Here is a 144,179-nt window from a genome sequence, read left to right as displayed (position 1 = left end):
CTACTCTCTGGCTAAAAAAAATTCTCCTTACTTCTGTTCTAAAGGATTGCCCCTCACTTTTGAGGCTGTGCCCTCTAGTTCTAGATACCTCCCCCCCCCCCATAGGAAACATCCTCTCCACATCCACCCCATCTTGTCCTTCCAATATTTGGTAGGTTTCAATGAGATCCCCCTGCATTCTTCTAAATTCCAGTGAGTACAGGCACAAAGCTGCCAGACACTCCTCATATGTTAACCCCTTTGTTCCCGGAATCATCCTCATGAACCCCTCTGGACTCTCTCCACTGACAACACATCCTTTCTGCGATATGGGCCCAAAACTGTCTGCAGTATTCCAAGTGCAACCTGACTTGTGTCTCCTAAATGCTCAGCATTATCTCCCTGCTTTTATATTCTGTTCCCCTTGAAATAAATGCCAACATTGCACTTGCCTTCTTTACCACAGACTCAACCTGTAAATTAACAGTAATGGCATTCATGGACTTCTGGCACATTAATAGTGTCTTCCACAGTGAAGGCAGATGCAAAATACCCGTTAAGTTCATTTCTATTTCTTTGTCTCCTTTAACTACCTCACCAGCATCATTTTCCAGTGGTTCAATATCAACTCTCACCCCTCTTTTGTCTCCTTTAACTACCTCACCAGCATCATTTTCCGTGGTCCAATATCAACTCTCACCCCTCTTTTACTCTTTATATAACTGAAAAAAACCTATGGTATCCTGCTTTATATTATTGGCTAGTTTGCCCTTATATTTCATCTTTTCCCTTCTTATGGCTTTTTTTAGTTGCCTTTTGTTGGATTTTAAAAGCTTCCCAATTATCCAAATTCCCACGTACTTTTGTTACCTTATATGGCCTTTCCTTGGCTTTTATGCAGTCCTTAACTTCCTTTGTCAGCCACAGTTGCCTATTCTTGCAATTTGAGAACTTTTTCCTCTGAGGGACATACCTATCCTGTGCCTTGTGAAATATTCCCAGAAACTCAGTCATCTCTGCTCTGCCGTCATCCCTGCCATTATCCTCCTCCAATCCACCTGGGCAAGTTCCTCTCTCAGGCCTCTGTAATTCCCTATATTCCATTGCGAAACTGATACACGTGAGTTATGATTCTCCCTCTCAGATTGCAGTATGAATTCAATCATATTATGATTACGGCCTCTTAAAAATTCCTTTACGTTAAGTTCCCTAATAAGATCTGTGTTATTATACAACACCCAAACTAAGATAGCCTTCCCTTGAGTAGGTTCAAGCAAAAGCTGCTCTAAAAAGCCATCTTTTAAGCCTTCAACAAATTCCCTCTCTTGTGATCCAACATCAACCTAGTTTTCCGAATCCCCTTGTATATTGACGTCCCCCATTACAATTAGATCATTACCCTTATTACATGCCTTTTCCAGCTCCATTTGCAATCTCAACCAAATATCTTGGCTACTATTTGGAAGCCTAAATATGATTCCCTTAATGGTTGTTTTCTTAATTTCTTAACTCCACCCACTAATATTCAACATTCTCTGACCCTACACAACCTCTTTCTAAAGATTTAATTCCATCTCTTACCAACAGAGCCACACCACCACCTATGCCTTCCTGCATGTCCTTTCGAATCAAAGTATATCCTTTGATTGTAAGCTCCCAATTATGGCCTTCTTTCAGCCATGAATCAGTGATGCCCACAATGCCATACTGATAAATCTCTAATTGCGCCATGAGTTCGTCCACTTTATTCCGAATGCTACGTGGATTTAAGTACAACACACACAAAATGTGTGTGTTGCTGGGATTTCCAGCATCTGCAGATTTTCTCTTGTTCACATTTAAATACAGCACCTTCAGTGCTGCATTCTTCGACCTTTTAAATTTTGCCTCTGTGGTGCAATTTAATTCTTTACTCTGTCTGCCTTTGTACCCAATCATTGGCTTGTCCTTCCTAACATTCATGTTACACCCATCATCTACTTGTAAACCTGCTGGCTCGTCCTCAGCTCTATCATCCTGGTTCCCAACCCCCCTGCCGTATTAGTTTAAACCACTCCCAACAGCTCTAGTAAATCTGCCTACAAGAATATTGGTCCTCCTTGGATTCAAGTGCAACCTGCCCCTTTTGTATAGGTTACACCTGCCCCAGAAGTGGTCCCAATGATCCAAAAATCTGAATCCCTACCCCCTGCTCCAATTCTTCAGCCATGTATTTATCTGCCACGTCATTCTGTTCCTGTCCTCATTGTCACATGGCACAGGCAGCAATCCCAACATTACTACTACCCTTGAGGTCCTGCTTCTCGGCTTCCTTCCTAACTCCCTATACTTTTTTTTTTCAGGACCTTCTCCCTTTTTCTTCCTACATTGTTGGAAGAAACAATGTACATTGACTTCTGCTTGCTCACCCTCCCTCTTCAGGATATTGTGGACTCGTCCAGAAACTTCTTGGACCCTGACCCCCTGACTATAGAGATCCCTGTTACCGCTGCCGTCCTGTTCAGTTCCATACCCTTTTGAGCCACAAGGCCAGACTCAGTGCCAGAGGCACGGTCACTGTTGCTTCTGCCAGGTAGGTCATCCCCCAAACAGTACTCATAACGGAGGACTTGTTGTTGAAGGGGATCACAGGAGTGCTTCTCCACTTCTGACTTTCTCCCTCCCTCTCCTGACAGTCACCCATTTATCTGTCTCCTGTAGGCTTGGGGTGACTACCTCCCTGCAGCTCCTGTCTATCACTGGCTCACTTTCCCTAACGAGCCAAAGGTCATTGAGCTGCAGCTCCAGTTCCCTAACACAGTTTCTAAGGAGATACATCTCGATGCACCTGGCACAGATGTGGCCATCGGGGAAGCTGGGAGTCTCCTGGAAATCCTACGTATGACACCCAGAGCTGAACATTGGCTCTGTAGGCATACACCTATTCCTTGTAGAGTTGAATAGGAAATAAGGAGTGAGCTTACCTAGACTCTGCCTGTCTCGCTGAAGCCCTGTTTGAGCCAAAGCCTTCCTACTCTGACTCAGACTACTCTGATGATGACCGCTCCACTAGGGGGTATCTCTCTTTTATAAAGACTGTGTTTCCCATTGAAAATCTTTGTCGGAGCTGCGTGGGACGGCTCCTGTTGCATCTGCGCTGTATTCCAAACAACGACTCTCTCCGAAAAACTTGCTGATTTTTCAAGCTCTTTGTGGGACCCTGGGCCGGATTAAGCTAGTGCGGGGCCTGTAGTACATGTTATAAAGGGGCCCTAAATTTAAAAAATGTACATAAATATTAAAACATAAATTATTTACTGGGATAGTGAAGTAATTCAATTTTTTCATTTGCTATGCAGCCAGATAATACAACAAATGTCTGACACTTCAGTAATAGTATTACTTGTATGTAGGTATCAATTTCAAATGTCAAAGGTAACAAAACTAATATTTAAAAGTTACATTTTCTAGATTTAGCATGAGCAAATTTATGAAATGACCATTTCGCGCAGAAGTTCATGTTCGATGCTCATTAGAGTGAGATTGTTCAATCTGTTTTGACCCATGGTGCTCCTTAGTTCATTTTTAATCCTTTTCAGTTTTGAAAATGAGGGTTCTCCACTGCAGTTGGTAACCATGAGTGACAAATAGATGTGCAAGGCATTTTCTACATTTGGAAAACAGGACTCCAAAGAATTGTCAGTTATCAAATGGTACAATTGTAACTCTACAAGGTCTTGTCTGGTGCTAATATGAGAAGCAAGATCAGTTTTCAACAGTTCAGTAAACTGCACAAATTCTTCATGAAGACTTTCTTCCAGATCTTCCAGATATGATTTAATAAGATTTGATAACCTCTTTACGATCTCTTCAGGTATAAACGACTGTAACTGATGAAGGAATCCAAAAACACCATTCACCTTTAGATAAGCTTTCTGCTTTTTTGACAGGGCAGAAAGCAAGCTGTCGATAATGGCAAGAAATGTTCGGCTTTTAAACTTCTGAGAAGGCGTTCAACAAGTGGATCAAGAGTGCTGGAACCACTGAAATAATCATACGCGTGATTTTGCTTGTGTTTTCTTCGAGTTTGCTGTTGATAATCTTCACACTTAGCTGGGCTTTTTGCTCAATGTCTGAAAAAGTAGACCACATAGCTTGAATATATCCATGCAAGGATTCATCGAGTGCACAAGCTGTGTTCAAGTCTTGGCCAGAAGATTGCAAAGAAGCACTGGTCATTTGAAAATGCTGTAATACTTGATCCCACAATATGACCATTATTCCTGTTTCCAACTTCATCATGGTTGAAAGTAGTCCACGAGCCTGTTGTCGATACTCTGCCTTCTGATCATTGTTATCTGAAATGTCATCCAAGACTTGTTTTATTGCAGGAAAGCTGTGTAAGAGAGCTTTTGTTGCATCTGCACGAGCTGACCACCTGGTATCTGACATTCTTTTCACAATGGGCAAATGAGCACCACAATTAGATAATGCAGCAGATAGGAGATCCCACCGATAAGTAGAGGCAGAAAAAAATATGCACAGGCTTTCTACAAATTGAAAGAAAATTAATGCTTCTTGACAACATTCAGCAGCACATTTTCCAACCAAATTTAGTGAATGTGCAAAACATGGAATGTAATCCACAAACTCATTCAGCTCTTTAATCCGTGCTTGTAAACCACTGTACTTGCCACTCATGTTGCTGGCATTGTCATAACTTTGACCACAGCAGTCTTTTATAACAATGTCATGTTCCTTTAAAAAGTCAAGTAAACTTTTAATGAGCTGATCAGCACTATGAACTTCCATATCCAAAAACTTCACAAATCTCTCAACTGGTCCAGATGGCAAAACATAGCGCACAGTCAAAGTCAGCTGGTCCACATTAGATATATCTGGAGTAGAATCCAATGAAACAGAATAATACTTGTATTTCTTCACTTCACCGATAATGTGAACCAGTACGCTGGATCCAATCAGATTGATGAATTCCTCACATGTTGTTTTAGATAGGTATGATTTATGTCCCCTTCCTTTGTTTGTGTGAACATTTATATGCTCTGCCAGAAAAGGGTCAAACTTGGCCAGTAATTCGAACAACCCCAAGTAATTTCCATTATGAGGAGAGCCAACAGTTTCATCACTACCATGAAACGACAGGCCTTGTTCTGCTAAAAGCTTTACTACTTCAATTATTCACTCTAGAAATATGCACCAATACTTTTGTTCAGTCTCCATTTTTTTAAAGGTGGGAATCGACATGTTCAGCTTTGTTTTTGCTCATCGACAGTGAAATTAAAGCTTGTCTCTGTGAGGAAATTTCTTCATGTCGACATAATAGATTGCTTGCGTTTTTCTAGTCATTAAACCCCTCTTCACTAAACTTTGATGAACACCCTGAAGTCATAACCTTGCATGGGAAACAGAACAGGCTTCCTTTGCTTTCTGAATAGCATAACCAATTGTTGTGGCTATGAGCGCGTGTGGATCACATGCGCTCAACAACCAACTAGGAATAGTATTCTGAAAATTATCTGTTTAGTTTCTTATTGAAACTCATTTCAATTGGGAAATATAGGTTGAAACTCACAGTCTAATCCCATCTTGTATGTTCCTGAGCTGGTTCGGACTACCTAAACTCAGGAAAAAAGTGAGGAATCATGAACTGGGTCACATAAAACTGTTGAGTCGCACATCCCTTGTCGCAGGTTCACCGCCGCGGTGCACCCTCCAGGGGCGTAACAGCGCACGCTGCAGTGGCTTGGGAGCGTGGGAGATAGCACAAAGGTCGCCACGACTCAGCAAGGAGACAACACGTCTGCACACACATACCATGCAGCGTGCAGCTCCCCCGACATGAAAACAACAGCGTTGCCAGATCATCGTGAGAATACGGTGAGAGAGGCCGGTTTCACCAGACTGCAGCTTGCAAGCATTTAGTGTGGGGCCCGTAGCATATGCTACTTTTGCTACTGGGTTAATCCGGCAGTGGTGGGACACAGGCAGGAAACCTCCTGTTGCATTCCTCATTAAGGTAGGAACTTGTCATATCTCCTAGTATAGCGGAGGCCTAAGAGACCAACAAGGACCAATAGAATTAGAAAGCCGAGATGACACTATAAACAATAATATAATTTAACTTGATGAGTTTGTTTGCCCTTCTTTATCATTTCAGCCACAGGAAAAGCTTACTGGTTAAATGGTGATCCATTGCATTCCACATCACCATTCAAAGTGCAAACCAATAAATTTGAGTCAACCAAGAGGACTGATCCAGGACTTTATAGGACGAACATAGAATATCAGTATTTAGAATTTGACTTTAATGTATTTTTTGTCGTTAAATAATTATCAGTTGGTGAATTGAGTGACACTACCAAAACAGAACTGGAAAACAAATCCAGCTAATTAAATTGGCCTACTTTAACTCTTGGCAGTATGATCTATGCTGTTGTTTACTACATAAACATTTTGAATTTAAATTGTACTGTAAATTTCCTGAGGTATATGAGCAATTTAATTAAGCTATGCAGGGAGGCATTAACCTCACTCAAGTCTTCCTGCTCTCATGCACCTGAAGTCCATTCCACTCTGTGAGAGTGTTCTGAGCTCCTGATAAACACGGGTGATACTGTTTATAATGTTACCTTGGGAAATAAGTGACCACCAATAAATACATTAGGGAATTGAGATGGAGATCAAATTTATTTGCCCGGGAAGTAGTTTGAATCTGTCAAGCACCAAAGCAATGAAAAACAGAAATGCACTCAAGTAGAAGGATTACTCGAGATTCTGCAGATGGTTGAAATCCAGAGTCACAGATACATAATGCTGGAGGAACTCAGCAGGTCAGGCAGCAGCTATGGAAAGGAATAAGCAGCTGACATTTCAGGCCAAGGCCCTTCATCGGGACTGGAAAGGAAGGGGGAAGAAGCTTGAACAACATTAACATCTTCTATTCTGGCTTCTTCCCCCTTCATTTGCAACCCGATGAAGGGCCATGGCCCGAAACGTTGACTGTTTATTCCTTTCCATGGATGCTGCCTGACCTGCTGAGTTCCTCTGCTATTTTGTACCTGTTACAAATGGAAGGATGGTAAGTTTTTCTGATTCATTCCTTGTAAGAACAGCTTTTCTTGACCACTTCTATTGAGGAAGTAGAGATTAGCTGCTCTCAGTATTCAGTGAAGGAACCAACACGGTCTAGTTGAAGAGGAATTTCCAGGTTCCTGATTGGTAACAGTGGGTGGAAATTGTGGTATGCGTTTTCTTGGGGAAAGTTCCAGGTGCTGGACTATCTGTGATTCTGTCACCATCACCCTGACAAATGGTTGATGTCAGAGGTAATATTAAAGAAACCTTGGCAATTTGCTGCAGTGTAGCCACAATGCTGAGGTTACGTAAGACATTGGTCAGACTGCACTTGGAGTATTATGAGCAGTTTTGGGCCTCTTTCTAAGAAAAGATGTGCTGTATAGGAGAAGGTCCAGAGGAGGTTCATGAAAATGATCCCAGGAATGAAAGGGTTAACATATTAGGAGCATTTGATGACTCTGGGCCTCTGCTCACTGGTTTAGAAGAATAAAGGGGGGATCTTATATGATTGAAACATATAAGATTATTAAGGGATTGGACACGCTGGAGGCAGGAAGCATGTTCCCGCTGATGGGTGAGTCCAGAACTAGAGGCCACAGTTTAAGAATAAGGGGTAGAACAGAGATGCGGAAAAACTTTTTCACCCAGAGAGTGGTGGATATGTGGAATGCTCTGCCCCAGAAGGCAGTGGAGGCCAAGTCTCTGGATGCATTCAAGAGAGAGTTAGATAGAGCTCTTATAGATAGCGGGGTCAAGGGATATGGGGAGAGGGCAGGAACGGGGTACTGATTGTGTATGATCAGCCATGATCACAGTGAATGGCGGTGCTGGCTAGAAGGGCCGAATGGCCTACTCCTGCACCTACTGTCTATTGTCTATTGTCTATCTCTTTGAAACCTATTGAATATTGGAAGTCCTAAATAGAGTGGATGTGGGGAGGATGCTTCCTACAGTGAGTCTAGGGCCAGAGGACACAGCTTCAGAATAGAATGACATCCCTTTAGAACAGAGATGAGGAAGAACCTCTCTAGCCAGAAGGGTGATGAAGCTGTTTAATTCATTGCCACAACAGCTGTGGAAAACAAGTCATTGGGTAGGTATATCTCGAGTGGAGGTTGATAGGTTCTTGATTAGTCAGGACATCAAAGGTTACAGGGAGAAGGCAGGAGAATGGGACTGTGAGGGATAATAAATCTTTCATAATGGAATGGTAGGGCAGACTCAGTGGCCCAAACAGTCAGATTCTGCTCCTGTGCCTTATGGTCTACCGTGCTGGTGTTAAAGGGATTAAACATTTACCATGGTAGTACAATGGCAAGTAAGTGTGCTGTTTCCCCTGTATGTTTGGGCTTCCTGACTGCTGATGGAGTGGAACTCATCCAATGGAGAGAACTCTATCACGTTGATAGAACATAGAACAAAGAAGTGTACAACACAAGAACAGCCCCTTTAGCCTCCCTGTCTGTGTCATGATGCCAATCCAAATTAATCCCATCTGCTTGCACACAGTCAATGTTCCTCCACTCCCTCCCTATTCACATGAAGTCTACTTTGTAGAGAGTGGAAAATCCTGCCATTGAATGTCCAGCCTCTGACCTGATTTTATAGTCCTTTTGTAAAAGCTTTGCAGCAATTGAATTGATTGTGTTCAGTGCTCATGATGTGTTCTCCTCTATATAAAGCTGAACCGATTTGCGCAGCATCTCTGTAGAGTCCACAGAGGATACCCGGGCACTTAAATCTGCACTCACACTGACCAGTCAGTCTACAATGTCATATATTATTCCAATGATGCCCAGTCTAAGTTTGAGGAACTTCTTCCCTCTGGTATGTTGCATGCCTCAGCATAGAAATCAACAATTCCAAGTAGGTAACCATCGTTTATTTCCCTCTCCACTGCCATTGATACACCTCTCTGTTCTGGTTCTTTGGTTGCTCTACCTAGCTGCTGGATGCTAAAATAACTCTTTAGATATTGAAGCACGGAGGCTGCGACATGCCTGGGTAGAAGATGAGGTGTTGCTCCTCAGGCTTAGGTTGAGTGGCTTTAGAACAACATAGAAACCATGGAAAACCTACAGCACAATACAGGCCCTTCGGCCCACAAAGTTGTGCTGAACATGTCCCCCCTACCTATTTAGATTCAGATTGATTTCTCACATCTACATCAAAACAACACAGTGCAATGTGTTATTTGTTTTAACAACCAACACGCCGAAGGACGTGCTGGGGGCAGCCTGCAAGTATCACCACACATTCTGGCACCCGCAGAGAATGATCACAATGCCCAGGAGGACAACACAGAACACAGCAAAATGGTACACGACAAGTAACAAAACACCACGGACAGCAACTCCTCTCTCACACCCTCCCTCCCAAAAAGGCAGACCATAACCCACGTTGTTAATCATACGTAAAAAATGTGGGTTATGACATTTAATTTTATCAAAGGCAAAAATGGCTGGAATTGCTTAGCACTTTAGTGCAAGGGTGTTTATTAGGTTTGTCAAAAATCAAACTTACAAAAATTAGAGGAAATAGTGAAAAATGCCACTATTTACAAAAAGATATCTACAAGTAAACACAATAATAGGTCTATACTTATTCCTGCCTAGTGTGAACTCCTGGCACCCCTGACTTTTTCCCATACTGAGGGCGATAAGCTCCTTTTATAGGGACTAGGACATCTTTCTTTCTTTCTTTATCCATCTTTTTATTAATTTAAGAAAAGTACATATATACAAACAAGAGAGGTAAAATAAACATTGTCAAGATCATACATAGTATTAATCTAATAGTATATAATAAAAAATAAGATAATCAATTCTCCATAAAAAGAAAAAAGATAAAGAAACTTTTATAATTTTTATATACATAAAATAAAACCCCACTATTCTCTATAAACAAAAACAAAAAAAATTTAAAAAGGGTATCTTTAATTTCCAACAATGTTAACTTAAGACTGCACATGAATTAGAATATGATGCAGCCCACAATATAATTACAATGATATTACAAAATAAATGGAAGTATCTACATTAAATACAGTATACAAACAACATATACACATTTACATATCTCTATTACTAAAGAAATGGAAGATTCCGCTGCGTAAGGTGGGAAAGGCATGGTAAAGCTAGCACATGCCACGGAACTGCCGGGAGACGCAGACAGTCTTTCGACTCCAGGACAGGCGTCCAGGCTTCAGCCACGGGCTACGCCTTCTAGACTTCCAATTGACTTTCAGGCTTTGATCTTTGGTATTAATCCCTGGAATAGCTGATGCACGATACTGTGACTCAAGCGCTGAGTGCACCGTGTGACCGGTCCTTGTGGCTTACGTGGACCTGCATCAACACGGGACAGCCCGACAACCACAATCTCCTTCCAAGAGGCCACAGACAGATGTTTTACAGTGGAAGTGGTATGAAGAACTAAGGTATTAGGCAATGGGAAATTTGGGGTTTGTGGACTAAGCTTGGGTAAAAATTGTCATTTGGTTTCTCCAGTAAGAGAAGTTCACATTCTGAGTATGTACATATCTTCCAATCAACTGCACTAGATGGGAAGATGTACTGTATGTACTGAAAGTAAATTCCTGTCTTACCTGGAAGGACTGTCTTGGCCCCTGGATGGTGGGAAGAGGTGAATAGCCAGGTGTTGCTTTTCCATCAGTTCTATGGGAAAGTGTCACGAGAATGGGAGTGCTTGACTAAGTTGGGAAAGTGGATCTGGAAGAGGCAAAAGGAATGGTTCCTATGGGATACTGTAACTGGAGGGAAGAGGAATACTGTAGATATCTGCTGGTGGAATCATTTTGAAGATGGGGAAAACTGTAAGAAATGATCCATTGAATGTGGAATCCACTGGAATAGTGAGCAAACACCAGGGAGACTCTATTTTTGCTCTTTTCAGGAGAAGGGGTGATAGCAGAAATGCAGGAAATGGATAAGATGTAAGCAACACACACAAAATGCTGGAGGAACTCAGCAGGCCAGGCAGCATCTATGGAAAAGAGTACAATCGACACTTCTGGCCAAGACCCTTCAGCAGGACTCGGCTTGAATCATCAACTGTACTCTTTTCCATAGTTGCTGCCTGGCCTGCTGAGTTCCTCCAGCATTCTGTGTGTGTTGCTCGGATTTCCAGCATCTGCAGATTTTCTCTTGCTTGTGAATGGATAAGATGTGGTCAACTGCACATTGAGTGCCATAGTTTTAGAAGAAGTAGTAACACCTGCGCAGGAAGTCTTGTCATCAGAGCAGACATCACAGAGATGGAGGAATTGGGAGAATGGAAGAAGATCCTTATGGGATGTGCCCAGGGTGGATGTATAATTGAGGTGCCCAGGGCAGTCTGTGGAATTGTGAAAGATGTTTCTCACTAACCTATTGCAAGTCTGAGACCAAAACAGAGATTCAAAAAGAGAAGGGAAGATTCAGAAAGAGGTCAAGTGGAAGTGAGAGATTGGTAGAAACTAATGGCTAAAGTTGTTGCAATCTATATATGTGGAGGAAGTAGAGGAAAGACTTCTACTTTTCCTTCACACCACAGGAGCAGACAATTTGACCAGTGGGTCTTACTGGGAAACAAGGTTTCTCCAAAATGCATGCATCCACAATCCACACATATATAATTTAACTCATTACTAGATGGAGCCCTGCAGCATCTGAGATACCCCTTACAAAAGAACATATTTACTGTATTTACCAGTTTGTCCATGTTCCTCTGACCCCTTGGGACATTCTCCCAGAGGCATGCTCCAGAAACCAGAGGGCAGCACTAGATGGAGTGTATTCTGCCTGGAGGCCATTGACCAGTGGTGTTCTGCAGGGATCTGTTTCTGGGTCCCCTGCTCTTTGTGATAGTTAGAAATGACTTAGTGAGGAAGTGGAAAGGTGGGTTAGTAAGTTTGGGGATGCCATAAAAGGTGACGGTGCTGTGGATAGTGCAGAAGGTTGGTATAGGCTACAGAGGAAACATTGACAGCATGCAGAGCTGGGCTGAGAAGTGCCAGATGGAGTTCAGTTCAGGAAAGTGTGAAGTGATACACTTTGGAAGGACAAAGTTGATGGCAGAGCACAGGGTTAACGACAGGATTCTTAATAGTGTGAAACAACAGAGGTAGCTTGGAATACAAGTACAAAGATGCCATGCAGATTAATAGAGTGGTTGGGAAGGTATATGGTGTGTTGGCTTTCATATAGTAACATTAGGGTGCCAACAACGTTGTTTTATTTCAATTAAAATATCATAACCAAGCTTAGGAGTTTTCATTGTCTGACATTTACAAAGCAATCTTAAGAACCTTAAATCTTATTTAAAGTGCATGTTAAACTGCATGCCTTTGACATGTGTGAGGGAACTGGAGTACCCAGAGGAAAGCTGTGCAGGTCACAGGTGAAAATGTCCGAACCAGACAGCACCTCAGCTTGGGATCGAACCCAGCTTGCTGGGACTGTAAAACAGCAGCTCTACCAGCTGTGCCACTACGCCAGCCTAGTTTGGTGGTGCAGTTACATTAATTCAAATCTGACAATCTTCTATGCTATTCTTTGCGGCTGGCAAGGCCTTTCCTTCAGCTCAGGAGTTGTGAAAGGGCATTGCGCAATTATCAGCAAACAATTTTATATTCAACCTTGTGATTAACGAATGGTGAAGCAATTAAGACAAGACTGTACTTAGGATATGGCCCCAAGGAGCCCATACAGGACTCAGTTGGAATGACTTGTTTCTAGCAACCAGAATCATTTTGCTTTCTGTTGAGTATGACTCAAGCCAACGCTCGCCTTGATTCACACTGACATCCATTGTGTGCATAGAGGAGGAAAGAACAGAAGGATTTGCAGGTGACAAACAAGATGCTGGAAGTTCAAGCAACACACACAAAATGCTGGAGGAACTCAGCAGGCCAGGCAGCATCTATGGAAAAGAGTACAGTCGACGTTTCAAGCTGAGACCCTTCAGCAGGACTGGAGAAAAAAAGATGATGAGTAGAGTTAAAAGGTGAGGGGAGAGGGAGAAACACAAGGTGATAGGTGAAACCGGGAGGGGAAGGGGCGAAATAAACAACTGGGAAGTTGATTGGTGAAAGAGATACAGAGCTGGAGAAGGGAGAATCCAATCGGAGAGGGGAGAAGGCCATGGAAGAACGAAAAGGGGGGAGGAGCACTAGAGGGAGGCAATGGGCAGGCGAGGAGACAAGGTGAGAGAGGGAAAAGGGGATGGGGGAATGGTGAAGGAGGGGGGTCATTGCCAGAAGTTTGAGGAGATAGAGTTCCTCTTCTCCTCACCTACCACCCCACCAGCCTTCACGTCCAGCACATAATTCTCCGGAACCTCTACCATCTTGAATGGAATCCCACCACCAAGGACATCCTTGCTTCCCCCCCCCCCCCCCACCCCCTCACTTTCTGCTTTCTGCAGGGATCACTCCCTACACAACTCCCTTGTCCATTCTTCCCTCCTCACTGATCTCCCTCCTGGCCCTCCTCCCTCACTTCCGTTCAGGACCCCAAACAGTCCTTCCAGGTGAGGTGACACTTCACCTGTGAGTCTGTTGGGGTCATATACGGCGTCCGGTGGTCCCGGTGTGGCCTCCAACCTGATGGCATGAAAATCAATTTCTTAAACTTCCGGTAATGCCCCTCCCTTCACCATTTCCCATGCCTTTTTCCCTCTCTCACCTCATCTCCTTGCTCGCCCATTGGCTCCCTCTGGTGTTCCTCCCCCCTTTTCTTTCTTCCAAGGCCTTCTGTCCTCTCCGATTGAATTCCCTGTTTTCCAGTCCTGTATCTCTTTCACCAGTCAACTTCCCACCTCTCTACATCACCTCTCCCCCTCCCGGTTTCACCTATCACTTTGTGTTTCTTCCACCCCTCCCTGCCCCCCACCTTTTAACTCTACTCATCGTCTTTTTTTTCTCCAGACCTGCTGAAGGGCCTCGGCTCGAAACTTCGAATGTACTCTTTTCCATAGATGCTGCCTGGCCTGCTGAATTCCTCCAGCATTTTGTGGGATTTGCTGATGACATTATTATCGGTTTCAGTATTGGTTTTGGTTTATTATTGTCACATGTACCAAGATACAGTGAAAATCTTGTCTTGCATATTGTTCAAATACACTACACAGTGCGTTCAGGTACAACAAGTTAAAAATAAAAGCAATGGAGAATGAAGCGAAAAGGCTCAGAGAAAGTGCAAGTGTAGGTATTCAATAAATTGCAAGCTCATAATGAGGTAGATTGTGAGTTCAAGAGTCCATCTTATGTACAAGAGGTCTATTAAAGGGTTAAAGGAAGCCCATGAATCCCATAAGCAGCTAGGTGAATAATTAGGTCAAAAGTCCTGTTTCTGTGCTCTACATTCTCTATGTCAAAGTATACGAGAAAGTGTGCCACATGTAATGGGATCCAGGCCGGTATTGCCCCCTACAGTGAATACCATAGTCCCATTTTAATTCACTAATTGACAACTTGTCTAAGATTATCTTGAAACGAAAGCCTCAGTGCCCGGGTTGCTGACTTTTTGGAGGGGACACTGGCAATGGATTACTCCTTCTTTCAGTGAATTTGATAGATTCTCTGCAGGCAGCACTGAAGTTATTTTTCCAGTGTGGCTGCCTGTTTTAGGTTGGTACCATGATAGAGTTATACAGTACTACAGCCCAGAAGCAGACCCTTTGGCCTATCTAGTCCATGCTGACCCGATCTTCTGCTTAATCCCATCTACCTGCACCTGGGCCACATCCCTCCAATTCCCCCCACATCCATGTAGCTATCCAAACTTCTCCTGAATGTTACAACTTAACCTGCATCCCCCACTTCAACTGGCATCTCACTCCATCCTCACACTTTTCTCTGAGTGAAGTAGTTTCCCTTCAGGTGCACATGGAACTGGTTTCTGGAAGACCATGAGTTCTGTGCCAGGCCAAAGATCTTGATCTTAAAATGCTCTTTCCCTCAGTGAACTGCATCACCTCTTCCTGCCTTTGCTGATGTGTGGGAAGTGATCCCTGTTTCTTAAGGTCCTGCTACGAATTTCCTTATCAGTAAGCAGGGTGATGGTGCAGTAGGGGCCCGTGGTTTGCTGATCCTTTTTACAAGCTGAGAGGACTCATGCTGGTTCAATGTATAGTTGGATCACAATAAGCTTCGTCTTGTACTGAATGATGCTGCCACAAGGGTGCGTTCTGAGAGACACCAGGGCGCTGACACAATGACAGCCACAGAAGCTTCAGGAATGTCACTGGGCTGCACACAATACCATTCCAGTTCCTGCAGGTGCCCAAAGTTCAGCGGCGTCACCTAGAGACAACAGCAGGCGCAGGAGAAAGAAGGACCTCACCTGCTGGGAAACATGCAGGAGGATGAGGAGGAGGCAGCAACCAAAGAAGGAGCTCTTTTGCAACCAAGCGAAGCGCCTGCAGAGGAGTCACCACCTTATCTTCCCTCAAGGGTGATGGACGGAAGTCATAACTTAAAGGGCAATACGTAATGGTCTCCCTCATAGACAGGTTCTTCTTTTAAACGGCCATGTATACATGAAGTAGCCTTCTGTTCAAAACAATTACAAACACCAACATATTGGAGCCAAAGCTACGTACAGCTCACATAATACATGATAATCCTCATATACAAGTCTACCTTAATTAATCTCATAGCATTAATGAATGAATCCTTGGTTCAAGCCCCAAAATACTTTTGTACAGAATTTCTGCTTCCTGACACATGGCACTGGGTTGTAACGCTTTGATCTCTTCACAGGGTGCTCTTTCCTTGGATTAGCTCCTCTCCCAATCTTCATCCCCAAGCATTAAGGCATTATCTCACCCTCAGAGTCATATGCACGGTAGTGTAATGACCAGTTTGGCGTCCAACAGTTAAGTAGAGAATTCAAGAGCACTACAATTAAATCTAATTTTTCACAGTGAGGAATCCCTCATGAGGTTCCAATCAGGGATCCTTTCAAGACTTTGGAAGTTGACCGTTTCAGGTACTACTGTGGGTGAGGGATGTTTCATTTCTCTACCATTTACTCAGCTCTAAATAGAGTGATCTGATTGGCGTAATGTAACGTTTCCCAACAAAATGAAACACTTTGTAACACTTCACCCATCCTACCACTGGGTCATAACAGGGATAGGCTTACCTTTGCCCTTATCTATCACCACATGAACCTTTGTACCCAACACATCATTCTCTGCAACTTCTCCAATGGGATCTTACCACCAAGCACATCTTTCCCTCCCCCTTCTCGACTTTCCCTGGGGATCATACTCTGAGTGACTTCCTTGTCCATGCATCCTTCTGCTTTGATCTCTTTCCTGGCACTATCCTTGGAAGCGTGTCAAGTGCTACACCTGCCCCTACATCCCCTCCCTCGCTGCTATTTAATGCCACAAACAGTTCATCCAGGTGAGGCAACACTTCCCCTGGAAGTTTGTGGGGTCATGTATAGCATCCAGTGCAACATTCATGCCTGTTTCACCAACTAACATGTCAATCTAGAGATTCTAGCCCCATGTTGCAGTGGCCTTTCATTGGTGGATTCTACCTGCTAGAAGGATGTTCCATTTCACTGAGTCTGTCTAATTGTCCTTGATGACCTGCAGGAAGCTCTTGCTTGGGTGGACTGACTTCCTCAACCAACAAGGATGGGTGAATGTGGGGGCACAGCTAAGTATGTTTGTCTGAGAGGTTGTGTTGCGAGGTGAATTTGTGTCTCTGTGAGACAAAGTATTGTTGCCTTGAACATGTGCACCGGACTGTTTCTCATGGGACCGGGCAGAGGAAGGTGAACAATTAGTTATTGCTCAGATAGCTGTAGCTTTATCTCAGCTCCTAGACCTGGAGTCAGTGGCTAGCAGAGCCCAAGAGGCATCTGGGTCCTGCTATCTTCACTCATATCAGAATTAGCTCTCTGTGCAGAACAGGACTCCTTTCTTGACACAGAGGTAAGGCAGGAGGTGCATGGGGTTTGTCACTGCTTCTGTAGATAAAGACGAGTCTCCACATACGCTATCTGTATTCCCAATTGCTAGATACAGATGTAGATTTTTGCTATTTGTTGTGAACAACACTGAACTGGCTCAGGGTAGCATCTTTGTATGAATTGACAGCAGCAGCCTGCTCACATGGGTATCTCTCCATTCTACAAGGATTTAAAGCTGTTTTCTGGGGGCTTGTTTAAAGCAACTTTAATTTCCTGGGGAACAATATATCAGATGACCTGTACTGGGTCCAGCATATAGATGCAATCACAGGGACGATGCACCAGCATCTTTACTTACTTAGAAAGTTGATGAGATTTGTCATATCACCAAAAATTCTAGCAAACTTCTATAGATGTACTGCTAAAGTATCTTGACTGGCTGCATCATGGTCTGGCATACAGGAACATAAGAAGGTGTAGAGATTGGTGGATTCAACCCATTAGATGGGAGGCACTTCCCTCCCCCACCATTGGAAACAGTGCCTCAAAAAAGTAAAATCTATCGTCAAAGACCACAATCATCTAGGCCATGCCATTTTCTCACAGCTACCATTGGGCAGGAGTTACAGAACCCTGAAGTCACATACCACCAAGTCAAGAATAGCTACTTCCCTTCAACCATTCAGTTCTTGAACTAACCTACACAACCATTTTCACTGCCTCAGCAAAGCAAGACTATGGCCATTTTCAACACTCAACTTCACTCACCCCATCACTGAACTTTTCCCACAACCTATGGACTTATTTTCAAGAACTCTTCATTTCACATTCTCAGAAGTTCAAAGTTCGAAGTTCAAAGTAAATTTTATTATCAACGTACATATATGTCACCCTATACAACCCTGAGATTCATTTTCCTGTGGGCATACTCAACAAATCTATAGAATAGCAACTATAACAGGATCAATGAAAGATCAACCAGAGTGCAGAATATTTATTGTTCTCGATGTTTGTTCTTATTTATTTATTGTTATTATTAATTCTTTTTTCCTCTTTCCTTTTGTATTTACACAGTTTGCACAGTGGTTTTTGTCCATTCTGATGGGTGATTCTATTGTGTTTCTTGAAATTACTGTGATTGTCCTCAAGAAAATGAATCTCAGGGTTGCATATGGTGACATATATGTACTTTGATAATCAATTTACTTTGCACTACAATACTTTCCATTTGTCACTATTGTGACCTTTCTTGTGTATAATTCATTTTTAATTTATGTTTACTGTGAATGCTACGTGTGTGATGCTATGTGCCTAGATTGCAGCTGCAAGTAAGCTTATCATTACACATGTACATACTTGTGCATTTGACAAAAAAAAGTTGACTTTGACACAGTGTATTGGTGGATCCTTCGAGCACAGAAATCCCCGATTGTGCAGGAGGAGTCTGGCAAAAAAAAAGGACTTCAAGTGGGCTGCATCTGTACCTCAAGAACAGCTGATAACCAAAACCTAGCAAAAGTGTGTTCACAGTCTCCAGAGAGAACTTCTGGGTTAGCTTGAGATGGACACCTTTACATCCCTTGTCACATTCTGTCTAACAGCATGTACACATGGACAAAACTTGGCCCCTCAAACCTGCCCTAGCATTCAATATAACCATTGTTGATCCACCCCAGGATTCAATCTCTTCTCTGTTCCAGATTCCTATAGACATAAATTCCTAGTTTTTTTTTAAAGAAAATTTGTCTACCTTCACCTTAAATATTTATATTTCTAGTATTCAGACCTCTAAAACTCTCAAGAATAAAAGATTCTGGGGACCATCAGCAAGAAGAAATTTCAATGCATCACAGTTTTAAATGAGCTGTCCCTTTTCTTGTAATTATGTCTTCTCAGTCAAAGTTCTCCCACAAGTGAAAACTTCTGACCTTCTACCTTAACATGCACCCCAAATGTGTTGAGTGTGCTCATCATCGGAGTTTTCAACTATGTTATGAAACACTCATGTGGTGGCCCTCATCAGAGTCCACAGAGGCAGTCCATTAGTATGGACCACTTTATGCTGCCACCAGAGGTGTTGAGCCTCCACGCCTGGCTAAGGAAAACTGCAGCCTACTAGGTATCTTGGCAGCATGAGGCCTTCCGATCTTATCTCCTCATCCACTTTTGTACTCATTTTGAGGCCATGCACTGGTGCACTGATTGCTTCTCTCTTCCTTTCATTTCCTTGTGTTCCTGCCCTGTGATGGATTCTAGTCCATCTCTTCTTCTTCAGCGGAGGGGGAAATGAAGTGTCCTTTGCTGATATCTTCAATAGGCAAAGCAGTTACATTTTTAAGAAGCAGCAGAATATGTTTTGTATTGATGTAGAAAGACCACTAGCAGTCCCATGTCAGAATCAGGTTTATTATCAATGACCTATGTCAGAAATGTGTTGTTTTGTGGCAGCAGTACAGTGTAATGCTGGAAGTATTATATACTATGCAAAAAGAGAAAGTGTGACACAGACGTGGCAGGAAAACGAACCCAAGCGCAGGACTCCGACGCGGAGGCAGGATCAGGAGGCAGAATCTCCGTAGCAAGCGTAGAATCGGGACCAGGCTGAGTCAGGACCTGGGAGACTTGGTTTACGGAGAGATACGGGGTTGGAGACTTGGTTTATGGAGAGATACGGGGTTGGAGACTTGGTTTACGGAGAGATATGGGGTTGAAGACTTGGAGCAAGGTTCCACTCTCTCTGAGAGTCGACCAACAATCTGGCAAGGGCTGACCGGAGTCTTATCCTCTGGTGGCTAATGGAAACCAGGTGCTGGTGATTGAGAGGAATTGGGAAAGATTGGGAATCAAGTGTAGGGATTAAGGACCAATTAGGGAGGAAAGGGAAAAGGTGGGAAATGCCAGCCAGGACCATGACAGTAAGAGCAAAAATAATGAGGTAATGTTCAGGGGTTCATGTACTGTTTAGAAATCTGATCACAGAAGGGAAGAAGCTGTTCCTAAAACATTGTGTGTGTGTCTTTAAGCTCCTGTACCTCCTCCCTGGAAGTAATGGGAAGTGGGCATGTCCTGGGTGATGGAGGTCCTTATTGATGGATGCCGCCTTTTTGAAGCATGCGTTTTGAAAATGCCCTCGATGCCAGGGAGGCCTGTATCCGTGATGGAGCTGGTTGAGTTTACAACCTTCTCCAGCTTTTTCCATTCCTATGTATTACCGTCTCTGTACCATGTTCCTCTCTCCCACCGTTTCTGCTTTCCAGAGAACAGGTCAGTGTGGGAATTAGAAAGGGAATTGAAATGGCATACAGCCAGATGCTCAAGAAGTCCATTGCAGTCAGAATGTAAATGCACAGCAAAATGATTGTCTCGTCTACGCTTGGTCTCCATAGGGACATTCTCTCCACTCATCCCTTGCCACATACCCACCCCTCAAAAGCAGGAGATGCAATAAACAATCTTCTGGATAAACTCAGTAGATTGAACGGCATCAGTGGGAGGAAAGGAACTTTTGGCACTTGGGGTTGAAACCCTGCTTCAGGAAGAGTGCAGAGGTGAGATGGTGAAGGGGACAGGTAGAAGAGAATTCAAAGTGGACTGAAGGAGGGAGCAAGGGTGGAATTGGAAGACAATGGCAAGCGGATGGTAGATGGAGACTGAGAGAGAAAATGAAAAGAGGAAAAAGGGGAAAACACTGATGGAGCAAGATGTGGGGAGGGGAAGGTGAAGATTGCAGACAGCTACTGGAGGGAAATAAATAGGAGCTCAAAGGCTACAAGTAGTGGATTCTGATGAATAATGAAGCTGAGAATGGGAGCCTTTTGGGGAGAGGTGAAAGGAATCCGTGATCAGTACCAGATGAGGAGGAGGGGGAAACCTGTGGGTGAGCTCTGTGTGTGCAGTGGGTGGATGTAACCAGGAGGGGAAGGGGAACAAAGATGGGTGAAGAGGGATTTGGAGGATTAAGGAAAAAGGGAAAAAATGGGAGCTTCAGAAGGAGCTGGGTGCAGAAGTGGGAGGGAGAGGAAGAGTGGGTTGCCTAAAATTGGAAGACTCAATATTCTTGCCATTGGGTTATAGATTACAAAGGTGGAACATGGGGTGTTGTTCCTCCAGTTTGCATTGGGCTTCATCCTGGCAGGAGAGGAGGGTCAGGGTAAACAGGTCAGCATGGACATGGAAAGGGGAATTGAGAGGAGCTAAACAGACCTGCGCATTGACCTGCCCACTGTCAGCCACTGCTAAAGTGAGACTGAATGCGAATTTGAACAACACCTTATATTCTACTTGGACAGCTTACATCCCAATGGCACGGACACTGCATTTTCCAATTTAAGGAGACTTACACCTCCTGTTTCTTTACCCACCCTATTCAATCTCTCTCTCTCTCTCTCTTTCTCTCTCTTTCTCTTTCTGCTCACCCTTTCCAACTCTGCGTCCCGCATTACCAAGACTTGTTACTATTCCTCACCTAATTCCATCTGCATGTCACCCACACACCTGTCCAAACGTTTCTGCTGCCTTGGTTCACCTTTCCTATCGTGTCCCCTTCTCCTACTTGGCTTCATCTGCCTGTCATCCTTCCTTATCAACTTCCAGCTATCACCAATCAGTTTCCACGGATGCTGCCCGACCTGCTGAGTTCCTCCAGTGTGTTGTGCCTGTTGCTTTGACCCCAGCATCTGCAGAGTATTTTGTGTTTACCAATCAGTGTCTGTTCCTTTCCTTACCTCACCACTTCACCTGGTTCCAACATTTAACTCCCTTTATCTGCTTTCACCTGTCAATCACCTCCTCATCTCAACATTCCCTCCTCTCCTACTCCCCTACCTGGCTCTATCTGTCCATCATTATCCAGCTACCATCTACTAGTTTCTGACCTATTCCTCCCTCTCACTTGCTAGCCCCCCTCTACACTCTCAGTGCTGGCGCAGGGGCTAGACCATTTCTCTGCCTCTACTAACACTGCTTGGCCTAGACTTCTTCCAGCAGTTTATATTTTGCTCTCAATTCTGGCATCTGCAATCTCTTATGCCTCCACTTGGACGGATGGGTATGAACCCTTTGACATTTTGTGCTAGATTAGCCCTTCCATGTTTAATCAAATCTACGAACCAATTGAAAAGCTCGGCAGATGATGCTGAATCTTTTTTTAATAGATAGATCAACTTTCACTTGAATATCTATTAAAGCAAGCATAGATTCTGTGCTGTAGGCAAAGGCAATTGTGGGATTACTATGGAATGTGTTGTTGGCACCACCATTTCAGTTGTGCTTTCCCTAATAGGACCAGCATTAAGCCATTTGGCCCATCAAGTCTGCTCTGCCATTCCACAGTGGCTGATTTATTAACCCTCTCAACCCCATTCTCCTGTCTTCTCCCTGAAATCTTTGACACCCTGACTAATCAAGAATCTATCAACCTCTGCTTTAAATATACCCAATGACTTGGCCTCCACAGCCAACTGTGGCAATGAAATCCACAGATTTATCACCCTCTGGCTATGGAAATTCTTCCTCATCTCTGTTCTACATTGATGTTCCTTAGTTCTGAGTCTGTATCCTTTGGCCCTAGACTCCCCCACTATAGGAAACATCCTCTCCACATCGACTCTGTCTAGGCCTTTCAAAATTCAATGAGTTTCAATGAGATCCCCCCTCATTCTTCTAAACTCCAGTGAGTATAGGCCCAGTGCCATCACATGTTCCTTTTCATTCCTGGAATAATTCTTGTGAACCTCCTCTGGACCTTCTCCAATGCCAGCACATCTTTTCTTAGATATGGGACCCAAAACTTCCCACAATACTCCAAATGTGGTGTGACCAATGCTTTATAAAGCCTTAGCATTACATTCTTGCTTTTACTGTATATTCTAGTCCTCGCAAAATGAATTCCTCTCAAAAGGCAAGTGAAGGCTTTCCTTACCACCGACTCAAGCTGCAAGTTAATCTTTAGGGAATCCTGCACGAGGTCTCCCAAGTCCCTATGCAACTCTTATTTCTGATTTTGCTTTCCATTCAGAAAATAGCCTACACCTTTATCCCTTCTACTAAAGTACATGACTAGACATTTCCCTACACTGTATTAATCTGCCACTTCCTTGCCCATTCTCCTAATCTGGCCAAGTTTCTGCAGACTCCCTGCCCTTCCACTTATCTTCGTGTTGCCTGCAAATGTGGCCACAAAGCCTTCAATCCAATCCTCCAAATCTTTGACAGATAACGTGAAAAGAAGCGGTCCCAACAGAAGACCACTAGTCACTGACAGCCAATCAGAAAAGACCCCCTTTATTCTCTTTGAACAGGTTGATGGTTATGTGTGAGAAGGAGATTCTTTTATAAGGTGAAAGGTTTTCCACAAAGACATCACCTGACTTACAGTCGAAGAGTCATAGAGCACTACAGCACAGAAGCAGATCTTTCAGCTTATCTAGTCCATGCTAAACTGTTGTTCTGCCCAGTCCCATAAACCCACATCTGGACCATAGCTATCCATACCCCTCCTGCCCATGAACTTCCCTAAACTTCTCTTAAATGTTGAACTTGAACCCACGTCCACGAAATCCTCTGGCAGCTTGTTCCACACTCTGTCCACCCTCTAAGTGAAAAAGCTCCCCCTCAGGTTCCTCTTAAAAATTTCACTTTTCACCCAAAACCTATGACCTCTAGTTCTAGTTTCACCCAACTTCAGTAGAAAAAGCCTGCTTGTATTAACCCCATCTATACCCTTCATAATTTGTATATCTCTATCAAACCTGTCAATCTCCTACACTCAGGGAATACTGCCCTATCCTACTCAACCTTCCCTTATAACTCAGGTCCTCAAGCCCCAGCCAAATTCTTGTAAATTTTCTCTGTACTCTTTCCATCTTATTGATATATTTCCTATAGGTAGGCCCACAATATTTGTGTAATTCCAGTGCATTTTTTTTTTTTTGCTTTTATTTCAGATTTTCAGCATCCTGAGATTTTTTTTTGATTTTCATTAATAAGCTACCTGGTCAGCCACACACAAAAAAAAACCCAAAATGCTTGTTATATTGCTATCTGTGAGAATGATATTGATCCAAGATGGAGGAATGGTTGAGGTTGGGTTATAATGAGGCACTTGCCTCCTTTGCAAACAGCAGTACATTCCAGGTGAACCACAATTGATTGCAATATTAAATGCCGCTGAAGTATGTTGAGAGCAATTGGGCAGCTGCCAGATAACGCTGGAAGTCTAGCTGTCGTCGAGGGCAGTCAGCATGTTGCTGCTGTTTTATTCCACAAACTGTGCAGGAGATACTCCCTCAGTGTGTGAATCGGAGGGCGTGCTAACGTCCACTGAGCTGAGCATTGGAGGTGCTATGGGACAGCATTGCCGGTCAAGGTTTGCTGATGTTAAAGTCAAAGTCAAAGGAAAATTATTATCTATGTACATGCCACCATACACTGAATACTACAATATATTACAATAGAAGTTATGAAAACAATACATAAACAAAGACAGACAAACGTCCAAAGTGCAAAATAAGATAAATTGTGCAAATAAAAAAAATAATGAAAACATGAGTTGTAGAGTCATTGAAAGTGAGTCCATAGGTCCTGGAGTGAGTTCTGTGTTGAGGTGAGTGAAGTTATCCACAATAGTACAGGAGCTTGATTTTTGTAAGGTAATAATTGTTCCTGACCCTGATGGTGTGGGACCTAAGCTCCTGTATCTCCAGGCCAATGGTAGTACAGAGGAGGGGAAGGGGAGGGGAGCGGAAGGGAAGGGGAGGAAAGGGAAGGGGAGGGATGTGGAGGGGAAGGGAAGGGGAGGGAAGGGGAGTGAAAGGAAAGGGAAGGGAAGGAGAAGGGGAGGGATGTGGAAGGGAAGGGAGGGATGTGGAGGGGAAGGGAAGGGGAGGGAAGGGGAGTGAAAGGAAAGGGAAGGGAAGGGGAAGGGGAGGGATGTGGAAGGGAAGGGAAGGGGAAGGGGAGTGAAGGGAAGGGGAGGGAAGGGAAGGGGAAGGGGAGTGGAGGGAAGGGAAGGGGAAGGGGAGTGGAGGGAAGGGGGAAGGGAAGGGGAAGAGGAGTGGAGGGAAGGGAAGGGAAAGAATGGAAGGGACTCATTGTGTAGAGAGGGTTTTACTGGCCAATATTGTGGGGAGTGAGATAACTCCTAGAGTGTGTTACCATGAATGATAGTGATGTTGGCTTCCATAGTGAACAAGAGGGATGTTGCAGCATTAGTGCACATTGTGATAGCGCTGACCTTCCAGAAGTTCTAGAGTGGGACTGCTGTCCTTCCAGCTGTTCCAGAGTGGGAGTGCTGTCCTTTCAGCTGTTCTAGAGTGGGAGTGCTGCCATTTTATGTTCCACAAAGGGACAAACCTGCTGCTCATTTGAGTTCCTCTGACTGACAAATTTTCCTCAGTTTGGGAGTGAGTTTGGTCAGTGTTCCACAGAATGAAAACACTGATGGTATACGTTCCAGGAAGTTTGACTGGTGCTGCTGTGTAATCCAATGAGCAAGCTTCTCATTGACGTCCCATAGAACAACGCGCCTGCTGGCCGACACAGAGTGAGGCTGGACTGCTCTGTGTTCCAAAGGGCATGAGTACCAACTTCACAGCACAATGCTGAGGCTGGTCTGTTCAGGTTCACATTCAGATTTATTTATCACTTGTAAATCAAAACGTACAGAGGCACGTGCTGTTTGTGTTAACAACTAACACACCCAACAATGTGCTGGGGGCAGCCCACACGTACGGCCACACATTCTGGTGCCAACATAGCATGCCCACAATCCTTGGCAGAACAACACAGAACCTAGCAAAACAGAACATAGCAAGCAACAAAACAAAGGTAAATCAAGCCCCGTTCCTCCCTTCCAACCAACCACACACATACATGTCCTCTAACCCCCCCGGAAGGGCCGTCCTCAGCCTCCGGCCTCCAGTGACTCATGGATTCTCATACACTGGGCCTAGCGGACTCATGGATTCTCATACACCGGGCCTAGCGGACTCATGGATTCTCATACACCGGGCCTAGCGGACTCATGGATTCTCATACACCGGGCCTAGCGGACTCATGGATTCTCATACACCGGGCCTAGCTGACTCATGGATTCTCATACACCGGGCCTAGCGGACTCATGGATTCTCATACACCGGGCCTAGCGGACTCATGGATTCTCATACACCGGGCCTAGTGGACTCATGGCTCCAGCCATTCGTGCCTCAACTTCTGCACTTCCTTCAGGCTTTAATCTTCATATTCGATGCAGGACTCGCCGGTGACAATGAACGAGGAGCCTGGATGAGGATCCAAACTCCAGGCCTCAAACACTGGACTCGCCAACTCGTGTACCTAGGGGACCACTGTCGCTCATGCCTCCTGCCCCCACGGAACTCTGGTTCCAGAACACGCTGATGACTTGCTGTCTATGGTGTACAAGTGATGGAGTAATACAGACATACTGCATGAAAACAGGCCCTTCACCCGATCGAGTGCTGCTATCAGCCACTCATTTACACTTTACTACAAGACCTTTATTAATCCTCTTTTGTATTCAAGGCTCCTTGGGTTGTTATAGCCGGGTGGGGTTATAGGGACAAACTCTCACTCCCTAGTAAATGTTCTCAATAGCATGCGCCTCAAATAGCCTCTGACAACCAAATTCAACTGCTGGCCTTCATGGGTGGCTTAGCTACTAAGCTCAGCAGAACCGTTTCTACTGACAAGAGAAGGGGCAAAGGCGAGTTACTGGCACCTTAAAACAAGTTGCTTCAGGCAGATGGAGCTCGGTAGCTCATCTCAGAAAGAAAACTCTGATCTCAAACCTCCACTGCCTTGATGGAGTACTCCAGTGCCGATGGAGTGCCTGGTAAGGCTCTGAAAACCTGTGCCAACCAACTAGCTGTGTGAGGAATGGCGCGCGACACAGTCTTTCGTTCCACGCCTTGTAAGGCATGAAAATGCCCGAAGCTGGCCTCTCAGTCCTGAGTCAACATCATCATCATCAACCAACTAGCGGGAGTATTCAAGGACATTTTCAACCTCCCACTGCTATGGGCAGAAGTTTCCACTTGCTTCAAAAAGACAACAATTATACCAGTGCCTAAGAAGAACAATGTGGGCTGCCTTAAAGACTATCGCCAGGTGGCACTCACATCTACAGTGACAAAATGCTTTGAGAGGTCGGTCATGACTAGACAGAAATCCTGCCTCAGCAAGGATCTGGACCCTTTCCAATTTGCCTATCGCCGCAATAGGTCAACAGCAGATGCAATCTCAATGACTCTCTACACAGCTTTAGACTACCTGGACAACACAAACACCCACGTCAGGATGCTGTTCTTCGACTATAGCTCAGCCTTTAATACCATCACTCTCACAATCCCGATTGAGAAGTTACAGAACCTGGGCCTCTGTACCTCCCTCTACAATTGAATCCTTGACTTTCTAACCAGAAGACCACAATCTGTGCGGATTGGTGATAACATATCCTCCTCTCGGACGATCAACACTGGTGCACCTCAAGGGTGTGTGCTTAGCCCACTGCTCTACTCTTTCTATACCCATAGCTCAAATTATACCATCTATAAATTTGCTGATGATACAATCATTGTTGATAGAATCTCAGGTGGCGACGAGAAGGCATACAGGAATGAGATATGGCAACTAGTGGAGTGGTGTCACAGCAACAACCTGGCACTCAACGTCAGTAAGACGAAAGAGCTGATTGTGGACTTCAGGAAGGGTAAGATGAAGGAACACATACCAATCCTCATAGAGGGATCAGAAGTGGAGAGAGTGAGCAGTTTCAAGTTCCTGGTGTCAAGATTTATGAGGACATAACTGGTTCCCAACATATTGATGCAGTTTTAAAGAAGACAAGACAGTGACTATACTTCATTAGGAGTTTGAAGAGATTTGTAATGTCAACAAATACACTCAAAAACATCTATAGATGTACTGTGGAGAGCATTCTGACGGGCTGCATCACTGTCTGGTTTGGGGGGAGGGAAGCTACTGCACAGGACCAAAAGAAGCTGCAGAGGGTTGTAAATTTAGTTGGCTCCATCTTGGGTACTAGCCTACAAAGTACCCAGGATATCTTCAAGGAACAGTGTCTCAGAAAGGCAGCATCCATTACTAAGGACCTCCAGCACCCAAGGCATGCCCTTTTCTCACTGTTACCATCAGGTAGGAGGTACAAAAGCCTGAAGGCACACACTCAGCAATTCAGGAATAGCTTCTTCCCCTCTGCCATCCGATTCCTAAATGGACATTGAACACATGAATACTACCTCACTTTTTGAATATATATACTATTTCTCATTTTTGCACGATTTTTAATCTATTCAATATACATAAACTGTATTTATTTATTTATCTATCTATTTATTTATTATTTTCTTTTTATTCTATCCTTCTATATTCTGTATTGCATTGAACTGCTGCTGCTAAGATAACAAATTTCACATGATAATAAACCTGATTCTGATTGCAGCTATACCCACTCATGGGGAGGCTTCGGGAGTAAACCCTGAGGGAAAAATCCGGAGCTGCAACCCTTAAGGCAGACCTACATTGAGTTCAATGCTGATTGGCAACTCCTGCGATGCTGCTGGTTCCAAACTGTATCGGTCTCTGCCGTTCCTTTGGGTTCATCGGATGCGTGGAAAGAGGGAGCTTGCTACACGGGCAACAGCTCGCCATATTGTACTGCCCAGCCTCGCATTTCTAGACAGCCAGGACACAATACCCACGGTCAACTCTGACCAACGGAGGCCTCAGACAGACAGTCCCATCAACTACACTCGGCTTCTAACATTCACCTACACATTAGGGCCAATTTACAGTGTCAAAATAACCTACCAACAGTAATGTCCATAATGACTTTTCCTAGACACATATAGGTCTGGGAGTAATGGTAAACTGTAACCACTGACCTTCTCTCCTGACCTGACAGTTCGCTGCAGTGTTTGTATATTGTAAGAGGATACTGCACCAGACTGGACTGTAATTGCTGGTGTGAGGTTGGGCTCTGTGACGGCAGTGTACAATTACACTCATAGCTTCTGAAGAAGCTCGTGAAACCACATGGCATCAGAGACCCTGACCTCAGTGTGTTCTCCCTGCAACCACGTGGGTTTCTACCAGCTCTCAGAAATGTATTGATGGGTGGGTCGATTGTCCTGTGTAAATTGTCCGCATCTAGCAAATGCTCCATTGGACATCCTTAACATCTCCCTGAAAATGTCTACTGTCCCTGCAGGATTCAGGGCTGCCACCATCGTCCTGGGGTCAAGAGGCCCACAGTAACCTGCCAAAATGACTACTGTTCATGAATTGCATTAAATCTTGCCTTCCCACTACATTAGACCCCTACCAGTGTGCATATCACCCGAATCGGTCTTCTGATGTTGCCACAGCTTCAGCACTCTATTAAGTTCTGTCCTACTTTGAGTATGATGTCTCCTACATCAGAAAGCTGTTCATTGTCCTCAGTTTGGCATTCAATCCAATTATTCCTCAGCTGCTGGTGGGTAAACTGTCCTTGCTGGGTCTCAAGTTCAAGTTGAAGTTTAATTGTCATTCAACCACTGTGGTGAACTACATATACCTGCCTGGACACGCCCCTCTGCTGACTGCTCCTGTGGCTCCTCCCACAGACCCCTGTATAAAGGCGGTTGGAGGCACTGTTCCTCCCTCAGTCTCCAGGATGTTGTGTGGTGGTCTCTTGCTGCTAATCGTGGTCTCTTGCAGCTAATAAAAGCCTATCGTTCGCCTTCCGTCTCCGAGAGTTATTGATGGTGCATCAATTTTATTAGCTGCAATTTTAAAACATGGAGAGCATTTTACGACCGGATAAATTGGACATTGATCCTCAAGCTCCTGAAGCAGCCATTGCCTTTGAACTCTGGCTTGCATGCTTCCAATCATACCTGGCAGAGATTCGCGTGACTGAGCCTGCTATCATGCACAAAGTTCTCATCTCCAGAGACAGTCCACGGGTATACTCCCTAATCAGGGACCTGCCGACCTACCAAGGGGCACTGGACGCCCTCAGAAGACAGTACCTGCGGCCGGTGAACACCGTCTACGCAAGACATCGTTTAGCAATGCGGCGGCAGCGGGCCGGAGAGTCGAGTGCTGAGTTTGTCCGGGCCCTACAGATACTCGTGTGGGCCTGCGACTGCAGGGGACTGACGGTGGAACAGCATGCGAAGCTCCTGGTACGAGACCATTCCCTTCCAAGTAGAGAGTGACGCCTCCGACTTCGCGCTGGCTGCTACCCTCAATCAGGCAGGAGGGCCAGTAGCATTCTTCTCTCATACCCTTCAAGGCCCTGAAATTCGGCACTCCGCGGTGGAGAAAGAAGCCCAGGCCATAGTGGAAGCTATTAGGCACTGGAGGCACTATCTCGCTGGCAAAAAGTTCACCTTGCTGACCGACCAGCACTCAGTTGTGTTCATGTTCAGCAACCAACAGCGGGGCAAAATCAAAAATGATAAAATTTTGCACCTACAACTATGATATCCTGTACCGGCCTGGAAGGCTCAATGAGCCCCCCGATGCCCTATCCCGGGGAGCATGTGCCAGTGCGCAGCTCGACCGGCTATACGCCCTCCATGCAGATCTTTGCCACCCTGGGGTCACCCGATTTTACCATTTCGTGAAAGCCTGGAACCTGCCTTACTCCCTTGAAGACAACAGGATGATGACCAGGGACTGCCAAGTCTGCAGTGAGTGCAAACCACACTTCTACCGTCCTGAAAAGGCACAACTTATCAAGGCCACCCGCCCCTTTGTGTGACTGAGTGTCGACTTTAAGGGCCCCCTTCCCTCCACCGACCGCAATGTCTACTTTCTCAAAGTAATCGATGAGTACTCGCGGTTCCCCTTTGCCATCCCCTGCCCCAATATCACTGCCACGTCCGTCATAAAAGCCCTGCACCAGCTCTTCACTCTGTTCGGATATCCTTGCTATTTCCACAGTGATAGAGGGTCCTCCTTTATGAGTGATGAGCTGCGCCAGTACCTGTCGGCTAGGGGTATTGCTACTAGTAGGACCACGAGTTATAATCCCCAGGGGAATGGACAGGTGGAGAGGGAGAATGCCACAGTATGGAAGGCCACACTCTTAGCACTTAATTCAAAGGGTTTGCTGGTCTCTCACTGACAGGAGGTCCTCCCCGAGGTGCTCCACTCCATCCACTCCCTGTTATGCACGTCCACCAATGCCACCCCTCATGAGCGACTCTTTTCTTTTCCCAGGAAGTCTGCCACTGGGACCACCCTACCGGTTTGGTTGACGTCCCCAGGGCCAGTGCTGCTCCGGAAACATGCGAGGAGCAATAAATATTCCCCGATGGTTGAGAGGGTTCACCTCCTTCATGTGAACCCCCAGTATGCCTACGTGGTCTTACCTGATGGATGGGAGGACACAGTCTCCGTCCGTGACCTGGCGCCCGCAGGAGCACCAGACCCCTACCCTGAACACTCCACGGTGACTATGAACCCCGTACCCACCGAGGTGTATACCCAGGAGACACTGCGCACACCAAGCCCTACACAGACTCCTCACGACACTCCCATACCGGGTGCCTCGCACACGCATGAGGGATTACTGACGCCTAACGGGCTGGCACCTCAAGTCAGGCTGGAGCCAGCACAACCACCGTCACCGGTGTAAACACCACTGGCACCTGTGCAATCACCACCGGTGCTACGTAGATCGCAGCGACAGACTCGACCGCCTGATAGACTTAACCTGTAAATATACTTGTAAGAAACTTCGCCCCATGGGGACTCTCTTTTAAAACAAAGGGGGGGGGGGTGAATGTAGGGAACTACATATACCTGTCTGGACACGCCCCTCTGCTGACTGCTCCTGTGGCTCCTCCCACAGACCCCTGTATAAAGGCGATTGGAGGCACTGCTCCCCCCTCAGTCTCCAGGATGTTGTGTGGTGGTCTCTTGCTGCTAATCGTGGTCTCTTGCAGCTAATAAAAGCCTATCGTTCGCCTCCTGTCTCCGAGAGTTATTGATGGTGCATCAACCATACAAAAATACCATGAATACAGCCAAGGTGCAAAACAATGTACCAACAGTCATACGCGGCACTAAACATATCTCACACATATCAACAACACACACAAAATGCTGGTGGAACACAGCAGGCCAGGCAGCATCTATAAGGAGAAGCACTGTCAACGTTTCGGGCCGAGACCCTTCGTTTGAATTTCGTTTGACCCTTTCGTTTGAATTTGAATTTCCAGCATCTGCAGATTTCCTCATGTTTGTTCACACATATAAGATAGCCTGCACAGGTAAGATATCAGTAAATTACAATCACCCAAAATATATATATTCAAAGACCCTGAGTCCATGAATGTTGCAGCTCTGTGCAGTCAAACACAACATGGCTTGTCTTTTTCTGAGCGAACTCTGGGGAGCAACACCGCCTCCAGCTTGGGCACTGTGTTACAAAGCCCCCAGTGGAGCACACCAACCCTGACGCCTCTCTCCCAGGCGACGCCATGCCTTGAGTCTCATCCTTGCTACGACTGAGGCCATAGCTTATGTCTCTGCCGCCCGCCAATAAATCAGTCAATCTGACTCACAGCATTCCACATTAACAATGTCCAACAGGGTCTTCCAATCGCAAGAAAAGCGACTGAGATGACCACTCGCTGCACACCGACTCTCTGATGCAGGCAGCAGCACAATGATATAGTCATAAAGAAGACAAGACAGCGGCTATACTTTATTAAGAGTTTGAAGAGATTTGGTATGTCAACAAGTACACTCAAAAACTTCTGTAGCTGAACAGCGGAGAGTATTCTGACAGGCTGCGTCACTGTCTGGTACGGAAGGGCTACTGCACAGGACCGACAGAAGCTGCAGAAGGTTGTAAATCTGGCCAGCTCCATCTTGAGCACTAGCCTACAAAGTACCCAGGACATCTTTAGGGAGAGGTGTCTCAGCAAGTCAGCATCCATTATTAAGGACCTACAGCACCCAGGGCATGCCCTTTTCTCACTGTTACCATCAGGTAGGAGGTACAGAAGCCTGAAGGCACACACTCAGTGATGCACCATCAATAACTCTCGGAGACGGGAGGCAACGACAGGCTTTTATTAGCTGCAAAAGTGACCACAACATCTTGGAGACTGAGGGAGGAGCAGTGCCTCCAATCGCCTTTATACCGGGGTCTGTGGGAGGAGCCACAGGAGCAGTCAGCAGAGGGGCGTGTCCAGACAGGTATACACATAGTTTACCACATTCACCCCCCCCCCTTTGTTTTAAAAGAGAGTCCCCACTGGGCGAAGTTTCTTACAAGTATATTTACAGGTTAAGTCCATCAGGTGGTCGAATCTGTCGCAGCGATCTACATAGCACCGGTGATGGTGGTTGTGCTGGCTCCGGCCTGACTTGAGGTGCCCCCCGTTAGGCGTCAGTAATCCCTCATGCGTGTGCCTGGCGCCCGGTATGGGAGTGTCGTGAGGAGTCTGTGTAGGGCTTGGCGTGCACGGTGTCTCGTGGGTATATACATTGGTGGGTACAGGGTTCATAGTCACCGTGGAGTGTTCGGGGTAGGGGTCTGGTGCTCCTGTGGGCACCAGGTCACGGATGGAGACCGTGTCCTCCCGCCCATCAGGTAAGACCACGTAGGCATACTGGGGGTTCGCATGAAGGAGGTGAACCGTCTCGACCATTTGGGAGTATTTATTGCTCCTTGCATGTTTCCGGAGCAGCACTGGCCTTGGGGACATCAGCCAAGCCGGTAGGGTGGTCCCAGTGGCAGACTTCCTGGGAAAAGAAAAGAGTCGCTCATGAGGGGTGGCATTGGTGGACGTGCATAACAGGGAGTGGATGGAGTGCAGTGCCTCGGGGAGGACCTCCTACCAGTGAGAGACTGGCAATCCCCTTGACCTAAGGGCTAAGAGTGTGGCCTTCCACACAGTGGCATTCTCCCTCTCCACCTGTCCATTCCCCCGGGGATTATAGCTCGTGGTTCTACTAGTGGCAATACCCCCAGCCAGCAGGTACTGGTGCAGCTCGTCACTCATAAAGGAAGACCCTCTATCACTGTGGATATAGCAGGGATATCCAAACAGAGTGAAGAGCTGGTGCAGGGCTTTTATGACGGACGTGGCAGTGATATTGGGGCAGGGGATGGCAAAGGGGAACCGCAAGTACTCGTCGATTATGTTGAGAAAGTAGACATTGCGGTCAGTGGAGGGAAGGGGGCCCTTAAAGTCGACACTCAGTCGCTCAAAGGGGTGGGTGGCCTTGATAAGTTGTGCCTTTTCAGGATGGTTGAAGTGCGGTTTGCACTCAGCGCAGACTTGGCAGACCCTGGTCATCATCCTGATGTCCTCAAGGGAGTAAGGCAGGTTCTGGGCTTTCACGAAATGGTAAAGTTGGGTGACCCCCGGATGGCAAAGATCTGCATGGAGGGTGTATAGCCGGTCGAGCTGCGCGCTGGCACACGCTCCCCGGGATAGGGCATCAGGGGGCTCATTGAGCCTTCCAGGCTGGTACAGGATGTCATAGTTGAAGGTGGAGAGTTCTATTCTCCACCTCAAAATTTTATCATTTTTGATTTTGCCCTGCTGTTGGTTGCTGAACATGAACACAACTGAGTGCTGTTCGGTCAGCAAGGTGAACCTTTTGCTGGCAAGATAGTGCCTCCAGTGCCTAATAGCTTCCACTATGGCCTAGGCTTCTTTCTCCACCGCGGAGTGCCGAATTTCAGGGCCCTGAAGGGTACGAGAGAAGAATGCTACCGGCCTTCCTGCCTGATTGAGGGTAGCAGCCAGCGCAAAGTTGGAGGCGTCACTCTCTACCTGGAAGGGAATGGTCTCGTCCACTGCATGCATCGTTGCTTTGGCAATGTCCCCTTTAATACGGCTGAAGGCCGCACGGGCCTCGGCTGAGAGGGGAAATGTGGTGGGCTTGACCAGGGGGCGGGTCTTGTCTGTGTAGTGAGGGACCCATTGAGCGTAATAGGAAAAGAAGCCCAGGCACCGTTTGAGGGCTCTGAGGGTGGTGGGAAGAGGGAGTTCCTATACGGTCGGGGTCAGGGCCAATGACCCCGTTCTCCACGACATACCCAAGGATAACAAGACGGGTGGTTCCGAACACACACTTGTCCCTGTTATAGGTGAGGTTAAGAGCTTTGGCCGCTTGGAAAAATCGTTGGAGGTTGGTGTCGTGATCCTGCCAGTCGTGACCGCAGATGGTGATGTTATCCAAATATGGGAACGTGTCCTTCAGTTGGCACTGGTCCACCATCTGGTCCATTTCCCTCTGGAAGACAGAGACACCATTCGTGACACCGAAGGGGACGCGCAGGAAGTGATAGAGCCTGCCGCCCGCCTCGAAGGCGGTGTAGGGGCGGTCCTCTGGGCGGATGGGGAGCTGTTGGTAAGCGGATTTTAGGTCTATGGTCGAGTACACCTTGTACTGGGCTATCTGGTTGACCATATCCGCGATGCGGGGTGGGGGGGTACGCGTCAAGCTGCGTGAACCTATTGATGGTCTGGCTATGGTCCACGACCATTCTATTTTTCTGCCCGGTCCGAACAACGACCACCTGGGCCCTCCAAGGACTTGTGCTTGGCTCAATGATCCCCTCCCTGAGCAGCCGCTGCACCTCCGACTGAATGAAGGCCCTGTCCCCCGCGCTGTACCTCCTGCTTTTAGTTGCCACAGGTTTACAGTCGGGGGTTAGGTTGGCGAACAGCAGTGGGGGAGGGATCTTGAGGGTGGGGAGGCTGCAAGTGGTGTCAGTAGCGCCGCCGTTGGCATGGTGTTGGGTCGGTGTGTGTGTGTGGTCAGTAGCGAGGTATGTGACGAAGTCCCACAAAACTGAGGATTTCTGACAGTGATTGGTGGGAGGGGCCCATCATACTCCATTGTCACACTTTTCAGGTGGCTCTGGAAGTCGAGCCCCAATAGCACAGGGGCACACAGTTGAGGCATGACCAGTAACGCAAAGTCTCAATATTCTGTGCCCTGCACCACCAATGTTGCTACACAACCCCCCTGGATGTCTGTGGAATGCGACCCAGAAGCCATGGTGACTCTCTGGCTTACCGGTCGTGTCACGAGTCCACAGCGTTTCACCGTATCCGGGTGAATAAAACTCTCAGTGCTGCCCGTGTCAAACAGGCAGCTAGTCCTGTGCCCCTCCACCAGGATGTCCATCATTGACCTTGCAAGCTGGTGTGGAGCGCTTTGGTCGAGGGTTACGGAGGCCAGAGTTGAACCACCGACTTGGTGTTCGGTAAGCACTCGTGGGTCGGAGGCGGGGCAAGGCAATGCTGACAGAGATGGCCGCCCCATGCCTCGCACGAGGCAGGCAGGCAAGATGGCAGCGACCAAGATGGCGACCCCCATGCCTCGCACGCGGCGCTGCTCGACTCCGCTGGCGGTTTAGACTTACAGGCCTTGGTGAAGTAGCCCTTCTTTCCGCAGCTGGAGCAGGTAGCTTTTCGGGCTGGGCAATGATTTTGGGGATGCTTTATGAGTCCGCAGAAGTAACACTGCACGGACTTGCGACTGGCAGCAGCCGTGGTCGATTCGCCGGAGGGTTGCGGGGAGTTCACGGACTCGCGAGTGGCAGCAGCTGTGGTCGATTTACCGGCGGGTGGCGGGGTCTGCAGCGTCCATGGAACTGGCAGGAGATCGTGCGGCTGGACAGCGTCAGCGTTGTGCAGAGCAGCCTCCAGCGTGTCGGCCAGCTTGATCGCCGACTGTAAGGTAAGATCGGCGTTTTCCAGCAGCCACTGGCACACGCACACTGACCTGATCCCCGTAACGAATGCGTCTCGTACCAGGAGCTCCGCATGCTGTTCCACCATCAGTCCCCTGCAGTCGCAGGCCCACACGAGTGTCTGTAGGGCCTGGACAAACTCAGCGCTTGACTCTCCGGCCCACTGTCACCGCGTCGCTAAGTAATGTCTTGCGTAGACGGTGTTCACCGGCCGCAGGTACTGTCTTTTGAGGGCATCCAGTGCCCCTTGGTAGGTCGGCAGGTCCCTGATTAGGGAGTATACTCGTGGACTGTCTCTGGAGATGAGAACTTTGTGCATGATAGCAGGCTCAGTCACGGGAATCACTTCCAGGTACGATTGGAAGCATGCAAGCCAGAGTTCAAAGGCAATGGCTGCTTCGGGAGCTTGAGGATCAATGTCCAATTTTCCCGGTTGTAAAATGCTCTCCATGTTTTAAAATTGCAGCTAATAAAATTGATGCACCATCAATAACTCTCGGAGACGGGAGGTAAACGACAGGCTTTTATTAGCTGCAAAAGTGACCACAACATCTTGGAGACTGAGGGAGGAACAGTGCCTCCAATCGCCTTTATACCGGGGTCTGTGGGAGGAGCCACAGGATCAGTCAGCAGAGGGGCATGTCCAGACAGGTATACACATAGTTTACCACACCCAGTGATTCAGGAACAGCTTCTTCCCCTCTGCCATCCGATTCCTAAATGGACATTGAACCTGTGAACACTACTTCACTTTTTTAATATAGAGTATTTCTGTTTCTGCACATTTAAAAAAATCAATTCAATATACGTAATTGATTTACTTGTTTATTTATTATGTTTTATTTTATTTATTATTATTATTATTTTCTTTCTCTCCGCTAGATTATGTATTGCATTGAACTGCTGCTGCTAAGTTCACAAATTTCACGTCACATGCCGGTGATAATAAACCTGATTCTGATTCTGAAGTCCAGCTCCTTCAGTTTCTCCACCAACGAGTAACTCAGTGATGGGGCAGACCTGCGGTACTTTAAGTTCTTATTGTCTAGCATGGTCTTGCAGTTGTAAAAAAATAACACATTTGGTTGGCCCTGTGGACTGCTACTTCACTGAAAAACACCTTCCTTTGTAACTGGATCTTGGACTTCTTGACGGAGAGACTTCAGACAGCCCATGAGGCAGCAACATCTGCAGCTTCATAACACCGAGCGCCAGTGCCCCACAGGGCTGCCTGCTCGGCCCTCTGCTCTCATACTGCTGATGTATGACCCTACTGCTAGACCCAGCTCTCACCACAGCATTAACTTTGCTGATGTCACGACAGTGGTTGGTCAGCAACACTGATGAGCTGCTGCACACAGAGGAGGCCGAGTGGCGTGTGGACTGGAGTCAATACAGCAACTTGAGTCCCAGCACGGACAAAACGAAAGAGGTGATTGTGGACTTCAGGAAGGTGTGGGCTGGCCGCTCCCTACTGCATATCAATGGCTGCTCCATGGAGAGAGTCAGGAGCACCACGTTTCTTGGAGTGTAATCATGGACGATCTCCCAGCACTACCTCTTTACTCAAGAAAGAACAGCGGCGTCTGCACTTCCTGAGGATATTGAGGTGAGCGGGCTCCCCACCTCCATTCTAACTATATCCTACTGCAGTACCATTGAGTTTCCTGATCAGCTCTTTCACTGTCTCTTATGGGAACTGCAAGACACCTGACTGCATGACCCTGCAAAGGATTGTGAGGACTGCTGAGAGAATCGTCAGGGTCCCTCTCACCCCCTCCCCTCTGGGACATGTGCCGGAAATGCTGCATTCACAGAGCCCTTCCCATTGCCAAGGACCCCTCCCACCATCTTGCTGATCATTTCGAACAGAGCCTGGTGTTTCCCTATCCTTGGTAAATCCCCAGCCAGCAAACGGACACTTCTCAACAAGGATTGAGATCCGGCAGGGTGATAAAAAGGACACTGTCATCAGATGGCTAATGAAGGGGTATTAAAGATATTCGTGAATGTAACAGCCTTTTTAATTCCTAGATAGCAGGAAGGAAGGAGTTTCTTTAACCATGAGGCAGGTGAATCTGTGGAATTCATTGCTACAGACAGCAGTCTATAAAAATATATTGGGCATATTTAAAGCAGATATTGATCAGTTCTTAATTAGTAAAGGTGTCAAAGGTTAGGGGGTGAAGACGGGAGCATGGAGTTGAATGGAAAAATAAATCAACCTGACTGAATGGAGGAACAGACTCAGTGGGTCAAATGGCCTAATTCTGCTGCAATGTCTTATGGTCTTATAAACTTTTTCTGAAAGCATTAGTACTTTAATTTTTGCTCCTAATCTTTACAAGTTCAAATGCTGTCTTTGTTAAACCCAAACCACATTCAATTTCCTTTTTTAAGGTGAAAGGATATGGATTAAACCTCAGCTATAAAGCATTGTCTGGAGATATGCTGTGGTGACCTAAAATGATGTATCCTTGTTTGTTGTATATTCTAGCTGTGCAGACCATTGCGTGTGATTAGTCATATTTAATGAAAATTTCTGATTGCTGCTTCTCGTCAGGATATTCTGTCCTGATGAAGGGTCTTGGCCTAAAACCTCAACTGTTTATTTCCCCCCATTGATGCTGCTTGACCTGCTGAGTTCCTCCAACAACTTACCGAGTATTGCTCAAGACTTCCATCCTGCAATCTCTCTTGAGTATATGATTGTTACTTGTATTTTAAGATCTTTGCCTTCATGCAGCTGAAGCCATTTATACAAATCTGCAGTTACATAAGGACAGATGATTATTCACCAGAAAGGAAATACCTCTACTGCTAATTTTATCAGAAACTTAACAGGTCAATAACATACAATATGAATAGTCAAATAATGATTGCATAAATACATACATGAACATCAATTTGTTGAATTTCCAGTGATTGCCTCCCCCACACCATTCCCCATCCTATTTCCCTCTCTCATCTAATCCCCTTACCTGCCCATCACCTTCCTCTGCTGCTCCTTCCCCTTCCCTTTCTTCCATGATCTTCTGTCCTCTCCTATCAGATTCCTCATCCTCTAGCCCTTTATCTCTTTCACCAATCAACTTGGAGCCAACCGATTCACCATTCAGCTCCATGTACATGGAACATGTCCTTAATGTGAGGACATGTTCAGCACAGCTTTGTGGGCTGAAGGGCCTGTACTGTGGTGCAGGTTTTCTAATGTTTCTACTGTCGGGCAGAAGGTAGCACAGTATAAGAATAAGGATTGTTAGGCTGGGTAATAGTTTATTTCCCCAGGCTGTGAGAGTTCAGAACACCCTGCTGCCACCCAGTACACGTTATTTATCAGTGTACCAGTAGCATTATACTGTTGTATATTTAACTCTATGTTGTTATATGCACTTTATGTCAACTTGTACATTTACGGAATACTTTCGTATCTGTAAGTATTATTGTGCTAATATCATTGTATGTGCTGTATGTGATAGATGTACTGCATTTTGCATGTTGGTCCCTGAGGAATGTTGTTTTGTTTCGCTGTATACATGTCTACGTTGAATGACAATACACTTGAACTTGACATGCAGGCGAATGATAAATCCTAGAGGTGTTGAAGAGAATATGAGAAGAATAAAAAAGGGATTAAGGTCAGATTGGTGTGAATGTGTGGTTGGTGTGACTACTTCTATATTACCTCTCCATAACTCCAGTGTGAAGTAGTCAGTCAGTCAGAGGACTTTCTTTAGGGTCTGTGGTTTAGCCTACAGTACTGACCGTTCACCAGTCCAGGCAGCATCCGCCCGTACAAATGACAGGTCCATCAAGGAGTGCCGCCTCCATGAAGGGGCTGAGGTCTTTCTACCACCGGACCCTGCAATCAATAATTGAAGTGCGCATTGTCCAAAGAGGCCATGAATTGTAATGGTGCCTTGTACAAAACTGTACTAATACCAATAGACCTGGTAACCTGTATAGACTGACGAGACCATGAATGTAAAGAGAGCTATGAACCGTTTTTATTTGTATTTTCGTATATATATTTTTAATGAATACATTTTAAATCAAACGGGCGTAGGGGATCCGCCCAGCAAACTGCCTGCCTTTCTCTTGAAGTGACAGCACTATTTGTGTATCCCGGGGGAAGAGGGAGCGCCGAATAAATAAATTCCACTAGCTTGCTAGAATAAATGAACACAGCTCTCAAGGAAATGCATCCGGGACAAGAAGGATAATGCTTCAGTTTCAGTGTTAAATTTTGCGAATAAAGTATTTTTCAAATTAACCATGTTCTCCAGTCATTAATGAGGACTTCTCGTAGGGTGAGAGGACAACTCCTCCAGTATCCCATGAGCCTTAGCAAACTTCTGTATTCTAAAGTGGCTGCATCCTGGTCCTCCAGTATCCCAGCGCTCTTGGTTCCCCATCATCTGACTCGTGAACACTTCCGGTGTTGCGAGTAGCCGCTTGTCGTCGGTGTGTGGAGGCCCTAGCCCTCGGTCCCTGGCTCTCGGCTGCGGCCCGTTCTCCCTCCTGTTCGCCCTCCCTTGCCTGACGCAGGATGTTGGCGTTTTTCAACCGGTTGCTAGACTGGATCAAGTCGTTGTTCTGGAAGGAGGAGATGGAGCTGACACTAGTAGGGTTGCAGTACTCTGGCAAGACCACCTTCGTCAACGTTATCGCGGTGAGTGTGGCCGGCCAAGGCGCTCAGGCCTCCGCTTTAGCCCATTTCAATTCAGCCGTCCATTCCCTAGCCCTTTCTCCTTCTCCGCAGTGCCCTCAACACCTTACCTTCCATCTCAAGGTTCCTCTATCCCCCTCTCCACCCTTTCTCAAAATTTCTTACCCTGGTTCAGTCTTCGCCCCTCCGCCCTGACTCGCTCTTCGTGCCCCAGTACTGGCTCAATCTTTGTCTCCTACTCCGACCCCGCCCTCTTAATCCCTACATTTTCCCCTCTCCCGGACTAAGCTCAATATCTTCTTTCCCCATTTCACTAACCCTGGATTAAAAAAAAACTCCTTTCCCCTCCCATGCTTACTCTCTGCTCTTCCTTAAAATCCTCTCTTTCTGGAGAACGTCTTCAACTGTCTAAACCCAACTTTATCATTCTATTCATTCTCCTTCTAACTCTAATCTTGATTGCATGTTCTGGAGTGCCTCCTAGTAACCAAGCCCCATTCTTGCCAGTGGATGCCCTTGCCTCCACCTGCAACTTTGTCATTCTCCTTAGTGTAAGCTCCCGTTGCCTTGTTGTGCTCTCTGAATTTATTGACCCTTTACATTTTTTGCTACAGTATCTGCAGCTTGTGAAATGTTAATTGAGCTTGTTATGTGGATTGCTTTGTTACTCTTCCTACCTGGGCTCAATGTGTCATCCTCCAATGTCTCAGTCCAAGCAGCTAGTGAATTCTCAGTTGGTCTCAAGACTTGTGTCTGAATCTGAGTTTAAAGATGTTACCCATTTCTGTTGTGGTGAGGAACAGATTATCTGGGTGATGTGGTTATGCTTTTTCTAGCCTTGCATGCGAGAGTGCCAATAATGTAGATGTAGCTTTGCTCACCAGAATTTGAAAACTCAAGACAATGTAAAACCAGGAACTGAAATCCAATTAGTAGTGAAACCTGTTAAAATTAACAATACATTTGGAAGGAATGGCCTTTGGAGCCCTCAAGTTGACTCTGGCTCTTTGAGGTCTCATAGCACTAGGGTAAGCATTGATAAGCAAATCTTGTGCTATGGAGCATACTCGTGGCCCTGAACTTGCTGAAAGCTATTAGGGAGAAATACTTCAGGGCACCAGAGAAGGAGAACATGCTCAGGGTTGGTTAATGTCCAGCAGGTGCTTGTTGGACGCATAGACGTTGAAAAAGATCGAGCTGCCAGAGTGGCTTTGTGGCATTTACTGACAGAGCATGATGCACAGAAGAACCCTGCATCCATCTGTTATATTTAGCAGTGACAACAGCAGTGTCCTTACAAATGCTGACTTCATGTTGAAGAACTGACTCAACGTGAGGTATGGCACTAACATTATCTTAAACTGGATAGGTTTGGAACATATTTGACAGCAACAAGCTGAGCAGTCATGGGATCTTGTAGATCTGTAGATTACAGTCCACTGGATATGCAGCTTTATACCCACATTTTGCATTCAGTGACAGCAGGCCGGACAGATCACTGTTGGATTTCGTGGAGAATAATTTAACAGTAGCACGGGACGAGTAGCACAAAATACCCTGTAAACCTGGTGAAGCTAAAATGTGATACATACTAGTGAAAAGCAGGTAGCAGTAAACCATAATAATTATCCATGAGTTTCCCCATTCTCATGCTGACTGCTTACTGAGTGCAAGTCATCAGCTATGTATTTCAAAATCATTTTCAATCAGCCGTTAATATCCCCCTCCCGAGGCCTCCAAAATCACAGAAGCTGGGTGTCAGCTGATTTCATTTCCTGAAAGCAGGGGTCCCCAGACTGGGGTCCATGAACCTCTCGGTCCATGCCATAAAGAAATTGTGGTAACCCCCGCCTGAAGGGTGAGAGTACTGGATGCAACCAAGCCGGTTGACCTTGACAAAATCTATTTTGAAACCTGTTCTGGAATTCCTGTGCTTCTGTCAAGCTCCTCCAGGATGAGCAAATCCAAACTAGTTAACCTCTGCCATAGCAGTTAACCAAGAAAGTGGATGGTATCCCACTGCTGTCAAGAGGTCCTTAAATTATTGCTATGGTGCTCCAGTCCCACAGTAGTAGACCAAACGTGGGTCAAAGCTGAATATGAGAGTTGATTATAATTTCCTTGCTATTGAAATAGCATTTGCTGGAAAACATTTCTCGGCTACAGGGATTCCCAACTTGGGGTCCCTGGCATGAAAAAGGTTTGGAACCCCTGCTTTAATATCTATAGAGTGTGGATGTCCGCTAATATCCTCAGTCTGGCCCCAAGATGTGACAGAAGGAATTCTAAGAAACAGTGTTCTGGCCTAGCCGGCTTCAGATGTTCCATCCATGTTTTATTTTAATATTAATGGAAATATTGACTTTGATATACATCTTGATTTTCAACAGCTCATGGTGATGCTGTCCTGTAGGTCAATGCAAGAAGACTTGTGAAATCTTCAGACATATACGACTGTGCCAAATACCATTCATGCCACACAGAAATGCTATGAAATTGCTGTCCACATTAAGACAGTGTGTAGTTGTTCAATGGCATTAATGTCACCTTGTCTCCCACCAACTGCATCTACTAACTTGAAGCTGTCTGGAGCAGTGATGTATGCACAAGTATTTACAGAACAAGGCAGAGACTGAATGTCCTCACTTCCTGAGTCTGTTTAACGTTACCGTTTTTTTTTGCAGAACTTAAGTCGAGAATGAAGTAGAATGCTGCTTATCTGATTAAGTGTAGCTCCATGAAGTTTAACAAGTAGTCAGCTCAATTGGTGCCTCATCCACTACCTTAACCATTAATTTCCTCCATTGCCAGCATTTAGCACAATATACAACATGCAGTTCAGTAACTGTGAGGCTTTTTTAGCAGCACTCTGAATCCTATAACCTGTACTGAACAACAGGACCAGGGCAGCAGAAGTTAAGGAGGGAGCTCTCTCAGATGCTATTCTCCCATCTGCCACATTAACAAGGAAGTTGTAGTGTTCCTTCATTGGTGGGACTAAATGCTAGAAGCTCTGTTCAGACTCTTGTGGGCAATAAATTCTGGCCTTGTCAGTCAAGTCTTAATTGCAGTAAATTAATTTTTTAAAAAGTCTTATGAACAAGATCATGGCAGAACATTTGAAAACTCCACGTACAGCACACCATTTGATGTCCAAAGCGCCGCTAATCTTGAGTTGTAAAATACTGCCATGAAAATCTGCAGCTCTCCCTAGCGATAACTGTCATGTCTAGAGATTCCCAGCTCTCTGAATAATGTTGTTGTGGCTTTGGCTGGTACTGGTTACCTTCACATTTGGAGAATCTGATTCTTCTGGAATTTCAGGCTGCCCTGATGTATCTAGGCAGCTATCTTATTGTGGTTCTAAGAATTTGATAAATTTTTGTTAAGATTTTGGTGTAGTTCATTGAAGCGAGCAATGCATAAGTTGACTTTGTGGAACAGCAAAGAAATACTCTTGACTTACAGGATTAATGACATTAAATGTTAAATTTCATTGTTTTCTAAATAAAACCATAATTGTATGTAATGGTAAATTCAGGCAATTATATTTCCAACACTTTATAAAAATTAGAACTGTTTCTGCAGCGGTTTCAATCTGTATGATGACAGTTGGAATTTGTACTGGGTTATGCAACATAGGGAAACAGATATGTTGTCATCTTAGTATCCTTCCAAATACACTAGCTATTTGCCGCTGACTTCAAGCATTGCTTTCCGTTGTGTAATAGGAATATAGAACTCTTACCAGTCATCTTGCATTGCAGACGTTTCAAATGTGTGCTCAGTCCCATTGTCCTTCTCTTCCCAATTTCCTCAGAACCTCTGCCTAAATAGGCACTTTACAGTTTTTCTTTGCGTAATTCCATTTGTATGCTAGAATTTTTTTTTGCTTTACCCAGTGATGTAAGCAACATCGAGCACGTTTATCCTTTCAAGCCATCTGTGTGGTGAGTAAGCAGAGCAATGGAGAAAAAATGGGTGCATAATTAACATCTCTATCTTTATGTCCCTTTATCTTCTGGCTGCCATTTGCCAAATGTTATCCCCTATTTAAACTAATTTATTTTAACCAATGTTGCTGAAGAAAGCTACTTGGAGTCATCAGTGTAAGTGAGGTAAGGTTTGTATCTTAGTGGTTTTGTTTTGCCCCATGTAATAATTATGTACTGGTCTCTTAGGTGATTTTTGCAGTGCAGGTTTCACTGGGAAGAGATTTGGTTGAGTATCTCACTCAGTGCAGGTTTCACTGGGAAGAGATTTGGTTGAGTCTCTCACTCAGTGCAGGTTTCACTGGGAAGAGATTTGGTTGAGTATCTCACTCAGTGCAGGTTTCACTGGGAAGAGATTTGGTTGAGTCTCTCACTCAGTGCAGGTTTCACTGGGAAGAGATTTGGTTGAGTATCTCACTCAGGTTAATGTTTGATATTTTAGGACCAGACAAGCCACTTTAGGCTGTTCATTTTGGGAAATATCAAATGGATTTAGCAGAGCCCAAGGTTAATGCTAGGCTCTTCTGTTTAATTTCTAGAGCAATTAATCATAAATCAATTAAACCAAAATTTGCAGAATTTCAAGTTCAACTTGGATTCAGTGCAAATTGAGTTGCCATGATGTACCAAATTAAAATTCCAGAACCCCACCCCACCCACAATTGATCATCTGATTAATTTGAGGCAGCTCTTTCAGGTGATTTTTTTCGGGTGCACTTTTTAAAATTAGTATTTAAGCAAACTGACAATTAGTTTATTCACTGAATTCTGTAAATTTGGATGATTCTCAGATGATTGACATTAAACCCATAGATGTATAAATGGAATTTATACCAAATTAGCATTTTAAAATGAAGAATTTAACTTGTAAAGCACTGCTTAGTCGTGAGTTTGAAATTGTTTTAAAGTAAGCTTGAAGTTTAAAAAAAAATCATTTGAATAGTGCAATTGTGCTTAAACTTCAGTTTCCATTATTTCGTTTATATGAAATTTCGTTTATTTTCGTTTTGATCTTAGATCAAAATTTGAATTGTGCGTAGTGCTGTTTATGGGGCACTACAGAATTGACCTATTTTAGTGTTGTCTTGCCTGACTAAATGGTAACTAATCAGTTGAATCCCTATTCTACAACATGCCAGAACAAAGCCTTTATTAGCTTTAGAATGTGCTGTTGTAATATTCTTCTATTGGCCTCCCATCTTCCACCTACCATGCACATTTTTTTTAAGACTGACTAGATCTAACTTGCGTTTTGCTGTTTCATCTAGTACCCTTCATTTCAGTTTGCTAAAACCATGGTATGGCCTAGCCCCTTATCTCTGTAACCACACTGAACTGGTTGAACCTTTGAAGTTTACTTATCTAGATTTTTTTTTCTACATTAATAATTTTAAACATTTTGCCTTTGGTCATCCTTTCAATTTTCTTGGTGCTAAATTCTAGAAGTTTGTCTAAGTTATCTCACATTAATTTTAAAATGCTTGCCTGCAACTTTAAGAAACCTATTAGTCAAAAGCTTTAAATACTCCAAATATGAATGCAGCGGACCATTAAAATTTTTTTTTTGATTTCTTAATCCCTTATACCAAAATTTATAGTCCTCGCATATGGAAACTTGTTTGGCTAATTAGTGAAAGCCTTTACTCCTGAAGAAATCAAGTGAAGAGGAACAGTTAGAACCAGGTAACTTTAAAGTGATTCACGTATCACTTTGGGTGTCTATCTCAACATTTCTTCCTTCCAAAGAGTTGTCAATGTTGTAACAGTTGAAACTGTCATGACTGAGGTTTTTTTGAATGTAGGAGTAACCAAGACTACAGACTAGAGTGCTTAAATAGACCTGTGATCAATGAAAAAGCAAAATGAATATTGGAGGCTGAGTGTAATATCCTGTTCCTACTTTCCAGAATGATAATACTGCAATCTGAAGTAACAGCAAAAAATATTCAGCACATCTGATAATATCTAGCAAGATCAACGTCTCAGATCAGCGTCCTTTCATTGCAACCTGATCCGAGTGCTTCCAGCAATTTTTGTCTTGTGCCTGTTCATATTTCCTTTTGCGATGTGGCAACTCTTCCAGAATATTCTGCTTGACCATTGCCAGAGTATGTGTCCAATAAACAGCATGTTGTCAGCAGTGTGAGACTGAGCCATTATCAGCAAAACTTGGCCACTGGTTGAAATATAGAATTGAAGTAGAAAGATGAACCTGCGGATTGTGATGTATTTGCAAAGAAACCATGGGAATAAACGTGAAGATTCCCTGATAGCTCAGTAATAAATAGGTATGTTTGAGCCATACCAAGTGGCTGGTTTCTATTGTACTGGGCATTTTTGACCAAGAAACTGGAAAATGAAGTTGGGTTTCTTGTTGCTGAATGCAAAGATTGATAGGACAATTTATAAGGAGGGTTGAATAATTTGAAGGATTAAATGAAGCTTTTATATTGACAGATAAAGTTATTGCAAATGTATTTCAATACAGTTTATTAATCTGGGTCAGAAATTATATAAATTTTTGTATTTGAAGTGTAGAAATAATGGGTGTAGAAAGATTGAAATTCTTGTATATAAATCATTTTCTAAAATGTCAAAGGCTTATGGAATAATATACTTCCTTCTGGGTTCTTTTGTTTAGGATACTTGAGTCTTGGTTTAACTGCATTACAGATTTACCAAAAAAACTGCAAGAGGCAGCATAAACACGAGATTCTGCAGGTGCGGGGTATCCAGAGCAACACACCTAAAATGCTGGAGGAACTCAGCAAGTCAGGCAGGACCTATGGAGATGAATAAACAGTCAACATTTTGGGCTGAGACCCTTCTTCAGGGCTGAAAAGGAAGGACGAAGATGCCAGAATAAAAAGGTGTTGGGGGAGGGGAAGGAGGTCTAGCTAGAAGGTGGTGGGTGAATCCAGGTGGGTAGGAAATAGGCTGGAGAAGGAGGAATATGATAGAAGAAGAATGTATCATGAGAGGAAGGGAAGTAGGAGGGGCATCGGGGGGAGGTGATAGGCAGGTGAGGGGAAGAGGTAAGAGGCCAGAGTGGGGAATAGAAGAGGGGGGAAGAAAAATTTTACCAGAAGGAGAAATCGATGTCAGTGCATCAGGCTGGAGGCTGCCCGGATGGAATATGAAGTGTTGTTCCTTCATCTTGAGAGTGGCCACATCGTGGCAAAAGAGGAGGCCATAGACTGACATGCCAGAACAGGAATGAGGATAGGAATTAAAATGATTGGCCACCAGGAGATTCTGCTTTTGGCAGACGGAGCAGAGGTGCTTGACAAAACAGTTCCCCAATTTATGTGGACTCACCTGTACAGTAAGCTGCATCGGGGGCACCAGATATAAACAAACTACTCCAATAGATTCATAGGTGAAGTGTTGCTTCACCTGGAAGGATTATTTGGGGCCCTGAATGGAGGGAAGAGAAGAGGCGAATGGGCAGGTGTAGCATTCATGTTGCATGCAAGGATATGCGCAAGCTGCATCTCTTGTATTCAGTCACATGACGGTATCATCAAAAGGCGGAGAAAAAAATCCCGATTCTGCCCTAAAGAATTTTCAAAATTTAAAATAAGTATTACAGTAAAACTGCCTTTACACCCTCACATTGACAATGCTCACCCTCATAGTACTGATGTGATCCTTTGGTTCACTCGAAAGGTGAACACTTCTGATAACAGAAGTTATTTAGACAAACTACTATCTGAGGATTTTTTTTAAGGCTTATAGAGGAAATGACTCTTGGAGTCATTGGATAATTTAGTCTATATTGATCTCAAGATAGAAATGCAAGTTCAGTTTTAAGGAATGATTTATGATGGATACAACATAGAATGTTCTAGAAGGACTTGATATTCATCAGCAATGGCCAAAAAAAAATCATTCAAACTGAAAGGATATTTCTTTGTGCTTTCCAAGAGTAACTGAAGTGATACAATCAGACGAGTGAGGCACCCTCTTTCACAAGATTCTTGTGCAGACTCGCACCAAGCCTCTGACTGGCTTAATGCTGTAGCTCACACAGTAGCTAAGACCTATCCAGCTGTTGCATATTTAGCTTCTGCAGCATCAAACACAGTTTCCAGGTGGATTGGAGCTACTTTAAATTGGTTTGAAAATCTTTGTTTTGCAGTTTTCCAATGGAGAATTCTCCTAGCCATTGGAATTATTGTTTTTGTACTGCTTTCTGTTGAGATGTTGAAGCCTGTGAGGATGGAAGCTTGGTGACTTCTGCCTTTTTGTATAACCGCTCTACTAAGATTTAGTTAACTCCATACCTGACCTGTACTAATACAGGTTGTCTCTTGTATCTTTGCTTTACACTGACTCGTACTTGCCTTTTATCTATTCCTCTGATTCATCCTCAATTTAAACAGAGAGAGGAGAAATGGGCTAAAAATTCTATATCTGAATGCACGAAGTGTCAGAAATAAGGCGGATGAGCTTGAAGCTCAGGTGTGAATGGGTAACTATGATGTTGTTGGGATAACGGAGACATGGCTGCAGGGAGATCAGACCTGGGAAATGAATGTACAAGGGTATACGTGCTATCGTAGGGACAGAAATGTGGGCAGAGGGGGTGGGGTGGCCCTGTTGGTGAGGAATGAGATTCAGTCTTTTGCAAGGGGGGACATAGGATCAGGAGAAGTAGAGTCTGTGTGGATAGAACTGAGGAACAGTAAGGGCAAAAAGACCCTAATGGGTGTTGTCTACAGGCCCCCAAACAGTAGCATGGATATTGGGTGCAAGTTGAATAGGGAGTTAACATTGGCATGTGGCAAAGGTAATGTCGCAGTAGTTATGGGGGATTTCAACATGCAGGTGAACTGGGAGAATCAGGTTGGTGCTGGACCCCAGGATAGGGAGTTTGTAGAGCGCCTACGGGATGCATTCTTGGAACAGCTTGTACGAGAGCTGACCAGGGACAAGGCTGTTCTGGATTTAGTGTTGTGTAATGAACAGGATTTGATAAGCGATCTTGAAGTAAAGGAGCCATTAGGAGGTAGTGACCATAATATGATAAATTTTTATCTGCAATTTGAGAAGGATAAGGGCAGATCGGAGGTGTCAGTGTTGCAGTTGAACAAAGGAGACTATGGAGCCATGAGGGAGGAGCTGGCCAAAGTTAACTGGACGGATATCCTAGCAGAAAAGACAGTGGAACAGCAATGGTAGGTATTCTTGGGAATAATGCACAAGGTGCAAAATCAGTTCATCCCCTGGAGAAGGAAGGATTCAAAGGGGGGAAAGAGGCCACAGTGGTTGACAAAGGAAGTCAGAGATTGCATAGCATTTAAAAAAAAAAAGGAAGTATGACAGAGCTAAGGTGAGTGGGAGGACAGATGATTGGGAAATTTTTAAGGAACAGCAGAACTTAACTAAAAAGGCAATACGGGGAGAAAAATGAGGTACGAACGCAAGCTAGCCAGGACTATAAAAGAGGATAGCAAAAGCTTTTTTAGGTATGTGAAGAGAAAGAAGATAGTTAAGAACAATTTTGGGCCCTTGAAGAATGAATTGGGTGAAATTGTTATGGGAAACAGAGAAATGGTGGAAGAATTTAATAAGTACTTTAGATCTGTCTTCACTAGGGAAGACACAAGCAATCTCCCAGATGTATGGATGGGCCAAGGACATAGGGTAACAGAGGAAATGAAACAGATTGACATTAGGAAGGAAACGGTGATGAGTAGACTGATGGGACTGAAGGCTGACAAATCCCCAGGTCCAGATGGTCTACATCCTAAAGGAGGTGGCTCTGGAAATTGCGGATGCATTGGTAATCATTTTCCAATGTTCCTTAGATTCAGGATCAGTTCCTGAGGATTGGAGAATGGCTAATGTTATCCTACTTTTTAAGAAAGGAGGGAGGGAGAAAACAGAACTATCGTCCTGTCAGCCTAACATCAGTAGTGGGGAAGATGCTAGAATCTCTTATTAAAGATGAAATAGTGGCATATCTAGATAGCAGTGATAGGATTGGGTCGAGCCAGCATGGATTTACTAAGGGCAAATCATGCTTGACTAATCTGTTGGAGTTTTTCGAGGATGTAACCAGGAAGTAAGACAAGGGAGATCCAGTGGATGTAGTGTACCTCGATTTTCAGAAGGCATTTGATAAGGTCCCACATAGGAGATTGGTTGGTAAAATCAGAGCTCATGGCATTGGGGGGAAGATATTGACATGGTTAGAAAACTGGTTGGCAGATAGAAAGCAAAGGGTAACGGTGAATGGGTGTTTCTTGGAATGGCAGGTGGTGACTAGTGGGGTGCCACAGGGCTCGGTATTGGGACCACAGTTGTTTACGATTTACATCAACGATTTAGATGAAGGCATTGAGAATAACATCAGCAAGTTTGCTGATGATACTAAGCTGGGTGGCAGTGTGACGTGATGAGGATGTTAGGAGAATTCAGGGTGACTTGGATAGGCTGAGTGAGTGGGCAGATTCTTGGCAGATGACGATTAATGTGAATAAGTGTGAGGTTATCCACTTTGGGAGTAAGAACAGGAAGGCAGATTATTATCTGAATAGTGTAGAGTTAGGTAAGGGAGAAATACAAAGAGATCTAGGAGCCCTTGTTCATCAGTCACTGAAGGTGAATGAGCAAGTGCAGCAGGCAGTGAAGAAGGCTAATGGAATGTTGGCCTTTATTACAAAGGGAATTGAGTACAAGAGCAAGGAAATCCTTTTGCATTTGTACAGGGCCCTGGTGAGACCACACCTGGAGTATTGTGTACAGTTTTGGTCTCCAGGGTTAAGGAAGGACATCCTGGCTATAGAGGAAGTGCAGCGTAGATTCACGAGGTTAATTCCTGGGATGTCTGGACTGTTTTATGCAGAGAGGTTAGAGAGACTGGGCTTGTATACGCTGGAATTAAAGAGATTGAGAGGGGATCTGATTGCAACATATAAGATTATTAAGGGATCGGACAAGATAGAGGCAGGAAATATGTTCCAGATGCTGGGAGAGTCCAGTACCAAGGGCATGGTTTGAGAATAAGGGGTAGGTCATTTTGGATAGAGTTAAGGAAAAACTTCTTCTCCCAGAGAGTTGTGGGGGTCTGGAATGCACTGCCTCGGAAGGCAGTGGAGGCCAATTCTCTGGATGCTTTCAAGAAGGAGCTCGATAGGTATCTTATGGATAGGGGAATCAAGGGATATGGGGACAAGGCAGGAACCGGGTATTGATAGTAGATGATCAGCCATGAACTCAGAATTGGCGGTGCAGGCTCGAAGGGCCGAATGGTCTACTTCTGCACCTATTGTCTATAACCCCAGAAGAGTGAAGAGCAGGGACTGACCTGATCATGTTATCATTGCCCCTCTCCTTTTCCTAGTCCTGATCACTTGCCTGGCATATGGGTATGTATGTTTCTTGCCTCATCTTGATGGGGGGTTGGGATGTCTTGTGAATAATTGTTCGAATAATACAATCCTGTAGAAAGATGAGTCAACAAACATTTTTCTTACATATTTGAATATTAAATATTTGCTTTATAAAATGGTAAAATTTTTCTTCCCTCTCTTCTATCCCCCACTCTGGCCTCTTGCCTCTTGCCCTCACCTGCCTGTCCATGTTTTATGGACTTACTACGTAAAAGACTTTGAGTATAAGAACAGTAGTCTTCACCACTTTTACCTCCTGCATCAGCTTCAGAATACTTTTGTGTAAATGCTTTGCAAGCAAAGAGTTTGGAGAAACAATTTTGTGTAAAACATTAAGATGTTCCGTTACTCAAAAGACACAAAGGAGAAGTGAGAAATAAACTGCCATCTACCTCTGCCTCTCTACTTAAGCCCTTGCGGCTGTGAACAATCTTGTTTCCCAGTTACAATGGATTAGCAACGTTGACTTTGCTGACCATTTTAAAATACCGTAGTTAAAAACAAACAAGAATTAAATAGCTTCAAAATGTATTTAAAATTACGTAAATAAATTTATTCTTCTTCCTAGAATTCACAAAAACAAGTTTATCATTTAATTTTTTTTAAAGTAAGATTTTGAAAGTTGTCACGTTACAATATTTCAGGGTATGAGCAGAAAACTGAATCAGTAAAATATTGCATTAGTTCAGCTTAGAAGGTATTATTGGCACTTTCAGGAAATTAGTTTTTTATTGCAATTCTATCAAATCTAACCTCAAACTACAGGCAAGGTTTAAGTGATTCTTCAAAGGAAGCATTGATAGACAAAGTTAAACGTAAAGAGCTTTTAGATGTGGAAGAAGAAAACATCCTCAGAATTCCCCCCACCTAACAAAATGTATCCACAAATGTTTAAAACCCGAGACTTGTACACTTGATTAACTATTTTCATTAAAATTCGGGCAATCACAGGTGCAGCATAAAATGCGATACAAATCAAAAAGGATAGATAGAAGCCCACAAAAAACAAAATTACTCTCCCTTTTAGAAAGAAACATGATAGAAACTTTTCATTGTAGTTTTTTGTGACAACAACATGCTAGGTTACTGGGTTGACTAAGAATAATTTTTCCCCAGACATTATTTTAAAAATTTGCTTCAGAAATCTGTATTGACAAGGCATTCACTTTAATCAGCTAACAAAAATCAATGCTGCCCTGGAATAATGTGACAGATCAATGATTTTAAGCTGAATTATTCAATGCAGACTTTGATAGACTTTGATTATCCATTTCACTCTTCATTTTATGACATTTTCCAGCTGGTTGAACTCCATACAATAGATAAGGATGTTGGTTCATAAACCAAGTAAAGGAAAACACCATCCAACATCTATCAGCTGTGTTTCAAAAGTATTTAAGAAAACAACCTGACAAAGCAAAGTACAAACAGATTAAATTCCCAACTGCAAGTTGTATAAAAAGGAAAATCTACAAGATTACAAGGAAGGAGAACTAAGATTAACCAGCAGCTCACAAGCCATCACTCAGTCATTCATATTTTGAAAGCCTGTCATTGTTAATAAGGCAATTGACCTTGTGAAGGTGGTTGGGAGTTACTGTATAGTTCCAAGGATGATGGGAGAAACTGATAAGCTCTGCATTCTTGGTATAGGCAAAGGTTATTAATCAACATATGTGACGATTTTCCTTTGCACATAGCTGAGCTCCAGTGACAGGATTATTAATCCCCTGATGTTTATTAATAATTTTTACTAGGGCTTCTTGTGATGTTGCACTCAGTCAAATGTTGCATTGCAGTCGAAGGCCACTCTAATTCAGGTTATTAATTCATGTTCGGCTGTGATGAGGTCTAGTGAAAGCATCCCTGGCTAAACCAAAAATTGGGTAATGGCGAGCAAGTTATGTTGAGTGTCACTTAACAGCACAGTCAGGAGTACAGTTTGTCACTGTTAATAATTCAGTAGATGGACCAAATGGTCTACTATAATTCTGACATCTTTGAAAGCTGATTTATTCTGAAAAAGGATCTAGTGCTTTCCTGGCATATATGACAAACTTCTTAGGCTTCCAGCCAGGTACAGGTATTGATTATAACCAATGTTTCGATGACAACCTCTGCCATCTTCATCAGAGATTGTGCCTGGGCATGTCTAATCTGGTGGTATATATACCTCTGAAGTCCTTATCCAATCAGGTTCCACTCTTCCATCTTGTTTTAATTTTCACTCCCAGCCGTTCCTGCCATCTTCAAGCCTGATTGCTGGAAACCACAGTAAGCAAAACAGTTCTGAGTTGTCTTGTTGCTTAATTTCTCGCCATAATCAGTGAGAAAACTCATTGCTTTTTGAATACAAACAACTGACACGATTGGAAAAACTTAACAGATAGTGTCTTAACAGCTACGCAAATGCATGCATCTGATGCTGTTAGAAACTGTTCAGCAATAGTCTCCTGTCCCAATTAAACGGCATAGAGTCCCAAAAAACGAAGGGAATCCTAGAAATTTTGTCTAAATTTCATTGAGTTGTCCCAAATAAGTGGCTGTCCCAATTTATCGATGGCCCAATTAACCTGAATCCACTATGCAAGTAACTTAGTGCTCCTACTTGTTGCATGGTAGGAGTACCACATACACAATGTATGCTTATATGTAAATAGCAAACATATTCAAGTAGCTGTACCTTGTGACAGTAATGCTTTGTGAACCTTGGAGTCTTGAGGGAAAACAATCTTTTCTGAAGAAATTTGAACAGAATAGATGAAAAGGTTATCAGGAGAATAGCATTCCTCAGGTTGTAACTATTCTTTCTCATGGTAGGTCTTTTACATTTGTGTAATATAACACACAAATTTAGTTACGTAGATGGTTTTCAAAATCAAGAGTGTAAACCATGATAGTCTAATGAAAAATCCATATAATGAATTAATGAGCAACACAATTAAAAGTGTGTTATATAAAATCTTAAGAACAGTATTTTGGTTTAAATGTGGAAATACTTCCATAAGTGATAAGGTCAATAGTATGAGACATAGGTTCATATATTTAACACAAGATCTAGATGGTTAGAGGTAAGAATTTGAGCAGTGAACTATGATCTCAAACTCTGAGATTTAATAATCTCTTTAGAAAGAAAAGAAGTTTATTCATCTTAGAAGTAACATTTCCAAGGCTGTGGGTGAGAAAGCAGTAGTGTGATACTATATTGAATGGCTTTTCAGCCATTCTTCATACACTGATTCTGCCTTGTTTCTAAAGATGGTCTAACCATAAAAGCTAGAGAAAAGCAGCTGCACTGTCAATCAGAGGAAATACTTAGTAATATTTAAGTGTAGACCCTTTAGTTTCTCAGTTTTGCTAGAAGGTTATGTAATCTTATTTCAGTTTTGCAACTTCCCTGTGCAACAGACTTGAACTTTTTGTCTCTACTGTTAGCCCTCATTGGTATTGGAGGCCGGTCATCAGTAAATCAAACGCAGGGTTCTATTTTGTAACTTACTTAAGCCCATCACCCTACTGGGATATAGGCTGCTGTCAGCTCACCAGGTTCCCCTATCAGTGGGCTGTAATCATTGCAAGAAGTTGTTGGTTGGAGGGGATGATCAAGGTTTAAAAAGAGCTCTAGGCTTTTTAAGAACTTCTTGGCTGGCTGCAATTGTAAGGATCCCTTAGGCACATGGTAGTGGTCAATAAAAAGAAGTGAGGTGTAAGCGGAGTGGACAGTTTTGAGTGGTCAGGCTTTGGCTCAAAAGGGTGGGGCGAGAACAGGTGCAGGCTAGACCTTAAGCTTGGAGAAGTTAGAGGTATATCAAGTGTAGGCAGGCAGTGGAATCCTCCTGTGAGGTGTGGGATTTCAGGGTACCCAACAGACTCCTTGATGACTACAGGATGTGCATCCAACTGTAGCTATTGACTGACAAGGTCAGGGAGCTGGAGCTGATGTACTCAGGATCATCCAGAGGCTGAAAACCTTTTACTGAGGTGGTCACACCGAGAGTGCAGGCTTCAGATGGTAGATGGCTGACCACCGGGAGAATTGAGGGGAGTACACAGGGTTTGCTTGGCAACAATTTCTGTCAGCAGTAAGCCATGCCGTGGGTTATCCCCCACCCAGAGGTATCCAATCAAGGCGCAGCAGCAGCTGGGCCAGTGCCACTGTGTCCAACTCTGAGTCTCAGCAGGAAAGGGTAAAGTCAGGCAAAGCGATAGTTAGGAGGATGGAGATGAGATTCCGTGACCATGAAAGAGATGGCAGGGTGGTGTTGCCTCCCAGGTGCTAGGGTCCAGGATGTCTCAGAGTGGTTGCAGAAGATTCTCATGAGGGAGGGCGAGCTGCCAGAGTTTGTGGTGCACATTGGCACCAATGACAAGTAGAAAAGAGGAAGAGGTCCTGTGCAGTGAGCACAGGAATTGGGGAAGAGGCTGAAGAGCAGGACCTTCAAGTTAGTAATCTATGGATTACTCCCAGCCCCATGTGCTGGTCAGGGCAGGAAGAGGACGATGGTGCAGATAAATGAGTGGCTGAGGAAGTTGTACACGGGGTAAGGATTCTGATTTCTGGATCCTTGGGATCTCTTTTGGGGAAGGTATGACCTGTACAAAAAGAATGGGTTATACTTGAGCCTGATGGAGACTAATATCATAGTGGGCATGTTTGCGAGCACTGTTGGGGATGGCTTAAGCTAATTTGGTAGAGAAATAGGAACTGGAGTGATAGGGCCGAGGATGGATCAGTTGATGTACAAGTCAATGCAGTGTGCAGTGAGGAAGGACAGGCAGATGATAGGGCAAAGTTGCAGTCAGTGGGATGAGTTGAAATGTAACATAGGGGCATAATTGAAAAGGGTGATGAATAAAGGACTGAAAGTGTTATACTTGAATGCACGCAGTATAAGGAGTAAGGTAGATGAACAAACGAGAAAATCAGCAGATGCTGGAAATTCGAGCAATGCACATAGAATGCTGGAGGTACTCAGAAGGCCAGGCAGCATGTATGGAAAAAGTACAGGTGACATTTCAGGCCGAAGCTCTGACTTGGAGTATTTATGAGCAGTTTAGGGTCCCTTATCTAAGAAAGGATATAATGGCATTGAAGAGGATCCAGTGGAGGATCACAAGAATTATTCTAGGAATGGATAATGTATGAGGAGAGTTTGGCTCTGGGCCTGTGCTGCTGGAGTTTAGCAGAATGTGAATGGGATCTCATTGATCTCTTACTTTTAAAATCCTAGATAGAGTGGGTATGGAGAGTATGTTTTCTATAGTGTGTGAGTCTATGACCAGAGGATACAGCTTTAGCAAAGATGAGGGACGTCCATTTAGAACGGATGAGGAATTTCTTTAGCCAGGCAGTGGTGAATCTGTGGAATTAATTGCCATGGATGGCTGTGGAGGCCAAATCATTCAGTATATTTAAAGTTGGTAGATTCCTGCTTAGGGTGTCAAAGGTTACAGGGAGAAGTCAGTAGGATGGGGTTGAGAGGGATAATAAATCTACCATGATAGAATGGTGGAGCTGACTCGATGGGCTGAATGACCTGATTCTGCTTCCATATTGTAGACTTGTGGTCTTAAGTTGTTCCCAGGTGTAGCTGATCATATATCCTTCCTTACTCATGGATGGGGTGTTTGAAGGGATGGGGTTGCTAGTCCCATGCCCATTTCTTCCTTTCACAGCCGAGCTTGGGGCAGTCTATGGCAGAGTTTTTCTATTTCACTAAAGAGATTTAAAAAAAGTGTTTGTTGATGTATAGCCCTTGTACATGCTTCTACAGGTTTGGACCAAGTATGTATAACTTAACTATTCAAAATGCATTATTTAAATATAAAACATTTGATTGCTTACATTCTCGGAACAATTTACAGTGGCTAACTGATCCCCACACCTGTGAGATGCTGGAAGGGGTCCAGAACACCTCGAGGAAACCCACGTGTTTAGAGAGACAGCATGCAGACTCCACATGGACAGCACTGGAGGTTAGGATTGAATCTCGGTCTTTAGCACTGAGGCACCAGCTCTAGCTTAGACTTTTGCAATGAGTTTTCATATCCATTTAATGCATTGCATTTAACTTTCAGAATTGGATACTTTCTCAGTGAAGACTAGTTTTGTGTGTGGGCTCAGTTTATTGTATAGCATCAAGTATTACCACTACTGGGTTTCTACCCTGAGTTCGGTATACTTTGTGCCCTCAAGCATGGTTTTTATTTGTACCAAATACGTACAGTCGGCCCTCCTTATCCGCGAGTTCTGCATGTGTGAATTCAACCAACCGCGAATCGAGAAAACCCGGAAGTGCTCTTCCAGCACTTGTTGTTCGAGCACGTACAGACTTTTTCTTGTCATTATTCCCTAAACAATGCAGTATAACAACTATTTTACATAGCATTTACATTGTATTAGGTATTATAAGTAACCTAGAGATGATCTAAAGTATACGGGAGGATGAGCGTGGGTTATCGTGGATCGGGATTGAAAAAAATTGGAAGTTCTCTAAGTCAGAACAGGTCCATCTGGTATTACTTAGCGTCAGTTAGTCAAACGTTTGATGTGGTATATAGTATAACCTTTCTATGCATATAAAATGCTTAAGAATGTATGTTTCCGGGCTCGGGAACGGAAGTTCCAGGGTTCGATCCATTGACAAATCACTCCCGAGTGTGCTCTCCATCCGTGCTGGGTTGATGTGGAGGATCAAAAACCCAAAACCCAATAATTAAACCACTGCATTGATTAGTAATAATTGTAGCTTTTATCGGGGCAGGGCCTTTTACACTTTATCCTTTAAAATTGTTCCGAACGTTGACCAGCATAGCCTAACACTTTTCCAATGACCGATGGCGTTTCACCTCTTTCTGATCGCTTTAGTATTTCCACTTTATTTTCAATCGTGATTGTGATTATTTTTGTGAACAGAAACACTGCGGATTTAGAGCTGCACCGGGTCCTAAAGACCACCGCACTGAGACAGGTTAAATAAGGTCTGGGGTTCTGCTGGGTCCTAAGGTCCACCGGATTGAGACAGGTTGAATAAGGGACTTGAGCATCTGCGTTTTTGGTATCCGTGAGGGGTCCCGGAGCCAATCCCTCGCGGATGAGGAGGGTTGACTGTATAGGCATTATATTATAAATTGTGATTGTGGATGTGGACCCGGTTGGAGGAATTAGTGGATTCTGTCCCATTTAAGACATTTGTTTGGAGAGCTAAGGAAGACATACTTTTTGTAGAATAACTGACTTTCAGGTAGCACAACATTATTTAACACTGATCCATGACAAAAGAAAGACTTGCGTTGTTGTGGTATATTTCGCAACTTCAGGCATCCTAACGCGTTTTGTAGATCACTGAAATGCAGGGAGTGCAGTTACCACACAAGCAAAGCAAAACTAGCTCATTTAGTGATATAATGATGAGACAGTGCATTAATGTTGGTTGAGGGATGCATTCATAAAGATCCTGATACACTGATTTATTTGTTATAATCTTACCTGCGTAATACTAATTCTACTCGCCTCTATTAATTCCATTTTCCTCTGTGCCTTGTTCATTCAAGTTCCTTTTCCTGCCTCCACCACCATCTTTGACAATTTATTCCAGTTCCCAATCAACTTTCTAAGATTGCATGTCCTTCAAACCTCCCGTGTCTCACCTTAAACCTCCTGTCTCTCACCTCAAACCTATACTCATTAGTTCTGGACACCCTTATCATGGGAATTAGATTCTGACACTCCACACTATCTATGTCTCCATTTTATATACTTATGTCAACTCTAAGATGACTTTGCTCTGTAAGGAAAACAGACCCAGTCCAGCCAGCCTCCAGAGAGCATGTTATTTAACTGCCAGCCATTTAAGCTTCTGTTACGAAGTTACAGATTGGATATTTCTGCTTGGAAATTGAATTCTGTCAGAAATTAAGAATGAAGATTTTTCTCCGGAAACTTCAATAAAAATTGCAATGTACAGCCAAGCAAATTTGCAGTGGACATAAATTTGTATTTTTCAACAATAATTTAATTTTTTTTAACAAGATAAAGATTTTAATCATAGCATTGCATGTCAAGATATGACTGGTTTGAGAGGTTGCTTTAGAGAGCCTCTTTTTTTTCTCTCATCCCTTGGAACCTTTTAGTTACAAAAAGCTCTGATCCTCCACAATCATATTATTTTTTAAAAAAAAATCTAGATTCTAGATGGTTCAACATCTGCCCCACCAGGTCATGTTTTCTGTGCACCCTTGAACACTCAGGATTCACTGGAAAATGTATGTAATATTTAGTAAAGTGTAAAACTTAAACATCTAGTGGTCTGGAAAGTCCACCAGTTTACCACCACTAAAGTCCCCAGAATATTGGATTGTAGAAGTTGTACAGATTCCATCGTTTGGGAATTCCACCACTCTTTTGAGGAAGTACATTCCAGGTCATTAGAATTCACTGTGCCATTTTGTCTCCTTTTGTTCAAGCTTCCCTCAACTGTACTCCAAAGGGAAAATTCCACCCTCCTAAGTGTCTTTACTGTAGCCCATGCTGTCCTAGAAGAAACATTAGAGCTTGATATTTTTTCCCCGACCACCTGTGTCTTTTAGGCATTGTCTTGTCTAACTGATTTGTGTGGCAGTGCTACCAAATGAACGTGCTCCTTTCTCAGACAGGAGTATACACCAAGAATCACTAACGTTTGGTAGTATTATGTTCCATATTGCACTGTTTCAACTAAATTTGGTTGTGATTCTTGAAAGGTATCTATGCAAATGATTTTATTTGCAGTGTTAAATGTGTAATCTGTTCTCTTTTTCTCGTGTTAGCCGCAGTATTCAAATCACTTATCTATTTCTTGTAATTTCTAGTCAGATGATAGTTGTGGATTTGATGTCATTCTATGACCAATATTTCCTGCTCATCCACTTTGTCAATGGAGTATGACTTCCACATTTTTATAAACTGCACTTTTTATCAATTTTGTGCCAGATTCAATTCCAGTACTAATGCTATTTGGGAGTCACTACTTTTGTAAAACTTGCTTTCATTAATCTTCCACTCTTCTTGTCTAATCTCCAAATTTTGCACATCAATTTATTTTGGCTTGCCCTTTCCTATTTTAATTTCAAATGTTCTTCAGTTTCTTAGTCTTTTAGTCGCTGTTGACTAAATTTAAGTTTAGTTGGCAACTTCCTCCTTTCCAGTATCATGAACTGAAATTCCTCAGTGTAACCATTTCCTCCCAGCATTGCATTGTATAATGGCTGCAACTTTGAGCTCTAGTGTACTTCTGGAATCTTATTGATAGCAAGCTGAAATGGAAGAGAACTGAGGGAGATTTAATCTCATCTGTTTGATTGTTTTAGGGAGAGCAGAGGATGCAACGTGAAAGGTTACAAGTAGAGAGTACAGTGGCATTGTGTTTTGTCTAGGTTGTGGAGAGCTCAATATGTTGATTGTTTATTCATTTCCATGGATGCAGCCTGACCTACTGAGTTTCTCTAGCATTCTGTGTATGTTACTTTGGAAAAGAGAATACTGGCTGGGAGGTTGATCTTAATGTTCAAAAGGAAACAAACTCGTATTTGATGAAAGATCTCAAAGAATTTAAAGGAAATTAATTTGGATATCATTTGTACCCTTTTCTAGAGGGGTGCATGATGTCACTTGGAATTCTGGAAGTATTGATCTTGATTTACACTTGGGTGTTCACTATCCTAAATGATGATTTTTCTATTGTCTATTCCTGTATATTGCAAAATGCTTTGTGAGCAGCTATAGAATAAAGTGCCTTTTTCAAAAAAAAAATCCAGAACTTCACAAAGTTTACATTAGCTTTATCAATAGTGAAGAGATTATTCTAAACCTTTAATTTATCTATATTCAATGGACTTCAGCATGACTTTTAAAAAAATTTTCTATTATTCCAAATTATACTCTGAGCACTTTATGTGCCTTTTGTATATCAAGGCATTCAAAGTCATATTTCCGGATTATCAAGCTTAAAATTTAGAATGATTGTTTACTGTGAAGAGTGGAATGTATGTTTATCATTTTGGAAAGGCAAAGCAGGAAATAGTTTTTTATTGGCATTGTAAATAGTACAACGTATTTAATCGATCAGAAATGATGTGTTGCAATTTTTTATGTATAGGAAATGTCCATGTTATGGCTGTTTGGCTAATGTATATTTGTCTATAGAGAATTTTACCTATAATTTGCAAAAGTTTAAGGTATGGAATAAGATTCACACTCAAGGAATTTATGTGGAAATTTAAGTAAATTGATCTTTTTTCCAACTGATGCTTGTGTATGTACATTGGTTACAGACAACTGTATCCTACAAATACACCCTCTGCTGCCCCTCCCCCAAATGCAATGGTCCCCTGTAATGAATTATAATCAGGTGTGGTTTATCATGTCAAGCCCAGATGTAATTTTTAATTATTCCTGTTCAAAATGTAACCAAAAGTTATCCGGGAACATCTGAATTCATTGAGAATTGTTGACTGCAGTAAGGCCTTCCCCGCTAAACCTAGCTGATGCCTATGAATTTAATTTTTAATTTGTTGATCACAATCAATATTTTGCAATGAGTTCTACCATTTCTTTCAGAAAGGCTTGAAATGATTAGTGTGATCATGGTAAATGATTTTGATTATTAAATTTTCATTTCCAGTGTGGTCAGTTCAGTGAAGATATGATTCCGACGGTTGGCTTCAATATGAGAAAGGTCACTAAAGGCAATGTTACAATAAAGGTATGTACTAAAATGGTCAAGTGAATGTACTATTATTCAATATGTTAACAACTTGCATTTGGAATGTACATTTGATAAATTTGTCCAGTGCTGCTGTTCACTTATTTTAAATTTCAAAACAAAATTGTGTAAGTTATTACTTGCGCAGCTCAGATTGGTTTCTTTCCAAGCATTTATAAGCTTGCCCTTTGCAGAGTAATAAGATTTGTTGTAATGTGATAAAGACACCAGAGAGACGCAGCTGGTAGATATAAAAGTAGTCTTTTATTCAACCAAAAGAGCCATTCTCTGCAGGAAGAGGCCTGTTCGACCCAATTTTACATGACACTTTGTATGTTAAAGATCAAAGGACAATTTTATAGTTACAATGCTTCCTTTGAATTACATGTTTTCACACCGCCTTCTTTGCATCCACACTCCAGACACCCAAAATGAATGTTAATCTGCATTGTCTTATTTTCGATTAACCGATATCCACAGCTCCTGGAAGCTATTGTCCAAGGCTTCATTTTAAATTTAATCTACAATACATGCTCAGATATAAAGGTTGGTTCCTGAAATGAGTTGCTGAAGTCAATATTTGCTCTATACTTTAATTTCAGACTATGTTCTAAAAAAGTTAAATCAGTTTAAAATGTTCAGATTCTAATGTAAATTACTTCAACTTTACCCTGCTATACATACACTTAAAATAGATTTTAACTTCTATGTAACACCCATAACTTTTAGTGTTAAGAGTAGTTATGCCTTGGGGAAACATGAACCTACTTTCTTGCTTTACAATATGGTGAAATCATGAGAATGTTGCTGGATGATTGGAGCCTTGTACCAGTCTCAATTAGTTGGAGTAGATCATTTCATTTCAGGCATGCTTCTAGGTATCTAAAGTGAAATGCATTTGGGTAGCAAAATACATGGTTATTGAGTATTTCTACCTCTCTCATGTGCAACACAACTTTTCATTGCCTTATTTTTTTCTCTAGCTTACTTAATAGTTTCCATGATGCTGTTTATAGATTTAGCCATTTATTGATGGATAAAGTCAATTATCTTTCAATTTCGTAAGAACCTAAATTATGAATTTCCATGTGTTTGATTTACATTTTGGCTTATAATATTGACTTTGTAAATCAGAGACAGACAAAGCTATCTTTCATTATAGTAACTACTGCAGCACTTTCTGCATGAAATAGTGTACAAAAAATAGCCACAGTGCATTTTTGTTATAACATCTTGTTAATCAAATCATTTTCAAGAATGCATGTGTTCTGTTGATCACAGAATTACTGTACATGTAATATTTGAACACAGACTGGGTTGACAGAATGTAATTGATATTTCTGGAGGGTATTGAGAGGAATGTAACAAAGGAGCTAAATGGAATTAAAAGGAAAGCTGCTAAAGACTTGACTGGTCCACATTTCCACTATTCATTAAAATTAATAGGAAAACTGATTTTGATTTTTGGAGTAGAGGGATTAGTGATTCTGAAACTAGGGACAGATATTTGGTAAGTCAGGTTTTTTTTCCCCTACCAAATTTCCAGGTGTAACCTTGAATGTGTCAGTACAGCGAGGTACCCATACTGTGCTTACAACAATTGGGTAGTGAAGGCAACCACATCCATTTCATGAGTTCCTTGTGGGTTTGGGCAGAAATTTCCAATATGAAATTACGTAGATTGGAATTTCCCCAAAGGTACTTCAAAAATGTGATTAAAATTTATCTTTGATTTTTATCTTTTTACTTGGAAATAATACTTGTCTCCTGTGTTTGTAATTAGTTCCCTGCATTCATGATAGACTTCCGTTTCATTGAACTGCTCAGGTGCTTATGAAAATATGAACATTTCATGAGAAAAGTCATTCTTGGGCCCAGTGATAACAATAAACAATATATATTCAAGTCAGGATTTTGTTTGACTTTGAGGGGAATGGAGGTACTTATGAAACTGCCAGCTATCACATCCTTCTGGAAGTTGGAAGATTGAGGTTTTCAAAGAAATTGCAAAGAAGTCTGGCAAATTAATGAATAAAATCTTGAAGTTAAGCACTGTAGTCTTCATGGTTCATAGTGGGGATTGTTATGTTGAACAAACTTGGTGTTGAACTAAAACTGTTGAAGCTGTACTGTCACAAGAGGAATGACCTCTGATTCCCGACTTGAAGCTTGTAGGTGATCATGAATACTGTGAGGCATTTGGGGTAAGTAACACTGCAGCATAGCCTTGCTAATTTGATTTTAGTGTAGTTGTTCATTGACGACAAATCAGGATGTCATTGCAGTTGATGGAATGCTTAAGTGTTGTGGGAAAGCAGTAGATTCTTTTTGTGATGGTCAGTGCCTGGTACTTGAGCATGAGTGCTTCGTTGACCCGAGGGTAAAGGTTTGGTTTTGTATATTACGATGATGCTCTGCTTTAAGGAATTATAAATAGAACAGTGCTGCACTCATCAATGAATATCTTAATTGCTGACCTCTTTCTTTTATAAATATTTGCCCTGGGGTATTTACAAATTTTTCTATAATCAGCATTATACCAAATTTACTTAAAATGGTTAATATAAACTAAATATAGGACTTGTGTAGGCTAAACATTTTTGCAAAAAAAAAAGTTATTTCCCTGTTGCTATGGGAGTTTCTGGGCTCTGGCTATACTTTGCTCATAATTAATGAAGTAGTAAAGTTTATTTGATTTCTCCCTCCCCCCCAAGCTAATTAAGGATTTAAATCACACCACACCCATTTCTCTCTTCTTTACCCCTCGAACCTTGGAGCCTGTTTTTACGTCGTAGATACGGTGTCTCCGAACAATGATTTTCACAAGATTGAGAAACTGTTCCCTCCTCAGTCATTTATTTTATCTGTAATCTTGTCATCATTCTCCAAGAGTAAGATTTGGAAAGGCAAAAGGGATAAAATGAAAGGGAAATGGCAGATTGTGACAAAATAGGAAGAGGCAAGTAGAGAAAGTGATAAATGTAACCAATCTAACGTTCAGCCTCTTAACTCGATGCAGTTGGGTGGAGAATAAGAACGGGGGATTGACTTGGTAGCTGTAAAAGTGGAGTGTGGAGGGATGAGGCTTTTATTTAAAAATTATTAGTATGAATTGGCTTGAGTTGAGAGGAAACTTTAAAAAACTGATTATTGCAGTCTCTGTTCTGTGAGGTGGATGGTGGGGTGGAGATTTGTCTGTATCAAAAGGGGTATAAGGTGTTCTTCCGTCCACTAGCTTGCAGATCACTTTTTGGGCAAGGTGTCCACTTGCTTAGCTCCTGCAGTCAGGGTCATATGAAGCCATGGGAGCAGGTGGTGAATGATCAGCCGGTGCATATCACAAATCCTGGTTATGTGACCACTGACGGCAGGCAGACAATCTCTGAAGAGTATTGATAATGGCTGGGGCCACCTGTCTTGTAGTAAAGACACTACTGAGAAGAAGGCAATGGTAAACCACTTTGTAGAAAATATTGTCAAGAACAATCATGGTCATGAAAAGATCATGATCTCCCATGTTATAAGGCACAGCACATAACAAATGAATGATGTGTGAGAGCTCTCCTCCTGTAAAAATTCAATAAGCCCTGCATAATCAACTGGGCACATCTGTGATTGTGTTGAATTTCAAATGTTCATAGCAGCGTTCATATTTCTATCCTTAATTGTCATCTTTTCACTTTGAAAGATCTGGGATATTGGTGGACAGCCAAGGTTTCGAAGTATGTGGGAGCGTTATTGCAGAGGAGTAAATGCAGTTGTGTAAGTATATCTTGCATTTTTTTGGCTACATTTCAGGAGCCAGTTGCAAAGGTCTTTTAGTTGTGATGGAGGAATCATTAAGATTAGTGCAAGGGATTGAACATACTGGTCATTTTAATAAAACCTTGCCATTTTTAAAAATTAAACCTCTGCTCAGATCCTTATTATCAGTGGTCTTTGAAGTTATGGTTACAGACGAATGTCATGTTCTCAGTACCTGCATAATGGCATTTCAGCAGGTCTGCAAACACTTATGTTCAAATTTCAATGTAAATTTATTATAAAAGTATATACAGTATATATCACCTTGTACAACCCTGAGATTCATTCTATTGAGAGTGGACTCAGTAAATCCAAGAGCCATCATAGAATCCATGAAAGATTGTATCCAGCAGGATGAGCAAACAACTAATGTGTAAAAGACAGCAAACTGCAAATATAAGATAAAATGGATAAATAAACAGAAATAGTAAAATACTCAAAATTTGAAACTTGCTGATCATTTATAGCAAGCTAGTAATTTGTTATCACCAGTCCACTATTACGAACTATATTGATTGCTGGATATTTCACATAGAAAATTTTGCTTTCCCATTTTGACTGTATTGTTAAATGTAATTTTTAAAGGATGAATTACCAAGTTACCCAAAGTTGTGAGAAGATTAAATACCCTTTGCCAACTCCTTACATTACACTAAACAGGTGGCACTTGTGTTACAGCCATTTGAGTTACAGGAACTTCCCTGTTAGAATTCACAAATTGCTAACCAAAATTGAGATATGAATACAACCACTCTCACAGGATTTGTTTGGAGAATGGTGTGGGGAGGGGGGTTGAGTAAATCAAAACTTTTTATTTCAATTCTTATTTGATCATGTGCACGTGACTGGCTTTTGGTTACATAAAATCGCAACAGTTTCTTAGGAGCACATTCCTCATGGTGTTATAAAGTTGCAGCAGTAGCGATCTTCAGTTGGTTGCATAAATAGAATACTAAAGAACTTGTTATTTTTTATTTCTTGATGCTATTTTTATGCTAAAATATATATCAAATTCATCAGAGGTAAACCAGATGGATGTGAGATAGATGAAATTTGCAAAGATGTTACTTCACTTAACTTCGGATTTATATGACACAACCAGTCAAACTTTACTGAATAAAACTCCAGTCTTGAACTGTTTACATTCACATCTTTTAAAAGATTCCAGAAAAAAGTGGAAACTTTCTTACTAGTTTGATAATTTGAGAAGGCATGTATTATAATACGTTTGAACCTCAGGAACTTTGCCAATGAGCTTAAAGGTAATTGGGTATCTTAATAGAATTCTTAATGTTTGGCAATACAATTGTCAGGAAGTTCCAAAGGAGTTCTAGTTTGATTAACTGAGTTTAATCCTTGCATGTATAGATAAGACTAATGTAATAGGTGTACTATAAAGATTTCCAAACTGTCTTCCATAAATAGGTCAAAGCATGTGGGGTCAAGAGTAAAGAGAATATAAAGCTAACTGGCTTCAGGACAACAATGAGTAAAGGACACCTTAAAGTGGGAGAAGCTGAGAGGTGGTGTACCACAAGAATCAGTGCTGGCACCACTTTTCAAATACATGGCCGTGTTATTTAATGCTCCCATCTGTTGTTTTGTAATGCTGTGTATTTTTATCATTGCTAGATTTTAGAAACTTGGCTTTCTAACCCATCTTTGAAATAGTTGTAAATACCTGATTGGGGTTGTGATCCCAGTTTGGATTTTAATGGGACTCTAGTAAGTTTGAGTAACCTGCTTGTTATCCTATCAGTCTCTATTACTCAGCTAATTTTCTAAAAAGGGTTAAGTTCCATCAGCCTCAACATTATTTTTCTGATTGCTTGGGACTTAATCAAAAATGTAAGTGATATCCTTAAATATTACTCAATTGGATTCATCAAGCATGACTTGCCTTTTACAAATATATAGTTGCTGCCTGATCAGGTGACTAACTTTGCTTGCTTCATTTTTAAATATAGATCTGTGATGGTCCAATATCAACTGAGCCTACACACCTATACTTGTTTATTCCCACAGTTGCAATGCATTACAAATATACACCTTACAATTACTGGAAAAAGACAATTAGATTTCTTAAGATTATTCAGTTTTAAGCATCTGAATGGGACATATTATTTTAGATCTGATCATGTTAAATGAGAAAGGATTGAACATGTAAAAGTATTTTTTGGGGAAGGGTAATCAGTATGTAGTTTTGAAATTTAAGCTTGGATTAAAGAACTGAAAGGTGCGAAAACAAAGCTTCGAATGGCCTGGGAAACTGAAGTATTGAATAATTTTTAAAAAAATAAGTATGCAATTGAGGCAGATGCTGTAAGTATGAGCCATCTGTAGTTAACAGAATTAAAGTGAGAGTTCTATCAAATTGAAGAAGAAATTGGTATTGCAGTGGTTAATAGTGAAGATCAAGATTTTTGAAAATAGCAGAGTGCCCTAAGTAAAATGGCAGAAAATAGATTACTGTCAAAAATAAGAGCCAGCTTCTTGAAGTTCATAGAATGTAATTGAATTGCTAAGGTAAACTTTCCTTCCTTGGAGGTGAAACTAGAGAATTAGCAATGGGAAATATGGAAATGGCAGAGACTTTTGAGAAGTATTTTCTATTCGATTGGATTAGGGGCTAGCAATTTACCTTTGAATGAGAAAATCTACAGTGAATGGAGGAGCTTGAAACAGTCCTAGTTATGAGAAAAGGTACAATGCAAACCAACATCATTTAACATGGACAAGCAGTCTGAAGCAAAATGATTGGCAAACTGGAGTTAATTTCCACAAAGATCAATTATTTGCAATCGATATTAGCGTACTTGGATAAGGGGGCTATATGTTGTAGCTGACAAGTGGGAAAGAGTTGAAAATTATTTTTATAGAATGCTGAAATTGCTCGCTGGTAACAGCTGGTGTTATAGTAGTACCTTTTCAAATGCCAATAAAAATGGCTTGCTTTTAAGGGAGTACAATATTGTATTTCATGTGCTCATTGTATAAATATTTAATGGAAATCAGTAACCAATGATATAATGTATTTTATAATGAATATAATGTACTTGATAATAAAATCAAATATGTACTGTGGTTTGGCTTTCTCTACGGTAGATAGTCTGTTCCTCAGGGTGGACATGTCAAATGCTGGATAATTTTGGTTTGAAGTGGGGGACAATTTAAAGGAAATTTGCAAGGCATGCTTTATTTTATCTAGCAATGTGCTACTGGGAGCTGCTAGGGATGTAGCAATGTTTAAGGGCAGGTACATGAACAAGCAGGGAAAGGAAGGATGTGGACCATGTGTAGGCAGATGGGATTAGTTTTCATTGGTATCATGGTTGGGGCAGATGTGTGCTCAGCAGCCTCTTCCTCTGTTTTCAAGTTCAGGCAATAGGTGGACAATCTATCTATGCTTATATGGTGTCTGAATATTAAGTTTACATGCCCGCTTACAGTATTACTCATTTTAATTTTAAAATAGAAATGAAATTAGTTGTATCTGGATTTCCTGCTATCCACAGGATGCTGATAACTTTTTAAATATCTAAACTGCATCTAAGCCCAGTCTTTAAAACATACAAAACAGAATTTACCATCTGAACACAAGGCATTCTGCAGCTGTTGGAAAAACAGAACACACACAGGAACACAGCTGGTCAGGCAGCGTCTATGGAAATTAATAAATAGTTGATATTTCGGGCACAGACCCTTCATCAGGAATGGAAAGTAGGAGGGAAGAAGGTAGGAGGAGGAGAAGGACTACAAGCTAGAGGGTGATAGGTGAAGCCAGGTGAGTGGGTAAGTAAGAAGCTGGGTGTTGGCAGGTGGAAAAGATGAGGGATGGAGAAGAAGGAATCTAATGGGAGAGGAGAATGGACCATAGGAGAAAGGGAAAGAGGAAGGCCACCAGGGGAAGGTGATAAGCAGGTGAGGAGGAGAGGTCAGAGGGAGGCAGAGTGGGCTACTGAAGAAGAGGGAAGGGGGAGAAGTTAATAGGAAGTTTGAAAAAATCAATGTTCATGCCATCAGGTTGGAGGCTACCCAGATGGAATATGAGATGTTGCTCTTCCAACCTCAGAATGGCCTAATTATGGCAGTAGAGGAGTCTATGGACTGATATGTCAGAATGGGAATGGGGATTGGAATTAAAATGGTTGGCATCAGAAAATACTGCTATTTGTGGATGGAGAAAGCTGTCTTTCAGTCTACGGATTAGCTGGTGAAGTGTTGCTTCATCTGGAAGGACTGTTTGGGACCCTGAATGCAGGTGAGGAAGGAGGTAAATGGGTAGGGGTAACAGTTCCACTTGCAAGAATAAGTGCCTGGAGGGAGATTAATAGAGAGGGACACATGGACAAAGGAATCACAAAGAAAGTGATCTCTGCAGAAAGTGGAGAATGGGGGGGTAGGTAAAGACTTGTTTGGTGGTAGGATCCCGTTGAAGATGGTGGAAGTTGCAGAGAAAGATGATGGATCGAGAGCCTCATGGGGTAGTAAGTGAGGACAAGAAGAACTCTATCCCTGTTAAGGCGGCAGGAAGATGGGGTGAGGGCCAATGTCTGGGAAATGGAGGAGATGCGGGTGCAGATGGCATCAAATGTGGAGGAAGGGAAACCCAGTTGTTTGAAGGAGGAAATCTCTGATGTCCTGGAAGGAAAGTCTCATCCTGGGAACAGATGCAGCAGAGATGAAGGGACTAAGAAAAGGGAATGGCATATTACAGGAGACAAGTTGGGATGAGGTATATTCACCCTAGCCGTGGGAGTCAGTAATTTATAAAATATGTCCACAGACAGTTTGTCTCCAGAGATGGAGTTAGATCAAGAAAGGGTAGAGGAATGTCAGAAATGGACCAAGTGAATTTAAGAGCAGGGTAGAAGTTGGATGCAAAGTTAGTTGATGTGTTTGACATGGGTGCATGAAGCAGCACTAACACAGTCATCAACGTAGCGTGAAATGAGGTGCAATCTGAGGTAGTTTCCACAGTAGCTCCATTACTTGAATACATTTTGTATGTGGATCTTTGTTTCGGGTTGCAACTTTGAAGACTGCAAGCAGGTGAAGTTCAAAGTAAATTTATTGTTAAAGTACATGTGTCACTATAAACAAACCCAGAGATTGATTTTCTTGTGGGCATACTCAGTAAATCTATAGAATAATAACCATAACAAAATCAGTGAAAGACAGTTCATCTTGGGCGTTCAGCCAGATTGCAGAAGACAAACTGCAAATACAAAAATGAAATCATAATAAATCAGCAATAAATATCAAGAGCATTAGATGAAGAGTCCTTAAAAATGAGTTCTTAGGTTGTGGGACTATTTCAATGATGGAGCCAGCGAAGTTGACTGAAGTTATCTCCTTTGATTATTGAGGGGTAGTAACTGTTTATAAATCCGGTGGTGAGAACCTTGAGGCTCCAGGGCCTTCTAACAGATGGCAGTAGCAAGAAGAGAGCATGTTCTGGGTGGTGAGGGACTCTGATGCTGGATGCTGTTTACCTGCAATACTGTTTCATGTAGATGTGCTCACTGATCGGGAGGGCTTTACCTGTGATGTACTGGGCCATATCTACTACTTTTTTAGGATTTTCTGTTCAAGGGCATTGGTATTTCTATTCCAGGTTGTGATGCAGCCAGTCAATAAACTCTCCACTACACAGCTATAGAAGTTTGTCAAAGTATTAGATGTCATGCTGAATCTTCGCAAACTCCTAAGGAAGTAAAGGCGCTGCTGTGCTTTCTTCATAATTGCATTTGAAATTTGAAGTTTCCCCCTCCCACCTCTGGGCCTCTAATAAGGATTGGCTCATGGATCTCTAGTTTCCTTCTGAAATCAATTAGACGACGACTCAGAGATGTGAAGGCTCCGAATGATTTTGTGGGGACCGACTTGTCTACAGCTGTTTTAATAAAGTCCTTTGCAACCATTGTGTATTCATTCAGATCCACATGACTTCTTGAACACGGCCCTGTCCACTGACTCAAGATAATTCCATAGACTTTGCTCTGCCTCCCTTGACCACCTCTTTGTTGTCCTAATCTCTGAAACCTTTGCCAGTGTGCAGGTAGAAATACAGCCAAGTGATCTGCTTTACTGAAATGCGGTTTGGCATGGAATGGTAGGCATTCCTTATCTTAGTATAACAGTGGTCTATTATGTTGAGACCTCTGGTGCTACAGGTTATATGCTGATGGTAATTTGGTAGGGATTTCTTCAAACAAGCCTGGTTGAAGTTCCTGACAGTGATTTGAAATGTGACTGTTTCTTGTTTGGAGGTGGCATCATGCAGTATGACAAGCACATGGTTATAGTCGGCTGCTGCTATAACTGTGGTCAGGATTATGGAGGACTCCTAGGTAAATAGAACGGTTGGCACTGTAAATGACTTATGCCATCATCATGTATAATCTAATCAAAATATAGTTGATTACTTGTGTAGAATAAATAATGTTGTCTTTCTTTTCAAAGTTACATGGTAGATGCTGCAGACCGTGATAAAATAGAGGCTTCTAGAAATGAACTTCACAATCTGTTAGACAAACCACAGCTCCAAGGAATCCCTGTGAGTACTTGAATATATAATACTACCCCAATTTGAAATGTGTATTTTGCATTTAGTTTTAATAATTAATGTAAACATCTGTAAAAAAAAAAAAGTATACAATTTAAAATCTGTCAAATGCTCAACGTGTAAAGTGCATACAACAAGCTCAGTGGATTTTCATTCAAATTTCACGAAGTTAGAAATGAAAAGTTCTTCAGAAATTGTGATTCTTAAATTTCAAGAATCTTTTCACTGATTGAGGTGAACTTTGGGGGAGCTTGCTACAATGTTTGTGGCCTTGGTAGTCAAAGGGTTATAAATGCTCACCTCAGAGCAGAAATATTCACGTTGTCTTCTGTTTGAACCAACATTTAGGAGTTGCCATATACAAGGGTGTCAGTGGTTGTGCGAAATTCTGGAAATGTCAAGGAAATATAAGTAAGGAGATTGATAATGTCTTAATAGAAGGGGGTGAATCTCTGGTATTGATGCATCCCTAATGCATGAGATGGAGTAGTCCAGCATGAGATGATAAATAATAGCTTGCAGTGAGCAGCAGCCAACAGTTGGGAATTAACTTGCCTAGTGAGACTCAGTCACAGAGGCCTCATTAATTGGGAGGTAGCCATTTAGTTGTAGTGAGATGAGAAATGGGGGTTCAACCTAAAACATCTTCAGCTGTATCCAAGGCCTCTGACAGGCTGTGGAGCTTCTGTACTATGACAGTAACAGATAACTAGAGACCTAGCAAAATACCTGTGAGAGGTCTCAGGAGGAAATTAGGTATTTTTATTGTCAGGAGCTCTCAATTTAACGTTCCTCTCTCTAATTGTGACTCAGTCCCAATAACATTAATATACACAATTAAAGTGGCAAACAGACGTGAGGCTGTATAATAAGTATTAGTCCTGCTGCAACACGAAGAAAATGGTTGAAGTGACCAAGGCTGGACCATTTGAAGATTTTCTCATTAGAGGAAAACGGGAATAGGAGAGAGCCAAGGTGGAGGCCAGAACAGCAGGAGTACCTGGCATTGCAGAGGCCTTGGTGGGTAACACAGAAGGTGCGACCATCAAGCTCAACAAAGGGAAGTCACAAATCTAACAGAGAATTGTTTCTTGAAGGGTAATATTCTGTGTAATGTGATGCTTATATGTTTGCAATTGTGTAGCTTGTGACAGTTGTTAGTCGTGTGACCCAAATACAAGTATGAACAGGCACAGCAGGGGTGATGCTTCAGTATGTTTTGTGCTACACTGATATTAATTTTACTCCCAGTAGGATTGGTATGTAAGTGTCGGGAACATTGGAGTTGCAGGATGTGGGTCACCTGAAGTAAAACGGTTGAATCTAGTTGAGGGTTCAGAATGATTCTAGTCATAGTTTAGCATCGACTTGTCTCATCTAGTGGTGAATCTATAGTGCACTTGACTGTCTGTGGTTAGATGAAAATGCAAGATGCTGACACAGGACTGGATCATCTGACTTTACATCAGTTCATCAGGCAACTTGCAGCTGTGACAAATTCTTCACTGACTGGCGACCTGGAAGTTTATATGATTGGTCTTTGCGTCAGTGTGCTGGTAGTACAGTTTCTTTCACATGATTGACATTGAAACATCAATGGTATTTCTTTGTCTTACCATTGTCTGGGGTGAATTAACCCCATTTTCCCTGGCACTCTCTTCTCCCTCCTTCCATTGAAATAACATGCCTGAGGAATGCTATTGAATTTCCATCTCAATCATGTCAGGAAAATTGATGACAATAATGGGATTATTTGCTACCACTTTTATTTCCAGTTGGAAGTGGCAAGATCACTTAAACTGGCTAGCTTCCAGCCATTGTTTGCCATTCTACTGATTCTCTGTGCACCCCCCCCCCCCCCCCCCCCCCCACCATTCAGGGATCTCGCAAAACCCTGCAGCTGAAAGGGAAATTGAAGTCAACTACAATCTTCTTCAACAAAATGCTTTTGCCTTGTTGGTTGGTACTTTGAACAAGCAATTAGATGGATGCAGTGTGCTTATAAAGTTCAGTTTCCCCCATTTTTACTCACTGTTAATGACTTCCTGCTTTTCAGCTGTATGGCTGTGCACAAAAAAAAACTTGGTGGGCTAGATCCCTGAATGATAGAGGTGAGCCTGGAGATTCTAGCTTCCACTGGTGCAGTGATAGAAGGCTGGGTTTGCTGGTGAACTGGCAGTCAGAAGGTGTCTGGTTTGGTGGTCAGCAAGCTAATCTGACTTTGTGTTCCAACTAAAAGTGAAAGTGTGCTGGTGAAAAGTCCCTTAGTTGGTCAGTGGGTCAGATGATCCTACATATAATTCAATAATTTCTAGACTTACATTTAGTTTGGAATAATTGTAGTGTGCCTTTTGGAACAGCAGGGGTTGCTATATGTCAGGCAGGTTTTGAGTAATTGCAGCTTCCATTTGGGCATTGCTGTTGGCATTTTTCTTTTGGTTTAGGTGCTAACGTGATCCAATGCTTTTGAATTCATGGGTTTATGAAATATTGATTTTTGTGTCTACTGGGGCTCACCAGGTTACAGACAAATTGCAGAAATCTGACATTTTGCAAACTCTCCCATAAATATTTAAAGTGCTTTTCAAGACGGAAAAGTTAGGTTCAGAACTATAAGTCTTTTCTATTACAGAATAGGGTTAGCAGTTAGTTCAAAAGAGAACCAGTCTTTATAAAATATCTGTTCCCATGTAAGCTCAAGGTAGTATTTAAGTAGGTACATTGTTTTGAAGAACATACCACTTGCTATGAAGCAGCAGCTCCCTGACAGATTTGCTTTCTAAACTGACTTTCTAATCTCAAGTGCTTGTTTAAAGTATTTTATTAAACATTGCAGCATTCATTGATAGAGTCAGCGTAATACAGCCTGGTAAAAGCCCTTTGCCTCAATGGGTCCATGACAGCCACGGCAGCCTCTCTGCTAGTCCTAGTTTGGCCGATAACCCTTCAAGCTCATCCCCTCCATGTACCTTTGCAAATGCTCCATAAATGTTGCCTTTGTACCTGCCCAATCATTTCATCTGGCAGCTCATTCCATGTACTCACTGCCTTCTGTCACCTGCCCTGTCTCATTCCGTAATACGATCATCTATCAGTATGTGGAAAGTTAAAATCACTGCTATCACAACCTTGTGTTTCTTGCAACAGTCTGCGATTTTGTTCTCTAAGTCCCATGGAGTGTTTGGTGATCTATAATATAGCTCCATTAATGTGGCCATACCTTTCTTATTCCTCCGTTCCATCCATAGAGCCTCATTAGATAAGTTCTCCAGTCTGTCCTGACTGAACACTGCTGTGACTATTTCCCTGAGTAGTAACACCACTACTAGTCTCCCCCTTTAATCACAAAGTCTCCCCCTTTAATCATAACTTCATCTATCCCTTTACTTACCTCAAGGAAATTCCAAAATGTTCATCAGCCATGACCTCTTATGCACAAAACCATGCTGATTATTCCCAGTCATTACTGGACTTAATCTTGTCCCTCAGAATTCTCTCCAGTGACTTCCCGACAACCAAAGTTGGGTTCACCAGAATATAGCTCTGTGGCCTGTCCCTGTTACCTTTGGGGAAAAAATGAACAACATTTGACATCTCCAGTCCTCTGGAACTTTGCTAATGACTAAGCAAAAATCTCTGCAAGGCTTCTGCAGTTTCTTACCTAGCATCCAGTAAAGTCTGGGATTCCATTTTGTCTGGCCCTGGGGATTTGTCTGCCTTAATACACTTAAAGGCTGCAAAGACTTCCTTCCTTGTGAGTTGCATGTGAATCAAGAATTCACTAGTTATTACACATTTCTTTGGCATTCATGTAAACAGTGAGAAATAGACATTAAAAATATCAGCCACATGTGTATCTTCATGTAGGCAGTCCTGGGGGTACTTTGGAGGTCCTAGTCTATCCCAAGTCACCCTTTTGCTAGTAGTGTATAACTGTAGAACCTCTGGATTATTAACCCTGCCTGTCAAATCCATCTCAACAAAAGACAGTTGAAAATGGCTATGGATGTGGAACATTCTAATTCCATACTATTAGTAACTAAAGAGAACAAGTTAAATGTTAATAGGCCCTCATTGAACTTACTCACTTATGACTTACAACAAAATTGATTTATGGACTCTGGAATGGAGCCCTTGACCTGGGTTTTCCTGTATATTTGACATGATGTGTGTGTAGTAATAACTGGTGGTGAAACTCTTGTCACAATTTAAGGTCTGGATTTTATTTTTGGTGACAATGAAAAGTTGGATAATAGGTTCCAATGGCTGAAGTTGAGGTTCCAGTCGAGTTATGGAGGTTTATTTAAATGTCCCATTTAATTTTATTGCTGTATCCAGAAGCATCTTGTAGCTTATGTTAATATACAGAACACGTAGCAGCTCTGAAAAATGCTTTTAAATGTCCAGATAGTCTACTTTTGTGTTGTTCAGTGAAGGTATGCATTGTCCTATCACAAGGGATGGTGGCTCTGCTCGCTTGGTGCTTTTGGGAACCTTTTGCCTATAGGAGGAAATCAAAGTCTGTATTTAACATTTCACCTGAAAGTTGGCAGCACTCTGTCAGAATTAAACTAATGTCAGCTGAATTAATTTTCTGTTTTGGTCTTGCTGTTCTACGTGACTTTGGAACTTCATGATTAGAATGAGTGCTACCATTTGAGCTATGACTGACCTGCATACTTTTGGTATATGTAAGCTTCAGTTATCACTTTTTAAACTGTGGCACTTAGCAAAGCATCCCACAAGCAAACTTGAAAGTTTAGACTTGTACATGCTAATCCAAACCTGGGACATGGTTAGTTATGTTGTTAGTAGTTGGGCATCATACAATGGTACTAAAGTATCTAATTGCAACAACTATACTAAACTGTTGGATGAATGTGCTACAACATCACTGTCCTCCATTGGAGGATTGATAACACCAAAATAGTTGCTTCTTGCAAAAGAATTCCTGTTTCGACAATAAATAATTCAGTCAGCCACTCTGTCTGTAGGGCAGCATGGTAGTGTAGTGGTTAGCACAATGCTTTATAGTACAGGCAACTGGGTTCAATTCCTGCCTCTGCCTGTAAGGAGTTTATACGTTCTCCCTGTAAACATGTGGGTTTCCTTCAGATGCTTTGGTTTCCTCCCAAAGTTCAAAGACATACCAGTCTATAGGTTAATTGGTCATTGTAAATTGTCCCATGACTAGGCTAGTTGTAAGATATAGGAGCAAAATTAGGACATTTGGCTCATTGAGTCTGCACTGCCATTTCATCATGGCTGATCCATCTTCCCCCTCTGCCGCAGTCACCTGCCCCTTCCCCCTTCTTCCTCCCTCTCACCACCACCCCCCCCCCCCCCCCATATCCCTTCATGACCTGACCAACCTCTGCCTTAAATATAGTTAAAGACTTGGCCTTCACAGCTGCTTGTGGCAATGAATTCCACAGATTCACCACTCTCTGACTGAAGAAATTTCTCCTCATCTCTGTTCTAAAAGGACGTCCCTCTATTCCTCTATTCTGAGGCTCTGTCCTCTAGCCTTAGACTCTCCCACCATAGGAAACATCCTCTCCATATCTACTCTATCAAGGCTTTTGATAGGTTTCAATGAGTTCACCCCTCAATCTTATGAATTCTAGTGATATAGGCCCAAAGTCATCAAATGATCATATGACAACTTTATAATCGTGGAATGATTTTCGTGAACCCCTTGGAACTGTCTCCAGTTTCAGCACATCCTTTCTAAGGTAAGGTCCCCAAAACTGCTCTCAATACTCCAAGTGAGGCCTCACCAATGCTTTTATAAAGCCTCAACATTACATCCTTGCCTCTATATTCATCTCAAAATGAATGCTAACATCGCTTTAGCCTTTCACACCACGGACTTAACCTGCACATTAACCTTTAGGGAATCCTGTACAAGGTCTCCAAGTCCCTCTACACATCAGATTTTTCTATTATCTCTCCATTTAGAAAATAGTGAACCCTTTCATTTTTTCTACCAAGTGCATGACCATACACTTCCTGACACTATTCCATCTGTCACTTCTGTCCTTTCAAATCAATGTGCATCCTTAGACATAAAGCTCTTCTTTCAGCCATTATTCAGTGATGCCTACAACTTCAAACATGTCAATCTGTAACTGTGCTACAAGTTCATCAACCTTATTCCGTATACTCCATGCATTGAAATATAATGCCTTCAGTCCAGTATTTAGCTTTTTTGATTTTGTCCACCTTTTACGTTGCAACTCATCCTGTTGACTGCAATTTTGCCCTATCATCTACCTTGCTAGGAGTCTCACTACATATTACCTCTGTTTGTAAACCAGCTGCCTCATCTTCAGCACTATCACTCCGGTTTCCATCCACCTGCCAAATTAGTTTAAACCCACCCAAACAACTCTCACCAACCTGCCTGCAAGGATATTAGACCCCCTCAGGTTCAGGTGTAACCCGTCCCTTTTGTACAGAAGGTACGTTTCCCAGAAGCGATTCCAGTCATCCATAAATCTGAACACCTGCCCAATTGCACCAGTTCCTCAGCCATGCATTCACCTGCCAAATCATCCTATTCTTGCCCTCACTGGCACATGGCACAAGCAGCAGTCCAGATATTACTACCCTGGACGTTCTGTTTCTCATCTATATAGCTCCCTGAAATATCTCTTCAGGATCTCCTCACCTTGTCTACCTACAGTGGCATGCAAAAGTTTTGGGCACCCCGGTCAAAATTTCTGTTACTGTGGATAGCTAAGCGAGTAAAAGATGACCTGAATTTCCAAAAGGCATTAAGTTTAAGTTGACACATTTCTTTAATATTTTATACAAGATTACTGGTTTATTTCCATCTTTAACAGTTTAAAAATAACAAAAAAGGAAAAGGGCTTGAAGCAAAAGTTTGCATGGCCAGTGCTTAGTAACAACCCCTTTGGCAAATATCACAGCTTGTGAAAACTTTTTGTAGCCAGCTCAGTCTTTCAATTCTTGTTTGCGGGAGTTTTGCACATTCTTCTTGCAAAAGGCTTGTAGTTCTGTGATATTGTTGGGCCGTCTTGCATGCACCGCTCTTTTGAGGTCTGTCCACAGATTTTCAATAACGTTTAGGTCAGGGGACTGTGAGGGCCATGGCAAAACCTTCAGCTTGTGCCTCTTGAGGTAGTCCATTGTGGATTTTGAGGTGTGTTTAGGATCATCCTTTTGTAGAAGCCATCCTCTTTTCACTTTCAGCTTTTTTTTTACAGACGGTGTGATGTTTGCTTCCAGAATTTGCTGGTATTTAATTGAATTTATTCTTCCCTCTACCAGTGAAATGTTCCCTGTGCCACTGGCTGCAAAACAAGCCCAAAACATGATCGATACACCCCTGTGCTTAACATGCACTTTTCATGAAATTCTGCATCCTTTTTTCTCCAAACATGCCTTTGCTCATTGCGTCCAAAATTCAGCATCAGAAGTTTGCAAAGGAGCATCTAAACAAGCCTGATACATGTTGGAAACAAGTCCTGTGGACTGATGAAGTTGAAATAGAACTTTTTGGCCGCAATGAGCAAAGGCCCGTTTGGCAAAAAAAGGTGCAGTATTTCATGAAAAGTATACCTCTCCAACTGTCAAGCACGGGTGGATCGATCATGCTAAGTACATACTAAGTGCTGACCATGCAGGGTGCCCAAACTTTTGCTTCAGGTCCTTTTTCCCTTTTGTCATTTTGAAACTGTAAAATATGGAAATAAAATAGTAATCTTGCTAAAAATATTAAAGAAATGTGTCATCTTTAACTTTATGCCTTTTGGAAATCGGGTCATGTTTTACTCGCTTAGCTATTCACAGTAACAGAAATTTTGACCAGGGGTGCCCAAACTTTTGCATGCCACTGTATGTCATTGGTGCCAATATGTCCCAAAACTTCTGGCACAAGGTACCATTGGTACCTTGGTTGTCTCTTGGCGCCTACAGAACCTTGTCTCTGTTCTCCTGACTATGGAATTTCCTATCAACTCTGCACTTCTCTTCATCTGTCTGCTCTTCTGAGCCACAGCACCAGACTAGGTGTCAGAAACCCAGTCACTGCTCAATTCCCGATTAAATTGGGAATTGCTAGGCAGCTTGGCTTGAATGGCCGGTAGGGCCTATTCTGCACTGTCTCATATTTACTGCTCCAATATTTACTTATCAATCAATAAGTAAACATTGGAGCACGAAACTATACTGGGTTGAAATTACTAATGTAGTTCATGCTTTGAAAAAAAAATCCTTGTAAATTCTCAGTTTGTTTTACTCAAAAAGATGTCCTAAAGATGTCCTCCATAGAAAAAAACCTTTTTATTGAAGTGTATTACGTGACTGTACAGAATTTGTCCCCAAGAGATCCTATACTCTTCAATGTGATTTGAGTTAATTAGCAATAATAAAAGAATAGGCTGTAAACTTGTGTATTGGATTCTGGTCATACTTTGCAAAATTAAATCCTCTACTGCCTTCAGGTTTTTGTGAAGATATCTGGAACCATTGCTGTACCCTTCAATTGAGAATTATCTATATCTTCTGCAAGCTTCTGTTGGCTTTAATTTGAAGTATGCAACTAATGACTTGTTAGCAAGGCCAGAGGGGTGTCCTTCAGTAATCAAATTAATTTTAAATTCTGTACTTGTGTGAGAAAAGCTATGCTAATCTTTAAGTTTTCAAGGTCACGAATGGAAGTTTCATGTTGGAACACCAACTTCCAAATCTTTTATTTGTATTTGAGTTTGGATGTCATTCCAGTGTTACTTGAAGGGGCTGTGCTGGTCCAGTTGGTTCGACAATTTCCCTGAGCTATTTTTAAAGTTTTTGTTATTGGGGGAGGTGGTTGTTCTTAAAATAAAGTAGGTTAACCATTGTCAGAACTGGTGATTAAATGCTGATGTAGTGCTGCTGCACCTGTTATATTGGTGCTTTTTCAATTACTAATACACAGTGAAACTACTGTGTATTTCAGTGCTAACAGCAGTGCATTAGTCTGAACCCATAATATTAAGTTGGAATATGAGTTTGAAATGCCTGGGTTATGTTGCAGATATTTTAAGATAGTTGAAACCATTGTATAGAAGGCACTGACAGTTCAGGATATAGACACAAGTGTACTATTTTCCATGGCATACAGTGAAGTTTTCAACCACTATTTTCATATTTGATACTCTGCATCTTTTATTGCTGAATCATGTAATATCATTTTTACAACATACTGCAGTCCAGTGCTGGTGTGGTATCTAATGTTAATGGTTAAGAGATGCAGTTGCCATCAGCTTGGGAAAACCCACAGTATAGCTGGTGTTTACAACTACTGATGCTTGAGTGTGAATTCCTCTTGAATATTTGGACTTTCACTTGTCATTAAGTTATTTTTGTACACATTTTGAATAACCTTCCTCATGTATATGGGGAAAAATCATTAAATTTAAACTAGTTGTGAAGTGCTTATGAAACTTCAGTAGAAGTAGAGATGAAATTCTTAGATTATTGAGTAGCAGTATGAAAGTAACCAAAAGTATTATTGAGTAGCAGTATGAAAGTGATGTGTTAGAAATATATTTTCATCCCCAAGTAAAAGCTATAATTGAGGTAAAAGATAAACATATCTTAACGTATTGTTAAATTTGTTTTCAGGTCCTAGTTCTTGGAAATAAGAGAGATTTGCCAAATGCTTTGGATGAAAAACAGCTCATTGAAAAAATGTAAGTTGTTGTTCTGAATAATGCACACCTTTTCCTCTGGTTCTTTACAGAACTTCAAAGCTGTATGTTTAATGGTGCTGGGAATTAAACCTGGGATGTAAACAATAATTTTGTGGTATCTGATTAAAATGGAAATAGAAGCTTCAAATATCTCAATTATTCCAGCATCTTCATTAAGCAAATAAATGGCAAAAGCAAGTATAGTGAAATGAAGCAGGGAGGCAAGTTGGAGCTGCTCACTTCTGACAAGCAATTTCCAGATATTTTCCAATGTATACTTTAAATATTGTTATGTGGAAAATATCAGGGAAGAGTTTTAAATATGGAAAATATACTTGTCCTGTTGATTCTGAACTAATTGGAGTGTAAACTGTCTTGGAACATTCAGCATTTTGCGATCTTTTTATGTAGAGGAACCATATTTTCGAAGACATTATCCAAAGCATTTCCTGTGTGACTGGTGTGAATAGGTTAGAATGACACATGCTCTGGTAATTTTGAGTGGATAATCTTGAATCCTCAATTGTCATTGCATCACACTTCATTTCACTTCAGCATAATATTGCCCATTGCTCCAGTGAGTTGCTCCATCTGTTATGAAGCACTTGCTGCTTGGATTGTTACACTGCCTTTACACCAGCACAGGGTATTTGAATGGAACAAACATACAATGCAAAACCTCATGTTAATTCTGTTGTACATAGCTTGGCACCATTGATGCGAGTCTTGAAATAATCTTCGTATGGCATTTGTGTAGTGAGCTTTACTCAATAACAAAATTATTTGGCTTAAAAATTTCCCTAAGCATAGTACAGTATCATTCCGTAGAACTAACCAGCATCTTGGTTAACCTTTTTATCTTAGAAAACTACTTGTGAAGTATGTACCAAAGCATCTTGCTAAAATAGTTAATTCATTTTAAAATATTTTAGAAATGCCATATGCATTATTAAGAATAATTGTTTGCTGGTGTACAATCAGTATTTGTGCAGCTATTTTTCTCAGACTCAAATGACTTTGTTATAATACAGAATTAATACAGCTTTTTTCATAGTAGAGTTCCAGTACTGTTCCTAAGAATCTAAAACTACTTGTACTTTGGTTTTCTTTTTTAATATTTGCAATGAATCATAATATAGATTGAGTTATTGTTGAATACTAAACAGATATTAACATTTGAAATTTCTTATCTGACCAATCTGATTCAGTAGTCAGGTGTTATTGATGATTTAAATTATGTAACTGTGTGGTAGATTATTGATTACTAAGAATACTATTTATTTTATCATACAGTTTGGTTGTTGGGAAGCAATGTTAAATACATATTTAATAACTGGTGGAATGTAACTAAAATATTTCAGTGGATAGTCCCTGAACTTCATAGCAAATTGTGTGCACTCATCAATGCATTTTTTGTAATCGTAGGAATCTGGCTGCTATTCAGGACAGAGAAATCTGCTGCTATTCAATTTCATGCAAAGAGAAGGATAATATAGGTAAGATTGTACTTATTCCTTTTTATATCAGTTAAGTTTGAAACTGTTTGGAAATATGGGCCTAAAGAGGAGGAAAAAACACTATTAGGGTGTACAGTATTAATTGGAACTGAGTAGGCTCACGTTGCTAACCATTTGAACTAGTCAGCATAGATTTGCGGTGGGTCGCTAATGCCTTACTACTGTTGAATCCAAACTCTTGGGATCTTTTGTGGAATTTCGAAAGTGATTCAACTGAAAATACAAATTGAAATCTTGGCTGGGTCTGCTGTAAAGATTTTGTCGTAATTTTGCAGGCAAATCTTGGACTAAAGTCGGTCTACGTTATTAAATCTTATCTTTTAGTATCCTTGTTAAAACATGAAAATTAAATTTCTTGGATACATTTTGTATGAAGTGGGGAAAAGTAACATTTGTAGTTTGATTAATGTCAATGTAAGGAATTGAATGGGAATTAAAGACTGTCTCTAGAGGATTTGTTTGAGATAAAGGAAGAATTTGAATTTATTTAGAATACTGAATGGAAAGCTGAGGCATGTTGAAAAGCTGAATAGCGGTGACAAGGGTTTGAGTAAGTTTTGGCAGATTTGGATGATTTGGCTGTGATTTTCTACATTTTGGAAGGGTGCGTGTATTTAATCTATATGTATTGTATATTTGATTCTGTTGCACAGGATGGTCCTTTAGATGAAAATTTCATACTTTTGCTTTGGTGAACTTGCACACTCCCAGCACTGGACTGATTCCACAACCTATTGATTCACTTTTAAAGACTCTAGAACTCATGTTTCTGATATCTACCTTCCTGTTTTTGTTATTTTGTTTTTTATTTGAACAATTTATTGTCTTTTGTACATTTTCTAAAAAGCAAGACTTTCAGGGTAGTAACCTCCTGTATTGCTGCCTGTGTCACATGCCAGTGAAGGTAAGAATAGGATGATATGGCAGGTGAAACCATGGCTGAAGAATTGGTGCAGGGACCAAGGTTTCAGATTTCTGGATCTTTGGGATTCTTTCTGGGGAAGGTATTACCTGTACAAAAAGGACAGGTTACACCTAAACCTGATGGGGACCAATATCCTTGTGGGTAGATTTGCTAGAGTGGTTGGGGAGGGTTTAAACTAATTTGCCAGGGGGGTGGGGGCCAGAGTGATAGGGCTGAAAATGAGGCATTTGTACATAACTAGATGCAGTGTGTAGTGAGACTGAGGAAGGACAGAATTTGGCAGAATTGCAGTTGCAACATGAACAGAATATAAAGGGCGAATACAGGACTGGAGATGTTATATTTGAACATGTGCAGAATACGGAATAGGGTAGATGAACTTGTAGTGTAGTTAAGATTACCAGGTATGATGTACATACCTGGACATCACTGATTCATGGCTGGGAGAAGATCATATAGGGCAGGCAATTAGGCAGAGGGGGTGGGGTGGCTCCGGTTTAAAAAAAAAATCAAATCCTTAGAAAGACATGACATAGGATCAGAAGATGTAGAATCCTTGTGGGTTAAGATATTACAAGAGTAAAATGACTCTGATGGGAGTTATATGCTAGGATGTGGGCTACAAATTACAGCAGGAGATAGCTAGCTAGCTTGGGAAAGTAAGGTTGGTGCTGAATCCCAAGAGAGGAAATTTATAGAATGCCTATGAGATGGTTTTTTTTTTAGGGCAGCTTGTGATTGAACCCACTATGGAATGGTAATTCTGGATTGGGTGTTATATAATCCAAATTTGATTAGGGAGCTTAAGGTAAAGGCACCTGTAGGAGGCAATGATCATAATAGGATAGAATTCACCATACAGTTTGAGAAGAAGCTAAACTTAGATGTGTCAGTAAAGGGAATTACAGAGGCATGCGAGAGGAGCTGGCCAAAGTGGATTGGAAGGGGACATTAGCAAGGATGACAGCAGAATGGCAATGGCTGGAGATTCTGGGACAATTCAGAAGGTACAGGGTAGATACATATCAAAGATGAAGTATTTTAAAAGGAGTGTGAAGCAACTATGGCTGACAAGGGAAATAAGACAGCATAAAAACTAAACAGAAGGCACATAATAGAGCAAGTATTAGTGGGAAGTTAGAGGATTGCGAAGCTTTTGAAAACTAACAAGGTAATTAAAAAATCCATGAAGAGGAAAAAGATGAAGTAGAAAGGTAAGCTAGCTAATATCAGAGGATACAAAGTTTATCAGATGTATAAAGAGTAAAAGAGACGAGTGGATATCGAACCACTGGAAAATGATGCTGGAGAGATAGTAATGGGAGCAAAGAAATGGCAGACATCCAGAAATATGAATGTGTCGGGGCAGAAGTGAGTGGCATTGCCCCAAATAAAGAAAAAGTGCTTGGGAAGCTGAAGTGAAGGTTAATAAGTCACCTGGACTAGATCCCAGGGTTCTGAAAGAGGTAGCTGAAGAGATTGTGGAGGTATTAATCATCTTTCAAGAATCCCTAGATCCTAGAATGGTTCCAGAGGACTGGAAATTTGCAAATGTCTCTCCTCTCTTCAAGAAGGGAGGGAGGCAGAGGAAAGGAAATTGTAGGCCTGTTAGCCTTACTACAGTGGTTGAAAAGATGCTGGAGTCTATTATAAGTGCATGATAAAATAGGCTAAAGTCATCATTGTTTTCTAAAGGAGAAATCTTTGTGGAAATAATAGGCAGAATAGACAAAGGAGTGTCAGTAGATGTTGTTTATTTTGATTTTCTGAAGGCCTTTGCCAAGATGCCACAAGCTGCTTAACAAGATGAGATTATTCCCATGGTATTATGGGAAAGATACTTGCATGGATAGAAGACTGGCTGACTGGCAGGAGGCAAAGAATGTGAATAAAGGGAGCCTTTTCTGATTGGCTGCTGGTGACTAGTGGTGTGCTGCAGGGTTGGTATTGGGACCGCTTCTCTTCATGTTATATGTCAATGACAATTGATGGCTTTGCAGCCAAGTTTGCGGATGATGCAAACATAGGTGAAGGGGCAGGTAGTGTTGAGGAAGCGGGGGGCTGCAGAAGGACTTAGACTGGGAGAATGGTCAAGGAAGTGGCAAGTGGAATATAATGCCGGGAAGTGCATAGTCATGCACTTCAGCAGAAGGAATAAAGGTGTGGACTATTTTCTAAATGGGGAGAAAATTCAAAAAGTAGAGGTTGAAAGGAACTTGGGAGGTCTTGTGCTGGATTCCCTAAAGATTAACTTGCAGGTTGGGTTGGTTGTAAAGAAGTAATTGCAATGTTTGCATTCATTGTGGGAGGACTAAAATATTAAAGCAAGGATGTAATGCTGAGGCTTTATAAGACATTGGTCAGACTACACTTGGAGTATTGTGAGCAGTTTTGAGCCCCTTATTTAAGAAAGGATGTGCTGACGTTTGAGAAAGTTCTGAGGAGATTTATGAGAATGATCCTAGGGATGAAAGAGTTAACATATGAGGGGTGTTTGATGGCTCTCAGCCTTTACTCGCTGGAGTTTAGAAGAATAAGTGGGATCTCATTGAAACTTATTGAACATTGAAAGACCTATTGGAGTGCATGTGGAGAGGATGTTTGCTATAGTGGGGGGAGTCCAGGACCTGAGGGCTCAGCTTAAAAATTGAGGGACGTCCATTTAGAACAGAAATGAAGAAAAAATTCTTTAGCCATGTGGCGGCTGTGCAGGCCAAGGCATTGGATATATTTAAGGCAGAGGTTCTTGATTAGTCAGCGTGTCAAAGGGTTTGGAGTAGAGGCAGAAGAATGGAGTTGTGAGAAATAATTTATCAGCCATGATGGACTCAATGTCAGAATGGTGTAATTCTAATGTCTTATGGTCCGTCTTTGTGTGGAGATTTTCATTGATTCTGTTGTTTCTTTTTAATTACTGTGAATACTCAAGAAAATGAATCTCATGTATGTACTTTGATAATAAATTTACTCTGAACTTTATGAAAACAGTTTTGCAGGAAAAAGCAATAATTGAAGTAAGTGTTAGTCATACAATATAGCATTTGATCAGTATGATTGTATTTTTTAAAAATGTTGACTTCAAATGTGGTTAAAAATCATCTGAGCATGATTACAGTACCATGATGTTTCCCATTTTCAGACAGATGTTTTGTGTAGAAGGTAAAAGGAAAGCCCAATATCCAGTGTGCAGCATTGTTTCAGAGGCACCTTAACTGTAATTACGAGGCACATTAACAGTGTAGTCAGGATGTAGGATGGTTGGCCATCCCCTCATGCATCATCTCTGTAAACTCTAGTTTTACTGGAGCTTATGTAAGGTGATTACTTTGTATATAAAAAAAATTGAACAAACAAAATGCTTTATTACAACAATTCAACTTGCCACAAGTTCCTTTAGTATTATGATTTCCAGATAAAGTTTAATTTGATAAATTGTGTAGTTATTAATTGAGATTTAATTTGAGTTTTAATTTATTAATTATTATTTAATATATTTATGAAGATATTTTTGTACAAAATTTCAAGTGGCTTTACCAACTGGGGAAATGCCTGGAAAATTGCTGTCCTTTCCCAACTGAAATCATTAATGGTAAAAATGAATTATTTATGTATATTGAGTACTTTATGCTGACTTGGAAAAGGAATGTCAGATTGATGAGGATGGTGTGAATGGCAGTCCTGTGGGTGAAAGGCCAGACTGGTTCAAACTCACAGATGACAGTAGCTTGGATAACCACACGTTACAACAGTGGTGTGCAGAAGAGCATCTCTAAGTACACAGCACATCAAGCCTTGATGTGGATGGGCTACAGCAACAAAAATCCTGACTGGGTTCCACTCCTGCACTGAATGAATGTATAGCTAATTGTTACCAAAAAAGCTACATCTTCAAATAACTTACATTTTTGTTTTATCTTTTTAGATATCACTCTGCAATGGCTAATTCAGCATTCAAAATCTAGAAGGAGCTGAAATTTAATGCGAAAACCAATGTGTAAACAGCCACTGTCCTTCACTCATTATTCATTCTTCCTGGGATAACAAGCAGAAATACACTATTCTGAATATATTGAAATACTTAAAGTCCCTTGTGACGCATACCGTTGAAAAGTATGTTCTCATTGTGAGACAAACTTGCTTTACAAATGCTGTTATATAAAAATCATGATTGAGACAAATGTTGAAGTCAGTGATATAAAAGCACAAGGAAGAGCCAATGAAAATAATCATGCTTATTACTCAGCCTCGTGTTTGGAGTCAGCAGTATCACAAGTAATTTTTTTTATATAGCTTTTATTGATCTCACACTATCAATGTCCTTACAAATGGCGTTATGGAGCATGTCGTGTTGCATCCCTCTGTGTTGGTGCTGTAGATATTTCAATGTCACTAGGATTTTTTTAAAAAATGTTTACTGTCTCTGTATTTAAGACATGAACTTTTTTCAACAAGTAGCATATGTATGTTGTAGTTTGGGGCCATCACTTAAGTTTACTTAAGCTTTAATTGAAATTTATACTTTGGGTGTGCTGGTTGAATACACTGCTTCAACATTAAGAGTCTTGGCACTATTGGGCAACGTGAACTTCCTGTAAACGTGCATGCAAAACTTCCAATTATATGATTGTAAATATTATGTGGAATTAGTTTACTTTTCTATTTAGTTGACTTGTGAATAATTGTGCTCTCCTCTCACTTCTGTTGAAATAAATGGAGTTAATGAGGGCATATTGTTGTCATGTCATTTGTTCAAGTATTTTCGACTAGGTGCAATGAAAATATGTTTGGGGTAAATGTTAAAAATGGGGAACATTTGTATCAAAGGTCCCTGCTGTATAATTTAATTTGAGTTGAGCGTTTGTTTTTAAGACTTGAGTTTTCCCTCCTTAGTTGAGCCTTTTTGAATATCATGGTTTAAAATGACCAGTGATGACATAGGAGCAGAATTAGACCATTTGGCCCATCAACTGTGCTTTGAAATTCCATCATGGCTGATTTATTATCCTACTCAACCCCATTTTTATGTCTTTCTGTAACCTTGGACACTCTTACTAATCAAGAACCTATCAATCTCATTTTTAAATATACCCAATAACTGGGCCTCCACAGCTGATTGTAGCAATGAATTTCATGGATTCACCATCTTCTGGAAAAGAAATTCCCCCTGATCTCTGTTCAAAATGGCGTCTTGTGCTCTGAGGCTACAGTCACCAGTCCAAGACTTCCCACTTTTGGAAGCTTCCTTTCCAGATCCACTCTATTGATCATACAATCCCAGTTACAGTAAGGAAACATTTTAAATTACTGCACTGTGTTGAACATTAGACCCAAATAATCCCAAACCTCACTTGAGGATATGAATGAAGTTAGATCAAATTATGTACTTAAATTTGACAAAGCCTGAGTGCCAGATTTCCTATGAACTGCTGGAACTGAGCTAATGGATGTTGATTTCAGAAGTAAAATAATTAAACTGAAGTTGGTCTGGTTCTTCAACTACCATCTATAGTTTTACAGCTCTTGGACTTGACTACAGTTAAAATGACTTCAATAACTCAGTTATTGGTAGGTCACCAGCTGAAGGTCATTAATGCTGGATTAACACGATTACATGCCTTTGCAACAAATTCTGGGCAAACTAAGAACAGCAAATACCCTAGACTGGCAGAAAAGTAACATATCAGCTTGCATCTTCTGGATGATGTTTAGAGCTACTGTAAAAGGTCGAAAAACTTAGTATGTATTGTTTTGGGCAAAATGTGTATTTTAAATTCTGAAAAGATTCTGCACCATTGTGATTCTGCCCATGATATCTGCGTTGAAAATTTGGGTGTGAATCCTAGAGTTCTTGACGTTTTGGCACCAAAAGCAGAGTATTGATGAGATCTATTGCCATTAAAATTAAACATTTACTATTTAATTTAGCTGTGTGTTTACATTTGTGTGTATTTAATTTGAAGGGCATAACTGATCCAATTAACAAATGACTGTTTCTGATTGTATAATATATCAAAGGTATCACAAGAATCAAAATCAAGTGAGTGTCAAATTCTTTTTGAACGTTTTAAAAAGAATAAAAAACTGGCTTTTATGTGCAGATTGCCTGGTCAAAGTACTTTAATCTCAAAGTGGGTAAATAATCATTATTATCAGTTGTGGAATTTCTTAATCTCAGTGAAACACTTTTAAAAAGTATTATGGAGCTGGGTGACTATCTGAGAAGTGTCAGTCCTGATGAAGGGTTTTGGCCCAAATGTCAGCTGTTTAGTTCCCTCCACAGATGCTGTTTGACCTGCTGAGTTCCTCCAGCATTTTGTGCATTGCTACTGAAGTGTCTTGACCTTCATATAGATTAGAGTAAGGCAATATACTTAACAAACATGATTTTTAAAAAAACCCATTCCTGATCACTGAATCCCAGTTACTGTAGGGAAACATTTAAAATAATCCCAGGAAGCTGCTGTTTCTGTTTAATGATATTTTGAACAGGGAGATGAAAGGGGAAGTTGATTAATAATGACCTGCAGTCTCATTGTAAATGGTTTTCTGTATTCCATGGATTGAATCATTGAAATGCCATGGCAGATAATCACATGACCAATTTTTCAGAAACAAAAGCAATTTCTAAGTGTTAAATGAAAGATTGGGACTTTACATGAGTGTTCATTGTTTGAAATACCATACTTTAAATCCACGCAAGTGCCTTTGGCCCTCTGCTTAACAGTATTATCCACACAGTCCTCAGCAGCCCTGTGTCCACCGTGGAGAACTTCAGGTTCCTGGGAACCACCATCTCTCAGGATCTGAAGTGGGAGCAGAACATCAGCTCCATCCTGAAGAAGGCCCAGCAGCGGATGTATTTCCTGCGGCTCTTGAGGAAATACGGTCTGCCTCAGGAATTGCTGCTGCACTTCTACACTGCAGTCATTGAGTCTGTCCTGTGCACCTCCATCCTTGTGTGGTTTGGAGCCGCCACCAAGCAGGATAGAACCAGACTACAGCGCACAGTGAGGACGGCCGAGCGCATCATTAGAGCCTCCCTGCCCTCTATTGTGGACCTGTACTCCTCCAGGTTGAAGAAGAGGGCGGGGAACATCATAAAGGACTCCTCCCATCCTGCGCACGGACTGTTTGATCTGCTTCCGTTTGGTAGGCGCTTCAGATCCCTCCAGACTAAGACTAATAGGCACTGGAGAAGGTTTTTCCCTACTGCGGTCACTTTGCTGAACAGTTAACTGCCGGTTAACTGTCGGCTAACTATTACTTGGATTGCACTACCTGTATGTATAATCTATATTTTCATTTATATTTATCATTATTATTGTTATGAGCAGAGAGACAACATCTGCCGGAAGTAAATTCCTTGTATGTGCACAGGTACTTGGCGATTAAAGTCTGATTCTGATTCTGATTTGGTATTTCAGTGTCACTGTAAATATAAAACCTGAGTTGCTGTAGTGAGATCTGCGTTCAGTTTCCTAAAAGAGTATGATCACAGCTGCAATCATTTAATCTTTCATATTAATAGTTTGTGTGTGTGTGTGGGGCGGGGGTGGTGGTGCATTTAACGTTAAGCTAACTCATTCATGGCCCAAAAGTTATGTCATTACTGGAAAAGGTACCAACAATTAAGAGGATTTTATTAAAGGGTTTGAATTATAAGGACAGGGTAGGATGTTTTCCTCTGAAGGGTAACTTTATGGAGGTTTATAAAATTCATGGGGGACATAGTAAATGTAAACAACCTAGGGTTCCTTATTGCTGTCTTGTGACGCGGTCGATCATGGTCTTTCCATGTCGTCATGATTGTTCTTGACAATTTTTTCTACAAAGGGTGATCTGCAGGCTAGCGGAGAGAAAGAGTGTCTGAAACCTCCTTTGGTGGAGACGCATCTCCACTCCGCCAACCCCTATGGTCGGGGAGTCTAAAACAAGAGTACATGATTTAAAGCGAGAGGGGGAAGATTTAAAAAGCACCTTGAGTGACAACTTTTTACATGGTAGCTGTGTCCGTACGGAATGAGCAGCTGGAGGACTGGTTCAAGAATTTGAACACCGGCGTTGCCTATCGGTTTATTGGTGAGGACTGAAAGTGGGTAACAACTTTAGAAATTAAGGACACGGCTATATAGAACCTTAAAATTGAGATGTAAATATCGAGACTACTTAATTACTAGGCATTTAACAAATCAACTCACTAGACTTCACCTCAGCAAAGTGCGATTTCGGCTACACCGCCTGAGGTGGGAATAAGGGCAATGACTTCCCCATTACTAATGGAAGATTATTTCCGTAATGTTAAGCATGTCTGAAAATTCCTGTTGTTGTACTGGCCTCCAGCGATGTAGTTGGACTGTCGGCATTCGGAAGTGTGCGGCGTTTGGGCACGTCCCGAAGAAACAGGTATGTGTGCAAAGGTGAGTGACGGCAGCAAGTACCTGCTTCCTATTGGCCAGAAGGGGGTTGGAGAACCTTGTTTTAAATTGACTGGGACACGGGCCAATCCATGTTTAACACATCAGCACACCGTCCAATCGGCAAGCGGCGGGAAGGCGGGGCGAGAGGCGGGAGGGCGGATGCCGGGCCTGCTAGGGGTCGGGCCCTCCGAGCAATGCTGTTGTGGTATTGTTGATCCGATAATGCAATGGCGCTCGATAGTGCTGGGCCTCCTGCTGTTGAGGTTGGGTCTCCACCTCACGCTCTGGTTCCTCTTCGGCTTCGGGCCCAGCCTGGGATTCTACCAGAGCTTCGTGCCCTTTCGTTTCAGCTTCGGTATGGTGCGGCAGTCCGAGGGTCAGGCTCAGGCCCAAGCCGCCAAGAAGCCGTCTTGGTTCGACCAGACTTGGGTGCGGGGCCAGACCCAGGGTGGCTACTCTCTAGCAAGAGGGGACCCGTTGGTGTGTAAAAGACGGTCTCCTTCTGCTTCCCGGCCTGCTGGGCCCGGCTACAATTTCCTGGATAGTTTTGGGGAGTACAGCCGCAAGTACAGCGCCTTCCCCGAGCCGCAGCGTCGCCGCATGAAGGAGGCTGCCCTGCGCATGTTCTACTTCGGCTACGAGAACTACATGGAGCACGCCTTCCCACAGGACGAGCTCAATCCCATCGACTGCCAGGGCAGGGGTCCTGACCGGGATAACCCGTAAGTCCGGAGGGCGTGGGCTGGGCAGTGGTCCGGAGAGGCTAAGGGTGATGTGTATGCTTAAGAGAAGGTGCAGAAGACAGGTTGGGTGAACGGTTTCTGGGGAATAGAGAATGAGATGGGCTAATACCTTGATAAAATAGGGATGAGGTAGGTGATTGGGAATGATCAGGGGAGGATGAGATGGCTGGGCAGGCGTCTAGGAAGGGTGAGAGTGGGCAATTGTTTAAAAGGGTACTTGAGGATCTGGGAAGCACTGATAGAATGGGTAGGAGTCTAGGGAGGAAGCAGGGGGTAGTCGTATGGCTGAGGAGAGTTGGGAAGATAATCTACAAGCCTGCAAATTGAAAAGAGAGGGAGTAGGGAATCAATTCAGGTGACAGTGAATTTCACTGACAGGCCATGTGTGGGTTCCGAATTTGACAATAATTGTTGAAGTTACAGTGTAGCAGTGAGGTGGTTGAACATCAGCACTGATCTTATAAAATGAAAAATTTGAAATAATAGGCAGGAAATCGAGGGCTATGCAGTAGGGAAATTCTGGGCAGCTTCTAGAGTAGGTTACATGGTCAGCACAACATTGTGGGCCGAAGGGCCTGTAATGTGCTGTTGATTTTCTGTGTCTCTCTAAGATGGGCAAGGCGAATGATCTAGGATGAGGTGAGAGCAGTCATGGCGAGGAGGTAGTGGAAGGCATCCTTGAATTTGATGGTGAGAGGCTTAAGGCGGGTGAGCTATATAAAGTGGAGGATGGTCTTAATAGTTTTGGACTAGGAATGATGAGACTTGGCAGGAGTGAAGTAAATGTGATGGGTTGTGCATTGCTTTTGATGAGTTAAGAGTTTTTGGGTACTTTGGACTAAAGTACTTTTTCAGAGTTATTAAAAATCTTTCAGAATAGGAGAAAACTTCTCTTTAGTCAAAGTAGGCATTTCTTAACTTTTTTTTTTATCTTTTATTATCCATAAAGTGTTTTAATTACATTTCGATATTCCATGAAAGAAATTTGTAGGGATTAAATTCTAAGATCTTATAAACACAGAATGAATTAAATACATGTTGTGTATTGTCATTTTACATCTGATAAAGGGCAAATGTATTAACCATAGTTTCTTTTGGATACTGATGTTTCTGCAGGTCATATAGATTTGATTTTAGAATTAAAGTTGTCTATACTTGAGTTATTAATTGCAATTTCAAAAGCCACCAACCATGTTTGATGAATCCCATTTGCCTGAAAGATTGGAAATAGGTTGGTTAAATTCAGATTGGTAGATAGTTACCAGTAGTCATCAAGTAGACAATTACGTGTTTAGGTTAAACATGAGATTCTACAGATGCTGGAAATCTTGAGCAACACACAAAATCCTGGAGGAACTCAGCAAGTCAGGCAGCATCTACAAAGGGGAATAAACGGTTGATGTTTTGGGTTAATACCCTTAATCAGGATTGGAAAGGAAGGGGTAGAATCCAGAATAAGAAATGTGGGGAGGGAGTATAAGCTGGTAGGTGTTAGGTGAGAGCAGGGAAGGGGGATGAAGTAAGAATCTGGGAGGGTGGAATCTGTTTTAGTTGGAATCAAAATGGAGGGTGGCATTTCAATATGACTTCTCATTGCCATTCTGACAAGTCTGTCCATGGCCACCTTTACTGCCATGATGAGGTCAAACTCAGGTTGGAGGAGCAACATTTTATTCCTTGTGAGTTGCCTCCAACTTTATGACATGAACGTCAATTTCTCGAGCTATCAGTAATTTCTCTCCCTCCCTCTCCTCTTTTTCCATTTCCTATTCTGGTTGCACTCTAACCCCTTTACTTCTTACTTGCCCATAACCTCGTTCTGGTTCCCCTCCTCCTTCCTCTTTTTTTTAATCATGGAATACAGTGTCCTCTCTATTAAGAGTTCTTCCACCCTACATCTCTTCTAAATCTCCCCTCCTGCTTCTTATTTCATCCCTTCTGCTCTGCCTGCTCACTTTGCCAAGAAGATTGCAAGTAGTGTGATATATCAAAATGTGGTTATGAACTTTAGAAAGTAGAGCAGAACGCTGTCCTTGAATAAATGTTTTTAAATTATCAGTGTTATAGAGGTATCTTGGCGCATTGGTTCATGAAATGCAACAGATGTTTTCAGTGTATCCTGCAATTAGAGGATATTTAGTTTGTTAATTTCTTGAGCACGAAGGGAATCCCACAGAAAGGTGGACAAAACACTAAGCTCATACAGACATAGTCTGCAGCCGTCATCTATTTCTGACAATATTTTGAAATGCTCAGCAAGTCAACTATTAGCCATGGAGAGAAAAACATAAATTAACTTTTCATGTCAATGACCTCTTACTTTAATTGAAAGAAGTTAGTTTTACTAGATAGTTGATACTGATATTATCGCTTTTGTGGTCAATAAACCCCAACGTTCACCTTAGTTTGCATGAATGCTTCATTTGTTTCCTACCACGTTATTTGAAAGAGAAAAATGCAAATTTCTTTCACATATTAAAAAAACCAAATCTATAAATATGAATTGACTGGGCTAAGTGCACTATGATATGGGAGCAAATATTTACAGCTGGGCTTTTGCGCAGTACATACTGCGAAGAATTTTAATGTTTTTGTTAGAAAATATTACTTTTACTCAATTCAGTATTCTGGATGTCAGTTATTTTAACCTGTGTTGTTCTTTATTAAAGTTCAAGTTTAATTATCATTCAACCATACATGAATGCCCATGAATACAGCCAAACAAAACAGCTTTACTCTGGGGCCAAGGAGCAAAATACATTAACATGAGATTCTGCAGGTTCTGGAAATCAAAAGCAACACACACAAAATCCTGAAGGAACTGAGCAGGTCAGGCAGCATCTATGGAAAGAATAAACAATCACCATTTTGGGCCAAGACCCTTCTTCAGGACCAAGAAAGAAGGGGGAAGATACCAGAATAAAAAGCTGGGGGGGAGCAGGAGGAGGATAGGTGAAGCCTGGTGGACAGGAAAGCTAAAGGGCTGGAGAGGAAAGAATCTGATAGTAGAGAAGAGTGGACTATGGGAGAAGGGGAAGAAGGAAGGGACCCAGGGGAAGATGATAGGCAGGTGAGAAGAGGTAAAGGGCTAGAGAGCTAGGAATAGAAGAGAGAAAGGGGAAGTTTTTTTTACAGGAAGGAAAATTCAATATTCATGGCATCAGGTTGTAGGCTACTTAGATGGAATATGAGGTGTTGCTCCTCCATCTGGAGAGTGGCCTCATCGTGGCAGAAGAGGAGGTCATGAACCAACATTTTGTGATGGGAATGGGGAAAGAAATTAAAATGGTTGGCCAATGGGTATTTCTGCTTTTGGCGGATGGAGTGGAGGCACTTGATCAAGCGGTCTCCCAACGTGTTGGGTCTCACCAATGTAGGAGGACACATTGGGAGCATCGGATTTTCAGGTGAAATGCTGCCTCACCTGTTGAAGGACTGTTTGGAGCTCAGTAGGCTTGCAGGTAATGCACAGTACAAGGCAGATAGAGCACATATAAGGTATCAGTAAAATAGAATCATGCAAAAATATAATCCAAGTCCCATGAACGTTGTGGCAATCTGCAGTAGAACAGAATACGACTTGTCTTCTGCTGAGCAAACACCGGGGGGGGGAGTCGGGAAGCACCAACTCCAGCCGCGTCGCATTGCTTCCGGTGGAGCGCACTGACTCCGACATCTGTTTCTTGGGCGGAGCTAAACAGACAATACTGCAGCTTAGATCTCAATAACCAAGGCCACCCAACTCCCCCTCTGTCCACCAATGACTTGGTGAATCAGATTTGTAGTATTCTACATTATCTATGTTCAACAGGGTCTTGCAGTCAAAAGGTGATCACTGGCTGTCACACTGACTTAAGAGGCAGGCAGTGGCACGATCTGTACCAAGTCCAGTTTCTTCACCAATGAGCAGCTCACTGATGGGCTAGAACTGCAGTACTTGAAGTTCTTAATGTCCAGAAGGGTCTTGCCAATCATAAAAATTACATTAAAAAAAAGACTATAACACCTTTGATTGGCCCCAAAAAAGCCATTGTGATGGAAAGTGACACCATGTTACTGAATATCAAATAAGTTCTGGCAATATAAATCATCAAATTTTTTAAAAAGTCTAATTTTATCTGAAATCTACTGTTGTCCTCTGCACTATACAGTCTGTCCTTGGGTTATGAACACCTAGTATATGGACATCCACACATACTGACAAACTTCCATAAATGTTATTCACTTCAAGTAAAACCAGTCTTGGAAAAATACTTGTTTGCATTTAAAATCCTAACACTTAGGCATCATTGTCTTATAAGAATACAGGCTGCCAGTTTCATTGCAAGTGGTCTTAAGAGAGTAGTTTTGGAAGTTGACTAGCAATTGTTTCCATTGATACCTGTACAATTGTATTCTAAACATTGTAACGTTCAACTTCACTATAAACACCAATGATTCAACCTCATCAAAATCAGCCATTGAGTGGGACATCCTAATTCTGTACCATTATAAACAAGGTAGAAGGCAATAAATTTTAACTTTAATTTGCCCTCTTCAATACCATGAAGGTGTGGTTACCATAGCGAATGATTTTATGTCCCAAAGTATAGACAAAGTAAACAATCTAGAAATCTGGAATCTGCTTTTATTGATGTTGCAAAAAAACTGACTCGTTTCCATATAACCATATAACAATTACAGCACAGAAACAGGCCATCTCGGCCCTTCTAGTCTGTGCCGAACGTTTACTCTCACCTAGTCCCACTGACCCGCACTCAGCCCATAACCCTCCATTCCTTTCCTGTCCATATACCTATCCAATTTTACTTTAAATGCCAATACCGAACCTGCCTCTACCACTTCTACTGGAAGCTCGTTCCACACAGCTGCCACTCTCTGAGTAAAGAAATTCCCCCTTAAACTTTTGCCCCCTAACTCTCAACTCATGTCCTCTTGTTTGAACCTCCCCTACTCTCAATGGAAAAAGCCTATCCACGTCAACTCTATCAATCCCCCTCATAATTTTAAATACCTCTATCAAGTCCCCCCTCAACCTTCTACACTCCAAAGAATAAAGACCTAACTTGTTCAATCTTTCCTTGTCACTGAGGTGCTGAAACCCAGGTAACATTCTAGTAAATCTCTGTACTCTCTCTATTTTGTTGACATCTTTCCTATAATTTGGTGACCAGAACTGTACACAATACTCCAAATTCGGCCTTACCAATGCCTTGTACAATTTTAACATTACATCCCAACTCCTATACTCAATGCTCTGATTTATAAAGGCCCAACATACCAAAAGCTTTCTTCACCACCCTATCCACATGAGATTCCACCTTCAGGGAACTATGCACCGTTATTCCTGGATCACTCTGTTCTACTGCATTCTTCAGTGCCCTACCATTTACCATGTATGTCCTATTTGGATTATTCCTACCAAAATGTAGCACCTCACATTTATCAGCATTAAACTCCATCTGCCATCGTTCAGCCCACTCTTCTAACTGGCCTAAATCTCTCTGCAAACTTTGAAAACCTACTTCATTATCCACGGTGCCACCTACCTTAGTATCATCTGCATGCTTACTAATCCAATTTATCACCCCATCATCCAGATCATTAATGTATATGACAAACAACACTGGACCCAGTACAGATCCCTGAGGCACACCACTAGTCACCGGCCTCCAACCTGACAAACAGTTATCCACCACTACTCTCTGGCATCTCCCATCCAGCCACTGTTGAATCCATTTTACTACTTCAATATTAATACCTAACGATTGAACCTTCCTAACTAAACTTCTGTGTGGAACCTTGTCAAGGGCCTTACTGAAGTCCATATAGACAACATCCACTGCTTTACCCTCGTCAACTTTCCTCGTAACCTCTTCATAAAAAACCTCTTCAAAGTTTCAATTGTTTTTTTCTAATTATTAAGTCTATTTTGGCATATTTAATTTTTGTTAATTCAATTTTCTCCCCATGATTCCATCAGAACTAGGGAGACTTACTCTCTTGCAGCTTTTTGTGTACAACATTTTTTGAGATCTCCTATCATGTGCAGGCAATTAGCCTAACTATTATCTTGTAGAATTCGCAAAACTAAGTAAGATATGATTATATGTTAACTGTCAATGGCATTCCTTTCTGTTTTGTAAAAAGTTAAAAATAGGCAAGTTTTAAGGTTTAATTGAATGAAGCCATCCATTAGAAAAAAAAATAAGCATAAGGAATATTTATTTGTTTATTTAGTTATAAAATGCAGAGTAGGTCCTTCTGGCCCTTCAGGCCATGCTGGCTCAGAAACCCTGACAAACCCAGTTAACTCTAATCTCATCTCAGGACAATTTACAATGACCAATTAACCTACTTGGATTGTGGGATGAAACTGGATGACCCGGAGAAAACCCACAGGACGATGTGCAGAGACTTTACAGAACGGCACCAGAACTGAACTCCAAACTGTGGAATGCCTTGAGCTGTAGTAGTGTTGCACTCACCACTATGCTACCGTGGTGGATTGCTGGTTAAGTGAGAAGAGTTTGCACAGATTGAGTTTGGTGAAATGGCATGGAACAGGCTCTTGTTGAGTATAGATACTGACAATCCTTTGTAGCTCAGTTCTGTGCTCATTATTCAAAGTCTGGGATACAGCAGGTTAGAACTTAAAAAAAATTATTTTCTATTAAGATTTTATGCTGTTACTGAGAGATATAAATACATCCTCTGAGTCAACCCTACCCTGATCATTTTTGTTTTTCCCCAATTCTGATAGCCTCTCATCTCTTCTCCTCCACGACTGTAATGATCTGCCATTGATCTCCCTCTGGTTCCACAACCTCTTTCCTTTTCTCCGTGATCTACAGCTGCCTTCTCTCAGATTCCTCCTTTAGCTTTTTACCTATTATCTCCCAGCTTTCACATCAAACTATCCTCCCCCAGATACTCACTTTCTCCTTCACCTGGCCTCAGATATCGTCTGCCAGCTTGTATTCCAGCACCTCCCCCTCCCCCCAACCACCACCAGGCTCCTGTCCTCCTCCTTTCCAGTCCTGATGAAGGATCTCAGCCTGAAGCCTTGACTGTTTATTCCCCTCCACAGATGCTACCTAACCTGCTGAGTTCCTCCACCATAATGAACAAAACATCTTCATTGGAAGGTTTTGTTCATTACTGTTTTTGCAGCGGTAAATATAGACTTAAAATATAATTTAACCAAATTAATAATTGGAATGCATGTGGAGATTTTAGAATATTTAAATTAAGTTATACTTGTTAACTTATGAAATATATTTCTTTCCTAGAAGAGATACTACTTAAAATTCAGGCAAAGTTACAATTAATTACTTTGTTCATTATTTGATGATAGTAGTGGGTCATGGACAAGATAGTGACGAGAGTGGTTTAAAGTTGTGAAGAAGTATGAAACCTCACAACAGGAAATGCTGGAAACATTCAATAAGTTAGTCAGAATCTATGGAGTGAATAAATGTGTTTACTTCTCAAGTGCAGACCTTTCATAAAATCTCCCATTTGAAGAATGATCCACATCTAATTTGCTGATTTTGTTAGTCTCTTTCTTTCCAGTACTTACTATTTTATTTCTTACTGATTCAGTTCTTTTCAAACCCGCAACTGGAATGTTACCACAGAGCAACAGTAATTATTATTGACCATGTGCCATAACTTGAAAGCCTAACTTTACACTGCCGTATGTTTCTGTAAAGCAGTTGTATCAGACAGCTATAGTAAAAAGCCTCGGCAATTTGTTTGCATTTCTACAGCAGGAAAGAAGCAAGCATTTGACTTCATTAAGGCATTTGTAGCTTGCATTTTAGTTCCATGTGAACAATGTGTGTTCTAATAGTGACCCAGAAGAACTCTCAAAACTCACATAGAGTGGTGTATAACATTGAATTGGGATACATTTTACAAATTACTTTAAATTCATATCTTTATAGTTTAAGTTATTGCTGTTAGGCAACCTGATGAATTTTATGCATGTCTTCAAGCACAAGTTGTTAAATTTGCAGTTTAAATCCTTGTGTACAATTTCTCGTGTCCATTTTGTTCATTCTGAATGGGATCTGGTAACATTTTACTAGATCCCATTCACTATGATTGTAACAGTTCTCTTTTTCCATGTTAAAGAAACCAAGGTCTTTTATTCCTTGATTAGTTTTTGTATTTTAAGAGTTGTTCCAAATAAGCAACTGCCCTGATTAACTGATGGCCCGATTTACCGGAATCCACTGTATTTCCATTCTAATCCCAATTTGAGTTATTTTGCTTTTGGAACTTGTAATTAATTTTGTTTTCCTTCTAGTTCAAACATAAACATTAATGATGTCCTTGGGAACTATTCTTTAACACTGATCGATGCACTTGATACCCTGGCGGTGAGTGACAGATGTTTGATTTAATAATTACTTTGCTCTGTGGGACTTTTCATTTTTATTGTGCATTCACCTTAGTTTTCCAATTTTTTTTGTTTTCCAGATACATTTTATACAGAATTTTATTGATGTAGTAGTATGGGAAAACTATACTTCACACTTCATTATCATGAATTAAATTAGCACCTTTTAAAAAAAGAGCATTTGCTGGAAATCTATAAAGAAACACAAAATAGAAGTACTGAGCAAGTCAGATAGCATCTGGAGGGGAAAAACACATTTAATGTAACACCTGTTGAAAAGACATCGACTTGAAATGTTGAAAGTAAATTTATTACTTACAATGAAATAAAATCAATGAAAACCTACATACACAGACTGACAAACAGCCAATGTGTAAAAGAAAAAAAAGTGCTCATTGCTTGAAAGGGCTTTGCCGGTGATCGACTGGGTTGTATTCTTTACTTTTCATAGGCTTTTTCTGTTCATGGGCACTGGCGTTTCCATAACAGGCTATAATGCAATATTAGGTTAGGATACAATATTACTTCTCTCTCCAAACATGCTGACTGACTTACTGAATACTCAAAGCATTTTCTGTTTTAGCTTCCTATTAGAAACTTGTATATTGTTGCAGACCTAAATAGGTTAATAGTTTGTGTTTGCATGGAAGTTCTTATTGTGTGTTTAGTGATGATGTTTTGTTTATTGAATCCATAACATTATTAAAACTGCAGAATCCTGCTCTGTGATGAAATTCCGCACATGTAAACAATGATTTCACCGGCTTAAATGCTTATAGGCTAATAATGTTTCTAATTGTAATCAGTGATGGGCAAAAACGGCTGGAAACAATGAGTGTGTGGTGCTAGCCATTACTGGTGGGTGGAAGCGCCTGTTTACTACAGAGGAGAGATTTCAGCTTGCTCAATCCAATTATTTTGAAAACAATGCTATTCAAATAATATATCAATTAATGCAAGAAAATTGATAGATTATTTGTGTAGTTCTTGCAAACATCATATCTACCATGCTGCATACATTATTTAATTTCAACAGGTACATTTAATGTCAGAGAAATGTATACAATATTATGTATACAATGTTATATGTTAATATACATCCTGAAGTACTTTTTCTGCACAAACATCCATGAAAACAGATGAGTGCCCCAAAGAATGAATGACTATTAGAACCCCATAGTCCCCCCCCCCCCCCAACTGTCCCCTTCCACGCACAAGCAGCAACAAGTCAGTGACTTCTCCTCCCCCACCAGCAAAAAAGCATTGGCACCCCTCACCAGGCACTCAAGCGTGCAGCACAACATCAATAAAGATACAGACTTGCAGTGCCCCAAAGACTACTCATTAACCTTTTGAGTAGTCGCTACTCCAAGACTTGTACAAAAATTTACAGACTCAGCTGGCCGACAAATTTTTTTCAGATTAAGTTCTAACTTTTTTTGTCTCTCTTTGCCTGTGTTAAGCCTGAATTTCTCTTTCATTCCAATATTAGACATTATTGGATTAAAGGATAGGCAATTGGACTGGCTATTCAGTGTTCAGAATGTTCAGTTGTGGAGAAAATTTGATGTAATATGAAGTTGAAGTAAAAATTCTAATTTTTGATGATTGCTACAATTGTGCTAATTCAGTGATTTCAAGGCTAGAAAGGTCTAGGTTAAATGGATTTTTAAAAATATTGTATGAGGACATAAGTAATGCAGTGCATCTTGAAGAGATGCTGTATATATTTAAGTTTAATTGAGTATCTTTCTTTGTGTTTTATGAAGTATTTTTTCTTGTGTAAATCTGTAAATGCCAATGATCACAAATAATCACAAAGGATTAGTACCAAATTTGCAGGATTAAGGACAACTTTGGCAAATTTACCATAAGTAAACCTGATTATAGATGGATTAAAATTGACCTTGTAACTGGAGTATATAACTTGATTTACTGACAGTCTTTATCCAGTTGCTGTATATTTTTTGTCAGCCCACATGCACAGGAACTGGAAAGTCCCACTGAATGCTTAACCACAGATACTCAGAATGCAGATGTTTCCTCCCAGTTTGAGAAGTATTTTGATAATAGGGCTTTGTTATAACCTATGTGCTTTGTTACACTGAAGGTTTTTTGTCCCGTTATATTGTTTCAAATAAAGGCTGAGTTTGCCTATATTATCCCTTCTGAACGTGTAGTACATTCGGTAGTTACTTTGTTTTATGGTTAATCGCAAAGTTAATTTGTAGTTATTTTGATCTCTGTTAATAATTAGATAGGTCTGATTAGTTTTGTATTTTCCACTACTACTGTGAAGTGAAAAACAAGTTTGCCTTGTTTGTCGTTGTTCTGCTTGGCATTGACTATTGTAATTTCTGATAACTTAGAAAAATTGTTCGAAGCTTTGAGGCAAATTGTCCTTAGCAATACAGCATACTCTGAAATGAAATTAAGTTAAATGGCTTGATAGAATGAATTTGAGGTTGCAGTATGTACAGTGGAGTGGGATAGTTAAAAAGCGATATGCTTGCAGGTTTCAGGTGCAAGACAAGTGTTTTCTGACTGCAGCTGTTTTCCGGTGCAAATCTGATAATTTACATCATAGTTTTGAATCTGTCAGGTTGTACCACCTGCCATGAACAATTGAGTAAATTTCAACTTTGTGCTTTATCTCCAAGAATGAAAGAGTGAAATATTTGCTACACCTAGAAAATGACATGGCATTATTAAAAGTAGTTCTCCCGAACGTGTTATGCTTGCAAATCTTCCTCAGAGAAATCCTTAATTAAAAGCATATTTATCTAAATGAAATTTGTCATAAGTCAGTAATTATGTTAACCTTGCGAATGTTGATTTAAAAAAAAATTACTTGGAATATTTAGACCTATATAAATTCAGTCATGTAGGAATTTGTTGAAGACACGAAGGACTTCATTGTTACTTGTATTCAATCTTTGAATCTCTGTTAATTCATTGAGTGTATACATGCTCCTCAAAAAGCAAATGTTGTGAATTCTGAAATGTGAAATAAAAACAGGACATGTTGGAAACACGCAGGTCAGATAGTATTTGTGGAGAGAGAAGTAAAGATAATGTTTTGGGTTGATCTCTTGTTGAATGGCTTAATTGTGAAAATAATGTTAATCATAATTAATTTGACATTTGTAGTTGCATAAGAAAAAGAAGCAAGAGTGGGCTACTTGGCCCCTTGAGTTTCCCCAGCAATTGTGTAAGATGGTGGCTGATGTTTTTACTGCCATACCATTTTCCTATGCTAAGCCTATAGCTTGAATCCCTAACCATCTAAAACTGTATCAGTCTCTGTTGAATGTACCAAACAGCTGGTGCTTTAAGTTCAAAGGATTCATTACCATCGGGTGAAGCAGTTTGTTCTCATCATAGTTGACCCCTTACTTTGAGACAGTGACACCTGGTGTCAGGTACTCTTGCCAGGTAAAACATCTACTCTGCCAAGCCCTTTTAAAAAAAATCTGTGTCTTAAGATCAGCCCTCTTTCTTATTGAGTGCTTCTCAGAGCTTTTAATGGGGTTAAGAAATCTCAAGAATCAAGCAGTAATTGTGGTTATTACATAATCATAGGGTGCATCCATCGTTACGTGGAAATTCTAGTGCCTTTAATGGAAATGTGACAGTTTTGTTGGTGCATATTTACTAATTCATCTGCTTTGTTACTTTGTTCCTGTGCCTTCAGAGGCCCTCAGAAATAATATCATTCCCTGTTGCAGAAGGCAACTGTGGAAAATTTGTTTATATGAATTTAATGGGGTAATTGAGAACCTTTAGCAGGTGAATTATCAGCAAGGCAAGGTAATGCTGGTGTTCACATAGGACAGTATGGTGTAGGTTCTGTATCAAGTCTGATCATCAGAAAAACACTATCTTTCAGTTATGCTATGAAGTTCAGGTAACCGTAGTGGCTTTAAATAACAGTTGTGAGGTTGCAATGTTTGAAACTTCTCATCAGGAACATTGTTGAAATTACACTGTGCTTAGTTAGGAACCTGAATGCTTGGTAGATAATTTTAAATTCTCAGACAATGTAAATGAATTTTGTGGCAATTTCAACAGGCTGAGAACTGAGGGCATCTTTGCTCAGTACCATAGTAGTGACAGTGTGATTGGCTGCTTTAGAAATAAACTATTTTCTGTCATTGCCATAGATGACTTAACTGATCATTAATTCCAAAAATAAATTCCATAAATGTTTGTCTTTTTTTTGTCAGGAATGCATAAGAGTAAAGAAAGCCTTAAGTTTTATTTCATGATTTTTTTTACTTCAATTGCTAATGTTAGTTTTTTTTAAACCTGAAGATGACTCCATAATATATTTTTTTGTGGAACTGTAGTTGAATCTTTCAAAAGAAACAGCATAGGTGAAAATCATTAATTTACATTGGTGTGTAAAGAAAATGTTTGGCAGGGCTAACCATACCTACCGTGCTTCAATAATGTAACAGCAATATTTTGGATGTTTTTTTTTTCTTTTTGTGTCTTTGTTGGATTGTAGGATTGCTTTCTTATTGGCGAACCAAAGGGGGGAATAACTGGCCACGATAATTAATTTGTGATGCCTGGTCATCCAGTTTACTCAAGTGGCAGGGCTCCAACCTGAGCATTAGAAGCAGCCGGTTAGTGAGCAGCAGCAGTTGAGGGTAAGTGTCTACCTGAGACCGTAGCAAATTACTGGTGACGAGTGTCAAAGGAGAATTACTAGAATCAAGGCAATTTTTGGAAACTTGCCTTATGAATTGAATATATAGCTTTATTTATTGAATGTAGTTTTTCTGGAGCAGCTTTCAAATTTCATTGTATTTATTAGTTGCTAAATTGCTGATTGTGTAATTCTTATAAAACAATGCTGCTTCGAAAAGGCACAAACTGTTCAAGCAGAAGGTCTGAGTTGCAGCAGAAATTGAATTTAGAGTACGCAAATAGGCATTTTTGTTGCAGCTAGAACAATTTACAATGACCAATTAACCTACTATCTGGTACGCCTTTGGAAACCCACTTTAAAAAGAAGACTTCTATTTACATAGTGTTTTTCACAATCTGTGTGAATATTGTACTTTCGAAATACAGTCAATTATTGTAATGCAGGGGCCTAGTTAGTTTGTACACAGAAAATGACTACAGAAACAGATTTCTTGCTTGTTAATAAATTCTTAGTGGCGTGTGATTTTGAGGGCTATGTTTGGTCATATACAATGGTGATAAAGCTGAGTATGAAGTTAGAGTTAAGTTCTGACTTTGAATTGATTCTGCAGTCTTCATATTCAGAAGTTTGTGCGTCACCAGTGGGGCAGTGATGTACATTTTAGTAAGTGAAGGAGCAATTGGCACCTGTTTATTGTATTTTTATTTAGAGATGAAAGAGCCACACTGCCAAGAACCCACCTATTTAACACCTGCCAAATGACAGGTGCCCAATTAACCTACTAACCAGTACATATTTGGACTGTGAGAGGAAACCCACGCAGTCACGGGGAGAACGTACAAACTCCTTACAGATGGCGCTGGAATTGAAGTCTGAACTCTGCTCTGTGCTGTAATAGTGTCGCACCATCTGTGATGCTACTACAGTACCCATCTCTGAATTTTTTTTGTTATTTTCTGGCCCCTTTCTCAAAAGTAAGGCAGTCATCTGATGGCTAACTACAATCAACCAAGACAGGAAATTGCACGTTTCTTAACTGCGGAGTTTTGAAATTGAGTTTGGTTATCTTAAAGATAAAACAACTTTTAACGTTAATGACAATCAGAAATCTTCCTTCACTGATAAAACAGTATATAAAGATGTTCAGTCTTTAAAGATCTATGTTTAGATGTTGATTGCCCACCTGTTTGGTTGTAAGTTTATAAAATCTGTATTTGCTGATTTTGTCAAAACACTTCCCAGTTGGTGACAGTTATTATTAACCCAACTTATTTTCCTACTGCAGCTGAGCATGCAAAGTTTGTGGCTGTGGTGGTTTTGACCTGTTAAAAACGTTACTCCTCAATCAGGACATGCCCACAATAACACAAGTTGTAAATTGTTTGTTTATGTATGATGTTGATGATACAATAACCCCTGGTAATTTTCCCCAAGAGGAATAAAGTGAACCACATACAGTAGTATGATATCAAAGCATCCTGAAAGAAAAGTATGCTGGTTGTGGATTTTTGAACAGATTCATAGTTTTCATAGTTAGTGGATTATTGGATTTCACAACGTGCCATGTTAGTAAGTCAAAGTTTCTGAGCAGAGAAGTTTGAGAGGAAACAAGTTATGAGCTAAATGCATTGGTCAATTTGAAATTTCATTATGTTGTTCCAGTGGTTATAATTGCAGAAGTAATCTGATGGAATGCTAATATTTCAATGTCTGCATATTATGTGAAGTCTTTTTATTCCTATTTTGATACAGGATAATCTTGTTCTATGCCCTTAAGCTCTCACATTTTGTTGTTGCAAGTTCTATTACTTGTGCAAATTATCACACCTTTTAATAAGAGGAGTTTTGTTGTCTTTTTCTTTTGACAATGGGTAAAAGCCGGTTGGGTTTGGAAGTAAAAGTATCTTTCCATCTAGGGTGGTTGACATTATTAAATGCCCTCTGACTCCGAATCAATCATTTGTAGATCCTTTACTTAATGCTTTTATCTTGCATATCCCCACCTGCGGCCTGCGTGGATGAGATTTTATTTGTTATGACTTGTGTATTCTGAATTTGATTAGTTTTGTATTTTCCCTTAAAAATATTCAACCTAATGCTAGATTTGCTTAATATGCAAAGAAACAAGAGGTTTAATGGAAATTCCCAGCTATTTATTTTGAATTGTTTTGTCAGTCCTTGGCAAATGAAAAGATTGATTTGGAGCACATTTCTAATTCTGTTTTGAAATAGTAGAACTCATAATGATTATTTTTAAACAACAGCAATATTTTTCTTTTCACTCTGTAGGTTTTGGGCAATGCTTCAGAATTCAAAAGAGCAGTGAAGCTCGTGATTACCACTGTCTCTTTTAATAAAGATTCAACTGTGCAAGTCTTTGAAGCAACTATCAGGTAAGCCATAGATCTGATCTCTATAATTTAAATCTCAAAATTTCAATCGACCCTTAATCCATTGAGAAAGTAAGTTACAGTTTAACACAAATTTAACAAGCCTTTGACTGATTTAATTATAAAGTTTCATTTTATGACCTTGAATTCTAATTTCCTTAAGCAAAGGATTAGATTTTCTGTTCTGTGAAATTGAATTCAACTATTTGTAAACAGATCTATTAGATCAGTGCAGGATCATTGCTTAATCTGGAATGCAAGGCAAAGTTACAAAATCTACCTGTATAATTTGTCCTCATGTATGTAGTTCTGATGAATCTGCTATGTATTGCTCTCAAGTTCGATGCATCTGTGAGATGTGGTGTCCAAGTCTGAAGTAACCACACGCAGCTGTAGAGGCCAAGACATTGGCTACATTTAAAATGGAGGTTGATGGGTACTTAATTAATAAAGTTTGAAAGACTCTGGGGAGAAGACAGAAGAATGGGATTGAGAGGAAAAATAAATCAGGCATGATTGAATGGTGGAGCAGTCTTGATGGCTGAATGGCCTAATTCTATTCCTATGTCTTTTGGCCTTGTATGGATTGCTATAACGTCTTCCCTTCGCATTTCAGTTTCCTTATGTTGAAGATCAATATTCCAATAACTTTTTTGATTTATTTTCTTATCCATTAACTTTTAGTTGAAGTCACATTATGTACCTTACGCAGTTAGTATCTAGGTTTCTTGGCTTCTCCATGAAGACTTATCACGAGATTTAAGTATTGGAGCCTTTTTGGCAGCTAGTGCTCAGTGGTTAAAAGTATTGACTAGAAATTATTAAAAGTGAATTTGTCACATCAAAATTCCTTCCCTTTGGTGATGCATATCCACTGCTTTTGTTGAATTTGAATCATTGCAAGCACCAGGGTAGGCATATATCTGCCTCCCTCTTTTTCTCATAACACTTGTTTCTAGTTGTGTAACACCATGTTTATTCTGAAACAGGATTTTAGGAAGCCTACTTTCTGCTCACATGATTATAATGGATCCTGCTCAGCCATTTGGAAACATGGTTCCAGAGGGCTATGATGATGAATTGCTTCACCTAGCTCGTGATTTGGCTGTAAGATTGTTGCCAGCATTTGAAAACACCAAAACTGGCATTCCTCATCCAAGGGTATGTGCCATTTAATGATTAGCTTATAGGTAGTTTGTTAGAACTGTAAATAGCTATAAAATTATTTATCTTTTATGTTATGCTATTGGATTTCTATTTAATAACATTGAATTTAAGGATATTTCTTAGATGTTAACTATGGTTTATTACTGTATGTTGAGTACAAAAGGTGCATATGTTGCTGTTGGGAGATCAGCATTGTTTTCTATTTTTCAGAGGCCACAAGAAGTCAAATTGGGAAATTTTATCTCTTCAGACATTATTGATGAAATTGAGCTTAATATGCTTGATTCCTAATTGCAGGGTGGGGAAAATTTATGGGAGAGAGAACAGAAATGAAAACAAATGTGTTCTAGAGAGCTCAAGAGATATTAGAACAATCAAAGAACTACCCTGTAGCTTCTATACAGTATCATGGCTGCTTTTGTATTCTTTTGTGAGATGTATGAAGTCACTGCAAGATCACAACTTGTGGGAATCTTCCAGTTAGCTATAATACCAGAGTGAAGAGAACAAAAATGTTTGCAGTAGCGCATAGAGCAATGGCAGTGAATGGTTTAAGAGCCAGTGGCAACTGTGAGAATGCGTTGAAGGTTCCATCTGAAGGATATATAAGAAAGGAACTGTTTAAAGGCGGAGAGAGAGAAAGATGAATCAGATAGAAAGGAAATACAGAGCAAAAGAACAGCAGTTCATGTACTGACAACACTTTGTATTCCTTAGGACAACATTCCAGTCAATATTTTTGGGTAACCAAACTTTCTATTGGAATTGGCTTATTCCAATGGACAGTCATCAACCTGAAGTATAATTCCAAAATTCTCAGCACTGGTACTTACTAATTGGCATTTACACTATTGTTTCTATTTCATATTTCCAACATGAACCTATTTTTTGTATCGCTTTCACCTGTTATTGTTGACTTAAATTATATTTCAGCTTGATAAAGAATACTTGTATAAACTATATATTGCTTTCTAAAAAAAATTCTCAGGTGAATTTAAAGAGGGGCGTGCCTTCTAGTTGTCTGAACGAAACCTGCACTGCTGGAGCTGGTTCTCTGCTTGTGGAGTTTGGAATCCTTAGCCGCCTCATTGGGGATTCTACTTTTGAATGGGTAGCTCGCCAAGCAGTGAGAGCTCTCTGGAAACTGAGAAGTGATGAGACGGGACTCCTAGGTAACCCATTTCTCATGAAACTACAAAAGCTATATTTTAATGTAAAATAAAGTGGTAGCCCATCACATTTTTTTGTCAACATTTTAAAATTTGAATTTGAAATTTGAAGGGAAAAAACACTGCTCTATGGTGTCTTTTCATTTAAATCTGTCACAGTTTGGATAATATAATAATTGATTGAGGCATTTTTAAGGACGGCCTTTTTAAGTGATCAACACCTGCCTGACTGTTCCTTGTTGAAAGAAATTGGGGAATATTAATAGCTGCACAAAGACTGAAATGTGAAGTAAGAAATTGCAAGATGCATTATACTTTTATGCCAAAATGTTTTTATGGTATCAGTTATCTTAAAATTTTGCAATACAGCAGCTGTCAGTTCTTGCTGTTTTCAGTTGAGTGCTCGAAATAGCTTGATCCTGATATGGGTCTTGCAGTAGAGCAGGGGTTCCATAAAAGGTTCCAACCTTTTTTATGCCATGGACCCTTACCATTAACCGAGGGGTTTGTGGACCCCACATTTGGAACCCTTGCTGTAGAGAGTTAGTTGTTTCTTTTTTTTGTGTATACTTAAAAATGAAAATAGTATATCTTGTAGTTGGTACTTCTGTCCATTATGGATTATACTGTGACATAGTATACTACTGCCAGGTATATTTTGCTCTAACTATACCACACCATATCTAAAACATCTGTGATAGTTCTAGGTAAACCTTCCTAGAGCTGTGTCTTAGAGATAATTGTAGTATTGCTCTGCTGCACTGTGAGTTTCAGGGTTGTTTGGTTCCTTTTGCTTAAACCTTCTTAACTCTCTTAAATCCTGTCCCACCCTAAGCTACTGCTGTTGCCAAACAAGACTGGCTATGGATCTAACTTGCTATAGGGATCTGATCTGCTTCCACCCACCTAGGGATGCCAATACTGTTATGGAGATCTTCTCCTGTAACCATGATTAGAGAGGCACATAGAGAATCTGTATTTAACAACAAGTAACCATTATTGTCTCAACTAAAAAGCATGTGGGTTCACAAACCTACTACCTGTGTGCACACATTAAAATTCCCTGACCCTTTATGAATAGTCGAAGAAGAGAAAAGGTATCACCCGGGGAAAGAGTCTGCGCTGGCCAGACGCTCTTTGTAGTCCTGATTTCCACGTGTCTATGAGGTCCTCCTCATCTGTGATGCTTGGTGTCTTGAGAGCTATCACTGTTATGTATTTATCATGTTCCTCATCAGATGAACTGATGGATCTCCATCCTGTTGGCTCAAGGTCACCTGACCTACCTGGGTCACCTTTTTACTGATTCTAGTTCAGGGCTACAACCAATGTTGTTCTATGGTTTCTGCCCCCTGCCAGCCTTCTGTATTTGTTCCTTTCAACTGTGTGTGCTGCAAACCAGTCGAGCTAGGCAACCCAGACACTGAGTTGAACTAGATTAATGATCACTCTTCTGATAAGTCTGTCACTGTTCATAATAGGTAGCTGAGAATGGTCTCAGGTTTAGCAAGCTGAAGCTCCTTGTGTCCCCATTGAATTGCTCTGATTAGTTTATCCCAGAGAAAGTGTCAGATCAGAGTTCACAGAACGGGGGGAAACAAAGACAATTGGTTCGTCTGCTTCTCCTGTCCTTGATTCCTTCAGGTTCTGTAATTTGTAGACTGTAGTTCTTTCTGGCCAACAGACAGTAGTGACTTTTGGTGTTTATTACCATTGTGCTGCTTCACTGCCCTTCCTGGCCTTTCTCACTTTATTTTTTCCTTTGAATCGTCTTCAACACCAGTGTACTGTCTACCTTAGCTAAGGTTTTCTAGCTCCTCTTTTGCCACAAATTGGTATCCGATATCCAAACAGAAAGCTTGACTGAAATACTGTGTGTCCCTTTATGTTTCTCTACTTGCTAGGACTTGGAGATGGAGTGAGTGATTATGCATGCACTAAGAGAGAGGCGGTTGATGATAGGTAGGATGAGGATAGTTTGCTAAACAATACATTGAAAACTAGATAATTGAATAATAACTGAGCTTATGATGGGAGCTAAGCACACAGCCTTGTGGTGCACCTGTGCCGATAGAGATTGTGGAGATGTTGCCAATCTGAACTGACTGGGGTCTGCAAGTGAGGATTCAGTTGCACAAGGAGGCATTGAGGCCAAGGTCTTGGAGCTTATTGATTAGTTTTGAGGGGATGATAGTATTGAATTGATAAAGAGAATCCTGATCTATGCATCTTTGCTGTCCAGATGTTCGAAGATTGAGTGAAAAGCTAATGAGATGGCATCTGCTGTGGACTTGTTGCTCTGATAGGCAAATTAGAGTGGGCAGCATTTGATATGTTTCATCACCAACCTCTCAAAGCACTTCATCACTGAGGATATTAGTGATACTGGGCAATAGTCATTGAGGCATGCTTTACTTGGGTATAATTGAAGCCTGCTTGTAGCAATTAGGTACTCAGACTGCCAATGTGAGAGGTTAAAGATCCCAGGGAACACACCAGTTGATCAACACAGGTCATTAGTACTGGGCCAGGTGCTTTCACCCTCTTGATGGCTGCTTGCATATCAGCCTTAGTTCAGAGATCTTGCAACTGGATGTCTGCAAAATAGGAATTATAGTAAAGTATGTTAATTACATTCATGTTTTTATGATATTTATTTGTTTGAATTAACATTGACAATTTCTGCAGAGTTAGTGCTAATCAGTCTTCCTTTGGCTGAGGTTCTCCTTCATAACTAAGCTGTCGTTAGCTCTAACACAGGTGTTCAGTCATTTAACATATCCTGTGATCTTTTGAAGTTCAAAATAGGTCAAGTTGTGCAATTGTTATAATTTTCTGTATTTGTATATGTATACTTGAACACTTGGACATTCAGCTTTCTATCATCTTTTACATAGGGAATGTGGTAAACATCCAGACTGGACAATGGGTTGGGAAGCAGAGTGGATTGGGAGCAGGAATGGACTCTTTCTATGAGTATCTCCTGAAATCCTACATACTGTTTGGAGAAAGTGAAGATCTGGAGATGTTTAATGCTGCATATGAAAGCATTCAAAATCATCTGAGAAGAGGGTATGACGTTCCTTGTGTACTTAAGATTCTGTGGACAATTATTGCGTTGCTACAACCAGTTAACCTTGATTTGATTTAAACAAAATATGCTGCTTAATACCTTGTTCATAGCAGATTTCACTTGGTTAGTAAATACACTGATAATTCATGTAATATCTGAAAATTTTCATTAGTATTAATGATTCGTTGTAAGGAAAGGCAGAATTGTGATGAAAGAAATGTCAGATTAAAAATTGCCATAAGCCATTACATAAACTATACAGAACTACAAATTAAAACACTATAATATTAAATATTTTAAACATTGGGTTTTTCATTTTACCTCTGTTTAAATAATAATAATATTCTCAGTTTCAGTTAGTCCTGACGAAGGGTCTCGGCCCGAAACGTCAATTGTACTTCTTCCTGTAGATGCTGCCTGGCCTGCTGTGTTCCACCAGCATTTTATGTGGATTAATTTGGACCATAGGCCACTTTCTAATCTTGAAAGTTTGTCCTTAGTCTCTTCAAGTTAGCTTTTAATGCAAACATTACTCTTTTAAACGTGAGTGATGCACAATTGACATTTTATGGACTGATTTTTCCTGTTCTGTTGTTCAATGCATGCTATGTCAACACAAAAAAATTAGTCTGCAGATCAGAATATCCTACAATATCCTCCAGAAATTACTACACGATATACTGTATACTAAAGAATGGGTGGTATCCGTGTGATGAACTAATGCCACTTCCTTTGCTGAATATTTTAGTGATGTAGTTTTAATTATTATCAAAGATGTGATAATAGCACATTTGGAAAGCGGTGAAATCATCGGACAAAGTCAGCATGGATTTGTGAAAGGAAAATCATGTCTGACGAATCTTGTAGAATTTTTTGAGGATGTAACTAGTAGAGTGGATAGGGGAGAACCAGTGGATGTGGTATATTTCGAATTTCAAAAGGCTTTTGACAAGGTTCCACACAGGAGATTAGTGTGGAAACTTAAAGCACACAGTATTGGGGGTATGGTATTGATGTGGATAGAGAATTGGTTGGCAGACAGGAAGCAAAGAGTGGGAATAATTTGGACCTTTTCAGAATGGCAGGCAGTGACCAGTGGAGTACCTCAAGGCTCAGTGCTGGGACCCCAGTTGTTTACAATATATATGTTAATGATTTAGACAAGGGAATTAAATGCAGCATCTCCAAGTTTGCGGATGACATGAAGCTGGGCGGCAGTGTTATCTGTGAGGAGGATGTTAAGAGGATGCAGGGTGACTTGGATAGGTTAGGTGAGTGGGCAAGTTCATGGCAGATGCAATTTAATGTGGATAAATGTGAGGTTATCCACTTTGGTGGCAAGAACAGGAAAACAGATTATTATCTGAATGGTGGCCGATTAGGAAAAGGGGAGTTGCAACGAGACCTGGGTGTCATTGTATACCAGTCATTGAAAGTGGGCATGCAGGTACAGCAGGCGGTGAAAAAGGCGAATGGTATGTTGGCATTCATAGCAAGAGGATTTGAGTACAGAAGCAGGGAGGTTCTACTGCAGTTGTACAAGGCCTTGGTGAGACCACACCTTGAGTATTGTGTGCAGTTTTGGTCCCCTAATCTGAGGAAAGACATTCTTGCCATGGAGAGAGTATAAAGAAGGTTTACCAGATTGATTCCTGGGATGGCAGGACTTTCATATGAAGAAAGACTGGATCGACTAGGCTTATACTCGCTGGAATTTAGAAGATTGAGAGGGGATCTTATTGGAACGTATAAAATTCTAAAGGGATTGGACAGGCTAATTGCAGGAAGATTGTTCCCGATGTTGGGGAAGTCCAGAACGAGAGGTCACAGTTTAAGGATAAAGGGGAAGCCTTTTAGGATTGAGATGAGGAAAAACTTCTTCACACAGAGAGTGGTGAATCTATGGAATCCTCTGCCACAGGAAACAGTTGAGGCCAGTTCATTGGCTATATTTAAGAGGGAGTTAGATATGGCCCTTGTGGCTAAAGGGATCAGGGGGTATGGAGAGAGGGCAGGTACAGGGTTCTGAGTTGGATGATCAGCCATGATCATACTGAATGGCGGTACAGGCTCGAAGGGCCGAATGGCCTACTCCTGGACCTATTTTCTGTGTTTCTATTAGCACAATAATACATTTGAAACAAATGTTATGAAGTCTGTATTCTCTTCCAGAGTTAGCTTATCAACTGACAGATTGTAGTTTTAAATTTGTATCAATATTTTTTAACACAGGCGTGAAGCTTGTAATGAAGGAGAGGGAGATCCTCCACTTTATGTTAACGTGAATATGTTGAATGGGCAATTAATGAACACGTGGATTGATTCACTGCAAGCCTTTTTCCCTGGTCTTCAGGTATATTATTGATTTTAAAATGAACATTTTTCTAAACACTTGTAACGTTTCCTAGTAGGCTTTATTAAGGCATAAAGATATTTTTATTTGGTTTTAGGTGTTAACAGGTGATGTAGAAGATGCTATTTGCCTCCATGCCTTCTATTATGCTATATGGAAGCGATATGGGGCTCTTCCAGAACGGTATAATTGGCAACTGCAAGCTCCTGATGTGATGTTTTACCCACTAAGGCCCGAATTAGTTGAGTCTACATACCTACTATATCAGGTATGATACCAGCAATTTAATATTATTTTCATTGCAACCAGATTGTCGTCTGGTCCGATGTGTTCAAGAGCTCTTTTGACTCCCTATCATTATCATGTTTTGTTAAATACCTTCATGCTCTTCAGACTCATCTGTGTGAGTAAGTATAATAGAATTGTTCCAACACAGGGAAACATTAGCGTTTCATTGTAGTTAGAACAATAGTGTGGAAACAGAGAGAAGGCAGGGGATTGGGGCTGAAAAGGAAAATGAATCAACCATGATGAAATGGCAGAGCAGACTCGGTGGTCTAAATGGCCTAATTCTGCTCCATTATCTTATGATCTATGAAACTCGTTGTTGTGTGTCACCTTCAGAAGGGGTGAACAAATAAAGCTTTATATACACTTACTCATCAGGATGCACCAGCAAAATGAGTAATGCAATAAATAGTGTGGTTTAGAGAGGAAATTCAAGAATTTCAGTTTGAAATCCTAGTTAAAATAATGGCCACCCTAGTGATGGAATGGTTAAGATCACTGATGTGAAAATGGAGTAAAATATGGGATATGTGGCTGATTTCTCAGGAAGGAATTGTCTGGATAACTTTGCTTTTAAGCTCTTGGCACTTTAAGGTCATGTAATATGAGCAAATCATTCATTTTGAGTTCCTTGCTTTGAAGATTTCTGATCTGGATGTTTAGTCCTCTAGATTTTTTTTAAATTGCTTGAAATTATGTTATACGTCCATGGAATTTGTAATGTGCAAACAAACTGATCACGAATCTCTGCCAAGCTGCAGTGTAGTTTATATTGATTTCTGAAGAATGAATGCTGGGATGTGTGTCAGCTTCATGCTGTTTAATAAACAGTAACAGTTTGTGAGCAGAAGGAATGATGCTGTAGTGTTACAGCATTTGTAGGCTTACTAACATCTGGGCACAAGCAAAGTTACATTTGTTCAGTGCTGAAGTTTCTAAACTTTGAATATTTTTGCAAATAATTTTTCATAATAGGTATTTGCCTCTTTTGCATGATTTTCATGTATAACTAACTATATCTCAGTGAAAGTTTAGTCCAGAAATTGCATGTTTGGTCATTTGCACAGTCAAATCTGCATCCTTTGCAGGATGTGCTTGTTATCTGTCTCTACAGTCAGTCAGGGAATATTCTAATTGGGATAGATTTGTAGGAAAATATATGCATCCCTTGGAGTACGGTGCCTGTATCTACATTAACATGTGTTGGATTAAGATTCCACGTGAACTGAATTTGCTGAATCTGATTCCATGTTACTGCATGTATGGGACATGGCTTATACAAATTCCATATTTTGTCAATTATAGTACAGAAAACTCCTGCTACATTATAATTCCAGATGCTGTCCTTGACCTGAAATCATTGAATTAACTCAATTGCAGCGGCCAAGCCGTGCTTTGATTGAAATCACCCAGTTAGGCATGGACTGATTATCGATTGTTTCCATAGAGCTTTGAGAGTTTGGCAATGAATTGTATTTTCCGGGAAACTACTTTATAAATGTTAAATTAAAAATTCCGTATTGAATTTGTGCTGTGAAGAATCAGCATTAATTGATTTTGATGCCTTTGATTGTATCTCACTTTGTTTTTCTTATCAGGCAACAAAGAATCCTTTCTACTTGCATGTGGGAATGGATATCCTTCAAAGTCTAGAGAAGTACACAAAAGTCAGGTCAGTATTTGGAATGCAATCTATACATTGTTCATAGGTGTACTGTGTAAAGTTCATCCTTGAATGTTGTTTTTTGTAAAAACCTTAAAGTTTAATATTGCTGTTAAATCACTTTTAAATGCTCCATCAGGATAAGTTTCTTGATTACTACTGTTAACTTTTGGATTACTTAACAGTGTAGTTGTAAATATAAAGGTTTTGATTAGGTGAATAAGATTTTATAGGAAATAAACTGGTGTTACTTTTTACTAGATTAAATTCATGAGTCAGATTTGAATGGATGCAATTGAATGAAGTGACACATAAGTAGCAATGATGAAGAGCAGAAGGAGAGGAGAATGTAGAAATGTTTTTCACAGTCCTGTGTGTTAAGTGTTTGCCTGCTCTGTAATGAAGATTTCTTAACAACTTGGAGATCTAAGGCATTCAATTGCACCAGGAGAACCCAACCTTTCTCTTCGGCTGGTCATGCTGGAAGAAGGGATGTCCTTACTTTCAAAATTTTGAAGATTTCCGTTAGTTTGGTTCTTCCATTAAATTGATTGCATCTCTCTACTATCAGGCTCTGATGAAAGTTTATTGATTTGAATTGTTAATATTGTTCCCTCTAACTTGTAGCCCATTTTCAATGTCATTTTTTATTTCAGATTTTTCTTGTTTGCACAATATTGCTTTTGTATTAGTTAACCAGGTTAACAGTTAATATGGCCAAGGGTTATCCACCTCTAATAAAAATAAGAGTCTCATGCATACTGACTGCAGCACAGTAGTGTAGTGTTTAGCATAACACTCTTACAACACCAGAATCCCGGCTTCAATTCCCACCTTTGTAAGGAATTTGTATATTTCCCTGTGACTACGTGGGTTTTCTTCGGGTACACTGGTTGCCTCCCACATTTCAAAGGCATATAGGTTAGTAGGTAAATTGTTCACATGGGTGTAATTAGGCAGTGTGGATTCATTGGGCTGGAGGGACCTGTTACCATGCTGTATTGTGAAATTAAAAAAAAATTCATGATGTTTCTAATTATTTTCTTTTGCCTTGTCTCATACATGTCCACACCCTCCCCTGCTGGTTATTAAAGGATGCAACCAATAAATTGTTAGGAGCTGATCATTTTAGGTGTACTTCTGTGGTATAAGAATGGTTATTTCTTAGTAGTATTAGTATATCGCAAGCATCTGATCCTTCCTTCCCACTTAGCCCTCCATTTTCTCTTTGATCCATGTGGCTTTCTAAGAATCTTTTATAAGTCCCTAATGTATCTGTGCATTCCATGCGCATACCACTCTTTGTGTAAAAAGAAAAACCTATCTTTGTCCACCTATACTTGCCTCCAATCACCTTAAAAGTATGCCCTCTTATATTAGCTATTGCCGCCCAAGGAAAACAGCGTTGACTCTCCAATTGGTTTTGATCATCTTGTACACCTATATCAAGTGTCCTCTCATCCTTCACTCAAATAGAATAGCCCTAGCTCTCTCAACCTTTCCTCTTGAGACATATTTTCTGATTCAGGCAGCATTCTGGTAAATCTCCTTTGCACCCTCTAAAGCTTCCAGATCCTTTCTATAATGAGACCACCAGAACTGAACACAATACTCCGAAGTGTGGTCAAACCAGAGTTTAACAGCGCTGCAATTTGCGGCTCCTGAGCTCAGTCCCCCAGCTAATGAAGGCCAACACACCATTGGCCTTCTTAACCATCCTATCAACTTGCGCAGCAACTTTGATAGATCTGTGGACATGGACCCCAAGATCCCTCTGTTCCTCTATGCTGCTAAGAATCTGCCATTGATTTTGTACTCCACCTCCAAGTTTGACCCTCCAAAGTGTTTCATTTCACTCCTTTCCAGCTTGAAATACAGGTGACCCCGCTTTACAAATGTTCGCTTTATGCCACTTCGCTTTTACAAAAGACCTAGATTAGTAACCTGTTTTCACATTACAAAGAGGATTCTCGCTTTTACAAAATTTTTTCCCATATAAATTAATGGTTCTTCGCCTTACGCCATTTCGGCTTAAGAAAGGTTTCATAGGCACATTCTACCTTTGTAAAGGGGAGGGGGGGGAGACACCTGTACATCCTCCCAGCATTGCATCTTGTCATCCAACATTTGTGTGATCTCTGAAAGCTTTCATTATATCATTCATATTTGGGCACTATATGAGAGAGAGTGTTCACTTTTTAGAATAATTGAATTTTCACTTTTTTTTAACTTCCAAGCTCATTTAATTTAATCTGTCTCCCTTTCACTATTAAAGTGGCCTTTATTTGGTTCCTTGTAATGCATTGTAACTTCAAGCTTCACTGTTAATTACGAGTAATACATACAGAATGCTGGAGGAACTCAACAGGTCAGGCAGCATCTAAGGAGAGGAATTAACTGTCAGCGTTTCAGCCTGAGACCCTTCATAAATTGTTGCCAGACTTCGAGTTGCTCGAGGATTTTGTGTTTGTTACTTTGGATTTCTAGCATCTGCAGAGAGTCTTGTGTTACTATTATATTTTGAAAACTTTTGTGTACTGCTGTTCTAACAGCTTAAATTCATATTAACACTTGCTCCTCTCACTATTTTCAAACATTTATAGCAATACTTTTCTGCATACTTATTCCTTGGCAATTATTGTTCTAATTTGGTTCAGTGTTCTCCTGGGATTTGTCTTGTATTGATTATCCCTTTTCACTCAATTACTTTTTTTTAATCAATACAGAATCATTGCCAACTGCTTAGCTAATCTCAGTCTGGTTCCAGATTTGCTTCATTGGGAACTCTTTAAATTTATCTCCTATCCTTGGGGCCTCCTGCTTGCTCCTACCACTGTGTTTTTCCTGATACTTATTGTATTTTCCATTTGATTTCAACATTTTCTATATAAAGTATCCTACATTCTGTCACTGGTTAGGTAACAGATCTTTGGAACATAAGCTGCCTGTGGGTCTGACCTGAATAGTTAAATCACTTTTCATGGATGTTTCCTGAAGTGCTGAGTGTTTCTAGCAGTTTCTGTTTTTAATTTAGCTCTCCAATATCTGCAGTCTTTATTGATTGGTATTCTTTTGATACTTACGACTACAAAGGGTAACAAAACAGGCCGGTTGTCAGTTCTGATTTTCTGCTATTTGATTGGTTACACTGGACGATAAAGATTTTGCTTTCTGAATACTTTTGAGTCTGTATTATGGATTTTGGGTTGCTGATCATAAAAATCATCGTGAAATTTCCCTATCACACACCGGTTATTTTGTAATCACCTGTATTTGTTATTTCTATTCATAATACAAGTTAATTAAAATATTGCCCACAATGTAAGCTGAAAAGTTTTCTATCTTGTCCAGTAATGCTTAGGCATACTTAAGTAGGATGGATGCTGCAATGCAGAACAGGTTTTAGAAAGGCTATAAAAGCATTACACACACATTGTTCCATGCATTGCGTTACATGTATATCGGTTTGCAATCACGGTGATGTGCGTACTCTATGCACATAGCATATTGTATGTACTCATAATAAAGTAATTGTATTTTCAGGAGTATTGATAGCAAAATGTCTTTCCAATGTTGCAATACCCACAATATTTTCTGTTATATTTGTGATGAGTATACACTTAAATCTCAAAGATGGAGCATAACTCTTATTAAGAAAGCTTATGAGCTCTGTTTTGGATATAAAACTGTTGACCAAGACAAAACTTAGGCTCCTCACATTTGTTGCATTCCCATTTAGATTCTTCCCTGCAAATCTTGGCACTATCAGTGGTGAGTACGGTGAAAGGTTTCACCTGGACAATGCGGTCGTGGAGAGACTGTATCAGGGCAACTGGAATTTATCAATGCTGACTGATTATTGTTGGGCACTTAAGTGAGAAGCTTCAGACACTTGAGTACAAATGAAAATCATCAACAAAACATTTTTTGCTTAGTTGAATTATTGCAAAGCGTCAGCATGGTTACACAATTAAATGCATTATATTCAATTAAAATTAATTTCTTGTTTCTCCAAATTCCTACGTGATACAAGTAGTCTGAAATTACATTTGTATTCAGTTTCAAGTGGTCTATCAACCACAAAATATTTCTGAGGAAGCAATACTTCTTTAAAAAAAAATTGTTAGGCAGTGTTATATGACATATTGTGGCACTTTAAGTTACTGTTGGCTGTTTTATTTGGAAGCAGATGTGGTTATGCTACACTTCATCATGTAATAGACAAGTCAAAGGAAGACCGAATGGAGAGCTTCTTTCTCAGTGAGACCTGTAAATATTTATATTTGGTACGTTACCTTTTTAGTAATTTGTTTAATAAAGGTAGTTGGTTATTGCAGTAAAATATTGTTTAATACAGCCAGTTGTTATCTGGAATATTGGTGGCTGAAAGCAAATTTAGTGGAAAAGTAATTGGATGAATACTAGAATGGAAAATAGAGTGTCCTGGGGAGTGTGGGATTGATTAAATTGTCATTTCAAAGAACCAGCTTGTTTCTAATAGGCCTACTTCTGTGTTTGGTCATTCAATTATTTTATTGTCTGCTAAATCGTCATGGGGAATTGTCTGAAATGCAGTTTGTAACTGAGAAACAGCTGTAGATCAGGGAGAAATGAAACTAACCCCTAATCTTGTCAATGATGGAACATTGTAATTGCAAACTGACAAGTTTACATTGTAAACTTTGCACTGTAAAAGAGAAATTCATAATTTCTGGTAGAAAAACATTGGCGTAACTGTTTCAAAGGCATGGCATGCACAAATGAGACAGATTTTTTAAAAAACTGAGTTTGAGATAATCTTGCTGCATGATGACAAGACTTGTAAGTTTAGATGCATGCCAGTAAGCAGAGTCACAAATTAAGGATTTATGCAGATTTTTCAAGTAAGTCTTGTGGTTAAGTTGTATCTCTATCCTTTATGTAAAGCACCTTTCTGTTGTCAACTAAGAGTGGTTTAATTCTCATTTTTGGAATGCCTGTCTATTGGTGCCACTGCTTAGAGGGATTTTACTGCTTGTCTTTGTAACTGCCTCTGGACTGAGTGGATTTTTGGCAATTTCACTGCTTAGTTCCAGAGTCTCAAAGCGGATCAGATAAGAACTGGTATCCTTCATCAGGGGCTTTGGTTATCCATATGGATTTTACAGCAATCTGTCTGTGCCATGCTACCTTTCAATTTATTTGTTAAATTCAATATTAGTCCAGCTGCCTGGTGGGATTTAACCATTGATTAGTAGTCAAGTTTCGGGATAGGATTCCAGTACTTCACTGTTTTGCTACCACAGCTTATCATGCCCCCATGTTTTCCTGTCTCTTCACCATGGGAATAGTTTCTCATGGCTCTTTTTAAATTGCTTGCGGACATGTCAATCATACTTTAATTTTCCATCATCTCAAAATTTTGAGCCCAGTCAGTGTAACCTGTATTCCTAACATAACCTTCCAGTCTAGGTGTCATTTTGGTGAATCTGCCTTGTGCTACTTGCAAATCTAATGCACCTTGAGTGAACTGTGCCAGAAATGACTACAGTGCTTCAGATGACATATGACAGCTCTGCATCGTTGTTATGTAACTTTCTGTACTCCATCTGTCAAAAGGGCTCAGTTAATCATATAGCTGTGCCCTAAAATTTAGTACAAGACCCTAACCCTCTGCTTATCTGAAGTAGCGGCTTCTTAGAACTTAACACTTAGATCTTTGATACACAAACTGAATCATCTTTTTCCTATATTGAATTCTATTTGTCACAACCTTGTCACTTAAATTTATCTGCCATTGCAGTCTACTTGCAATCTCTTCCCCGGCTGTATTGTTACCTAACCTTGTGCCGTCAGCAACTTTAGACATGCAAATCTCACTTCCATCTAATAAGCTATAGTGAAAGCAACACACACAAAATATTAGAGGAACTCAGCAGGTCAGGCAGTATCTATGGAAAAGAGTCTTCTCCATAAACATACTTTTCCATAGATGCTCCCTGTTTCCTCCAGCATTTTGTGTATGTTGCTTTGGATTCCAGCATCTGCTGATTTTTTTTTGTGTAGTGTGAAATTGGGTTTTATGAAATAGAAGCAAAAATAGGCCATTTGCCCCTTTGTTGCTCTGTCATTCAATAAGATTATGTGCAATAATTTACCTCATTGAACTTTCCTACTGCTGTTAACCTCTTATTTCTTGACTCCTTTATAATTTAAAAACCCAGAGATCTGCTGAACAAGGTAGATATATATGCATGTTCTTGCTTCAAATTAATCAGTTCCCTGTATGAGCTTAGACTGTTTCCAATTCAACCTTCATAATAATTTCTTGTGTGAAATCTTGTGGAAATTACTTCAATTTATACAATTATTTACTGCATCTTGTAACCTTGCATTGAAGGGATGAATTTAGTACTTTCACTTCTGATTGTTGTATGTTAATAATGTATGGTAATGGATTTGAAATTGTTTCTTGAGTTGTTTCTGAATATAACTGTTTAGATCAGACTGTGTTGCTGTTCAGATGCTAATGGATTAGATAAAATCAACTTTTAATCTTGTCTTTGTTTTGAATGAATGAACAGTTATTTGACGAAGACAACCCATTGCATAGATCAGGGAGCAAATATCTTTTCACAACAGAAGGACATATTTTGCCAGTAGATAAACTTTTCAGAGAAAAACCCTGGGAAGATGCCACCACTAAAGAAGAAGGTACAGTGGGCACCTCCAGTCTGCTGGCCCACAGACCTGCTAATTCCAGCATCAATGTAAGTCAGACTAGTTGTATATGATTTTTTAAAAATGTCTACAAATTGGACAATGTTGAAATTTGTACCAGACCAGTGCAGTTCTGTCTCAAAATTAGCATGTATAGGAATGAGTGTTATTTATAAAGCCAGTGTATCCTTGGTTGGGCAGAATGGCCTGTTTCTGTCATATATTCATTATGATAACTTTTGTCACTATCCCTCTTGTTATGGCAAGAGCATGGGAGATGGGTTCTAGTGGTATATCCAATTCCATGGCTACATTGACACTGGTTAAGGGCAATCTCTTTATCTCTTCCAGTCTGTATATGTATGTGAAGTAAAGTTGCTGTGGTATCATGTACCATGCATTTAATCTGTTTTTAACAAGATACTGAATAATAATCTAAATGCAGAAAACTAGTTAATTAATTTTATTCTAAATCAAAATAGGATAGTTTTGTTTTGCATTTTGGTGTAATGAAAATTAATTGCTTTGAAAATACCTCCACAGTGCAGCAGAGTCCCCAGTGAGAGAAGATACGCGTTGCCTTTAAAGGGAGTTTACATGCAGCAGATTGACCAGATGGTGGGACTTCATTGAAACAACCTCATCTCGAATGCACAGATGTCCAGGGACAGAACCTACAGCTATGCAACTTTAAATTTTTTTTGTATATAAATGTGTTAACATTTATTTATTAAAATTTTTAAAACTTCTCAAAGCTTTTCTAAGACATGTAATTTCATTTCTGCAATAGTGGTATTACAAATGCATCTTGCTTCAATGCAAGGGAAAAATGTTTTTGTTAAAATAGGTGGGGTTTTGATGTGCAAGTGTCTTCCATGAAGGCATATGTTTAATCATTTGTCTAGATAAAAATTTAAATGTAGAAGACTTGTGCTAGATATTTGTTTAAATTCACTTTTGTAATTACCTTGTCTTAAATGTCCAACAGTGTGAAGTAAGAAAGCTTCATTGAACATAATGATATCCAAATTTATACTAATGCATATATTTCATATTGGAGTAAGAATCAACCAATGCTATGAAGAACTGAACTGTGAAGGAGCATTAGTCAGTTTGCCTGGTGTAGTGCTGAGTGTCTATAGCAAAAGAGTATAACCAACTCTGGATTTGGCTAACGTGCCTTCAAACTATCGGTGCATTTAACTGAAGGTATGTAGTGTCATGTCTGTCTGGATATCAAACAACATTGATTTTTGTTATCTTTCTCTTGTGTTCCATGTACATTAATTAGATGGTTGTGTTCCTGGCTGATTTGAGGACTACTTATAATGAAATGTTCCATAATCACATTCATTAACCACATCACAATTTATTTTTGTGGATGATTTTATGTGTTCTGTATTCAGAAAGTAAAGATGCTTTACCTCTTGTTTAAAAAATATAAAAGCAGCTGAGATATTATTGCTTGCTACATGACTGAAAGCATCCAGAACTTGACTTTTTGAAGGTATTGGGATATGTTCCTTACTTTCTGTTCATTACTTTTACCCACATTGGTGCAGATCAGTTTGAGAGCTCTGAAATTCAGATGAATTCATAGTCTTGTCTACAGTTCCAGAATGATTCCTTCTAAAGGCCAACTTAAAATAGTTGGCTTTCATTTTGATAACATTTGCTATGAGAAACTTGGTAGATCTTTTGACAAATTATAAATGCTGATTTTTAACTTCACCACATTCTATGCTTTCTGCATCAACAGTGAATCTGTCAGACACACTATGACGAACGTTAACCTCTCACAAATGGACAGTTACTGAATCATTATCCCTATTTTGTAACTGTTGTTTTGACCTTGGATGGGGATGGAAATGAAATGCACTTGGCTATAGCAGTGGAAAATGTATTAATCTTCTCAACAAAGGATGGACCATTAGCACTTGTTTACACTTAGCAAACTCCCTTTTGTTTATTTCCAGATTTACAATCTATTTGAATAATTTACCTAAAATTACAAAATTAAATTGTACCACATTTCTGTGTGTGTGTGCACACGCATATTTTCCCGCTCTTCCATTATTAGAAAATCATTGCACACCTTTTGGGTTTATCCAAACTGGTTGGAGAAGAGAATGGACAAGGGTACTCAGTGTCTGAATTGATGGATCCAGGAGCTGCAGATTAATGCTTTAAGGAACATTTGTGTAGTTCATGATGATGTGCCTTAGCATGGAGGTTGACTTGGGGCATCCAGATCGGCCAAAGGGGAAGTGAAGGAATAATTAGGGTAAACATTGATCATGTCTCGAGACAACGTTCTGTTATCTCCAGTCTATGGTTACATCTTCTGACTGATCTTCATCAGGTATCTCTTGCTAACATCGCTTACATACTGTATGTAATGTTCATTTGTGCAGTCTTGGCATTTCCAAACATTTGAGTGGCGTGTTTTTCAGCAACGTCGTCGATTGCTTGGCCCTGCCTTCTCTCACTGCTGTGCTCTCTTCTACACTCACTCTCACCCTCCTTCCACTATGCTTTCATCCCTTCCTTTTCTTACTGTTGTTCCAACCCGAACACTAATCTTTGCTTCTGCTTTCATGTGTTGTTTTTCTCCCCTTAGTTTGTCCATCTCATACCCCTCACCTTCCTTGAAGATAAAGGATCTTATTTCAATTCAGTCTTTTCTTGCTAAGTCAAATGAGACTGGAGATGAAAGAGAGTGAGATAATGGCCCACCTTGCTTGCTTTCTCCACTATCAAGTTGCAAACTTTTATTCTTTGTAATATATTAACATCAGAGTTATAAGTTTACCTGTTCCTTCCCTTGGCTTATTTGGATGATCCTCTAGTTTAACTGCTATTTTAATTTTATCAATCACATGGTAAAATTGTGCAATCATTGGGATTCCTCCAGATTCCTATACACTTATTTATGTGAAAGTAAGAGAGGTCTGATTAGGACACAATTACATAAGATTTTCCCTTCAGTTATGTGTGCAATGATGATGCTAAATGTTGTGGTTGGATGGCCAGCATTTTAACATTTTAGATGATTTCCATTTCTATGTGACCAATCTGAGTGCCATGGTAGATGGTTCCGAAGCACATGAGATCTGCCTCATTTTTAAGATATTGGTAAGATTACTTGTGGAGCATTGTTTTCTTACAGATAATAGTATTTACTCAAAAGCAGGATGTTTAATGTAAAGGACAATGCTGAACTATCGATGTTTACCAAAATCAATGTGCAATACACTTGTATAAAAGAAAATTGTAAAAATTTTATTTTCCCAGAAATGAGTAATGGTATTAAAGTGTCAAAGGACCAAATAGAAGTCAATAAAGATTCAATTCTATTTCTTTTTTGTTGCATTTGTTCTTTCTAATAAATAAGCCTATACTTGCATATCCTCTATATTTTCTAATCTCATTAATACCTTTTGAATAAAAGTAGCAGGCTTTTTTGAATGGTGTATTTCCAAAGATTGCTGAGATATCTGAAGGAAATGATTGAAATATATTTTTCACCAACTGCACAAATAAATACAAAGATCCTCTAAAATTATGGTTGTACTTTATTGTTGATCTAAAGTAGAGTCTTCCAAGTTACCTAATATCAGGCTATCAATACTTAACATCCAAACGTCAACCATAGCTAATTAAAAAATCAGTTTGGTCTGTCCAGTACTTAAAAGAAATGAGATATATTTATCTAACAACACATACAAAATGCTGGTGGAACGCAGCAGGCCAGGCAGCATCGAAAGGGAGAAGCGCTGTCGACATTTCGGGCTGAGACCCTTCGTCAGGTCTAACTGAAAAAAAAGATAGCAGGAGCATATATTTATCTTGCAGAATTATTTAATGTGATTTGCAAATTTTAATTTTAACCAGCTCTTTGTGTAATGTCTCGTAGTGAGAGACTTGGAGAGAAATAAACACAATCACCTATATTTCACCTGATGTAACCATTGCTGATCTTTTTAATTGATTTGTCCACAAACTGTATCCAGAGGACTTTATTTAGCCAGAGAGTGGCGAATCTGTGGAATTCATTGCCACAGATGGTTGTGGAGGCCAATTCATTGTGTGTATTTAAAACAGAGGTTAATAAATTGTTGATTAGTAAGGGGGTCAAGCGTTACAGGTGAGAAGGCAGGAGAATGGATTGAGAGGGATAATAAATCAGCCATGATGGAATGGTGAATAGACTGGGCTGAATGGCCTAATTCTGCTCCTATGTCTTGTGATCTTATGGAAAACTCATGATCTTTATTATTGTGGTGCTAAGTATACTCTTAATTTGAGTGTTAATAAGACTTAAGAAGATAAAACAATACAGACTTGTATTCCAGCTAAAAAAGTGTCTCAAAGAAATCATGAAAGATATTCTTAAATCTATGGATATTTAATACAGTGCCCTTCGGATCTTTAAGAGGTTTATCATTTTCCATGATCCTGTTCTTTTCAAATTTTCTGCTTACTTTTAATAGTGCATTGATGGCCCATTTAAGTTTCTTGGTTAGTGCAACCATCTCAATCCTGTCGCCCATAACACATTTCTGAATCTACTTCCATTGGTTATTTTGGTTTATTTGTACTTTTTTAGTAATCTCAAATTGTCCTTGTCCCAAGTGTTAATACTTGTCCCAACTGTGTTAAGGGATACCTAGTCCCTTAATTTCCTCTATTCCTTTCAAAATCCTGGGATTTCTTTGTATTTTTGGCGGTGAGGGGATGGTAAAATTTGGCTACATTTCACTAATTGTGTGCTTGAGTAGTTTTAGATAAATGCATTCACAAGGAGCAATAGTTTTCAACTCTTGGCTCTTCTCAAAAGATGAAAGATCTAGAGTACACAGAATGAATAGTTTTGTTAAAACCCCAACCTGATGTGCAGATATAATAAGCATGTTCTCTAGATGTGTTTACATGTAGGCATGAAGTTGCTACAGTAAAGGCTGTTATTTATTGAATCAATGGCAGCTCCTAATACTGTATATCAATCTTGTCCATTACTGACAATTATTCTCTGAGAAGGAGTAGCAAGTTCCAGGAGTTTGTGGCTGTTAGATGCAGACCATTTTATTTGCCACGGGAATTCACCTCTGTCCTTATATTCGGTGTCTACATTCCCCCCCAGTGCTAATGCTAAGGAGGCACTCTGTGAACTGTACGGGGCTATTAGTGAACTGCAGAACGCACACCCTATTGTTGCTGGTGATTTTAACCACGCGAACCTTAAGTCAGTGCTCCCCAAATTCCATCAGTATGTGGACTTTGCAACAAGAGGGAAGAACGTGTTGGACCTGGTTTATACAAACGTCCCCCACCTCGGTTACTCAGATCACATCTCTGTTATGCTAATCCCAGCATACAGACCACTCATCAGGCGCTCCAGACCAGTTCAGAAGCAGGTGAAAACCTGGCCAGCAAGAGCCATCTCTGCTCTTCGAGACTGCTTTGAGCACACTGACTGGCACATTTTCAGGGAGGTTGCAACCGATGGCGACTCTACCAACTTAAGAGTAGTACACAGCATCAGTGACCAGCTACATCAGTAAGTGCATTGATGATGTTACTCCGTCCAAGACCACCACAAAACGCACGAACCAGAAGCTATGGATGACTGCGGAGGTGCGTGCGCTGCTGAGGACCTGTGACTCCGCCTTCAGAGCAAGGCAGCCTTAACAACAGCAAGGGCCAAACTGTCCCGGGCCATCAGAGAGGCAAAGCATGCGCACGCCCAGCAAATCCACAGCCACTTCCAGGACAGCGGCGACATGCGGCGCATGTGGAAGGGCATCCAGGACATCACCAATTACAGAACAACATTACCTGACTGGGCGGGTGATGCCTCCCTCCCAGATGTGCTGAATAACTTCTACGCCCATTTTGAGGCGGAAAATGATGTGGCGGTGAGGAAGTCCACCCCTCCTCCAAATGACCAGGTGCTGTGTCTCTCTGTGGCCGATGTGAGAAGAACCCTGTGCAGGGTCAACCCACGGAAGGCTGCTGGACCAGGCAACTTACCTGGTAGAGTGCTTAGAGGATGTGCAGACCAGCTAGCAGATGTTCTCACTGTCATCTTCAACATCTCCCTGAGCAGCGCCACCATTCCAACGTGCTTCAAGGCTGCCACCATCGTCCCCGTGCCGAAGAAGTCTTCAGTGTTCTGCCTCAATGACTACCGTCCCGTTGCATTCACATCCATCATCATGAAGTGTTTCGAGAGGCTCATCATGAGGCATATCAAGACCCTGCTGCCCCCCCTCACTGGACCCCCTGCAGTTTGCATACCATCCCAACCGCTCAACAAACAATGCCATTGCCATCACCCTACACCTGGACAAAAAAGACATACGCTTGAATGCTGTTTATAGACTTCAGTTCAGCATTCAACACAATCATCCCTCAGTAACTGATAGGAAAGCAGAGCCTACTGGGCCTGAACACCTCCCTCTGCAACTGGATCCTAGACTTCCTGACTGGGAGACCTCAGTCAGTCTGGATCGGGAGCAGCATCTCCAACACCATCACACTGAGCACGGGGCCCTCCCCCAGGTCTGTGTGCTCAGTCCACTGCTGTTCACTCTGCTGACCCACGACTGTGCTGGAACACACAGCTCGAACCACATCATCAAGTTCTCCGACGACACGACCGTGGTGGGTCTCATCAGCAAGAACGACGAGTCAGCTTACAGAGAGGAGGTGCAGCGGCTAACGGACTGGTGCAGAGCCAACAACTTGTCTCTGAATGTGAACAAAAGAGATGGTTGTTGACTTCAGGAAGGCACGGAGTGACCTCTCCCTGCTGAACATCGACGGCTCCTCGGTAGAGATCGTTAAGAGCACCAAATTTCTTGGTGTTCACCTGGCAGAGAATCTCACCTGGTCCTTCAACACCAGCTCCATAGCAAAGAAAGCCCAGCAGCGTCTCTACTTTCTGCAAAGACTGAGGAAAGTCCATCTCCCACCCCCCATCCTCATCACATTCTACAGGGGTTGTATTGAGAGCATCCTGAGCAGCTGCATCACTGCCTGGTTCGGAAATTGCACCATTTTGGATTGCAAGACCCTGCAGCGGATAGTGAGGTCAGCTGAGAAGATCATCGGGGTCTCTCTTCCTGCCATTATGGACATTTACACTACATGCTGCATCTGTAAACCAAAAAGCATAATGAAGGACCCCACGCACCCCTCATACAAACTCTTCTCCCTCCTGCCGTCTGGGAAAATGCACCGAAGCATTCGGGCTCTCACGACCAGACTATGTAACAGTTTCTTCCCCCAAGCTATCAGACTCCTCAATACCCAGAGCCTGGACTGACACCTTACTGCCCTATTGTCTTGTTTATTATTTATTGTAATGCCTGCACTGTTTTGTGCACTTTATGTAGTCCTGGGTAGGTCTGTAGTCTAGTTTTTTTTCTGTACTGTTTTTTTTACGTAGTTCAGTCTAGTTTTTGTTCTGTGTCATGTAACACCATGGTCCTGAAAAAAGTCGTCTCATTTTTACTATGTACTGTACCAGCAGTTATGGTTGAAATGACAATAAAAGTGACTTGACTTGATTATAGATACTCTCAAGTTCAAATCTATTTTCCTCCCATTCCCCTCTATCTTTTGCCACAGAATTTAAAGCTTTGTTCCCTGGTCTTCTTCAATCTTGTCAAATGCAAAACATCGTTTTGTTTCATAGGAGGGAATATTCTCAATTTCTCTGTATCTGTTTTACCATTGCCATCTTTCCCGTACCCGTATTTCTGAAGCTTCTTCCCTTTTACTCTCCTATATTTATTGGAGCTTTCAATTGTGTTTGTTCCATTTGCAGCACCTTTTCAGCACAGAATAAATACAGGTTTTCTCTCGCCTGCAGATCATCCTCCACTATTTAGGATGCTGCCTTCCTTCTCATGATTTGGAAGGGACTATTACCTCTAGCATGCTCTGGTTCATGTTTTCATCTTCCACCTTCACGGAAATAGACCCCTGCAGGAGATGCAACACTCGGCCTTTAACCTAACTGCCACACAGGTCTCTAAACACCACGCCAAAGTATTAATTTCGACACTTTCAAAGCAATAGGCAACGGAGAAATGGAACGCAGATTAGGTGAACGATTAGCAAAACATCCCAATTCAGGCCACAGGTTTTTCTGTTACTTTAATTCTCCATCCCACCCTCATTTTGACCTCTTTTGGTCTCCCATTCTAAACCTAATGTTAGGTTGAAGAATAACACTTCATCTTTGAACGCGACACTTTAAAGCTGCCTTGACCCATATTAGTACAACTTCCAGAAATTCTAGCATTTGCATTTTGCATTTCCAGCTTTGAGGATTTTTTTCATGTAATATTGAATATTCTACATTCTTGTACATTAATTCTGGGCTTGCTTTTTGAAATTCACTCCTTTTGCCTCCTGCCCGCATCCTATCTCTTTAGTGTTGTCGTCCCAGCCCTCTTTCTACGACTTGTTTAATCTTCCAGTTGTTCCAATATGTTTCATTCCACTAACTTTATAGTTTTCTAAAATTATTAATGACAGTGCAGGAAATCTAAGAGTATTATTTTCAACTACTGGAAGTCTATTAAACCTAGCCTTGATGGAATAGCTGCTGAAAGCATCTGAGGTTAAAATTGGGAGTATTGCTGCATTTTTACAGAACAATAAATAATACAAGATGTAATACAATACAGACCTCAAGAATAAACCTTTTGAACCCCATTAAGCTCAACAGTGTGAACTAAATTCCTTTACTAAAGTAAGTTTACCTGAACTTCGAGAAATAATTATTCAACTAAAACCGTCCCCTATGTCCTTGATCCTATTCCCACAGGCTTTTTTTAAACAGAAGTTTCTGACGTGTTAATTGACAGCGTACTCAACATTGTTAATTGTTCAATAGTTTCTGGCATTTTTCCAGATTCCTTAAAAACTGCAGTAGCTAAAGTTAGAAAAAGTTTATTGACAATTAATTTATTACTTGAATAAAAATACTATTCTTGACAAGTATCATTTAGATTTTAGATCAAATGATAATGTAGAAGCTGCATTGCATAAAGTAGTTAAAGACTTCTGGCTAAATGCTGGTTTAGGTAACATATCAGTTCTAGTTCTCTTAGATTTGAGCACAGCATTCTTATAAACTGCCTTAGTCAATGAATAGGTCTTTCTGATACTGCCTTAAGCTGGTTTCAATCTTATATAACAGAAAGGAAATTATTTGTTAGCTATGTGCATCCAAAATCTGTTTGTTGTGTTTGGTGTGCAGCAAGGATCAATTCTTGGCCTGTTCTCACTACATGCTCCCATTGGGTCAGATTATTTCAAAACATAAGGTGAATTACCACAGCTATGCAGATACCATACAGCTATTTGCCTATTACACCAGATGACCCTGAGGCTCTGAGCCCTCTGGTCCGGTGTCATATTAGCATTAGAGTAGGTGAGTCTAAATTTCATTATACTATACAAGGTAAAAAAACGCATATTGACTATTGGTAGCAATAAAAAAAGTGTGAATCTTAGAATTAAACCTGATCATCTGGCCTTATAGAGGAAGCCAGAAATAAAGAATTAGGTATTATTTGTGACTTTGAGCTAAGTTTTGATTAAGATATTATCCATATTATTAAGACCGTGTTCTTTCATTTCATGAACATTGCAAGGGTTTGATTTCTTACAACATCACAAGATGCAGAAAAATTGATAGTTCTGTTTTTAGTCAATTAGTCTATTGTAATGCATTCTGTTCACGACTGTTTAAGAAAGATATAAATCAGCTGCAGCTTATTCAAAATGCAGCTGCAAGAATTTTAACCTAAAAAAAGAAACTGTGAACACATTTCACTGATTTTGGCATCATTGCACTGGCTGCCCGTGTCCTTTAGGATCAATTTTAAAATACTCAATTGTATCTAAGGCTCTGAATAATCTAGCTCTTCTGTGTATTTTAGAGTGTCAGTCCCCTTACATCCCTAGTCGTAATGCTGCGATCTGCGAATGCCGATTGGCTTAGTATTCCTAGAGCAAAGCATATAAGAACCGTGATGTGGCCTTTTGCTCTTGTGCACCAGAATGTCTGGAATACTCTACTGACAGGGGTCTGCCAGGCTTGTACTGTAGAGTGTTTTAAAATACCTCTAAAAATCTACTTTGTAAAAATTTGGCATACTTATAGGATTACTTAATACCAGTTGATGTGGATAATTTATCTACTTTGGTATATTTGATTACATTTTATTCTATATAATGTTTGTCTTTACTTATGTATTTATAATTTTGTCTCGTATGTTTATGATCGAAGAATTCCAAGTCTACAACCCTGAGATTTGGCTTCTTCAGTGCCATGAAACAAAGAAAACCCTGGAACTTGTTCAAAGAGAAGCATCAATCCACACCCCGCACGCGCAAAGAGCATTGCACAAATGGCAACAAGAACATCAACCTCCCCCCCACGCAAAAAGAATACAAATTGTGTAAACAGCAACAAGAACATCAACCATCCCCCCCACACAAAAAGAATACAAATTGTGTAAACAGCAACAAGAACATCAACCATCCCCATGCAAAAAGAATACAAATTGTGTAAACAGCAACAAGAACATCAACCATCCCCCCCACACAAAAAGAATACAAATTGTGTAAACAGCAACAAGAACATCAACCATCCCCCCCACACAAAAAGAATACAAATTGTGTAAACAGCAACAAGAACATCAACCTCCCCACACAAAAAAGAATACAAATTGTGTAAACAGCAACAAGAACATCAAACCCAACCCGCCAGGTAAAATCCAAATTGTGTAAACGACAAGAAAGAATGAGCAAAAACACAAAATCAAAAGAATCTATATTCAGTTCAGCTCGGTGTTCATCATCTACAGGCCAACCCACCCAATTCAAAGTCGCCCAAGCTGACAACAGATAAAGGAGTGATCAGGAACTACAGTCCAATCCATAAATCACAGACCCAGGACTGCAGACTCCTTCCTCTGGTAGCAGTGAGCAAAAGGTTAGCTTGATGTTTCAATCTTCCTCGATGATTTAATTGGCAAGATCGGTGAGAAGTGAAGCCGATCATGGGCTCACGCTCCACTTCTAGGCTTCTTGGCCTCGAAGCCGTTCACCTCCTCGAACCTTCTCGGAAACAGCAAAGCTCCAGACTGTTCAATTGGCCCATAAACATACTATCAAACTGTAGATTACAGGCTCCAACAGTGCCAGAACCACATTTGAAAGAAAAAGAAGACGTAAAAGAAATGAAAAGAAGTTTCATGGACTATCTGGAGGATGTCACCTGTGGTAGCATTGTTTGCTGGCACCTTCTTCGATATTGATTTAAAGCACTTTGAGCCTGCACCCTAATGTATGGAAGGTGCTATATAAAGTTGTTGTTATTATTATCATGATTATGATGATGATGATTATTATTATTCTTAACTTGAAGTTATAACCCTTTTTCTTTCCGCAGATGCCACCTGACCAGATATTTTTGGCATTTTCTATTTTTTACTGGAAAGCCAGGATTCATTGTTTTTACCATCTTTACAATCGGCGTGTTTAAGATGATAGCCATGGTCTGCTTAAAGGTATATGCAAGAATATTTTTAAATTTTCACCACTAAATCTCTGTGCCTTGAAACCACCAGGTAATGGGAGCAGTTTCTCTGATCCTTATCAGAACCCATCATGGCCTTGAACACCCTTACCTAAATTCCATTCATCCTTCTCTACCTGAGGAGAACAACCCCCAGTTTCCCCGGTGACCCTGGGAGTTGAAGTCCCCATCTGTGGTACCTTTCCAGATAATCTTCCCTATACTGTCTCTAGGGCCTTCACATTTTTGCCAAAATGACATGACTGGAAATGAACAAAATAGTTATTGTTTGATCCCTGATTTACCACTGGTTTTCCATTGTTACAATTATTTCTCAATGAAACATAGAAGCATAGAAAACCTACAGCACAATGCAGGCCCTTTGGCCCACAAAGCTGTGCCGAACATGTCCCATAGGCTTACCCATAGCCCTCTATTTTTCTAAGCTCATGTAACCAGCCAGGAATCTCTTAAAAGACCCTATCGTTTCCCATTCCATGCACTCACCACTCTCTGTGTAAAAAAACTTACCCCTGACATCTCCTCTGTACCTACTTCCAAGCACCTTAAGGCTATGCCCTCTCGTGCTAGCTATTTCAATTACAAAGCTTTGCTAACATTTGTTTGTAAATGTCCTGTCACTGTCCAAGATTAGACATGTATCTATCCTGATAGCACATTAGAACTGTGACATTTGAATTATGGTTCTCATATTTCCTTACGACATCTGAAGGCACTTGAAAAGTTCCATCAACGCTGTCTTCAAAACATCTTAAATATCAGCTGGGAAGATAGAAGAACCAACGTTAGCGTGCTAAATGAAGCAAAAACAATGAGCATTGAAGCCTACATCATCAAGAACCAACTAAGATGGAGCAGTCACGTTGTTCGGATGAAAGTCGAACGTCTGCTGAAACATATCTACTCCCAGCTTAAAGAAGGCAACCGTTAAAGAGGCGGACAACAGAAGAGATTCAAAGACATCTTAAAAGCCAACATGAAGAAATGTAACATCGACATCAGCAATTGGGAAACCAATGCCAAGGACAGCAAGCCATCATCCGAGAAGGAACAGCAACTTTTGAAGCCAACAGATGTGCAGATTTAGAAGAAAAGAGAAGAAAATGGAAAGAGAGACAGCAACAACCAAAGCCCGATCTGCCATCTGGAACCACCTGTCCTAAATGCGGAAGAACTTTCAAAGTCAAGATTGGACTCATAAGCCACTTGAGAGCCCAGAAATAGATCAACAGAACGAAGACCATCATCCTTGACCTCGAGGGATAGCCGCGATGATGACGATTTCCTTATGGTACTGAGAGGCCATTCCACCCACTGTGCATCTACTGTCTCTCAGCTATTTCCTACTGCCCCTGTAACCTGTTTTTCCTCGTGTCCATTAACTTCCCCCTCATTTTTCACCCACTCCCCTAGACAATGTGTAATTTATAGTAATTTGTTAATCTCTTGTCTTTGAAATGTGGGAGCATAGTGGAGCACCTAAAGAAACCCATGCAGATGAAAACATACAAATTCCTTAAAGGCAGTGGCAGGGATTGAAGCCTGATCTTACAGGCTGGTGGTTTAAACTGATTGCACTAACCGCTACGCTACTTATAGGACTAACATCCGTTAGTCTCTTGAGACCATGGATTTGCGCCTTGGAAGGCTTCCAGGGCATAGGCCTAGGCAGGGTTGTATGGGAGACCAGCTGTTGCCCAAGCTGCAAGCCTTCCCCTCTCCACACCACCGATGTTGTCCAAAGGAAGGGCACTAGGACCCAAGCAGCTTGGCACCGGTGTCGTCGCAGAGCAATGTGTTAAGTGCCTTGCTCAAGAACACAAATACGCTGCCTCAGCTGAGGCTCGAACCAGTGACCTTCAGGTCACTAGACTGATGCCTTATCCGCTAGGCCACGCGCCAACACAAGGACAGGAAAGTAGCTACTCTACTGTGCTCTCTCTTTCTGTCCTAAAACTAACTTCAGTTCAAAGTTGCTGCTGATCTTTTTTATTCTTGGACCTCAATTTGCCTGACCAGCCCTTTTTTCCTATTTTTTTTCAGGCAGAGTCTGAAAATGCCTTTTCGCCATACCTGCTGCGTTCCTCTTATCAATCTTCTCTGACTTGTCATCACACATTTCTGTCTGAAAATGCCTTTTCGCCATACCTGCTGCGTTCCTCTTATCAATCTTCTCTGACTTGTCATCACACATTTCTGATCAAATGTAATTTGCAACCAACGAGGCCATGCTCCCTCAAAGCTCCAGCAACTGGGCCTCAAGTGCTACCTCAGGCAACGTGTCTGTGAAGTTTGCATGTCCACACCAGAGGCTTGAGTTTACTTCCATGTCCTTTGTCCTCATACTGAGAACACAGATGTACATAGAGGGAAATAAAAAGCAGGGCAATGAGACTGCAGACCCAGGAACCAGCATGGATATGATGGGGTGAATGGCATCATTGTAAGGTCATTAAGATAACCAAAGTTAAACGGATCTGTAATTGCTGGGCATGTTGTTACATCCCTTGTTTAACTGTGTTTCATTAGTCATTTTTGGGTTCTCTGGTACGCCCGTTGGAGGGCTTTGGCAAAGCCTGTAAAAAAACATCTCCATCTTTTAAGAATTCATTCGATCCAGCCGAAATAACAATTAGGTTAAACAGTTTGATTTGCATTTCCTCCTCGTCACCTTATTCATTCATCCTTGTATTGAGATGTTGACACTATTCCTTTGTGCCACAGTGTAGTGGTTATGTTACTGGGCTACTAGCCAGAGGTTTGGGTTAATGGCCCAGAGATATGAGTTCAAGTCCCGCTGTGATAGTTGATGAATTTAAATTCAAATAACTACATGAATCTGAAATGTGTGAGAAACAGGATTGCTGCAAAGACCCACTTAGTTTACTGATGTTGATTAGAGATAATGTCTGCTGTCTGTCAGTTTTACCTAAACGTCAAAGTCCAGATTCTCCAATACGATTGACAATATTCAAGGCCAATAAACTCTGGCAATGCCAGAGATGGCTACATCCTATGAACGGATAAATAAGAGAGTAATGTCACCATGAGCAGATACTTGTTGGCTGCCAAAGATCAAGCATTGGCCAGGGCAACTTCACATCCACCTTGTCAAACTGCCTGATGGCTGCAACGTGACATTTCAGTGACAGAAGCCACAAGACCGGGAGGTGGTGTCAAAGGAAATTCAGTGGGTTGGAAGGTGGAGAGCTATTTAATTGGCCTTCTCTGTCCTCTGTGGGGTCAAAGCTCGTTGAGTGTTGAGACTATGCCCACTTAGACAAATGGTAAATACTCTATCACACTCCTGACTTTAAATTGACCTTGACACCAAGCCAAAGTTCTCTAATCTTTTGGTGACTAACTGGAGTAATAATTTGAAAATCATAGAGTGATATTTTATTGTCTCTTCTGTGCTGAGAGATTCTGAGCTGCAGTTCCACTCCAGACATCTGAACACTAACATGTAGGAGTTTGAGAGGAGATTGATATGTCACCAAAGACTCTAGCACAGAGGTCCCCAGACCTCTAGGTTAATGGTAGGGTTCTATGGCATAAAAAAAAGATTGAGACCCCTGCTGTAGCAAATTGCCACAGAAGTACCACGGAGAGCATTCTGACAGGTTGCATCGCTGTCTGGTATGGAAGTACTAATGCACAGGATCAAAAAAAGTTGCAGAGGATTGCAGACTCAGCCCGCTCCATCATGGGCACTAGCCTCCCAAGCATCAAGTACGTCTTCAAAAGGTGTTGCCTCAAAAATGCAGTGTCCATCATTAAGGAACCCAACTGTCCAGGACAAGCCCTCTTCTCATTACAACCATCAGGGAGGAGGTACAGGAGCCTGATGCCACACGCTCAGTGTTTTAGACACAGCTTTTCCCCCTCTGCCAACATATTTCTGAACTGTTAAGAAACACTACCTCACTATTAACACTCTCTTTGCACTACTTAATTATTTTTTATGCATTTCTTATTGTAGCTTATAATATTTGGATGCATTGCATTGAACAGCTGCTGCAAAACGACTAATGTCATTGGTGCTATCTCGGATTGAGTCCTCATCATTAAGTGGGGAATGAACAGCAGAGGTCATGGTTCATGTAGGTACCAATGACATAGGTAAGAGAGTGATGTTCAGGGAGTTAGGTGCTAATTTAAAGGACAGGACCTCTGGGGTTGTGATCTCAGGATTGCTACCTGTACTAGGTGCTAGTGAGGCCGGAAATACGAAGATCATACAGATTAACACATGGCTAAGGACTTGGTATAGGAGGGCAGGTGTCCGGGACAGCAATGAGCTTCACAGCACAAGCACTCCTGAATCTCGCTTTAAATGAGAAGCCATTCCCAAGCCATTTAAGATGAAAAAGTTAATAACACAAGGTATCAGGTACATAAATTGCATGCATTCCAAACAGTGCAAGTGGGTCAGCCAGACAGAAGTGCAACCGACTTCATGAGGCTGTGGTGTTGGTGGGTGGGAATAAATTGATGGTTTCAACCTATCCGGTATGCCAGACTTAAGCTAGCTGGGCTGTTCCTTCTCCATCTTTCAGCACTGATTTCACAGCTGCAGTTACAACTGGCTTCCAGCAGAGGTCAGAGGAGTCTTGCCCACTGCAGAAAATAATGACCAGATCAAGTTAATGGAATCAGCATCCTAGAACACTGGACAACTTAATCCCAGTTTCAACAGGAATTCCTTGTTAATGGAAACCTGCAACCCCTTTTTAAGTTTGGAAGAATGAGTTAGTATTTCAAACAAACATGAAGTGGGTACTTAAGGATGCTTCCCCTTTCACAGTGTCACATTGACATTTTTAATCATGAGATCCTGCAGATGCTGGAAGTAACATACACAAAATGCTGGAGGAACTCAACATGCATAGAAATGAGCAAACCATTGATGTTTCAGGCCGAACCCCTTCTTCAGGACTGGAAAGAAATAGGAAGATGCCAATTTGATATTGAGGGGAGAGTGCAGAACACTCCAGGAGGCCAGCATGCAGGCTGTTCGACTGAACTTTATTGATTACTCTGCCTATACAGGATGTGAACTCCTCCCACATGTGAGCGGCTGATTGAGTGACATAGGAACACCACAACATCTCCCCTTCTTAAAAAAAAGAAAAACTAGGTATGTACTTCTTGTCTAGAGAACTGCATTGAAATTATATTCGCTGAAATTGAACAATTCAGTTCACTTTACCCATCGCACGTAACTTATGATCCTTACATAAACATAAGCAAAGAATTGCCAACATTATAACCGTCTTCCTCTTTGTTTTTAACAATTTCTCGCTCTCTTTGTTTTCCTCCTTTTTTCTACCAATTTCCTTTTTTTTAAGAGCAGTCTCATTTTGTGAAATGTTTCCAATATTAGAACTCTTTTCAAAAATAAAATGGAGGTCCGGGTAGACTATCTGAACACTCAGGCAAAGTGAGAGGATTATCCTGCC

At 41.0% G+C, this 144,179-nt stretch overlaps 2 protein-coding genes across 3 annotated transcripts; both read left to right on the top strand.

Annotated features, from left to right (window-relative positions):
* The first annotated feature begins 41,153 nt into the window (after positions 1–41,153).
* Positions 41,154–90,793, top strand: arl8ba (ADP-ribosylation factor-like 8Ba). Its single transcript, XM_073072450.1, has 7 exons — positions 41,154–41,419; positions 63,470–63,550; positions 67,239–67,312; positions 73,820–73,913; positions 83,556–83,623; positions 85,049–85,119; positions 89,988–90,793. The coding sequence occupies exons 1-7, from the start codon at positions 41,297–41,299 to the stop codon at positions 90,035–90,037; spliced, it is 561 nt and encodes a 186-aa protein (XP_072928551.1). The 5' UTR covers positions 41,154–41,296; the 3' UTR covers positions 90,038–90,793.
* Positions 90,794–94,597: 3,804 nt separating this feature from the next.
* edem1 (ER degradation enhancer, mannosidase alpha-like 1) lies at positions 94,598–130,447 on the top strand. 2 transcript variants are annotated; one of them, XM_073072449.1, is made up of 12 exons: positions 94,617–95,204; positions 103,540–103,612; positions 110,579–110,682; positions 111,669–111,840; positions 112,835–113,018; positions 115,913–116,087; positions 118,321–118,441; positions 118,539–118,709; positions 120,328–120,401; positions 124,582–124,678; positions 126,956–127,141; positions 127,635–130,447. In XM_073072449.1, the coding sequence occupies exons 1-12, from the start codon at positions 94,642–94,644 to the stop codon at positions 127,722–127,724; spliced, it is 2,010 nt and encodes a 669-aa protein (XP_072928550.1). In that variant the 5' UTR covers positions 94,617–94,641; the 3' UTR covers positions 127,725–130,447. The 2 variants fall into 2 exon arrangements, 1 of the variants encoding a protein (XP_072928550.1); XR_012102168.1 differs by lacking the exon at positions 124,582–124,678 and having other exon boundaries at positions 94,598–95,204.
* Positions 130,448–144,179: the final 13,732 nt, after the last annotated feature.

This window comes from Hemitrygon akajei, chromosome 19 (genome assembly GCF_048418815.1).
Source record: "Hemitrygon akajei chromosome 19, sHemAka1.3, whole genome shotgun sequence".
NCBI classification, from domain to species: domain Eukaryota; kingdom Metazoa; phylum Chordata; class Chondrichthyes; order Myliobatiformes; family Dasyatidae; genus Hemitrygon; species Hemitrygon akajei.
This window is presented reverse-complemented; position numbering and strand designations above follow the sequence as displayed.

Excerpts from the sequence above, each read along its gene's own strand:
- edem1 (XM_073072449.1), top strand. The coding sequence starts at position 94,642 with ATGCCGGGCCTGCTAGGGGTCGGGCCCTCCGAGCAATGCTGTTGTGGT. Across the intron at positions 111,841-112,834 it reads CTGGCATTCCTCATCCAAGG|GTGAATTTAAAGAGGGGCGT; the intron begins GTATGTGCCATT and ends AAAAATTCTCAG. Across the intron at positions 127,142-127,634 it reads CTGCTAATTCCAGCATCAAT|TGCAGCAGAGTCCCCAGTGA; the intron begins GTAAGTCAGACT and ends ATACCTCCACAG.
- arl8ba (XM_073072450.1), top strand. The coding sequence starts at position 41,297 with ATGTTGGCGTTTTTCAACCGGTTGCTAGACTGGATCAAGTCGTTGTTC. Across the intron at positions 41,420-63,469 it reads CCTTCGTCAACGTTATCGCG|TGTGGTCAGTTCAGTGAAGA; the intron begins GTGAGTGTGGCC and ends TTTCATTTCCAG. Across the intron at positions 63,551-67,238 it reads AAGGCAATGTTACAATAAAG|ATCTGGGATATTGGTGGACA; the intron begins GTATGTACTAAA and ends TCACTTTGAAAG.